The following is a 136,559-nucleotide window of genomic DNA, read 5'->3' as shown; positions in this document are numbered from 1 at the left end:
TTTATTCCATCTTCCTAGTTTTTCCTCATCATAAGTATTACAGACTTGTAAGAAACAGGAGTAGGGCTTATAGCTGTCAAGAATATAGGCCCTGCACGATATCAGCTCTCACTCTTTAAACTCCGGAGAACAAAGGCTTGTTATTTCTGGATTCCTGGGAGAAAAGAACAGTCTCATAAGGTAAGTACGGATATTCTTCCTGAGGTGATAAGATTAATGCTGTACATATGCCCACGAAGGGTCATATATAAAGTGACTGACATTATACCTATTTCATGCATGAATAGCAAGTAATATAACCTTATTCATATACAAGAGATCTGATATCCCTGGGTGTGCCAATTTTTATGTTTCTTCCTGCTTTAAAAAGAATCTTTTTTCATTCTTCTGGTAAAATAGATTTTAGTATTCCATCATGGATGGGGCTTTATCTACCACCACTTTTTATAGTCACACATTTTACTTTCCTGCCTAGATTTGTCAATAACAGACTGTTATGACACGTAGTTCCTTAATCTAACGATTGATTTGTTTTATAACCAGTTGTGCTCAAGTAATGGCATTGTAGTGGTTCACTTGTAGCAACTTAAATATGACCTGCTTATTCTTATTTTCTATCTCAAAGCAAAACCTCTGTCTTGTACTTTAATTGCCTGGTTTCTGAAATTTCACCTTCATTTTTTTTAACTAAAGTTGCATGGTGATAGCTTCTCAAAGGGAACATCTTTGAATGTGGGGAGTAATTTCAGATAATCCTTACACTGTTCAGTGAGTTGATGTATGCATGACTCACCAACATAAATCACTCTTTGGTTTCTGGCATGGGAGCACAAACATTTGTTAAATTTTCTGTAAATGATGCAGTCTGAAGTATTACACATTTTTCGTTTGAGAGATTACACTTGCACTGTCTGAGAGTTGTGTTGGACTCCTTTGCAAACTTAGTGGTCTGAAAATTGATGTCTATGAAAATTCTGACAAAAACGGTTTTGTACTGTAGAACAGCACACACAAAATGCTGGAGGAACTCTACAGGTGATGCAGCATCTAGGGAAATGAATAAACAGCATTTGCCCAGTTCCTATCATCTGTAAATGTTGAGCATAAAATGCATATTATCCATTTTTTATATATATATATAAAATATATAAAAAATCAGGGGAGCGATAGAGGATTTTAACTGCATTTAAATCATGTTCTGTTGGATAATGAACAGAGAGACAAGCATCCTAAAGGTTCAATGGTTAATTGTATTGTCAAACTATACATGTACAATACAACTCTAATATTAATCTACTCCAGATAGCCATTAAGTACAGGAAGACCATGGGTGTTGATAACAGAAAAGCCATCAACCCCCCCCCCCCTCACCCCAAAACCGGCATGAAAAAGAAAAGAGACAAAAACTTGCAGACCCCAAAATCCTCCTCTTGCCTTAAAGAAAAATCGGCGACAATAATGATCCCTGATCCCCCTCACCTGCAGAGAAAAACAGTGACAATAACAATGCCCAACCCCTTCGCTCCCAGATAAAAACAGCGACAATAACAATCCCAACCCCCTCATTTGCAGAAAAAAACAACAGTAACAATCCTCAACCCTCAGAAAAGTTGCAACAGTAGCAACAAATCCCCACCCCCCTCACACACAAAAAATTCTTCAACCCACCAGTCCACAAGAAAGAAAGAACTGAAAAACTGAAGGAAACCAATATAAAGTACAGTCTAATAATCCCATAAATCTTAGAATATCGAATATTTTTTCTTCTGCATATGAGGAAAGCAGCCACACGAGCTCAGCCCTTCCATAAAGAGTTATTGCTGACCAGGGTTCGATCTTGCTGATCTGGCTGCTGACCATCTCTGTTGGGAGCCATTGCTGATCCCTCGATGCTTCAATCTTTGCAGCTTCAAGATGGAATCTCACATGACTCCACACCACTAAGCCACCGAGGCTAGCGTCTTATTAAAATCAGTGATGACGTTGACTGTTTCTATTAAATGTTATCTTAACCTGCTCTGTTTTAAGGATAATAACTTCAGTTTCAAAGCTGTCTCTGGAGGCTGAAGTCTTTTGTCATGTTTGTTATATTTTGTACTTTTTATGGTAATTGCACCCTCACAGTAAATTTGACATCCTGAAACTTGGTACTCAGTTATTGAACCTTTAGCTCATGCTGAGGCCTAATCAATGCTTTATAAAAAGAGAAAATGATGAAGTACTCAGATCAGTCCCCCTCTGTGGGTAAGTATAGTATGAAGTGCTGAGTATTTATAGCATTTTTCTGCTGTTATTTTAGATTTCCAGCAACAGTAATTTTATAAATTTGTTTCAAGTAGAAATGATTATTCCATTTTTTACTTAAATAGAATTTCAATTTGTGAGCAAAGACAACCAGGTATTTCTGTTAATGCATCCCTCTTAAAATTGTTCAATTCATTTTATATTATCTTTAATTCTTACAATGAAATGCACCATTTTGTACTTTTGTCTATGAGTTGCATCACCTACTGTATGTATCTGCTCAATTCAAGTCTATTTTAACTAGTCTGTCATAACCTGACTTGTTACTGAGTTTCATGTCATTTGCACTATGAAACTGTGTCCTTTGTAACCAAGTCCAGATCATGGGTACTTAAAAGAGAAGTAATCTTAATAACCCTTTACTCATCTTGGCTTTAGTTTTTGTAGCTTGCAGTAGTACTTTGTCAATCAATAAGTCAATATACCTTGCATCAGCCACATAATTCTCATTAACACTTTTGGAGTATGTCATATTTGTCAGACAGAACTTGTTTTAGTCGATTCCTGCTAAAATTAATTTGTTGGCCAATTTATTTCTGAATCTCAATTCATTCTGTTAAAATTCCCTAAATGCTTATTCCACAGCAGTTACTGATTTCGCAGCCTTGTTGACGGGTTTATCCACCTCCCTTTTTAAAACCGATGTAACATTTGCTGTTCTCCATTAGCAAAGGAGAACTCTCAACAGTCTTAGCAGCAAATAAAAAGAAGGTGGCCTTCAGCAGAGCAGCTATTTGAGAAGAGCTGTTTTGAGATGGAAGTACTGCTGTTGAGGTCAAAGAAGAAGAATTAGCCCTTAACTCGGCAGTGGAGTTATCGGGGCACTGTCCTGACGGTGTTTCCATAGCAAGCTATTCTTGTTTTTACGAGGCCGAGTTGCTAGCTCGACGCTCAACCCGACTTTGATTCAAACTGGGGAACCTTCGCTCTGGAGGCCGGCGCTGATATTATTGCGTCACCAAGTGGGACTTTGAGGTCAAAGTGTCAACTTTAAACACCAGGCTTCACTGAGAAGGGTGAGCAACATTAAGGTAAGGCAAGAGTAAGATATTTCCTTTTTCTTAATTTAGCTAGTGTAGTGAAGGGACTGTAATGGGAGTCAGTGGAGCAGCGTGCTCCGACTGTGAGAGGTGGGCAATCGAGCAGTTGGGTGGTCTATGTCTCCATAAATGTATGCAGCTGTAGCTACTCCTAGACTACATGGATGAATTGGACTTCAAGGAGAATGCAGAGGGGACAGTGTTTCGAGGAGGTAGTCATACCAATGTTTGGCTAGATAAATGAGTGAGTGTTAGGCTCCTGTAGCTGCCCCATCTCAGGCAAGCATGCTATTTTTGGTATTGTTATGGGTGTGTCAAGTGTGGAGTAACATCCTGAGGGAAATGGCAGCAGCAGCCAGAGGCATGGTGCTATGACTGGTACAGCATGTTCTGGAAAAGTCTAGGTGAGCAATAATAATGGTGATTGCTAGTTAAAAGCCCAAACTGGCATTTCTATAGCCCTGACCAAGACTCCACAATGGTATTTTGCCTCCCTGATGAAGGACCAAGAATGTCTCTGAATGGACACACTACATCCTGTAAAGGGAGGCTGAGCAGCCAGGAGTTGTGGTCTATGTTGGAACTAACAACATAGGAAGAAGGAGAAGGTTAGAAAGGTAGTAAGCAATATCTCCAGGATTACAATCCTTGAATCTCTCCCTATGACACATGCCAGCAAGCCAAGTAGTGCAGTTTTGCATGTTCATGTTTAAGAAGCTGGTGCACGGGAAGTGTTTCCAGGTTCATAAATCACTGGACTCTCTTCCAGACAAGGTAGGAAAGATTGCACCTAAACAGGAGGGGCATCTGTATTCTTGCAGAGAGGTATGCTAGTGCCATTCAGGAAGGTTTAAACCAGCATGGCATGGGGTTAATGCACACCATGGACCTGAAGGGCTGAAGTGTGTTCATTTCAATGCAAGGAGTATATTGGGTAAGGCAAATGAACTTAGACTCTGGATTAGTACATGCATGTTGTAGCCGTTGCAGAGACTTGAAAGGGACAGGACTGGCAGCTCAACATCCCAGGATTCTGATATTTCAGACTATAAGGTTGTAAAAGAGGTTGGTGAATATATATTATTGATCAAGGAGAATGTTACAGCTGTGCTCAGGGAGGGCACACAGGATTGCTCAGGCATTGAGGCAATGTGAGTAGAACGCAGAAACGAGAAAAGTGCAGTTACTCTGATGGAGTTATACTATAGGTGGGAGATAGTGGAACAGATACGGTACACAGAAACATGAAAGAAGCAAGATTGTTGCTGTCAATGACTAATTTCCCTAAAATTGATTTGAGACCTACTTTGTGCAAGAAGCTGATATGGGGAAGGTTTTGTTATGGCATCCTGGAAGCTTTCTTGAAACAGTGCAGTATGTTGATTGTTCAGCCAGGGAAGGAGTGCTTACTTAAGTTTTAAGAAAGTTATGGATAAAAATTAATCTAGAGTTTGGGGGAATATGCTAAATTGGGTAACAGATGGGGAGAGTAGATTGGGGACAACTGTTTATGTGGTCAATCCATATCAGACATATTTAAAGACAAGCTAATCAGAATTCATGACCAGCAATGGATGAGGGCAACAAGCTTCAGGAAACTTGGAATGTAAAAGGTATTGGAACTTTAGAAAGCATATGTACTGACAGAGCCTTTGAGGAATATAAAGAATGCAGTAATAAACAAATTGGGAATCATGAAATCGAAAAAGGACATAATGTTCTAGGCAAGAGAGATTAAGGAAAATCACAAGTATTTGTGATTGGGAAAGTTGACTCTAAGTAATAGGATTTGCATTTGGAAAGGCATGAACTTTTCTGGGATAGCATAGCTTTGTGCAGTGAAGGTTGTCCACATGGACTTTAGTAAGGTATTTGACAAGGTTCCTCAATGTAGGATGGGATCCATGATGATTTGGTAAATTGGATTCAAAGTTGGCTTGGCCATAGAATGCAGAGTATAGTGGTAGAAGAATATTTCTCTGACTGGAGGTCTGAAGAGTGGTGGTTATTGGGCATTATTGCTGCAACCTCTGTTGCTTGTGATAAAGACCAAAATGTTGAATTGATTCTTTAGTTTGCAAATGGCACAAAACGGGTGAGTTATGAATAGACAGGAATGTTCTTAAAGGATTCAGAGAGATACTCTATATATTAGTTTAAGATGTGGGTGGAGAAATGTCAAATAGAATTTAATCTGGACAAGTGTGATGAGTTGCATATTCAAAGGGAAAAATACACAATAAATGGCTGAACCCTTAATAGCATTGATGTTCAGGGGATCTTGGTGTGCAAGTCCATACCTCCCTCAAAATAGAAACGGAAGTAAATAGGATAGTAAAGAAAGCATACACTATGCTTATCGTCTTTAGTTAAGACATTAAGTATAAAAGTCAGCTAGTCAAGCTGCAGCTGTATAAAACTTAGTTTAGGGCAAATTTGGAGGTTTATGTGCAGTCCTGGTCACCTAAATGAAGGAAGGATGTGGAGGCTTTGGAGGGGTGCAGAAGAAGCTCATAACGATGATACTAGCTTTAGAGAGTATTAACTATAAGGAAAGTTTGGACAGACTTGGATTGTTTTCTCTGGAACATCAGAGGCTGAAAGATAACAAATGAAGTTTGTAAAATTATAATAAGTATTGATTGAATCTAAATTGACAAAAAAAATCTGCAGACTTTGGAAATCCAAAGCAACATACATAAAATGCTGAAGGAACTCAGCAGGTCAATGAACAAACAGTTGATGCTTTGGGCCAAAACCCTTCTTCAGGAAAGCAAGGGGGAGAGGAAAAAGGATAGCTAGAAAAGAGGGTGAAGATAGATGGATGAGAAAGGTCAAGAGCCAGAGATGAAGGAATCTGATAGAAGAGGAGAGTGGACCATTGAAGAAAGGAGAGTGATAGGTTAGTGAGAAGATGTAAGGGGCCAGAGTGGGGCATAGAAGAAGAGGGGAGGCTGAGGGTTTTTTTTTAACTAGAAGGAGAAATTGACATTCTTGCCATCAGTTTGAAGCCTTATCTAGGAGGAATATAAGGTGTTGTTTCTCCACCCAGAAGGTAGCCTCATTGTGCTGCAAGAGGAGGCATGGACTAACATCAAAATGGGAATTGGAATTAAAATTTTGGGCCATTGGGAACTTTTGTATTTGGCAGTGGGGAAGAGGTGCTTGACGAAGTGGACCCTGCTGAAGGGTTTTGGCCTGAAACATTGACAGTACTCTTCCATGGAGGCTGCCTGGCCTACAGAGTTCCTCTAACATTTTGTGCATGTTCCCTAATTTATGACAGGTCTCACCAATATAAAGGAGGCTGCATTGGGAGCACCAGATATAGATACTAGTAGATTCACAAGTGAAGTGTTGCCTCACCTGGAAGGACTGTTTGGGGCCCTGAATGGAGTTGAATGGGCAGGTATAGCACTTTCAAGAGAAACTCTACAAATGCTGGAAATCCAAGCAACATGCAAAAAATGCTCAAGGAACTCAGCAGGCCAGGCAGCATCTATGAAAAAAAAAACAATCCATGTTTCGGGCCAAGACCCTTAACACTTGCAGGGATAAGTTCTAGGACGGAGATTAGTAGGGGGCAATAAGTGGACCAGGGAATCATAAGGGGAGAAATCCTTGCTGATAGTGTGGGGGGGGGGGATGGGAGGTAAAGATGTATTTGGTAATAGAATTAGTTTGGAGATGGTGGAAGTTGCAGAGGATGATGTGTTGGATATGGAGGCTCTTGTGGTGGTAGGTAAGGTCAAGAGGAATGCTATCACTGTTGAGGTGGTGGATGTCTGAAATGGAGAAGATGTGAGTGAGGGTAGCATCAATGGTGGAAAAAGGGAAACCTTGTTCCTTGAAGAAGGACATTTCTGGTGTCCTAGAAAGAAAAAGCCTCAGCCTGGTTATAGATGCAGCAGAGAGGAAGGAACTGAGAAAGGGAAATAACATTTTTATAGGAGACCTTGGGTGGGAGGTAGTATGAGTAGTGAGATGTAAGGGAAATCTAAGTTTGGCTCATTGGATGAGAGCTCTCCAGAGTTGAGGAGGTCAGTGATGGTGTCGGAGACAGTTTCTTGATGGCCTGCGGTGGTGTCCTCTTCAAGGGGTAAGTAAGAGGTGGTGTTTGGGAGATGCCACCTGGCCTCAACAAGGGAGAGTTAAGTCCACCTCACTACAACTGCACCCCCTTTGATTATGGATTTGATGGTAAAGTTAGGATTGGTGTGGAGAGAGTGGATGAAAGTGTGTTTAAAGGGGGCAAGGTTCAAGCCTATCCTGACAGCTTGATTCTCCAGTCCAACAGTCTCCCCCAATAACTCATGCCCTCCAATCACATAATTATGGATGCTGCCCATCTGCAGCAGTGACTGTCCTTAGCAGTATTAACCTTAAGTACCTCCACACACCATTTAGGAGAACCAAATTATGATCCTTTGCAATATGTTAGCTCTGTACCTATGTGCAAAATGAAACTAGATGAAAGTGAACATTTGCAGTGAGTGCACCTTTCCATGATCAGGCAAACTGTTCAAACTATGTTGTTTGAAGGGTGATTGTTCTGATACAGTGTGGAATTGGAATTAGTCTAGATCCTGGGTTGCTTTGTATCTAATGAATAACACGCACAAAATGCTGGAGGAACTTGGCAGATGAGGCAGCATTTATGGAAATGAATAGATAGTGGACATTTCAGGCCAAGACTCTTCGTCAAGACTGGAAAGGAAGGGAGAAGACACCAGAATAAGGAGATGGAGGGAGGGGAAGAGATACAAGCTAAAAGGTGATAGGTTAAGCCAGGTGGGTGGGACAGGGAGGAATGAAGTGTGAAGTTGATAGCTGATAAGTGGAAAAGGTAAGAGGCTGAAGAAGGAATCTGATGGGACTGGAGAGTGCACCCTGGGAGAAAAGGAAAGAGGAAGGGCTCCAGGTGGAGGTGATAGGCAGGTGAGTTGTAGAGAAGATATAAGAGGGAAGCCAGAGTGGGGAATGGATGAAGAAGGAAGTAGAAAGGGTGAAATGACTTGGTTTGAGAAATCAATATTCATTCCATCAGGTTGGAGGCTACTAGATGGAATACAAGATGTTGCTCTTTCAACCTGAGACTCGCCTTATCGTGGCAGAAGAGGCCGTGGACCAAATGTCAGAATGAGAGTGGGGATTGGAATTAAAATGCTTGGCCACCAGGAAAATCCTGCCTGTTGCAGATGGAGCAAAGGTGCTTGATGAAGTGGTTCCCCCAACCTCGGTCGGATCTCACCTTTGCAGATGAGACCGCATTGGGAGCACCAGATATAATAGGTGACCTCGACAGATTTACAGAGTAAGGACCACCAGTAAGGACTGTTAAGTGCCCTGAATGAAGGTGACTGGGCAGGTAAAGCACCTTCCACTTGGAAAGTGCCTGGAGGGAGATCACTGGGGAGGGACAAATAGACAAGGGAACCACAGAAAGGGCAACCCCTGCTGAAAGTGGAGAGTGGTGGGGTGTGGGGAGGAAAAGATGTGTTTGGTGGTAGGATGCCATTGAAGATGGCAGAAGTTGCCGAGAATGATGTACTGGATTGGAGGCTCATGGATTGGTAGATAAGGACAAGAGGAATTCTATCCCTATAAAGGTGGGGTGAGGGTGGATGTTTAGGAAAGGGAGGAGATGCAGATGATGGCCGTATTAATAGTGGAGGAAGGGAAACCCCGTTCTTTGAAGGAGGAGGACATCGCTGATGTTTTGGAAAGGAATGCCTCCTTCTGGAAACTGATGTGCTGGAGATGAAGGAAGTGAGAAAAGGGAATGGCATTTTTATGAGTGACAGGTTGGGAAGAAGTGTAGTAAAGATAGCTATGAGAGGCAGTAGGCTTAAAAAAGCTATCAGAAGACAGTTTGTCCCCAGGGATTGAGAGAGGTGAGAGTGGAAGTTAGAGAGGCAAAGTTAATGAAATTAATGAGGTCAGCATGGTGCATGGAACAGCACCAAGACAGTTGTCAATGTAGCACAGAAATAGTTGTGGAACATTACCACTGAAGAATTGGAACCTGGACTGTTCCACAGAGCCAATGATGAGGCAGGCATAACTGGGCCCATGCAAGCACCCATGGCTGCACCTTGGGTTTTGAGAAAGTGGGAGGAGCCGCAAGAGAAATTGTTGAGTGTGAGAACCAGTTCTGACAGACAGAGGAGGTGTTGCTGCCTCCTAGCACTGGTAATCTGCTTTCATTCCTGATTTTGGTGCTATGTGGAGGGTGCACATTGTCCCTGTGACCTCTAGAGTTTCTCAATTCTGATCCCATAGGTGCGCAAGTTGGTAGATTGACTGGCTACTACAAATTGCTTCCAATGTGTTGATGACTGCGAGAATCTGGGGTGAGTCGTGAATTGGAAAGCAAGTATTCATGCAAATGGGTGATCGATGGTTTGCACAACTCCTGTTTCTATGTTGTAAGTCTCTGTGACTGAAAATCTTGCGTTGTCAACACCTTCATGAATCCTTTGGCATGATTAGTGATCCAACAGTTTTCATGTGATACTTCAATGTTTATCTAAGGCTTATTGAAAATAGATACCCCATTTCTGTATTGTAACCTTAAACAAACATTTAGAAGTAGCGTGAGAGGAAGCAGAAAAGATTCATGAGAATACTGCCTGGATTGGAGAGTACATACTTTCAGATGAGATAGGATAGGCCTGGAGAGAAGGAGACATGATAGATGTATATAATATAGAGAGGCCTTTATAGGGTAGATGGTGAGTGTCTTTTTCCCACTGAATCATGTAGTTGAATGGGATTAGATTAAAAAGGCATGAAAGTAGGCTGAAAAGGCTGTTCTATCCTTGTGCTAAAACTAGAGAGAGGATTAGATTCAGCATGGCCTTTGCCGTCAGAATGCAGGTGCTCTGCAAAACAGTCGCCTGATCTATGTTTGGTCATGTTGATGTAGAGAATGCCACAATGAGCGCACCAAATGGAACATACAATGTTTGAGAATCTGTGCCTCATCTGCAAAGGCTGTTTAAGCCACTGGATGGTGGTGAGGGAGGAGTGTTGGGAAGAGTGTCAGGACACTGGGAGGGTGGTTGGATCAGGGAGAGACCAATCTCTCCAGAAAGGAGAAAGAGAGGGGGAAATGTGACTAGTGCTGGTATCCAGTTGAGTTGAAGAAAGTACTGAAGGTTGATGTGAAGGTGAGGACCAGGAAAGTCCTATCTCTGTTTTGCCTTGGAGGAGGAGTGGTAAGAATGGAGCTAACCCTCACAAACATTTCCTCCATTTCCCAAGTCCCCAACCAACCCTTTGCCCTCATAGAAATGGCTTTACCCATTGAATCTTTCCAGCAGTTTGTGTTTCGTTCCAAATTTTATCATCTGTCATCTCTTGTGTGTCCCACCTATTTCTAGAATTCTAACTACAGCTGTTTTCCCTTGTTGAAGTTTATGGATGACATCATTAATTTGACTATGAAAAAGAGGAATTTAGAAAGAGAAAAATTGGCAAGGTATAGAGGAATTTGATCCTATTGTGAGCAACTATGATTAGTGTAAATGGACAAAAGGGTCAGAGTGGGCAAGTGGACTGAAGAGCCACTTCTGTGCTCTACAGTAATAAATCAGTCCTGATGAAGGGTCTTAGTCCAAAACATTGACTGTTTATTCCTCTCCATAGATGCTGTCTGACCTGCTGAGTTGCTCCAGCATTTTGAGTCTTAATTATTAAAGTTAGCTCATATGCAATCAATAATTATAGTGGTGGATAACTATTTTGTAACTGGTACATGAGCAATTTGATTCTCATGTTTGAAGGGTCTGAGTCATCTCAATACAGTTCAGCCTCTTCTGATACCAACCTTTTGAGTGCTTGTATGTCATATTGGCCAATGAGAGCATCCATGATTATACTAAGTACATTCCTCTGGATTAGCTCCTACAAAATTAGTCCTGTTTGGATTAACTACAATTAGTGTAAATGAATTACATTAAACATTTTTATGGTAGTTTATTGTCAGACTGTGTATGTCTAAGACCTGTTCTGCAGTGTGAATTCACCAGGCATTTACAGGGCTCATCACCTCGCTAACAACCAGTCACTCTTGCATATTCTCCAGTGCATCCCAGTCTTATGCCCAATGCATTATCTAATGCAAGCCAGCCTTTAGATTTCCACAAGAATGTGAAGTGCCTAAGGATATATACTTCCATCCATGTTTTGGGCCGTAGTCAGTTTATCAAATGCTGTCTCTTAAAATGTTCATGGGCAAGGACACAAATTTTCCCATGAGAAAGTAGTTAATTATCTATTCTTAATCGCACCTTCCCTAACTTAAACTTCAGTCAAATTAATTAGTAAATTATACCAAACAAATTTTATCTTATTCAAAAATTTCCATTGGTGGCATTTGCCAGTGATTGGGAATGTATAATTGAAATTACGATTTACCTAATACTTTGTTTTCACAACATCTTTAAAATATATAGTTCCTATCTTGGCCTTCTTTGAATTCCAGAAAAGTTCTAGTGTATCACAATTCCTTATGGCTCTGTTTTCCTAATTAAAACATTATTATTTGGTATGTAGCAACACTCCAGAATCCACTTTAACTGTAATTTAAAAATCAAGATTTTTAAAACTTACAACCACAAAAGTGTTGAACCCAATCTACTGTTGTGCAATTTTATATCCAGATTGTTAGAATGCTGCTCTCTGATGCTTGCAGACATGCTTTTATATTCATGAGGAGAGAAAACATAGCAAACTGCTGGAGAAACTCAGCAGATAAGCCTGGTAGAGGGATAGTTAATATTTCAGGTTGAAAATTTGCATCAGGAATCCCGATTCCATTATTTGAAGACTCCTTTTAAAGATTGTTTTCACTGTAATTCTTGTACTTCAAAGACTATTGTCAGGCTATAAAAGAAAAGATAAGAATCTGTATAAGAGCTCTAGAGTTTGAATTTAAATTAAACAAACATTGAGAGGTAGGGGTGGTTGTGGAATGAGGTAGGAACTGTCAGTGGGTGTGGTTCATTTCTCTGTACCATTATCCACATGAGCAGTATTTCAATTTGAAGTACTTGTCCAAAATAAATATTTTCTGTTTCAATTTTTCAAAAAATTCAGTTGAAGGTTATCTTAATGATCCAAAATCAGACAGAATATTTAACACTAATATCATCATTAACTAAGAAAATAAACATCCTTATATATTAAAAAAAACTATTTGAAGTTACACCCCAATTATTCCCAAGCTATTTTGTAAAGTGCCAATTGAAAATTCACAAATGCCATTTCTTAATTTGTAGGAATCTCATATCTGGAATTAGACTATATACTGTAACTCACAGTCTTATCTGGAAATAATGGTCATTCAGGAATTCCAGCCATTTTAGCTTCCACATGCATTAACTCCCATGAAAATATTTTAACTGATAAGGCATGAAAAAAGGACAAATGCAACAAACTGTAAATCACAGCTTGTTCATTCTTGCTTCATTAGTTTTTGCATTTCTGTGGGACAGTCTCAAAAACAAAAGCTTCCCATGCTTTTTCTTCAAAATATAAAACATTACAAACTTAGCACATTTATGTATTCTCGAACAGTGTTGACTTTTTAAAAGAATGTTCTCAAATGTAAACGGCATATTTTAAAACACATTATAAAGGACCTTTTTTTTTCATCATCTTGTATCCATCGCATTAATTTGAAGTTTATCCTCCAATAGAGTCCATATTACTAGTTAATTGAGAAAATGTGTAGAATTAGAAAAGTTAAGTTAAAAAATAATTACCTCTCAGATTTACAATAATTGAATCAACCTGTATATTAATTAATATTTGAACTGATCCCAAACTATATTGATTTTAACTCAATTGATATATTGATCTTCTGATCAGAACAAAAGATGCATATTGACTTTAGCTCAATTAAAATATCCTCTATTGATTTAAATCCTGAATCTGTAACTTCACTGCTATGTCTTTCATTTTACAAGGCAATTTGAAATCTGTTAGGTAAAGGAAAACATCCCAATATCTTTTAGTTTTGTAATTCCTTCCAAAGCTGGGTGTAGGGACTTAAAGACATTAACAAGTATAGAACAAAAAGCATTATCTTTACTATGTTTCAAACATTAATCTATATTGTGGATTAGGAACTCAAATGTTTGCCAAATTTTAAGGATCATCTGAGGTTTTGAGTGCACTACATATGCATATAATTTAATCAGTTAAAAAGCAAAAACATTGTACAAGGATCTTAAAACAATCCTGCTACTAAGACAAGATCAAAAAAGATTAACAATTTTTAGCTCTCACCATAACTAAATTTTACTGAACACAATCTATAGTCACCTTTTAAAGAGGTATTTTGCCCAAAGAATTTTCAGACAAGTATTTGTATCACTAACGTCAAATGAAGCAAAATCCGGCTAGCAGTCCCGGGCTCGACAGGCAGTGCAATTTACACCGCAATTGTATTTCAAAGATAATTAAGTTTCAAGAATTTAAGACAAAGGAATGCTGGAAGATATTGGGCTTTCATTAGACTCCTCCTCCAAAAAACCCACTAAATTAGTTAAGGACAGCTGACTTAACATTTGATCAAAACGAAATCCTTTAAGTAGAATTTTAAGGATGAAAGAAGTAGAGAGGCAAGAAAGAATTTCCAAAATGCAAAGGGTTTAGTAACTAAACAAACAGCCACTAAGGAAGCAATTAAATGTGTGAATGTGCAAAAGGCCAAAATTGGAGGACAGTGCTTACTTTAAAAAGGTTATGTACTTGGAGGAAACTACAGAAAGTAAGTAATGGATGAGAATGTTAACAAGGATCAATAAAGGTCATCAAACCCAGAGGGACTTGGACAGCAGGGAATTCTGAAAGTTTTACAGAGAATTGAACAAACAAGGAAGGCTATCCATGTTGAATTTGAACTAGACAAATCTTGAAATATTAAAGGCAGATGTGAATTGAGGTACACACGGAGTAAGGCAATTGCTTGAATTTGAGAATCATGATAGCATGAAGTTGAGATCTGAACACATCCACCAGCAGAGCAAATAAAACCAAAAGAAAAGTATGCGTATTAATTCCCAATATGATTTTAGTGCTTATTTTCATTGAGAATAAAATGGTTAAATCTCATATTTTCCTTTAACAAGTCTGTGTAATGCATATCAGAATCAGGTTTAATATCACTGGCATATGTCGTGAAATTTATTAACACAGGCTGCAGTACAATGCAATACATGATAAATACAGGATAAAAATCACTCCATCAATTATAGTAAGTATAAATATGTATATTAAATAGTTAAATTAAAAATAGTGCAAAACCAGAAAAAAAGAAGTGGGGTATTGGTCAATGTCCATTTAGAAATTGGATGGCAGATGAGAATGTTTAGAAATCATATCCAATGACCTGCTCTGCTTTGAGTTTACCCTTGAAGGTGCCCTGTAAGTAAATCACTGACTAAAAAATGACCATATAATTTAGAAACAGATGGTACACTCTGTCACCACTTTATTAGGCACGTCCAGTACCTAATAAACTCGCCACAGAGCATGTGTTCATGCTCTTCTGCTGCTCTTGCCCATCCACATGATATTTCAATGTGTTGTGAGTTCAGTGATTCTCATCTACACACCAATGTTGTAACGTGGTGATTTGAGTTACATCGCCTTCCTGTTAGCTTGAGCCAGTTTAGCCATTCTCATTAACAAGGCATTTTCGTCCACAGAACTGCTGCTCACTGGTTGCTTTTTGTAGTTTTTGAGATACAGTCGGCCCTTCTTATCCACGAGGGATTGGTTCCAGGACCCCTTGTGGATACCAAAATTCGCAGATCCTCAAGTCCCTTATTCAACCTGTCTCAATGCGTAGATCTTAGGACCCAGCAGAACCCTAGACCTTATTTTAACCTCAGTGTGGTGGACATTAGGACCAAGCGGCAGAGATCTGAATCTGCAGTGTTTCTGTTCACGAAAATAATCACTATCGCGATTGAAAATAAAGTGGAAATAATAAAGTGATTGGAAAGAGGTGAAACACCATCGGTCATTGGAAAAGCATTAGGCTACATCGGTCAACGATTGGAACAATTTTAATGGATAAAGTGAGAAAGGAACCAGTGGATGTGGTGTATTTGGACTTCCAAAAGGCATTTGACAAGGTGCCACACCAAAGATAATTACTTAAAGTAAAAAATCATGGGATTGGGGATAATATTCTGGCATGGGTGGATGATTGTCTTTCTAACAGAAAACAGAGAGTTGGGATAAATGGTTTATTCTCAGACTGGCAGTTGGTGACTAGTGGTGTTCCGCAGGGGTCGGTGTTGGGACCCCAACTCTTTACAATCTATATTAATGATTTGGAGAAAGGGACTAAGTGCAACGTATTGAAGTTTGCTGATGACACAAAGATGGGAGGGAATGTAATGAGTGTGGAGGACATTGAAACCCTGCAGGGGGACATAGATAGGCTGAGTGATTGGGCAAACATTTGGCAGATGAAATATAATACTGACAAGTGTGAGGTCTTGCACTTTGGCAGGTAAAATAATAGAGCAAGTTATTATCTAAATGGAGAGAAACTGGAAAGTGCTTCTGTGCAAAGGGATCTGGGGGTCCTGGTGCAGGAAACACAAAAAGTTAGTATGCAAGTGCAGCAGGTGGTCAAGAAGGCCAATGGAATGCTGGCTTTTATTGCTAGGGGGATGGTAGTATAAGAACAGGGAGGTCTTACTGCAGTTGTACCAGGTATTGGTGAGATCACACCTGGAGTACTGCGTGCAGTTCTGGTGTCCATATTTAAGAAAGGACATACTGGGTCTCGAGGCAGTGCAGAGAAGGTTCACTAGGTTAATTCCAGGGATGGGTGGGTTGATGTATGATGAGAGGTTGAGTAGATTGGGACTCTACTCATTGGAGTTCCGAAGAATGAGAGGCGATCTTATTGAAACATATAAGATTGTGAAGGGGCTTGATCAGGTGGATGCGGGGAAAATGTCCCCAATGATGGGGGGAAACTAGGACTAGGGGGCATAATCTTAAAATAAGGGGATGCCGTTCCAGGACTGAGATGAGGAGAAATTTCTTCACTCAGAGGGTAGTGGGGCTGTGGAATTTACTGCCCCAGAGAGCTGTGGAAGCTACTACACTCAATAAATTCAAAACGGAGATAGACATTTTCCTGGATAAAAATGGCATTAGGGGATACGGTGAGTGAGCAGGTAAGTGGACATGAGGCTAGGTTTAGATCAGCCATGTGATCTCCTGGGCCAGTTTTCGATAGCCTGGATAGGTCGGAGAGGAATTTTCCAGATTTTTTCTCCTCAATTGGCAAATCGATTTTTTTTTCCCCCGGGTGATCACATGGGTTTGGGCGGGATGAATAATAAAATAAAATGGGTGGCATAGTGCCCTGTTGGTTGGCACTGTTGCCTTGTGGGATTCGGTGATAACTAGAGTTAAGATTGGATCAGCCATGATTTTGTTGAATGGCGGAGCAGGCTTGAGGGGCCGATTGGCCTACTCCTGCTCCTATCTCTTATGTTCTGAGAATGGACAATGAACCCATGAGCACTACCTCAGTATTTTCCCCTTCCTTTTTTCACTATTTACTTATTTTTTATATGTATTCATTATTGTAATTTATAGTTTTATTACTATGTATTGCTATGCACTGCTGCCGCAAAACAACAAATGTCGGTGATGTCAAACCAGATTCTGATTCAGTTTATGACATAGCCCAATATCTCTTCTACCGAAGGCAATTCTACAAAATCCTTTCTGCACCCTCTTTAGGGCCTTCATCCTTCTTAATGTCCAAGAGCTGGACACAATGTTCTGGTTGTAGTAGATAAATAAGGGTTCAAGTTAACTTTGCCTAATCTGTTAACGTGCATATTCAAAGATGAAAAATACTGATGGAGCATGACAGGCCACATACAGGAATGATGTTTCCCCTTCCTTGAGGGGTGTTAATGTACATGCAGTGGTCAGAGTCTGATGATTCATTTAGGACTGATATAAGGACAGATGTTTTCATTTGGAGGGAGGGGAAAGTGTGGAATTCTTTACCACAGAAGGCCATGAACATATTGAATATGGGTCTAAATAGATTTCTGGACAGAAAAAGAGACAAGAGATTGTGGGAATACAAGATAAGTACTATACCTCACACAAAATGCTGGTGGAACACAGCAGGCCAGGCAGCATCTATAAGGAGAAGCGCTGTCGACGTTTCGGGCTTCATCAGGTCTCGGCCTGAAACATCGACAGCGCTTCTCCCTATAGATGCTGTCTGGCCTGCTGTGTTCCACCAGCATTTTGTCTGTGTTGTTGTTTGAATTTCCAGCATCTGCAGATTTCCTTGTGTAAGTACTGTATCTGTGATGGTATTTGGTGCTTTCCCCCTGGGTCTACTCCAGTGCCCTCAGCTGTTTCTCAATAGTAAGACTTATAGTCAGTACAGAAACAGACTCTTTGACCATTTGATCTATATTGGCCTCCTTGTCCACCTATATTAAACCAATTGCCTGCATTAATTCCATTTCCCTCCATGTCCTTCTCATTCAAGTTCCTGTCTAGATGCCTCTTTTTTAAAAACTGTTCCTGCCTGCCCCGCCACCTCCTGCAGTTCATTGCAAATACTAACCATTCTTAGTGTGAAACAGTCACTCTCACTTCTCATTTATACCTCCACCATCACACATTAAACCTATGTCTGCTAGTTTTGGACATTCTTACCACAGGAAGAGACTCAGGCAATCTTTGCCTTACATCCTTCTGAATGTTATCATGGCACCTCTTAAACTGCCTTGCGACAGGGAAAACAGACTCAACTTATCTAATTTCTCCTGGTGTTCTATATCCTGAAATCCAGGGAGAATTATAGAATAGGGCAGCACAAGAAATCACTCTTCATATAATCCTAATGTTGAATTTGACAAATTTAGATAAGCTTATTTCTCCTGTCTGCAGAGGTCATTCATCTGTAATAGTGACTCGTCTTATTCATTTCTTTCCCCACTCTGGGGCTGGAGGGTCTGTTCAGCATGAATGGCCAGGCACATCTTCCTGCTCTGTATTTCACTACTCTTACATTCTTTTGTCTTTGGAGGCAAAGGGCTGGGTGATGTTTGGTGTTGAGATCTTACACCAGGACTGACCAGCCTAACTTTCTAGACTTTTGCAAAGAGGTCTGTGAAAGTTTGACTGGGCTGTGAGCAACTTATTCTCTGAAGCTGGTGCCCAGATGATTGCTGTTTGGTTTTATCCTTTTACTGTTGCAACAAAGTGGTGATTAAGCAATTGAACTGATCATTATTACTTCAGAGAACAATTAAGAGTCAACCACTTTTCTGTGGGTCTGTGGTCACATACTGATCTAAATAATTCTTTCTTTGAAAATTAGAGAACTAGATCGGCTTTTCCAATAGTCCAGCAATTTGTGATCACCCTTACCAAGATCAGTGTTTTTAATTTTAATTTTTGAATATTTCGGTTAATGGCAATCTATTTGAATTATGTTCATTTAAAGTGTGTAATATTCTGATATTGCTTCCGACCTTACTCAGAATGGTTTCTTCGTTCTTGAAATAGCCCTCCACAAGTCATACCTGGTTTTCTTGTATAGACCTCGGTCACTAGAAATGAATGCTACAGCTCCCACCCTCAGCAGACTATGAAACTTCCTGGTTCAGCCATTGCTTTTGATTTGGATATGTACAGTATGTTCATGTGGACTAGAACTGGTTCATTGTGCTCTTGGGGAGGGCTGTTAAATCAGTTGTCCAACCTGCCTTTTAAATTACCTTACTTCAATAATGTAGTGGGTTTCCTCCCACTCTACAGGGACGTGTGAGGTGGGGTTGGTGAGTTGTGGGCATGCTATGTTGGTGCCGGAGGCACGTCAACACTTGCCTGCATGAAAATGAATCTGAAGGTAGTATATGCTGACTTACATGTACTTTGATAGTAAGTTCACTCTGAAAGTTGGAAACTTTGCAATTTGGCATTTTCATACTTGTTATCTCAACCAATACCCACTGTTTCATCTATCAAGATGAGAAGATGTATGATCAGTTGCTTTTGACATGAGTATCTTGTACCTGCAGACCTTGTGGGCTCATTCCTAACACATTCTTTCATTGTGTTAAGCACTTGGTTCTCTTCCTCTCCAGTAACACATTCTCCACATGGGTATTTCCAACCTCGTGTGAACTGTTGGACAGACTAGATCTGATTTAGTTAATGCACAAAGATTCTCTTTGTCTGAAGATATACTTCATTACACAATATGCTTGTTGACTCTTCAGGCTATGTCTGACCATTTCATATAGTAGATCATGTGTTCCACGAAGTCAGTAAACAATCTTAGCTAATAACACCTTCCAGCTCTTGCTTTACACTTTTATATTTGTAAAATATTTATAATATTTATATTATAATCAAGAACATTTAAAACTCAATGAGGTTTCTGTCTCCACCATTCTTTCGCTATTTCAGTATCTTCCTCAATATCAACAATTAACCTAAATCTAAATGTTCCAACTCTCTGGGGTGGGAAATAGATCCTTCCTGTTTACCCAGTCTAGGCCTCTCATAATTTTATACAGCTTGATTAAATCTTCCCTCAGTTTCCTTTGTTCCAAAGTAAAACAACAATAGCCTGGCCAATCTTGCATTAAAACTAACATTCTCCAGCCCTGTATCCTCTTAAAAATGTCCTTTGTATGCTCTGCGTTGATGCCACATCCTTCCTGTAATGTGGTGACCAAATCTGCACACAGCGCTTTAGTGGTGGCTCAGTTTGTGGCTTATATGGTTTCAGTATGAACTCTACGCTTGTAATCTGTGCATTGCAGAGAGGCATCTGTATGACGTCTCATCCACTGTCTTCAAGAACTCGGGATCATTCATTTGGTTCCTCTATTCTGCTACACTGCTCAGTGTTCTACTGCTTCCTATATATTCTTTTACATTTCCTGCCTACACACTTCTACAGATTGGGTACCATTCACCGCTTTTTTTATTCCACCAATAAATTCATTTCAATCTTCTTAACTGCCAGCCACATTGCCTTTTAGTGCCATCTACCACAACCTTATTAAATGGCAGAGTGTTCTTGAGGGGAAGAGTGAATTGGAATGTGTTTAATATTGTCACATGTACCAAAATACAGTGAAAAACTTGTCCAGCATACCGCTCATACGAAACGATTCATTATGCAGTGCACTGAGGTAATGCAATTGGAGTCCAGGGAAAATGCAGAGCAGGAAGACTAAGGTGCAAGATCATAACGAGACAGATTCTCAGGTCAAGAGTCCATCCTATTGTGCTAGGGAACCATTCAATAGTCCTATTACAGCAGGATTAAAGCTGTTTTTGAGCCTAGTTGTATGTGCTTTCAGGCTTTTATGTCTTCTGCATGATAGCGGAGAGGAAATGAGAGAAGCTCAGTGTGGGTGAAGTCTTTGATTATGCTGGCTGTTTTACTGAGGTGGCAAGAAGCATATTCAGGGTCTATGCAGAGGAGGCTGGTTATCATAATGTGCTCAGCGGTGTCCACAACTCTCTTTGCTAAGCTGTTATGCATCTAGATAAGGTGCCTTCTATGGTGCATCAATAAAATTTAGTGCAATTAAATCATATAATTGTTTGCAGACTTTGTAACCCTGGCCCTTACTCTTAATCCAAGACTTTAATGCTACTAAGTGAATTAAAAATATGTATCATTTTACAAGTTAAACCCATCATTTGATAAAGTTCTAGTTTAAATGTTGGCTGGGAGAAAGGCTGGGAAATTTGGAAGAGGAGCATTTGGGAAAGTGAAATAGAGAAGCCTAAGTGAAAGAGTAAAGAAAAAGAGGAGAGTGACTGAGGTATGTCTCAAGCTGCTAGCCAGAAAGTTCATTTTCCCCTACTCCTGTGGATCTTTCACAGAACACCGCCCTTCCCACCTTTCTCTCAGCCTGCTTCCTATCATTTCTTTTTCTAGAACCATTATTACCAAGAGTTCTGGATGCCAGCGGGTCAAGCTAAGTAGGTTCTAACTTCACTGTTCCATCTTGAGGATTAAGTGGACCAGGAGGTAATGAGGATTAGTATCCCGTGGGGGAACTGAGTCTCCAAGCTTTGAGGTTCTATCATTGAGACTTAGCAGCGGACAAAGTTGGAGATAGCTTGCCAGACCAATTGTGAGCAACAAAAGTTCGTATGAGTCTGTTGAATGGCTAATTTATGTGGGCAGTTATTGTGCTTAAAACTTAACACCAGTTTCTGTTGTATTAATCTCATATGTTAACAATGAATAATTGACAGTTCTAACTAATATTTATCATAATAGATATCCACAAAAAAGCAAGGGGTTACTGTATGAAGTCACCTGGAGCTCCACTGCACATCACCTTCCAACAGGCATTAGCTTTCGATTCTCACACTGGCACGGTGTTAAAGCAACAGGCCTTCGGTTTTAATGAGAAATATTAATTTACCATATAGGACTTACAAACATTTTGCTAAAATTCATGCAGACGGTATTAAATATACCAGAACCATCAGCTGTCCTTTTAGCCTCCTCAAACCATTCAATCTAGTTAGTCAGGCACAACTTTCCTCAAGCAACCATCTTTGCTTAATCTGCACCACACTAAGTGGTGTTTCAATAGTTTAGCAGAGCTTCGCAATATTCCTTCCACCACCAATATTAAGCTCACTGCCCATAATTACCAAATTTTATTCAATTCTTCCATTTTAAACAACAGTATCAAATTAGAGGTCTTCCAGTCCTCCTGCACTGAACCTGTAACCAAAGTGGTTTAGAATTTATTAAGTTATTTTATTTAAAGATACATACAGTGCCCAACGAGCCACACCGCCCATCAACTCTCCTATTTAGCACTAGCCAAATCACAGGACAACTTACAATGACCAATTAACCTACTAACCCATATGGCTTTGAACTATGGGAGTAAAGCAGAGCACCTGGAGGAAACACACACATTTATAAGCTCCTTACAGATGGTGTTAGCTTTGAACTCCAAAAGCCCCGAACTGTAATAGCGTCACACCAACCAATACACTACTCTGGTGCCCAATCAGCTTCAAAGGTAGGTGGAAGGAAAGAGAGAAAAGCTTTCTCTTTATTCTGTTCAGAAATGTTCACATTTTAAAAAGAAGAATAGATGCAAATCCCAGTTTTGCTACGTTAATTAAGTTTTTTTTTAAGTTTCAGGTAACAATACATCTCTTCAATAGTGTGGTGCTCAGAATTAAAATAATCTGTTTGATGTCCAAAATAAAATAAAAGAAAATATTGGAAACATTCAACAGGTCAGGCAGCATCTGTAGAGATAGAAATAGAATTAATGTTTGATCAGAACTAGGAAGGGGTAAATTGAGTTGTTTTCAGTAACAGAAAAGATAAGGTGGGAGTGGTTTGGATGGACAAAGGAAATATCTCTAAAAGGTTGAGAAGGTGAATTAGTGTGGTTACTACATTCTCTTTCTGACAGTGTTTCTGGCCAGCTGATTGTTTTCTGACTTTACTTCAGATTTTCACCATCTGCAGTGTACTTTTTATTTCCATTTGTGTTTTAGAGTTACTAATAAAAGTTTAGCTTAACTTTCTCAATTTTGTACTCCAGGTTAGAGAAAAGTAACCAGGTTTGGGGTAGCTCAGTAGTCTTACAGTTTTTGTAACACTATTACAGTACCAGTAACACAGGTTTAATTCCAATTGTGGGTTTACTCTCGGTGCTCTGGTTTTCTTGCACATTCCAAAGACATATGGGTTAGTAGCTTAACTGGTTACATGAGTGTGATTGGGCAGCATGGGCTCATTGAGTTGGCAGGGCCTGTTACTGTACTGTATCCCTTAGAAATATAAATAAAATACACAATAAAATGCCAGTATTACTGAAGCTTTGGAATATCGCCAGACAAGCTGATTTTCTAGACTGTTGAATACAGCACCCAATGCAGTTTTAATTCATTTCTTCTGAGATGTAAGCAGTAAATTTTCCAGGGACTAAGTGAGAGAGCAAAGGCAATGTGGTAAAAAGCCACAATGAGTGTGAAGGCAACATAGGAATGGGGCCCCATGTGTTTATAAGGAGTATGGGAACAGGGCCACATTAACACAGATGCCAGATCATTTAGATTTCCAAATAATGGGATAGAGAACTATTGGAGTTTTACTCGTTCAAGTAATACTCCAATAATCAGCCGTCCAATCATTTGAAAATTCTGATAAGACATCCTCTGACTCACCATGTGCAAGTCCCCAAGTTCCCTACCTCTCACTGTGTCCCAGACACTCTCTTCGATTCACATGGTGCCCTGGTTCTCATGTTCTCTACCACTGAATTAGGTTCCACACCATGCTCTTCTTTCTATTCACCAAAGCTCAAATTCCTGCCCTCTCTTCACCTAACAGAGGCCCTACTTCCCACACTGCCTTACCCTCACTAGGTTTATAGTTCCCTCACTGCCTTTCACTCGCCAGGGCAATGTTGCAATCAAGAGAAAATCTGCAGATGCTGGAAATCAGAGCAACACACACAAAAAGCTGGAGGAACTCAGCAGGCCAGGCAGCATTTATGGAATCTCCCACCTTTCAAATCTACTCCTCAGTTTTTTTTCTCCAGTCCTGCCAAAGGGTTTTGGCCCAAAATGTCAGCTGTACTTTTTTCCATAGATGCTGCCTAGCCTGCTGAGTTCCTCCAGCATTTTGTATGTGTTGCTATGGTTGCAATGATCCTTTGATTCTTTCACCCAGTCTCTTCTGAAATGTACCCTGGCCTTGATTCCAATGTTCTATTTAAATTAACTGGAGAATTTATTATTCTTTTGTGTTACACCTAAAAGTAGGGAATTTGAACTGTTATGACAGTTAATAAAATCTGGCAATTTGGAAAATCTTCTCTGACACCAGCAAAGTTCCAAGCATACTAGATTAATAGAGTTTTGCGGTATCCCTTGTCATCTTTGATACACAAGAGACTTCAGGAGCAACAAACAATCTGCTGGAGGAATTCAGCAGGCCACGCAAAGCCTGTGGGCAGAAGGGAATTGTCGACATTTAGGGTGGAAACATTACTTATCATTTCATGGCTCCTCTAAATATTTGTGTACATATACTTTCAGTTCTCTTCAGTCCTACACCACTTTACAATCGTCGTTTATATTCCCTTTTCTTATTGTTCTTACCTAAATGAATCACCTCATACTTCTCTGCAATAGATATCATGTGCTAAATATTTGCCCGTTTAGAGTCCGTTACCATCTCCTTATGTCTGTTCTCATCATCGTCACTATTTGCCATAGATTTGAACTTTGCATCACATCCAAAATGTAACCTGGTAATATAAACAAAACCAGTTTAGAGATTTCAACACATTTCCCCCAAGGCCACGCCCCACACTTTCCTCCACTCTGGAAAACAAATGTTCAGCATTATTTTACATGTTCACATCTGCAGGCCTTTAAATTCAGTGGGCTTCAACTTAGCTGACAAGTCTATTATCGAATGCTACATGAAAGCAAGCCTTTGTACACCCTCTTTGTTACTCCACAAAAGAACACTGTGAAGTTAATTAAACATGATCTTATTTAACAAATCTAATTTATACTTCACAAGTTCCAAATGTAATTGATCAAATAGCATTCACCAGATAATAATTGCAACCCGACAGGACTCCTGTACTGCATTCATCATTCTGGGGCCAATCCAAGCACAATGTTGTGGGCACATACTCCTCTGGGAATGGAGATGCCTATGAGGCAGCTGGCAGTGAATTTACAACTACATCTCATTTTTCGCATCTCAGTAATAAACCCAAGGGTCTCACCCTTTGAGGAGAGAACAGAAATTGTCAGCAACATTAATTTTGCTTGAGATCCTTATTGCAGATAATCCTTGTCTTCTCTTAATTTATGCCTACATAGTTTAAAGTGAGAATAATTAGGAATTCAGAAGTTCAAAGTTCAAAGTAAATTTATTAGCAAAGTACATCTACGTTACTATGTACGTACAACCCTGAGATTTGTTTTCTTGCAAGCATACTCAGTAAATCCAAGAAACACAATAGAATCATTGAAAGATCACATCCAACAGGATGTACAAACAATGTGCAAAAGACAGCAAACTATGCAAATACAAAAAATAATACATAATTAAGCAATAAATATCGAGAATATGAAACGAAGAGTCCTTGACAGTGATTCCATAGGTTGTTCAAAGTTCAAAGTTAATTTTATTATCAAATTAGCTATATGTCACCATATACAACCCTGAGATTCATTTACTTATGGGCATAGTAGGAGCCATCTATCTGTTCTCCATTTGCTTTATATCCTTTGTTGCACATTTATTATGTTTATTATGGTAACTAGTCACATGAGTGGGTGTGTGGTAAAAGCAAAGGGAGTAAGTTACGAATTCATGCTTATTTCATGGCAGTTTGTGGCTTGAGAAAGGCAGGGATCATATCATTACTGATCATTTAATATCGCTTCAAAACTGTATGTTTGCTAATTGCTAATAAACAATCAGAATAAGGAATTCAACTCTTTGGAACAATCATTTCATTGGAGCTAGGGTGAGTCATGCAAGTATAACATCTCCACCTGTGGTCACAGGCTAGCAGCAATCATTTAGATTCTGGATTAGTTTTTGTCACTACAGGCACACTCAACAAATTTATAGAATAATAATGGTAACAGAATCAAAGATCGCCCAACTAGAGTGCAGAATACAACAAACTGTGCAATCAGTAAATCAATAATCAATAGTATCGAGAACATGAGATGAATAGGCCTTGAAAGTGAGTCCATAGGTTGTAGGATCATTTCAATGATGGAGCAAATGGAGCAAATGAAGCTGAGTGAAGTTTTCCCCTTTGTTCAAGAGCCCGATGACAGAGGGGTAGTAACTGTTCCTGAGCCTGGTGGTGCAAATCCTGAGGCTCTTGTACCTCCTTCAGGTAGTGGTCCTGTCCTGCAACAGCGTTTCAAGTAGATATGCTCAATGGTTGGGAAGGCTTTACCCTTGTTGGACTGTGCTGTATCCATTAGTTTTCATAGGATGTTCCTTTCAAGGACATTGGTGCTTCCATACCAGGCTGTGCTGATGGAGATCATGAAGGAGATGTTGTTGCCAATCCAAACTGACTGGGGTCTGCAAGAGAGCAAATCCAGGATCTAAATGAACAAAGAGGCATTGAGGCCAAGGTCTCGGAGCTTATTTTTGAAGTGATTAGTTTTGAAGTGAAGATGGTATTGAATGCTGAGCTGTAGTCAATGAAGAGCATCCTGATGGATGCATCCTTATGTGCAGATGATCCAACATTGAGAGGAGAGCCAATGAGATGGCATCTGCTGTGGACCTGGTGCTTGGGTAGGCAAATTGGAGTGGATCTAAGTTGCTTCTCAAGCAGGAGTTGATATGTTTCATCACCAACTTCTCAAAGCACTTCATCACTGTACATGTAAGTGCTACTGGGTGATAGTCACTGAGGTAGGTCACCACGCTCTTCTTGGGCACCAATATAATTGAAGCTAGCTTGAAGTAGGAGGTAAACACACACTGCCAAAGCGAGAAGTTAAAGATCTTGGTTAGCTGATCAGCTAGTTGATCAGCACAGGTCTTCAGTCTGTGGGCAGGTACCTTGATGGGGCCAGCTGCTGTTCGAGGGTTCATCCTCCTGAAGGCAGCTCACATGCCAACTTCAGAGACTAACCACTGGGGAATGTAGGAGTTTATGACGATTCCTCCATGTTTTGATGGTTGAAGCAAGCATAGAGGGCATTGAGCTCATCTAGAAGTGAATACTGCAGTCATTTTGTCACTTGATTTAACTTTATAAGAGGTGAGAATATTCAAGCATCTCTAGATATGCTTGAGATCATCTATAGATATGTGGTGGACAGTCTTGATGTCTTGTAACTTTCTTGAAAGCCTCTGATCTGGGTCTCAGTGGATTTTGGATGTCGTTGTTCATCTAGCACCTGATTAGGGGAGACTCTGAATGATTTTGTGGGGATACATTCATCTGCAGCTGTTTTAATAAAGTCCATTGCAACCATGGTGTATTCATTCAGATCCCTAGATGAGTCCTTGAACACAGTAGTGGGAACCGTTCAGTGAAGGGGCAAGTGAAGTTGAGTAAAGTTATCCCTTCTGGTTCAAGAGCCTGATGGTTGAAGGGTAATAACTGGAATCAGACCTGAAGTTCCTTTATCTTCTTCCTGATGGCAGCAGTGAGAAGAGAGCGTGGCCTGGATAGTGAGGGTTCTTGATGATGGATGCTGCTTTCCTGCTACAGTGCTCCGTATAGATGTACTCAATAATGGGAAGGGCTTTACCACGCGAAAATGGACTGTATCCACTACTTTTTATAGGATTTTCCATTCAAAGGCATTGGTGTTCCCATATCTGGCCATGATGCAACCAGTCAGTATTCTGTCCACCACATATCTATAGTTGGTTGACAATGTTCTAGATATCATGCCAAATCATTGCAAACATCTAAAGAAGTAGAAGTGCTTTCTTTGTAATGGCACTTATGTGCTGGGGCCAGGACATGTCCCCTGAAATGAGGAATTTAAAGTTACTGACTCTCTCTGCCTCTGATCCCCCAATGAGGACTGGCTCATGAACCTCTGGTTTCCTCCTCCTGAAGTCAAAAATTCACTCCTTAGTCTTGCTGACATTGAGTGAAGGTTGTTGTGGCACCACTCAGTCAGATGTTCAATCTTCCTCCTATATTCTGATTCAACACCACCTTTTATCGGCCATCAACAAATTGAAATATGGCAGTGCAGCTGGTGATTAGTCTCACAGTCTTAAGTATAAAGCGAGTAGAGCAGGGGGCTAAGCACACAGCACAGTAGTGCACCTATGCTGCTGGAGATTGTGGAGGAGATGCTGTGGCCAAACTAAACTGATTGGGGCCTGCATGTGAGGAACTCAAGGATCCAGTTACTGAAGGAGGTATTGATGCCAAGGTCTTGAAACTTATTGATCAGTTTAGAATGGATAAAAGTATTGAATGCTGAGCTGTAGTTGATAAAGAGCATCCTCACATATGCATCTTTGTTGTACCAGTTGTTCCAGGGATGAGTGACGAGCTAATGAAATGGCATCAACTGTGGACCCATTGTGTCTGATGGTAGGCAACTTGGAATGGATTAAAAAAAACCTCACAAATACTTCACCACTGTGGACTTTCTCAACATTTAGAATCCATGGCTTATCCTCTCAGTATTTATCTCCGGGAGGACAAGTCAAAAGCTGATTATGAGATTTCAAAATTCCATAGTTGAAATTTTCCCAAACATGTATTATGGAGACACAAATACCAGCTTGGCATTAGTTTGCCTCCCAGTCTTGAGTATGTGCATATAGAGTCATAATGTGGAGGGTAGTAGACCAAGAATTTGAAGCTGGGACTGAACTGCAGCTTCTTTTTTCAACTAGCTGATATTTAGGAATAAATGTAAAGGTCACATGGAGCTGGTGATTAAAATAATGGATGATTTATGAAAACTAATGTGCATCAGGAGACCAGTCAAGATTGATCTACCTGAGAATGAATTTGCAAAAATTTTTATCTTCTCAGCTGACAAGATTACATAGAAACTTGATTAATAGTAAAACCAGGTTTTGATAACAGAATAAAATGATTATCCACAAGTCTAATTTAGTTAACAGTTAACCCAATTTTCTATTACAACAATGGGTGCATACTCTAGCATAATTAATAAACATCCAGGAATTTGGGTATTGGCACTGCTGATTTCCATGTCTCTACTTTTAGACTTTGTCTGTGGTTCCCTATTACATTAGCACAATCCACGTCCCTTTTTATTTGTCATTAGCCCTCACTATTCTTTCTTCTGCAGCAGTCCCCCCCTATATCCCTTTGGCCCAGAATGGCCTATAGGGCCTAAATATTTGATCCCAAACAGTACCTTTGTTAAGCATTCTGAAAGACTGTCTCAATAACATCAACACTTTACCTGCCATCGCAGTACAAACACTAAAATAATAAAGGTCATTAAAACGATCAATTCTACAACAATGATAGTATGAGAAAGAAGTAGAATTCATAGATGGATTTGTATGCTGAAATCCCAATTTCCAGTACTGTCTCAAGGAGAGGTTCTCCTGAACCATTTTGGTCCGCTTCGCATGATCTGTTTTCCTTTTCAGCAGTACATCCCATCAGTTAGTTACTTCCTTCTCCTCCGAAATGATCTTTTCCCAGTCTGAAGTAAAGTGCAGTAAGTTCTGCAGCTTCATACTTGTGCAATCCGTTGCCTATGTCACTGCCGTAAGTGTATACTCCAGCTCCAGAATCACTTAGGCAAGCTCTGCCTGCAATCATTAATTCCGCTGAATGTTACTGTTTGCCACATTATAGCCAGCCAGATTCCATTGTCAATGCTCTGGTAATACGCTCTTGCTGTTAGTCCAACATTGTAAATGTTGTTCAGCTAAGTATATTTCAGGAAGGTGTTGTATTAACAGGCAAAATGGACAGGCAATATGTAACAAAACTGCATTGAGTCAGGCCTCTTGGTACATTGTCTTCTGGATATGCTCAGAAGAGGTGATATTGCATCAGGTTCATCCCCTTCCTGGACTTGAGTAACTCGACTGCAAATCTGATGGATTGATTAGAGATATTCACGTTCCCTCGTGGTACCTTCTGACATTATGCAGTTTTATCAGAGGGTACCTCTGATTCCCCATGTCGGGGAAGTTATGGACTGCTGCAATCACAGCATCCCAAGACATGATTAGTCAGAGTCTCGAATGTGATGACACGGGACATACCTCTCATGCATGCCTACTCCCATCAGGACATCCCCCATGCGCCATCCGGTTTTCAAATGTCCATTCTACAGTACCATACAATATCATATCGCCCCTGTGAAACTGCATACAATTGGTACATCCTACAGCTGGTTGTTGTTTGTTATTCCCTCGATTTTATTTTCTGTCAAGAGAGAGCTCAAAAGGATTACATATCCAGTTGTGGTAATTCTTCTAGTTTGTTGAGTTCAATGTTTACTATTTCTGTGGAAATATATTTGAAAGTTAAATCACTCCTGCTTAAGGTATTGTGTCAGCTGGGACCTCTGCGTCCACTTCAACATTTCCTTAGTTTCCACCAGGGCACAAATTTCTCCAGTTAAGATTACCATAAATAGTCCCGTCCATCTGGTTTGTAGCAGTTTTGCTGGTACAACCTTAACTATTACCTTACCTCCTGTTTCTGGCAGTGTCCTCTCTCTTCACGGGCATTCTCATATTCCCAGTCCCACACTCCCTATCAATGACTTCCCCTTTTATATCATAGCAAAGAATGGCCAACTCCTATTCACACAGACTAATCCAGTCCTGTGGATCCCTGTTACTATACCAGTACAATCCACTTTCCTATTTACTAGTTACTAGCCCTCACAATCCCTTCCCCTGGAGCACACACACATGACGGGTTGAATGTCTTGTGAGGTAATTCTTTGTGAATCAGTTGGAAGATCAGTAGGACTTGTACACATTAGAAGAGACAGTTAAAAAGACTCTTTAATAACTAGCAGATGAACAAATTCTTATTTGATCTTTCCACATGGGCTGCAGAGAATAGAGTGCTTGTATCTCAAATCAAACCTAGCAGATCTACACAACAATGTGTTTTTGCTGGGAATAATGATGGCATGAAATGTAGATACTAATCTAATCACAGTTGTATTTGAATCACCTGAATGGCATACTAACAGACTTCAATTTTGCTTGTCAATGATGACGGAAGTAAGGCTGAAAAGCACTCCCTAATTCACAATGAACTACATTCATTAATTGGATATTTAATGACAGTGAATTGCCTACAGTGAAGAAAACTTTATGGAACTGCTATACGTGAGGCTTGGAACCTCTCCCATGGATCAAATGTTGTCCCGATTAGTAATAGAGTCCAAAAGGTTCTTCTTCGCTGATCAAAATTCAGATTAATACCAGATGGAAAACTTCATTTCAAGGACTTTGCTAAGCTCTGATGAAGATATAATTTCCTTTGCACAAAATCTGTAGCAAATATATAAATCTGTTCCTTATAAATGAGCTCAAAGCATCATGCAGAGGAAATCTCGCATTACATCTTCACATTGTATGTAAAGTTCATTATAACCTGCATTTGCTCATAAACCTGACTACAGGAAAGTTCTGCAGCTACATATTATTGCAATTACTTTACAGCAATTCTCCTGCTATGCCATTTTGTACTTCTATTGCATCACTCACTAGCGCACAATTTGTAATTTGAAAAGAAGCATATTGTGGGTCACATATTTGAATTTCGAAAAACCACGTACAAGATGTGATGGTCCATCTTCAGTAGGGTTGTAAATTTAGAACTTCATAATATGGTAGCTGATCCTATCTAGTAGTCTTCTGTCTTCCTTTGGTTATATAATTTGGAAATGTTGTTTTGATGCAGCTTGGGAGCAGATGTCTGGTGCATAATTTCTCTTTTAGTGACATCATCTTTTATTGCCTGCAGTCCTATTTACCCAGGAAATTCTCCATAATGCTGACTGCAGTTTACATACCACCAGTGGCAGACTCTAATCAAATGTTTGAGATACTGCATGATGCTGTCTCAAAGGAAGAAACAGTCCATCCCAACACATTTCAAAACAAAGTCAGGACTTCATTCAGGCTTGTTTGATGAAAACCCTTCCAGCTTACCATCAGCATATAACCTGTAGCACTAGAGGTCCCAACACACTGTTATACTAAGATAAGGAAAACCTACTGTTCCACGCCCAGACCACATTTCAGTAAATCTGATCACTTTGCTGTCTTTCTCCGAGTGGCATAAAGGCAGAGGCTAAAGAACAAATTTTCAGAAGTGCGGCTACGGGATTGCTTCAAGTTAATGGACTGGGCCGTGTTCAAGGGCTCATCTGTAGATTTGAATAAACATGCTATCGTTGTCACAGATTATATTAAAACAGTTGTAGATGAGTATGTCCCCAGAAAATTATTCAGCATCTTCCCCAACATCAGATCCACAATCTGCTGAGTCAGATCAGAGGCGTTCAAGTCAGGAGGCCAAGAAAGTTACAAGAGGTCTAGGCATGATCTCCAGAAAGCCAGCTCATGGGTGACATGGAAATTCATGACTAAACATGAATCAGTGAAGGATGCTGAGCAGTTGTGTCAGGGCTTGAAAGCCACCACCTCTTACAAAGTTAAATCAAGCGACATAGGTGACAACAGGGCTTTGATTCCAGGTGAGCTCAATGCCTTCCGTGCTTGCTTTGACCATCAAAACATTGAGAAACCATCATGAACTCCCACAGCCTATCATGATCCTATGATTTCAGTCTCAGAGTCTGACATGCAAGCAACCTTCAGGAAGGTGAACCCACTAATGGTATCCAGCCCAGGTGGGATACCCGGCCAAGTACTAAAGATCTGTGTTGATCAATTGGCTGGAGGGTTCCTGAGATATTTAACCTCTTACTTCAGCAGTCTGAGGTGCCTACCTACTTCAAGCAAGCTTCAATTATACTGATGCCTAAGAAGAACATGGTAACCTGCCTCAATGACTATCATCAGTCGCACTTATATCCACAGAGATGAAGTATTTTGGGAGGTTTGTGATGAAACATATTAACTCCTGCCTGAGAAGTGCCTTGGGTCTGCTCCAATTTGCCTACCAGCACAACATGTCCACAGCAGGTGCCATCTCATTGGCTCTTCACTCAACCCTGGAACATCTGGACGGAAAGGATGCATACGTCAGGATGCTCTTTAGCAACTTCTGCTTGGCTTTTGGTACCATCTTCCACACAAAATGAATCAATAAGCTTCAAGATCTTGGCCTCATTACATCTTTGTGCAATTGAATCCTCAGTTTCCTCACTTGCAGTCAGCTTAGATTGGCACAGCATCTCCTCAACAATCTCCATCTACACAGGTGCACTATAATGCTCTGTGCTCAGCCGTCTGGCTAAGTGGAGCTCCAATACTATATTCAAGTTTGCCAATGACACCACTGTCATGGGCTAGATCAAAGGTGGTAATGAATCAGCACATAGGAGGGATGAGTGGTGCCATAACAACAACCTCTCACTCAATGTCAGCAAGACCAAGGAGCTGATTATTCACTTCAGGAGGAAGAAACGAGATCAATGCAACAGTCCTCATTGAGGGAATCAGAAGTGGAGAGGGTCAGCAACTTTAAATCTTTTGGTGTTATCATTTCAGAGGATCTATCCTGGGCCCAGCAAATAAGTGCAATTTCGAAGAAAGCATGGCAGTGCCTCTACTTCCTTAGGAGTTTGCGAAGATCTGGCACAACATCTAAAATTTTGGCAAACTTCTATAACTGTGTGGTGGACTGTATATTGATTGAACTGCATTATGGAGTACTATGCAAACACCTATGCTTGTGAATGGAAAAGCCGACAAAAAATAGAGGACACAGCACAATCCATCCCAAGTAAAGCCCTCCCACCATTAAGCGCATCTATACAGAGCACTGTCATAAGAAAGCAGCATTCTTCATCAAGGACCTCTATCATCCAAGCCATGCTCTCTTCTCACTCCTGCCACCAGGAAGAAGGTACATGAGCCTTAGGACCCACACCAGTAGGTTCAAGAACAGTTATTACCACTCAACCATCACACTCTTGAACCCGAGGGGATAACTTCACTCCCCCCTCCGTCACTGTACTGCTTCCATAGCCTATGAACTCACTTTCAAGGACTCCAACTCATGTTCTCAATATTTATTGCTTGCTTGCTTGCTTGCTTCTTTCTTTCTTTCTTTATTTATTTATTTATTTATTAATTATTATCATCTTTCTTCTGGACAGTTATTATGGATTGTCCTATCTGTAATAATGGATTGGGTGTAATATAATTTGCAGGACTGACCCTAAAACTGGATCAAGTTTGTATTTTTAGTAAGGCATGGTTTCTTTTATGAGTTTATACTTTAAAGCAAGATTTTGGTGAATGATAAACAACACACACAAAATGCTGGTGGAACACAGCAGGCCAGGCAGCATCTATAAGGAGAAGCACTATCGACGTTTCGGGCCGAGACCCTTCGTCAGGACATCATTTGGTGAATGATGTTTGCCACATAATTGTGTAAGTAGTCAAATAAACTTAAGCTGCTGCAGCATCCTGAAATGTGTTGGATTGCTTTTTGATTCTCTTGGCATTTTCTGCATTTGCCACCTTGAATTTGTTGGTCTTTTATTATGTATTCTTGATAACTTTTTTGTGTTAATGATCTGTGCTATATTGCCACAAGCAACCACTCTGTTCCTGGGAAGAGGCCTGCAACTTTGAGTCAGGCGTTCAATGCTTCTTTATTGACATCTAGTCTGCTCAGATAGTGAGGATATCTTCCAAGGAGGGTCATACTTTTCCATTGTTCAGCTTCTTTTGTAGCTGATAATGTCTTCATTTTTCTGGGTTGTGCTTTCATTTACTGTTAGTTTAGAGGTGTGTCATTCTTATCAGAATTGCACACGCTAGCGTGGAGTGCTGAAAATATATCCTCGGAAGTTTGATCTAACTGTTGTGAAAACATTTTTTTTATGTCTGTTATTCCTCTTCCTCCTTCTGTCCTAGGTAGTGTTCGAGTGCATGTAGCGTTTTCTTAAATTTGTCATTTTAGTTCTTTTTTTTGGTAAATTTTTGAGATTGGCTTCGGACCAAGATATTATGCTAAAAGAATATGTTAATATGAGTGTAGCGAATGTGTTTATTGCCTTTTGTTATATTTGTACTATTGAGCTCTGCTTGGCAGATTTTCTTAAGCCTTGAAGCAAATTTTGTCAAAAATTTTCTCTTTATTGCACTATGATCTGTTTTCTTTGCTTGTTGATATTCCAAAAACGTATATGTTTCATATTTATCCAGTTTGTATTGTATTCTTCTGTTCTGTTTTATATCTACTAGCTCTATAGCACCTTTCTTTATGTTTAATATTCTGCTCCCTTCTAGTCCAAAGTACATGTTTATATTTCTAGAAAATAATTCTAATATTAAAATTAATTGATTTAGCTTTACTGAGGAAGGAACATATAGTTCCAAAGTGACCACATATAGAAGGAGTGTCAAGGTATAATTCATTTGGTTGTTTCTGATTTGATACACTACCTTCATCTGATTCAGTAAATTAGAGAGCAGGTTTAAAGCTAGACAAAAACATAGTAGGCTTAGAGAGTCAGCCTGGAAAATACCTCAGTTTATGTTGATAACAGTGTTTCTTTTTGGTTGTTAGTAGATAGGGTGATTATAGTACACCAAAGCTTCATCAGATATGGTAGGAATTTCACAAGAATTGGGTGTAGTTTATATATAAAGAACTACTTTTAACCATGAGTGTGGAACAGAATAAAATGCTTTTTTGTAGTCAATATAAAAACATGGATCTATTAACCTATGCCTTAAATATACATTCAGACTGGGCCTCCACTGCTGCCTGTGGCAACGGATTCCATAGATTCACCACTCTCTGGCTAAAGAAATTTCTCCTCATCTCCTTTTTACGTCCTTCTATTCTGACTCTCTTCATAGGACAAGCTTTTGAATTCTGCAATCATTTTCGTGAACCTCCTTTGAACTCCCTTCAGTTTCAGCACATCTTTTCTAAGATGAGGGGCCCAAAACTGGTCACAATACTCTGAGTGAAGTCTCACCAGTGCTTTTTTTAAGTCTCAATATTATATCCTTGCTTTTATATTCTAGTCCTCTCGAAATGAATCTATCGTTGCATTTTGCCTTCCTTGCCACAGACTTGACCTGCAAATTAACCTTTAGGGAATCCTGCACAAGCACTCCCAAGTCCCCTTGCCTCAGTTTTTTGTATTTTCCCTTCACTTAGAAAATATTCAACCTTTTCATTTCTTCTACCAAAGTGCAGGACATACACTTCCCAACACTGTATTCCATCCGCCACTTCCTTGCCCATTCTCCTAATCTGTCTAAACCTTTCTGCAGCCTCTCTACTTCCTCAAAACTACCTGCACCTCCGCCTATCTTCATATCATCTGCAAACTGCAACAAAGCCATCAGATCCATCATCCAAATCATTGACGTATAATATAAAAAGTATTGGTTCCAATACAGATCCCTGTGGAATACCACTCGTCACCGGCAGCCAACTAGAAAAGGCTCCCTTTATTCCCACCTTTTGCCTCCTACCAATCATCCACTGCTTTATGCATGCTAGAATCTTTCCTATAATACTATGGGCTTGTAGTTTGTTAAAAAATCTCATGTGTAGCACCTGTCAAAGGCCTTTTGAAAATCCAAATATATCAACTGATTCTCCTTTGTCTATCCTGCTTGTTATTGAGGAAACCATAATGATTACAGCCTATTTTATCATGTGCCTCCAGGTACCCCAACACCACATCCTTAACAATTGACTCCAACATTTTCCCAACCACTGAGATCAGACAAACTGGCCTATAGTTTCCTTTCTTCTGCCTCACTCCCTTCTTGAAGAGTGGACTGACATTTGCAATTTACCAGTCTTTACCTGGGTGCTGGAGGTCTTTAATAATGGATGCTGCCTTTCTGAGATACCGCTGCCTAAAGATGTCCTGGAGTCCTGGATACCCAAGATGGAGCTGGCTAGATTTACAACCTTCTGCAGCTTCTTTTGGTCCTGTGCAGTAGCCTCCCCATACCAGACAGTGATGCAGCCTGTTAGAGTACTCTCCACGGTGCAACTATAAGTTTTTGAGTGTATTTGTTGACATGCCAAATCGTTTCAAACTCCTAATAAAGTATAGCCACTGTCTTGCCTTCTTTATGACTACATCAATATGCTGGTCAGATCCTCAGAGATCTTGACACCCAGGAACTTGAAGTTGCTCGCTCTCTCTACTTCTGATCCCTCTATGAGGACTGGTACGTGTTCCTTCGTCTTACCCTTCCTGAAGTCCACAATCAGCTCTTCTGTCATACTGACATTGAGTGTCAGGTTGTTGCTGTGGCACCATTCCACTAGTTGGCATTTCTCACTCCTGTATGCCCTCTCGTCACCACCTGAAATTCAACCAACAATGGTTGTATCGTCAGCAAATTTGTAGATGGTGTTTGAGCTATACCTAGCCACACAGAAATGTGTATACAGAGAGTAGAGCTGTGGGCTAAGCACACACCCCTGAGGTGCGCTGGTGTTGATCATCAGCGATGAGGATATGTTATCACCAATCCACACAGACTGGTCTTCCGGTTAGGAAGTTGAGGATTCAATTACAGGCGGAGGTACCGAGGCCCGGGTTCTGCAACTTCTCAATTAAGATTGTGAGAAGGATGATATTAAATGCTGAGCTATAGTCGATGAACAGCATCCTGACATAGGTGTTTGTGTTTTCTAGGTGGTTTAAAGCCGTGTGAAGAGCCATGGAGATTGCGTCTGTCATTGATCTATTGTGATGATAGGCAAATTGCAATGGGTCCAGGTCCTTGCTGAGGCAGGAATTCAGTCTAGTCATGACCAACATCACTGTCGATGTGAGTGCTACCGGGCGGTAGTCATTAAGGCAGCCCACATTTCATTCTCCCAAAAACCCTCTCCCTATTAATGGGATTACATTCAATTCTGCCCCTTGACAGTCTCAAATTTCCAGCAAACTGCTAATGTCCTCCACAGTGAAGACTGATGCAAAATACTTAGTCAGTTCATTTATTATTTCATTGTCCCCCATTAATGCCTCTCCAGCATAATTTTCTAGCTATCCACTCTTGCTTCTCATTTACATTTTATGTACCTAAAGAAGCTTTTGGTATCCTCTTTAATATTATTGGCTAGCTTACTTTCATATTCCATCTTTACCTTCTTAATGACTTAGTTAGCTGCCTTCTGTTAGTTTAAAAGCGTCCTAATCATCCAACTTCCCACTAATTTTTGCTCTATCATATGTCCTCTTTTATGTGTCCTTTTTACTTCTCCTTTTAGCCATAGATATGTCACTTTGCTTTTAGAATACTTCTTCCTTTGGGGATGTATATATCCTGCACCTTCTGAATTGCATCTAGAAATTACAGCCGTTGCTGCTCTGCCATCACCCCTGCCAGTGTTCTTTTCTAATCAGTTCTGGCCAACTCTTCTTTCATGCCTCTGTAATTCCCTTTAGTCTACTGTAATGCTGATACTTCTGACTTTAACAACTTCTCAAGATTCAGGGTGAATTCAATCATATTATGCTCAATAGCCCCTAAGGGCTCTTGTAGCTTACGCTCTCTAATCAATTCTGATTCATTGCAGAACACCCAATCCAGAATAGCTGATCCCCTAGTAGGTTCCACCCTGAGTTGTTATTAAAAGCCATCTCATAGGCATTTTAGAAATTACCCCTCTTGGAATCCAGCAACAACCTGACTTTTCCAATCTACATGCATATTGAAATCCCCCATGACTCTTGTAACATTGCCCTTTCAGCATGCATTTTCTATCTCCCATTGTAATTTGTAGACCACATCTTTACCATTGTTTATACAACTCCCACAGTGCCTTTTTACCCTTGCAGTACCTTAGCTCTATCCACAATGATTCAACACCTTCTGACCCCACGTCACCTCTTTCTAATAATTTAACTCCATTTTTTACCAACAGAGCAACACCACCCTGTCTGCTTTTCTGCCTGTCCTTTCGATACAATGTGTATCATTGGACACTATACTCTTCTTTCTGCCTTGATTCAGTGATGCCTACAACATCATACATGCCAATCAGAAACTGTTCTACAAATTCATCTACCTTATTCCAAGTATTGAAGCATTTAAATGTAACACCTTCAGTCCTGTATTCACTCTTTTCAATTTTTGCTACCCCTCACATTGCAACTCATTCTGTTTACTGCAACTTTGCCCTATCATCAGCCTCTCCTTGCTTGGAGTCTCACTTCACATTGCCTCTCTTTGTAAAGCAACTACCTCATCTTCAGCACTATCACTCCAGTTCCCATCCACCTACCAAATTATTTTAAACCCACCTGAACATTTCTAGCAAACCTGGCCGCAAGGATATTGGATTCAGGTGTAACCCACTCACTTTCTACAGGTCATACCTTCCCCAGAAGAGATCCCAATGATCCATAAATCTGAACCCCTGCCCCCTGTACCAGTTCCTCAGCCATGCATTCACCTGCCAAATCATTCTATTCTTACCCTCACTGCTACATGGCACAGGCGGCAATCCAGAGGTTACTACCCTGTTTCTGAGCTTTCTACCTGGCTCCCTAAAATCTCTCTTCAGGAAGTCTTCACCTTGTCTACCTTTGTCATTGGTGCCAATACTCACTGAGACTTTAGCTGCTCACCCTCATCCTTGAGAATGCCATGGACCCAATCTAAGACATCCCTGATCCTGAAACCAGAGAGGCAACATACCATCTGGATGTCTCTATCGTGCCCACAGAACCACGTTTCAGTTCCTCTAAGGAATCTCTGATCAACACTGCAGTTCTCTTCACCTCTCTGCTCTTCTGAGCCTCAGCACCAGAGACCCCATCACTGTGGCTCCCCCAGTAGATCACCACCCTCAAAAGCTGCATATTTATTATAGAGGGGAATGGCCATAGATATACTTTGCATGGGCTGTACACTTCCCCTTTTCCTCCAGCCAATTGCCTGTCTTCTGCAACCTAGGGGTGACCTTCCTGCAGTTCTTGTCTATCGCCTCCTCATTCACCTATATGGATTGAAGGTCATTTAACCACAGCTCCAGAATCACAGGAGGTGAATATTGGATAGAGTGTGAGCTGGTGAGCTCCTCCTACTGTTCTCGTAAACCCTCTTAAGCTGCACAGCACCATTCAGAACTATCCTTCCCAACCTTGATGAGTTATGAGCCAAAGATTCCTCAGAGTCAAGGTGAAAAGAATTTCAAAGTAAGTTTATTATTCAAGTACATACACACTATCCTCGTTATATGCGTCTTCAGACAATGCGGATTCACAGTTATATGAGGAACCTATTTCTACCAACTTCGCCTTATATGCATCCAAAACTCAGTTATGCGAGGAGCACTGCTTTCCCGCCAATACGTCACGTGCGTTCACCTCACAGTCTCACTCCCGCCAGTCTCGCTTTGGTTTTGGCAACGTGCGGATGTGCGATCTTGTGCTCTTAAACTTTTGTTGCTTTTACCTACGGTGCAGTGATTTTGTGCTTGAAATATTTAACTATGCCTCCTAAGCACCTGATATCAAGTCCTGGGCCATCAGCCAAGCGAAAGAGAACTGCTTTAACACTTGAAAAAAAGTTGGAAATTATTAACAGGGCTGCATCAGGTGCAGGTAACACAGCTCTGAGACACTATTTCAGCCTGGGTGAGTCCACAATCAGAAACGTAAAGGAAAATGCTGAGAAAATAAAAAGTGCAGTGATTGATTCATCACAAGTGTCTTCAAAGATTGTTACCAAAGTGCGTAATCCAATTATGACGAAAATGGAGAAGATGTTGAGTCTGTACATTGAGCATGAAACCAAGAAAAAAACAACACTCAGTTCTGATAATCTTCATGTGAAAGTTTTGGAAATTTATGGTCGCCTTTGTTCAGAGGCTAGTGAGGAAGTGTCAAGTGATATTGTTAGCTTTAATGCAAGTAGGGGATGGTTTTCTAAGTTTGTTAATCATCATAGGCTTCACAACTTAGCTGTGCGTGGTGAGCAAACTAGTGCTGACCACGAAGCTGCTGAACGCTACCCTGTGCAGTTGCAGGCTATGATAGCTGAGTTAGGCATCACACCAAAGCAGGTGTTTAATGCAGACGAGACTGGGCTTTTTTGGAAGTGTATGCAAAAACCCACTTACATAAGTAAGGATGAAAAAACTGTGTCAGGTTTCAAGGCAGCAAAGGATAGATTGACTTTGCTTATGTGTTCCAGTGCCAAAGGAGACTGTAAGATGAAGCCTCTCTTAGTTTACCATTCACTATACCCCCGTGCTCTTAGGGGTTTGAGTAAGAATATGCTTCCTGTCCACTGGGCAGCGAACAAGAAAGCATGGGTCACTGGTCGAATCTTTGAAGACTGGTTTGCTAATCATTTTGCTGTTGAGGCTGAACGCTACTGCCAGGAACAGAATCTTGCCTTTAAAGTTCTCTTGTTGCTTGACAATGTGCCAGCCCATCCTAAACATTTGGGCAGCATTCAGTACGTTTCCTGCCGCCTAACACAACATCGCTGATTTGACCACTTGACCAAGGTGTGATATCCATGTTCAAGGCGTAGATTTTACATCAAACTATCTCTCAGATGCTGCAAGCAACAGACAATTTTGAAAATCCCGGGAGATTACCGATGGTGAGGGAATGGTGGAAGTCCTTCAACATCAGACATACCATCAACAACATTGATGAATCCTGGAAAGAATTTTTTAAGGCTGCGGAACACTTGCCATAAATGGCGATAGACATGGACCCACGTTTAGAATGGAGTCAGCATTTCAGTGTTTCCCTGCAGTCAAGCCTTCTTCCCTAAAAGCAAATTTATGCTGAAAAACAAAATGCTGCCAAGCAAACAACTCTCACCACTTTCTTCAAACTGAGGTCATCTCCTGCTGCCAGCAGTACTGAGAGTTCTGTGAGTCTTCCTTCACCCCTTGCTGTCCTTGATGATCCTGACGACACACAACCATCCACCTCATCCATGCAAAGCTGCCCAACACCACAACAACCTCTCATCTCCCGGAGCAAATACACCTGCCTCCGTTGGTGAGTACTGTACACCCTAGTATGTTAACTTTCTACAATTTATTAATTTGAATATTACCTTAAATTGTTGAAATATAATATGAATGTTGTCTTGTGGTACTGCTTTTGTGTCGTATTGGTATGCAAATGTAAATAAATTATAGATAAAACATATTTAGGAAGGCTTCCAGAATGCATCCCTATTTTTTCCATTTAAATAATTATTCACATTATGCGTTTTCACGTTATGCATCAACTGTGAGGAACGTATCCCCCGCATATAATGAGGATAGGGTGCATATGCACCATATACTGTATAACCCTGAGATTTATTTTCTTGTGGGCAGTCACAGTAAATACAAGAAACACAATATAATTAATGAAAGACCGCATCCAACAGGACGGACAAACAACTAAAGTGCAAAAGGTATCTAAGTGTGCAAATAAAAGAAAATAATAATTATTTCTATAATAAATAAGCATAAATATCAAGAACCTGAGTTGAGGAGTCCTTGAAATGGAGTCTATAGGTTGTGGGAACAGTTCAGTAATAGGGTGAGTGAAGTTCAGTGAAGTTATCCCCTCTGGGTCATGATCCTTTTGGTTGAGGGGTAATAACTGTTTCTTATCCCGGTGGTGTGGGCCCTAACATTCCTCTACCTTCTTCCTGATAGCATACCTGGATGATGAGGGTCCTTGATGATGGATGCTGCTTTCCTGCTAGATCTGAGGTTTTGATCATTGCATATTCCTGAAAATAACAATAACAATGCTTAGATACAGACAGATACAGACTGTTGAAATGCAAAGGCTCCACACGGAAGTGATCTGGTCATGAATCCATAATCTCATTCTCAGGAAGATGAATTAATAACAGTGAAGGTTAATGATAATGTAATCATAATCATCTGAAAGGAAGGATACACGTCTGATTGGTAAATATAAAGTGGTATCCTTGGTAAGAATGCCATGAGCAATATCCAAATTTCTGCATTGTCTTCTCACGTGCATATCATTTATTTATGATAGTAATATATTTTCTTTGAATCAGGCATTTCAATTACAATCCCCTTTCTGTTTGTTAACATTTTAGATAAAATAATTTTTAAAGTCTGTAGTAAACTTAATCTGATTATAATTGTTTTTCAATTATTATTGCTAATAAATTTAAAAGGTCCTATCTTTTTACATTTTCTTAGATTCCTTGTCCAGCTTTAGAATGTTTTCATGTAGGGTACTGGGTTGTTAATAAATGGTAAATGGTTCTGTTCTTTTTATGGTGCAAGTCTGTTTATATAAAAGATATCTCTGCGTAAATAGTTCAGTGGTCATTAAGTTGTGGAATCACAAATTACTGGCCATACATTATTAACCACATAGGCATTTTCCAGCCAAACCACGGAGGGACACCAATTAAATAATATGCTTTTCATATATTTATGTTAGTTCAAACTTTACTTCATATGACAAAAGGGCAATGTTACAATAGTCATGGGGGATTTCAATACATAAGTGGATTGTTAAAATCAAGTTGGTGTTGGATCCCAGGAGGGAGAATTTGTAGAATGCTGACAAGATGGCTTTTCAGAACAACTCATGGTTGTGCCTACTTGGGGATCAGTTATTCTAAAATGGGTGTTGCACAATGAACCAGATTTGATTAGAGAGTTTTCGGCAAATAAACCCTCAGGGAGCAGTGATCATAAGTTGTTAGAATTCACCCTGTAATTTCAGAGGGAAAAACTGAAGTTAACTATAGCAGTATTATAGTGGAATAAAGGGAATTTCAGAGGCATGAGAGTAAAGCTGGCCAAAGTTGACTGCAAGGGGACACTAGCAGGGAAGATGGCAGAACAACAATGACTGGAGTTTCTGGGAGTAACTTGGAAGGCACAGGATAGATGCAAAGGCAGTATGATGCAACCATGGCTGACAAGGAAAGTCAAAGCCAACATAAAAACCAAAGAGTGAAAAATAATGGGAAGCTAGAGGATTGGGAAGCTAGAGGATTGGGAAGCTTTTAAAAACCAACAGAAGGCAACTAAAAATATCATAAAGTAGGAAAAGATGGAATGCAAAGGTAAACTGGACAATAATATTAAAGAGGATACCATAGGTTTCTTCAGATATATAAAAAAGTAAAAGAGAAGTGGAAGTAGATAGCGCAACAATTAAAAATGATATTGGAGAGGTAGTAATGGAGGACAAGGACTTGGCAGATGAACTGAAAAAGTATTTTGCATCAGTCTTCACTGTGGAAGGCGCTAGTAGAATGCCAAAGGTTGAAGAGTGTCAGGGTCAGAAGTGAGTGAAGTTGCCATTAAAAGGAAGAAGCTACTTAGAAAATTGAAAAATCTGAAGATAGATGAATCATCTGCACCAGATGGTCCACACCCCAGGGTTCTGAAGGAGGTGGCTGAATAGATTGGGGAAGCATTAGTATGATCATTCAAGAATCAATGTTTTCAGGTATGGTTCTGGAGGAATGAATAATTGCAAATATTAGTCCACTATTCAAGAAGGGAGACAGGCAGAGGAAAGGAAATTATAGGCCAGTTTGTCTGACCTCAATGGTTGGGAAGTTGTTGGAGTCAATTGTTAAGGATCTGGTTGTGAAGTACTTGGAAGCACATGATAAAATTGTCCCAAGTCAGCATGGTTTCCTTAAGGAAAAACCATGGCTGGAAAATCTGTTGGAATTCTTTGAATACCAAGCAAGATAGACAAAGGGAATGAGTGGATATTTCATACTTGGGTTTTCAGAAGGCATTTGAAAAGATGCCACACATAAGGCTGCTTATTAGGGGAATGGGAGGCATTTATATCAAATATAAGAGTTTACAGGTACTAGGGTAGGCAGTGGATACAGAAGAGAGGAAACTGTGTGGACTAGGTTATGGCTGGGGCAATGTGCACTAAACAAAACATTGAAAATGTTAGGGAAACACCAGACAAGTTTGTGTGAGGAACGTCAGGAAGAGGAGTCAGTAGAACATGTAATTGTGAGTTGCAGGAAGTATGGGATACAGAGAGAGATGATGAGAATTAATCTAAGGGAATTAGGGGTGCAGGAATTCACATTAAAAGTATTACTGGGCATGGGTGAAAGAGCACAGGTCAGGGTGCTTTTAGCTTCAGGAATAGGGTACTAGGATGGCCAAAGAAGGAAGGATGAAGTGTAGATTAGGATATGTGTGTGTGTATGAATGGGTGAAAGAATTTAGAATGTAAGTATTGTCTGATCCACAGTCTGGAGCAGAAGGTGGCTGTAAGGCACCATTAAGTTGGGTGCCAACCACCGTAAAACTAGTAGAAGGAAGGAAGAAGACTGCTTATTAAGTTAAGAGCCCATGGTATTACAGGAAAGATACCATCATGGATAGAGCAATGGCTGATTAGCAGGAAGCAAAGAGCTGTAATAAAGGGAGCCTTTTCTGGTTGGCCAAAAGGTTTTCTGGTTGGTTGAGACTAGAGTTGTTTTACAGGGGTCTGTGTTGGAACCACTTCATTTTATATTTTATGTCAATAATTTGGATGACAGATTTGATGGCTTTGTTGCAAAGTTATAAACAATATAAAGATTGCTGGAGGGACAGGTAATGTTGAAAAAGTAGAGAGGCTGCAAAAAGACTTGGACAGATTAGGAGAATGGGAAAAGAATTGGCAAATGGAATATGGTATCGGGAAGTGTATGGTCATGCAATTTTTAGAAGAAATAACAGTGCAGGCTTTTTCTAATTGGATAGAAAATTTAAAAATCTGAGGTGCAAAGGAACTTTGGAGTCTGCATGCAAGATTCCCTAAAGGTTATTTGGCAGGTTGTGTCATTCATGAGGAAGGCAAATGCAATACTAGCATTCATTTGGAGAACAATAGAATATAAAAACAAGGATATAATGTTGAAGTTTTATAGAGGGGCATCCATTTAGAATGGAGATGAGGGAGTGCTTCTTTATCCAGTGTTATGTCAGTAGCCCCCTCCTTTGTGAGAATCGCCAGATCACTGTTGGGTTGAGTCAAAAGGTTTAGAGGGTGGTAAAACGAAGAGTACTAAAGTAAAAGAGGGTAAGGAAGCGGAGGTAGATCTGCCCTTAGTGAGGAGAAAGGTCCTAGAGGCCAGAAATAAAGATGAGGAACTGCTAGAGCGGTTAAGAGGTCCAGAGTTGGACAAGGATGATGTGTCTGGTTTGGCAGAACTGTTAGAAGAAGTTGAAAATTCTAAAGGTGTTCCCGATAATGAAATGAGGGCAGCCCTAGATGAAAAGGGTGCCATTACCTCGAAGAAGTCTGCTGGGTTGGCAGATGAGGTTGTTTCAGCCCACAGGGTTGAGTTTACTTCGGAAGGGAGTTGCCCAGAGAGTACCTGGGAGGATCAGGGGAACTTAGAATTTGAAAAGGCTACTGGTATTGAAAGCCGGGAAGAGGCCAATGTCCCGTTTGAGTGTGTCCAAGATGGGGATGCACGTGGTACTGAACCTAGTAATGGAGCTCAGAAAAAGTCTGAGGTATTTGATTCAGTGGAACGGGACGGCCGTCCTTGTGGGTCAGATAGACTTGGTTCAGTGAAAAAAGGGTTAACCTTAGTAACAATGGGAAGTGAGAGTTCCCAGGTGTTTGTGCTCGAAGGTGTGTTCAAAGTTAATGCAGAGTTTAAAAATGGGGAGATAAGAATTATCATTGAAGGAAAAGGGAAATATGTAATTCCCAAATTGAATGAAGAAATTTTAAGCCCTGCAGATCGCTTACAGATTAAGCCGGAATATGACAGGGCCCCCCACGCTATTGTTATTCCAGCGTGTGGTGTAAAAGGGCAGAATTTGAAATGCTGCTTGAGCAAGGAAGTCAAACTGAAACCATATAGTCTGAAGGGGCCTGACGAGAGGGTTAGCCACCTGTGTAAAATTACAGAGGTGGGTGGAAATTCAGAAGATGGGCTAAGTTTGGGACACGGTGTTGACAAAATAATTCCTATGGAACAGGCGGGAGAGGGTTTATCTCGCCACCTTACTCAAATTCCCCAGAAAAGAGGCGACGGTTAAGGGGGACGCCATTTTTAAATAGCAAAGCCGGTTGTACGGGATTTCGACAAAGCCTGTGCATAATAAAGACAACCCCCTTGGAAACCTGCCTGTTCAGTTTGAAAACGACCGAAAGATTAGTATTCACATAAACTTTTGTAGATGCACAGAAGCTAAGATCACACCTCCTTATTTTTGTTGCTGAAGGAAAGAAATAATAAAATAGGTGGTTATTAAACTGAAGTCTGATGCTACAAGACATTAGTACGGTACAAGATGTTAAGATATTAAAGAAAGTGACACTGAAACTGTTAACTGTTTAGATACTGAATTGAATGTATAACTGTGTTACTCTTTAGAAAAAAAAAACTTCGGTGTTGTGTTGGATTCTAACCCCCTGTAAGACTCGGTATTATTTCGTTTTTTTCCCGATGGTAAAAAAACGCATTGAAGAAAGGGGGTGTTACGTCCATAGCCCCCTCCTTTGTGAGAATCGCCAGATCACTGTTGGGTTGAGTTAAAAGGGGGACCCAAGACATGAGGGGGAGACATGCAGGATGTCACGTTTCTCCCCCCCCCCCCCCATAGCGATGTAAAGCTACGGGACATGGCCATTGTCTCTTGGAGACAGAATTGTGGATTGAGATGCTCTGCTACGTGAATGCCCTCGGGCAAAGTGGGCTGGTTGAGGGAGAGATTGCATCACACCCAACCTGATTGACATCTACAACCCTGCGAGTCAGAATAAAAGAGGGGCTGTAGGAACAACCCCTCAGACGCATCAGAAGAAACGTTAAGCGACCACATAACAGCAGACGGTCATCAGAAACCAAGCCATGTGCGTTCAATTCCGTGGCTGGAATTGGTGGCTGAAACCACGGAAAATGGCTTCTTAGCTAACAACGGGGAAACCCGCTCCCCTGACTCAACGGATTGGCATCATAAAAGACTTGGGCAAGTTTAAACGCCTCCCTCTCTTAAAACCCAAAACGCTGCAGCCTGAATGAGCTAATGACTTTTATATTTCCATCGGACAATACATTATCCCCTAGACAACAAGAGAGTTACGTTTTATTGGTTATGATCATACCTGCGCTTTAGATTTAGTATTGATGACGTATATTATCTGATTGTTTGCATTAATCTTATTTTTGTGCCCCTTTATCAATAAATGCTTTTAAAAATAGTACCATCAGACTTCAACGGACCTCTCTATCTTTGCTGGTAAGTGATCCAGTTACGGGAATATGTAACACCAGAGGGTGGTGAATCTGTGGCAATCTTTGCCACAGGCAACTGTAGAGGCCAAGTAATTGGGTATATTTAAGGCAGATGTTGATTAGTCAGGACATGAAGTCAGGACATTAGTCAGGACATGAAGGGTTACAAGAAGATGGGAGGAGATGGAGGCTGAAAGTGAAATTGATCAGCCATGATGAAAGGGCAGAGCAAATTTAGTGGGCCAAATGGCCTAATTCTGCTCCTATGTCATTGTCAGATGTGTTCCAGCAGTTCTGTAAACTAGTTATTCTTGTGCAGTTGTCTATGAGCCTATGCATATAAATACACCTTTGTGAAAATATAAACTTTGTTCTTTAAGGTTTTGAAACTTAATTGCTTCTATTATTTTATCATAAAAGTGAACGTGCGTATAATACACTTTAATGTCTCATAAAACCTACCCTAAACACTGCTCAGTTTAAAAGGTTTGCAATTGAGTTTTATGGAAAATACTATACATACAGACTGAAATTAAACCATAGAGGCCAAATATCCTTTCTCAAGCTCGGAGTTGCCTTGCAAGAGAATGGATATATGCTGAAATATTTTAAGGCAGAATCAGAATCAGGTTGATTTTCACTATGGTGTTCTGTCATAGCAGTACAGTGCAAATTTAACAAATTGTTGTATTTGCAATCAAATACGCATGAAAGTCACTATGATTTCCATATGGATTAGCTTGAAGAAATGAGTCTCTTTCAAAAAAAGAGTATTCACTCCTCTATGTATAATGTCTGCATTTACAACAATGAGTGTTTTATATGACCCTCACTACTCCCTCAAAATCCTTACCCATTTCTTAATACCATCAATAAAGTCCTTACTGTGGTCTTATCTTTAATGCAATCTTTCAGCTTTGAACCTTTTCCTCCCTAAGTACACAGGTTACTCCTTCTCTGCTGCTTCCCCAACTTCTGCTTCTGAATCCCGCTCTGTGACTCACTGTGGAAAATGTTAGCATCTTGGTGTAAGATGATGATTAAAAGTAAATTTAGCCATAATGTATCCCAGGGTTCAGACACCATGGCAACACAAACTGTCTAGACTTAAACAAGACTGATCAGTTAAGTGTGTTAATAGAACCCCGTCCCAACAAGAGCTAGTGCTTTCAGGCATGGAAGTTGGAATGCAGAAGGGGAGGGGGGTGGTGTGGGGAAGGGAGGGGAAAGAAAGGTGGTGTTCTGGATTTAAGCCTAATGCTGAATCCAGACATGGTTCTTGCTGTTTCTCACATCAGGAAGTGGCACTGCCCTGCAATGAGGTGACCTGTTCTCCAGTTTCCTAGTTGCTATGGTCAAAATGTAACCAAGAACAAGGTTTTATAAAAACAAGCGTCAAGGCATGTCACATCTATTAATAGAACAGCACTTACGGTTAATAAACCCACACTCTATACTGTAAGACTAATTTAATATGACTTTGAAACTAAATAAATGCAATATTATATGTATGCCAAATGATTCTTATAAGACTCTAGATTACTATTCAGTACTGCAATAAGGTCCTAAATTCATGCTGGCTGTATGATTCTGAAGGACATTTCCAGGCAATTTGATATACAATTAAAAATATCTGCCTGCCATGTTGGGTGATGGTAACTTAGATATAAAGAAGCATTTGGATGCTTCTATTGACTTGTTTCCCTCCACACACAAGGAAGGTAAAAATCTGATTTCTGCTCTTATTCCCCCTGAACTCCAGCTCCACAAAGAGCACTGGTTGGGAAGATAAACTCTGCTCTCTGCCACGTTATCTCTGTTTCCCTTTCATTCATTTGTTTGGACTTAAAGTTCAATTGACAAGAAGAAAACATTTGCTCCTTTTGCTGTGAAAAATGGATTCAAGTGAAACTAATCTGAAACAAAATTCAGAAATAAAATCAAAAATGTTTTCAAAGTTCGAAGTTTAAAGTCAATTTATTATCAAAGTCCATACACACTATGTTATCATATACTACCGAGATTATTTTTGTGAGCACTCATAGTAGATGCAAAGAAAGACAATGGAATCAGTGAAAATTTACACACAACGTGCAACAGATGATAATCCGTGCAAACACAAAACAGATAATGATAATCAGTACATAACACTGAAACATGAGTTCAAAGTGAGTTCATAGGTTATGAAATCATGTCAGCATGAATTAAGTGTCAGCATTAATTAAGTTATTCACATTGGTTCAGGAGCCTGATGACTGAAGAGTAGTAAGTGTTCCCAAAACTGGTGGTGTGGGACTCGTCTCTTGTACCTCCTTCCTAATGGCGGCAGTGAAAAGAGAGCATGGCATGGATAGTGGGGATACAATGGTGGCAAAGGCTTTCCCTGTGATGGACTGGGCTGCATCCACTACTTTTTGTAGGCTTTTCTGTTCATAGATATTGGTGTTCCCATACCAGGCCATGATACAACCAGTCAGGGTACTCTCCACTATGCACTTCAATTTTTCTTTGCTCCCCTCACCACCCACTCCAAACTCGACCCTCCAGAAAAAGGGTGGAAATGGCTAACATGAAGGGGCATAGTTTTGAGGTGATTGGAGGAAAGTATCAGGTGGATGCCAGAGATAACTTATTTTTTCCACTGAAAGAGGTGAGTGCGTGGAATAAGTTGCCAGGGGTGATGTAGATACAGATAAGTTTGAGACATTTAAGAGACTCTTAGAAAGGCGCATGGATGATGGACAAATAGAAGGCTATGTGGGAGGGAAGGGTGAGATTGATCTTAGAATGTTAAAATGTTGGCACAACATTGTGGGCTGAAGGGCCTGTATTATGCTGTAATGTTCTATCTTCTACCTCATCACATCAGATTTCAATTCATTATCCTCTAGACCTGATGGTGCTCAAAACTGCACTGCCTGCTTCTATCTCTTACTCAAGGTACACAAATAGCATTGAATGGTGGACACAATTCTTTGCCCAGGGCTCTCCATTTCTTTTTGGTAAAAAAGATCTACACAGCTCTCCTCCACTAACACTCCCACTTGCCAGACAAAGCTTGTTCTCATCCACCACAGTTCTTTGGATTCCTCTCACTCTCTATAAATCAAAAGGTGTAACCATGATCATTCCCATTGCTCCCAGCTATGCTTATCTGCTTGTTTGCTATGTGGAACAGTCTTTGTTCAAAAATGTACTCAGGCACCATTTCCCAACTCTTTCTTTCCTACATCGATGATTGCATAGGTGGTGCTAGAAGGTTTGTGAACCCTTCAGAATTTTCTTTATTTCTGCAAAAGTATGACCTAAAGTGTGATCAGATCTTCATATTAGTTCTAAAATGAGAGATGAAAACCCAATTAAATAAATAACACAAAGAATTATACTTCTTCTTTTATTGAGAAAAATGATAAAATATAACATGTATTTGTTGGAAAATATAAAAAAAAGTTAACCTTTGCTTTCAGTAACTAGTGTGACCTTTCCCGCCTGCCCCCAAGAGCCTCAACCAAACATTTCCTGTAACTTTTGATCAGTCCTGCTTACCGGCTTGGAGGAATTTTAGGTCATTCCTCCTTACAAAACTACTTCAACTCTGGGATGTTGGTGGGCTTCCTTCCATGAACTGCAACAGCATTTCCAATGGATTAAAATCAGGACTTTGGTGTAGCCATTCCAAAATGTGAAATTTCTTCTGCATTAATCATTCTTTGGTAGACTGACTTGTGTGTTTAGGGTTGTTGCCTTGCTGCATAACCCACTTTCTCTTGATCTTCAGTTCATGACCGGATACCCTGACATTTCCCTGTGGAATTAGTTGGTACAATACAGAATTCATAGTTCCATCAATGATGGCAAGCTGTCCTGTTTCCAAGGCAGCAAACCAGGCCTAAATCATGACACTGCCACCACCACCTTTCAAGATGGAATGAGGTCCTTACGCTGGAATACAGTGTTTGCTTTTTGCCAAACATAATGCTTCTCACTTAAGCCACAAAATTCCATATTGGATGCATCAGTCCATACAACATTCTTCCAATCGCCTTCTGGCTTATTCACATGGTCTTTAGCAAACTTTAGATGGGCAGCAATGTTCTTCTTGGAGAGTGGTGGCCTTCTCCTTCCAATCCTGCCTTGCATGCCATTGTTGTTCAGTGGTTACCTGATGATAGACTCATGAACAACTGACATTAGCCAATGCAAGAGAGGCCTGTATCTCCTCAGGTGTTACCTTGGGGTTCTTTGCGACCTCCTGAAATATTACACGCCTTGCTCTTGGAGTGATTTTTGTGGTTGACCACTCCCAGGGAGAGTAGTAACAGTGTTGAATTTTCTCCACTTGTACACCATCTGTCTGACTGTGGACTGGTGGAGCCCAAAAAAATTTAGAAATGATTTTGTATCCTTTTCTAGCCTAGTGAGCATCAACAACTCTTTTTCTGAGGTCTTCAGAAATCTCCTTTGATTGAGCATGGCACACTTCTGAAAACCTGTGTGTTGAAGATCAGACTTCGATAGTGAAGACCCAGGTTTACATTCTTTAAATAGGGCAGGGCCTCCCACTCCCACACCCGATAGTCATCCCTGGGATTAAAACACCTGGCTTTAATTTCCCTTTTAAATGAACTGATAATCCTAGAGGTTCACATACTTGTTCCAAAAAACGATATTGGATCATTTTTCTCGATAAATAAATATAAAAGTATAATGTTTTTTGTGTTATATATTTCATTGGGTTCTCTTTATCTAGTTTTTTGGACTTGCATGTAGATCTGATCACATTCTAGGTGATATTTATGCAGAAATAGAAAAATTCTAAAGGGTTCTCAAACTTTCTAGTGCCACTGATAGGTGCTGCCTCTTGCCCTTGTGCAGAACTTTTCAGTTTTAACTACCATCCACTTTACAGTCAAATTCATTTGGCTCTTTCCTGACATCTCTTTCCCATTGTGGATCTCTCTGTCTCCAGTTCAGGAACCAAACAATCTGCTGACATTTACAATAAGCCAATTCATTCCAGATGCAACTTGGACTACACCTTCTCCTACACAGTCTCTTGAAAGGATGCCATCTCTTTTGTTTAATTTCTCTGCCATCCCTTTACAAGAAATGTGGTTTCTCCTCTACTGTGGTTGATGGAGCTTCCTCTCACATTCCATGCATTTCTCATTGCTTCTGCTCTCAAACCTCTCCAAAGACAAGAAAAGAGACAGAGTTGCCTTGGTCCTTAACTTTCACACTTCCAAATTATGCACATGACACCTCATCTTTCCCCATTTCTGCAGCCTCATGTGTCTCCGCCAATCACTTCACAGTCTGTCTATATCTCCACCCTCCACCCACTCCATATGGCTTCATCTGTCCCCCCCCCATTTTTCTCTCCTTATCTATTTCCACTATCATCCACCAGCCCTTGTCTCCTAACTCCACTCTTCCCTCTACCCTACACAGGTCCTTCTACTCATCATCCCCCACCCCCCCCCAATCGCTTGGTTCTACCTTTTGCTGCCAGGTCATCCCTCACCCTCTTCTCATTACTGCCATCGGGCAAGAGGTACAGGAACCTTAGGACCAGGTGGTTTCTAACCAACACTTAAACCTTCACATTTTGGATTGGTGCATGATTATAGGCATCTTTAGAGAACTCAGTTTTTCTCAAATCACCATTGTCATCATATCCTGAGCTTTACTCTTCCCATCATGCATTGACACTTCATGGTCCCCAGTGGCATTCTTCACTGGCCTTGCTCTCTTCACAGAATCACTTTTAAGCTGCTGCCTCACTCTTATTTTAATGAGGCTACTTTCTTCCTTTCAAGTATCAAAATCTTCAAACTGAAAAGTTTCTCCCTCAATAGATTCTTCCTGAATACTTTTCAGTGCTTTTAAAAACTGCAGGTTTACAGTACATTTATTGTTCTTGTACTTTGGAGATGAACTTTAGACCTCATTATTTATCTCATCATGGCCCTTGCAATTTATTTGTCTACCTGCACTGCACCTTCTCTGTAACTTAGCATAACACTGTATTCCACATGCTGTTATTGTTTTTCCATTATACTGCATCTTTATATACTTTATATCTTTATATACTGCACATTTATCTTTCTGCATTGATAGTTTTCAGAATAGTTTTCCACAGTTTCCCAGGACATGTGACAATAATAAACCAATAGGAAAGAAATATAAAGATTCAAAGTAAAGACTTCCAGTTAAGATGGCACTACTGAAGATGTGCAACAGTTTACTGGTGGATTATAAGGCAAGCGATTTGAGGAAAAACGTGACCTATAACATATTTTCTGAAGCAAATTGTGGTGAACTATTGCCACAGATAGTGAGGAGGCAGGCAGAGGAGGGACTGGTTCAGGGGATGAGCTGTGATGGGGCATGGTGAGCTACAATGTGTTCGAGCTGGGGTCGCGATGGAGTTAGTGGTCTCGTTGCTAGAGATAGAGTGAGTGATTTGGAGAGGAGTCGATGTGGAAGAGGTTTGATGCCCATCCACCTAAACTGAGTGCGAGGTTGGTTCGCTCCAAGTGCCAAGCCGATTTGGTGAGATTGAGAATGGCTTCAGGCTGGGCTGACCAAGCATATTGGGGAGTCAGGATCAGGGTCCTAGAATGTGACACTATCCGGTACTTGGACAATTTAAACAGTCAGCCTAGATAGAATGGAAAGCTTGGGTTTCGGGAACGGAGGTGAGGGTCGGGTTGATCTCTCTCATGAGTGTTCATTCCTTTCTCCATGGTGCTGAGGCTGTGAACTGATCTGGCTGCTGTGTGTTTTTGCCCTCTGGTGTGAAGAACTGGGGACCGAGCCTTCACTGCTCCGGAAGTGGATCCAGAACTCGGTCTGCTTCGGAATGTTGTTAGCTTGCTTCTGTCGCTTGCATGATGTGTGTGTGTGTGTTTTCCCCCTCTCTTCTCAGCACAGTGGTTGTTTGGTCTTTTTAAAAATTGTGTTATATGGGTTCCTTGCTTTGCAACTGTCTATAAGCAGATAAAATTCAAGGTGTACAGTTGATATATTCCTTGATAATAAAGATCCGTTGAATCTTTGATAAAGATTTACACAACACTTCTCACACTTGCTGGAGTGAGGGTTGTGACCTGTAGCTTGCCTTTTTGGATTAAATGCTCAAATACCTAAGCATTATTCTCTTAACCCGCCATTTCAGTGCCCATTGAGGTCTCTGTCCTGAAAGAGCAGGAGAACTTTTTCTCTTCCATGGAGGTGGATTTAGTATTTGCAATATTTGCTTCTGACTATACATAAGGATAAGGATATCTGACAATCCTCCCCTTATTGATATCTATGTCTCCTTGGCCTTCAGCTGCAGAGTTGCATGGGCATCTTCTTTCTGTTTTTTTTTATTATATTGGTACATTTCCCTCTGGATCTGATTGAATGTTTTCAAAATTACTCTTCCTTTCTAATTCCTTTTCTTTGTTCTACAGTATTTCCTTGGAAGTTTACAGAGGATTCTGATGAACATGAGCAAATAATTTTTAAATCTTGTCTTCTTTATTTTCCTCCCACGTATTTCTAATAATTTGCTTGGATTTTGACCATGTTTACAAAATTGCTTCTTTTACTCTTGACATTTTCTGGAAGTTTCCTCGAAGCCGGTTTCCAGTTATTTATATTAATAGTAGAACACGTAGCTTCTGATAGATAGGCCTTCCAGCATCTCCGGTTTTGGACAATGTAATTTTACAAAGGGATATAATTCCTGGAATATAGTTCAGTAGCTCTTCAGATTTGCTTTTAGCAGAGATGATCCATTTTGTTCATTGGTAATAAGGAAAATGGATCATACCTGCTCAAAGTAGATGTGAAGAGACAAGATTCACAGAAAAGTACAGCACAGAAACATGCCCCTGGGCCCATCCACTCTGTTCCAAATCATTTAAGCTGAGTCCAATCAAACGGCACTCAGACCATAGCCTTCCATACCCCTACCATCCATGTACCTAACCAAGCTTCTTGTAAATGTTGAAATCGACCTCGCATCCTCCACTTGTGCTGGCAGCTCATTCCACACTCTCACAGCCCTCTGAGTGAAGAAGTTTCCCTCATATTCCCCTTAAAAATTTCTACACCCCTCATAATTTTGTGTACCTCTATCAAATCTCCCCTCAATCTTTTATGCTCCAAGGTATAAAGTCCTAACCTATTCCAGCATTCCTTATAACTCAGATCCTTCAGTCCAGGCAATATCCTTGTAAATTTTCTCTATTCTCTTTCAAAAGACCGTGATCGCTCATGTCAAACGACACACCACATAATGATGATTCTACCTCACTCCTCAGGGCCCTACCATTCACTGTGTAAGACCTACCCTGGCTGATCCTACTGAAATGCAGCACCTCACACTTGCCTACATTAAATTCCATCTGCCATATCCCAGCCCATTTTTCCAGCTGGTCCAGATCTGCTACAAGCTCTGATAGTCTTCCTCGCTGTCCACTACACCCCAATCTCGGTGTCAACTGCAAATTTCTTGATTCAGTTTACCAGATTATCATCCAGATCATTGATATAAATGACAAACAACAACAGACCCTGCATTGATCCCTGTGGCCCACTCATCACAGGCCTCCAGTCAGAGACACAATCATCTACTATCACTCTCTGGCTTCGCCAACAAAGCCAATGTCTAATCCTATTTACTACATCATCTTGAATGCCAAGAGACTGAACCTCCCTGACCAACGACCCACGTGGGACCTTGTCAAATACCTTGCTAAAGTCCATGTAGACAACATCCACTGCTTTACTTAATCAAACTTCCTGGTAACTTCCTCAAAAAATTCTATGAGATTGGTTGAACTTGTCTATTCTAGTACACATATATTCAATCCCTTAGAATACCTTCCAACAACTTTCCCATTTCCGATGTCAGGCTATAAATTCCTGGTTTATTTTTAGAACTTTTATTAAACAATGGAACAACATTTTTCAGTACTTCACATGTCATCAAAGATGATTTCAAAATTTCTGCTTGTCAGGCCCTGGTGATTTATCCCAAGGCAGCAAATACGTGCTCCTCTGTCATCTGTATAGGGTCAATGACCTTAATGTTGCTTTGCCTCATTTCTATAGACTCTGTGTCCATCTCCAATGTAATTATGGATGCAAAAAATCTATCTAAGATTTCTATCTCTTTTGTCTCCACGCATATGCAACCCTGAGGCTTGGCCAGCATTCGTTTGTCTCGGGTAAGCCAGCCTCTGGCCCAGCCGGACTGAGCAATCTCATTTGTGTAGCTGCTGTGTGATGTGTTGCCCGGTTACAAATCTGAACTGCAAACTATCTGACAGTACTCCGTATGCTATTAAACAATTGAACTTTATAAATCTCAATCTGACTATAGGGTTAGTATAGAATTTAAAAAGAAAAAGGGTCCATTTTAATTAAACAGTCTAAAGTGCACATTGGAGCTTGCAGATTCATTCATTCGTTCCCCTTCGACTTCCCCCGAATGTCACTGACTGTTGGACCCTCGCTCCGAGTCCACTCTGTCCACAGGTCTACCAACTCTTTTCATTCGTGTCTTTTCTCTTCACCTCTCACCAACAAAAGACCATCAAATCCCTGCTCCCAGACCCATAAGAAAGAACAACATGCCTCTCATTGGCTAACGTGCATTCCAAAGACCCCGTTATCTCTAGTCATAACCCAAACATTGCTGCTACAGAGAAACCATTACCTTAGCAGTGAAACCTTACAGAGAGGCCATTACATTAGCAGTGAAACATTATAGCACATTACACATAGATTACCATTCTGAACTTCTAGAGGTGGACTGGGAGGGGTTTAAACTGGAGTTGCAGGGGGATGGGAAACAGAGTACCACAACGGATAGTGGAGAGGTTGCATAGATAGATGTTGTTAAGACCTCAGATAAAGTCAGCAATCAAGAGTTTGTGTATCCTGCGACTTATGTTCTGAGCTGCATTTATTTCAATGCAAGAAGTATTGTAGGAAAGGCAGATGAGCTCAGGAATGGATTAACACATGGAATTATGACCTTCTAGCCTTTAGTGAGACTTTGTTGAAGGAGAGGCAGGACTAACAGCTCAATACTCTGGGGTTCCATTGATTTAGATGCTGCAGTATGCGAGGGGTGGTATTACTAGTGAGGGAAATGTTATGGTAGTGCTCAATCAGGACAAATTGGACAACTCATCCATTGATGTCTTACGGATGGAAATGAGAAATTAGAAAGGTATGATCATTTTAATAGGGCTATATTATAGACCACCCAAAAATCTGTGAGATGTAGAAGAACAAATTTGTAGAGAGATCATAGACAGGTGCAAGAAACATAAGGTTCTGAAAGTGCATGATTTTAACTTTACACATATTGACTGGGATTCTCATACTGTAAAAGGACTAAATGGGCTAGAGGTTGTCAAAAATGTTCAGGAAAGTTTCCTTAACAAGTACATGGAAGTCCCAATGAGAGAGTGTGTGATATCTGATCTCCCTTTAGAAAATGAGACAGGGTAGGTGACAGTTTGTGTAGGAGAACACATTGAATCTAGTGATCATAATGTCATTAGTTTCAAAGTAAATATGGAAAAAAGATAGGTCTGATCCACAGACAAGAGAAAATCTGTAGATGCTGAAATGGTTTCTTTAGTCAGAGGGTGGTAAATCTGTGGAATTTGTTGCAACGAGCGGCTGTGGAGGCCAAGTCATTGGGTGTATTTAAAGCAGAGATAGATAGGTTCCTGATTAGCCAGGGCGCCAAAAGGTATGGGGAGAAGACAGTGGAGTGGGGATGACTTGGATCAGCCCATGATTGAATGGCAGAGAAGACTCAATGAGCCAAATGGATTACATCTGCTCCTATATCTTATGATCTTATAGTTATGGTTTCAGCCTGAAACATTGACTGTATTTTTTTCCATAGATGCTGCCTGGTCAGCTGAGTTCCTCCAGCATTTTGTGTGTGTTGGTCTAGTCCACAGTTTGAGATTCTAAATTGGAGAAAAGCAAATTTTGTTGGTATCAGAAAGGATCTGGCAAGTGTGGATTGGGACAGTTTTCTGGTAAAGGTGTACTTGGTGAGTGGGAGGCCTTCAAAAGTGAAATTTTGAGAGTATAACGCTTGTATGTACCTGTAAGAATAAAAGGCAAAGATAACGGGTTTTGGGAACCTTGACTTTCAAGAGATACTGAGGCCCTGGTTAAGAAAAAAAGGAGGTGCATAGCAGGTATGAGCAGATAGGAACATATGAGGTACTAATGGAGTATACGAATTGCAAGAGAACACTTAACAAAGACATCAGGAGGGCTGAAAGAAGCCATAAAGTTGTCCTAGCAGACTAGATGAAGGAGAATCCTAGGGCATTCTCCAGATATGTTGAGCAAAAGGATAGCAAGGACAAGAATTAACTAGTGATATCTAATTCCTTAGGTGCAGTAATGAGAAATTAGATAGGCAGGGCTTATTCTTACTGAAGTTAAAAATAAGGGTAGGAGATTAAATTGTGATCTTATAGAGATTTATCAGACTCTGAAGAGCATAGATAGCATAGATAGTCAAGATTTTAGTCCTTGTGCTGGGGAGCCTGGAGTTCATGTGCATTGGTTTAGAATAAGAGGATGGAAAATTAAAGAAGATCGAAGGGATAAGTTTCTCAGAACAAATGTGGTGAATATCTGGAATGAGGAGCTAGAGACAGATACAACTGCAGTTAAAAGAATTTTTGGACAGGTGCAGAGGAATATAGGCCTAATGCACTGCGACGTGCATAGATAGGCATCCCAATTGGCATGAACTAGAGGGGTTGGAAGGGTCCAATTTTGTGCTGTACTTTCCTATGATCCTATTAACTCTCATTGAAAATGTTCCAATACACAGTATGAATGTTGTGAAATGGAAATTGCTGCCAAATTCCACTTCACTTCCACAAAGAAACAGTACATATGGATAAAAGCTTATTGTGGACCTGGAATCTATAGTAATTCTCCTTAATGTAATTGGATTTCTCCTATCATTCCTTATCTAATAAAAAATCACTTTCTTTTCTGATCTGAATTTCTCTATCTGTATTTACATCTGTCTTTTCCTAAACCTATACCCACCTAAACCTTTCCAATCTTTGAAACATGATGCTTATCCCAGATTAATCCTTGACTTTCCAAACTCTCTCTCACAGAATCTCTTCCAGTAACCTTTCCATCACGGTATGAGGCTCGGTCTGTCTGTAGCTTCCTGACTTGTCCTTGTTGCCCTTCTTATATTAGGCATCTTCTGGACTTCCAGTACCTCACCAATGAGAAAGATACAAAAATCTCTGCCAGGCCACCACAATTTCTTCCCTTGTTTCCCAAAATATCTAAGGATAAACTTGGTCAGGCCTCAAGGATTTATCCATCTCTACACACATCATGACAACCAACACCTCCTCTCTTGTAATATCAATATGTTTCAGGACATCATATAGTCTCTTCCCAGAATTCCCTAGCTTCCATGAATTTCTCCAAAATAAATATTGACAAGGTGTTCATTTAAGGTTTTACCAATCTCCTGTTGCTCCAAACGCAGATGACTGCACTGATCTTTTGGGACTTATTCTTTCCCTAGTTACCCTATTGTTCTTAACAAACTTAGAGAATATCTTAGGCTTCTTTTTTATATTATCTTCCAAAGTTATCTCATGACCCATTTTTTTTGTCCTCCTGAGTGCTTTCTTTTGTGTACTCTGACACACCCTACGCTCAAGTGATCCAAGCTGCCTGTATCTGATTTATACCTCCTTTTGCTTGACCAGACACTCAATATCACTTGTCAGCCAGGGTTCCCTTATCCTGCCGGCCTTGCCCTTCAATCTAAAACATTTTAAAGAGTCATGGGGTCATGGTACATTACAGTGGAAGAGAGGCCTGGCAACCTACTTCCATATCTCTCCATGAAAACCCATGAGGTCACGGAGAGTCGGACTCGACTTAACTTAACTTAACTCTAGGGAGAAATTGTTCCTCAGTGCCAGAGGGACCATGAGCCAGCGTGTATTGAATGATGGTGATTAGTGATACAAGAAAACATTTTGCACAGGGAGTGTCTTGGATTCAAGTGTGAACCGGTGTCCTCCGGAGGCTGAACTCTTGGGGTTAGGTGTGAGGAAGGAATGGTGCTGTTGTTTTGTTGCTCAATGTGTTCTGTTTTGTTCTGCTAAGCATTGTGGGCATGCTATGTTGGCACCTGAGAGTGTGCTGATACTCGCAGGCTGCCCTCAGCACACTCTCAGGTCTGTTGGTTGTTTTTGCAAATGACGCGTCTCTGTATATATTGGGTTCTTAAAGCCTATTATAGCTGGAGGTGGTAATGGGGACAATCTCCGACTAACTTTTTAATGCTCCCACTGGCATGTGCCTCAAATAGCATCTGACAACCAAGTCCAGCTCCTGGCCTTCACAAGTGGCTTTGCTACTAAGCCAGGCAGAACTGTTTCTACCGACGGTCAAAGCAGGTTACTGGCATCTTAAAACCAGTCGGTTCAGCCAGATGGGCTCATCAACCATGGTTGAGTGCTCATCTAGGAGAAGGAAAACACTGATCTCAAACTTCCGCTGCCTTGAGGCTATACCCAGTCATGGGAAAGGCTTTGAGAATAAACCCCGAGAGAAAAGAATCCAGAGCTGGAGTCCCTAAGTCAGTCCTACATTGAGTTCAATGCTGACTGGCAACTGACACAAAGGTTGGAGGTGTTGTGGAGAGTGTGGAGGGCTGTCGGAGGTTACAGCGGGACATTGATGGGCTGCAAAACTGGACTAAGAAGTTGAAGATGGAGTTCAACCCAGATATGTGTGAGGTGGCTCATTTTGGTCGGTCAAATATGATGGCAGAATATAGTATTAATGGTAAGACTCTTGGTAGTGTGGAGGATCAGAGGGATCTTGGGGTCCAAGTCCATAGGACGCTCAAAGCAGCTGAGCAGGTTGACTCTGTGGGTAAGAAGGCATACCATGTATTGGCCTTCATCAATTGTTGAATTGAATTTAGGAGCTGAGAGGTAATGTTGCTGCTGTATAGGACCCTGGTCAGACCCCACTTGGAGTACCGTGCTCAGTTCTGGTCAACTCACTATAGAAAGGATGTGGAAGCCATAGAAAGGGTGCAGAGGAGATTTACAAGGATGTTGCCTGGATTGGGGAGCATGCCTTATGAGAATAGGTTGAGTGAACTCAGCCTTTTCTCCTTGGAACGATGGAGGATGAGAGTTGACCTGATAGAGGTGTAGAAGATGATGAGAGGCTTTTCCCCAGGGCTGAAATGGTTGCCACAAGGGGGCACAGGTTTAAGGTGCTGAGGAGTAGGTACACAGGAGATGTCAGGGGTAAGTTTTTTTATGCAGAGAGTGGTGAGTGCATGGAATGGGTTGCCGGCAACGGTGGTGGAGGTGGATACGATATGGTCTTTTAAGAGTCTTTTGGATAGGTACATGGAGCTTTAAAAAATAGAGGGCTATGGGTAAGCCTAGTAATTTCTAAGGTAGGGATACTTTCAGCACAACATTGTGGGCCGAAGGGCCTGTATTGTGCTGTAGGTTTTCTATGTTTCCTGCGGTGCTGAAAGTACCAAAGTGTTTTGATCTCTGCTCTTCTTTGGGTTCCTCAGATGCGTGGAGAGAGGGAGCTTGCTACATGGGCAACTGCTTACCTTCCATATCCTACTGCCCAGGCTTGTGTATCTAGACAGCTGAGATGCAATATCCATGGTCAACTCTGCCCAGCGGAGGCCTCACTCACTCAGATGAAATAAATAAACTTGAATCTTGAATCTAGGATGGAATGTGCTGGTAGGGGCGCATTCAATGTTGGCCTTAAGAAAGGACCGGACAAACAGATGCAATGAGGAAGACATTAAGGGATAGGAACTGGGTCTCTGCACACTCTAAAGCTCTCTTTCCAGGCTGTAAGCAATCTGTGATGAAACGATAACATTTTATATAGAAGAACATTTCTTCCCTTATTAGCGAGGAGAAGGAAAATCTTTTGCATGCTGGAAGTCCATTGACTGTTTCACTCCATGGACAGACAGCCTCTGCACTGAATAAGTAAGGGGAGGCGGTGTGTCTGAAAGGTCAGTGAAGTTTGCCTTTGGACACGCTGCACAGTACGGGGAAAACCCAATTTAATTTACTGGTCATAAGCTACAGCTTGATGAAGGAAGACCGTTTGAATCAGTAAAGTCATCCCTTATTTACCCATTCCCACCCAACCACGGTCTGCACTTACCCCTCTGAACGTTCCGCTGTGCACACCCGGTTAGCCACACCAACAGTGGTCTTGTCCTCTTGCCCATTCCTCGCAGTTCACCTCCCCAGGTTTAACCCATTCTGTTCCGCGTAGTAACACAAACTAGAAACATCCCGAATCACCTTCCTGCTCCCTTCGCAACAATGAACCACAGATCTGGTATTATTTTGGAAGAAAGTCTGTATTTTTACTGCATTCCGAAGTCGACTGGGACGTTTTAGAGATAAAGGCTTAAAGTTGGGACAGTTTGGGAATCAAATATTACGAGGTAGTGCAACTGCACTGTACCTACCTCGGGTCAATAAAAATGACTGAGATGGCTGTGGGCAAGTTAGTGAGGCTTGTCAAAATGATTGTATTCCTCACTTAAATGTCAAACCAAATTCATACTTGATTTTTCTTTTATAATTTTATTGTTTCCCATCTTATGAAAAATAAAGTTTGAGGAAAGTTTTATACCTGAGCTGAAAAGGTTAGCCAATAGAGTGCGCAGTCTCACCCTGTAAAGAATTTTCCTTCCGTAGTCTCTACACAGCATGGACAGAATTAATCCAAGATGTCATGTTTATTTTGGCTGCATCAGTACTCCCAGAGGTCTAGTTTGTGCCGGGACGTAATCCCATGGAACTTCAGTTCTGGAGTTTGATTGGAAAACACCATGCTGCAGGGTGGTGGGCGGGGGTCGGTCTTTCCCTTACTTGTTTCTGGGTGAACGCTGGGGGTTTCCAAGCAAACTTTAAAATCACGCGTTCACTTTCAGAGCTGGACGGAGTCGGCGGCTCAGTGAACTAGAAAGACCCTCTATCTGGAACCTGCATCTGTTTGCGGAATGGTTGTTACCAGGGTAACCTGCGTCTGGCTGCACACGTGATTTATGATTTAACCAACCTAAGTGTACTGCTTCAACCCGATGTCGGGCTTCACCGCTCCCTCCATCAGGCAGTGTTACGCAGGCAGGTAGTGAGTTGGAGGGTGGGTTAGAAGGGCAGTAGCTTATTGCAGGTCTGTGTCTAACTGTTGGACTCCATCGGCCAGTAGTTCCGAGACGCTAAGCCAGTTTAGGGCTGTCAGTTGTCCCACTGCAGACAGGAGCATTAATCTCTTTCACAGGCATTATTGCAGATGGAGGTAAGAAATCTACCCACCTCAGACCATACAGAGGCACCCTCCACTCTTCCTAACTTCCTTCTTTTCACAGTTGCTTTTTTCCAGGTATGGGCATGAGCCCAGGGCCCCAAGAGCGCATGTCTGTGTTCTTCCTTTCATAGATCCTCCCAGCTGGTGTGCGTTATTTTCAATCTGCAATTCAAATTTCCAACCTTTTTCCACAAGGGAAAACAAAATGTTCTGATGAGAGGCATTGATGGTGTGGATAGCCAGATGCCTTTTCCCAGGGCTAAGATGGATAACACGAGGGGGCATCGTTTTGAGGTGCTTGGAAGTAGGTACAAGGGGGATGTCAGAGTTAAGTTTTTCCACAGAGAGAGTGGTGGGTACGTGGAATACACTGCCAGCAATGGTGGTGGAGGCAAATACAATAGGGTATTTGAAGAGATTCTTAGATAGGTACATTGGAGCTTAGAAAAGTAAGGGCTCTGCGGTAGGGAAGACAGTTTCTAGAGTGGGTTACATGTTTGGCACAACATATTGGGCCAAAGGGCCTGTAATGTGCTGTAGATCTCTATGTTTCTATGTTTTATTAGCAAAAGATGGAGGGCTATGTAGAAGAGAAGGGTTTGATTGATCTTAGAGTAGGTTAAAAGGTTGGCACAACATTGTAGGTGGAAGGGCCTGTACTGAGTTATTGTGCTCTATGTTCTATTAGATGAGCTGGACCTCTGGGGGGGAAAAAGAATCCCCTGGCAGTTGCAGTTAAATTGTAAAGGGTGAAGCAGGCCTCAGGAGAACCTTATTGGGTTGTCAATGTATTTCTGGTTGCCTGATGACAGGAGTGTTCCAGCTGCAGCCCTGGCTGACCAATCAATTGCTGTAATGTGGTGGACTCAAAGGGAGGCATGCATGCCTGGAGCAAATTGCATGGCTGGAGGTGCCTCAGAGCAGTGTGTAGCCAACAGAGTGGTTTGAAATGAAGTCAGTGATATAATGGGAGAAATATGACAACCAATTTGTGCATATAAACAACAATGTGATAACAGAGATATATTTGTTAAAAGTTGGCTGATAGACCAATATGGGCCAGAAGGCTGGGGCAAAAAGCTCTTCTGTCTTTTAACATACTGCCACGAGCTGGTTCTTGTTCATCTGCGAATGCAATCAGGGCCTTGGTTTACCATCATTTTAAAAGTGCATATTGCAATGAACAGATATGGGTAGGGAGCCACCATCAGGGAAATGGGGCTACCTGGGGTCACTGAGCATATTAAATGCACGTTAAACTGGATAACTTTAACTGTTGCTGCATACCCTGATGTTACTGAAGAAAATTGAAGATTTATGCAGGAACATGGGGAAACATTTTACATCTGAAAGTGACTAAGGCAGAGACCACTGCTTTTAAGGAAATGTTACATAAACAAATGTTGTTACTATGGAAGAACTGCTGGCACAGACTTGCTGGTCTGATTAGCTTTGGGACTCTGAGTAAGTGCTTTAGTTACGTAGGAAGGTCCTGTCTATCTTGTCTTTTGGGACCTAATATGTATTTAGAGCTACACACTGCATTATAAGCACATTAAGAGTCTTGAGAATAATATAAACCTCCTGAATCCTTTCTGAAGCTGTAAGGGACTGGTGGTCGGACTGCTTCAATAACCTGAGCATTTATCAGAGCCACCTCTGTTACCAGGCTGGCTCTGGAAGCCACACTTTGGTCGGGTGCTTTGTCTGTTAGGGCTGGAACATTACCATTGCTTGTATTCTGTGGCCCATATGGACAACAGAGAACAATACGGCACAGTACAGGCCCTTCAGCCCACAGGGTTGTGCCAACTCTCAAACCCTGCCTCCTATATAACCCCCCATCTTAAATTCTTCCATATACCTGTCTAGTTGTCTCTTAAACTTCACTAGTTTATCTGCCTCCACCACTGACTCAGGCAGTGCATTCCACGCACCAACCACTCTCTGAGTGAAAAATCTTCCTCTAATATTCCCATTGAACTTCCCTCCCCTTACCTTAAAGCCATGTCCTCTTGTACTGAGAAGTGATGTCCTGGGGAAGAGGCACTGGCTGTCCACTCTGTCTATTCCTCTTAATATCTTGTACACCTCTATCATGTCTCCTCTCATCCTCCTTCTCTCCAAAGAGTAAAGCCCTAGCTCCCTTAATCTCTGATCATAATCCATACTCTCTAAACCAGGCAGCATCCTGGTAAATCTCATCTGTACCCTTTCCAATGTTTCCAAATCCTTCCAGTTCACATCCAGTGAAGGGACCAGAACTTGACACAGTACTCCAAGTGTGGCCTAACTAGAGTTCAAGGAACTTGAAATTTTACAATATACAGAAGGAACCTTTTGGGAAGAGTAATCCAGCTGATCTTCTCCTCCTCATAACTCTATCTTCCCTGTTAGATAATCTTCCTCTTTCCTTATAACTTTGAATGCATGTCCTTTTCAAATAGATAATATGTGCAATGGACACTTTGAATGTGGCCACTGAGTGTGTGTTCATGGTCTTCTGCTGCTGTAGCCCGTCTACTTCAAGGTTCAACATGTTGTGCATTCTGATATGCTCTTCTTCATACTATTGCTTTAACATGTGGTTATTTGAGTTACTGTTGCCTTTCTGTCAGCTTGAACCAGTCGGGCCATATTCCTCTAGCCTCTCATATGAACAAGGCACAAATCTGCTACTCACTGGATGTTTTTTTTTCAGTTTTCTGAACATTTTCTGTAAACTCTTGTGACTTTTGTGGATGTAAATCCCAGATCAGCACTTTGTGAGAGATTCAAACCACCCTGTCTAGCATCAACAATCATTCCATGGTCAGTCACTTAGATCACATTTCTTCTATATAACCATATAACAATTACAGCACAGAAACAGGCCATCTCGGCCCTTCTAGTCCGTGCCGAACGCTTACTCTCACCTAGTCCCACTGACCCCACTCAGCCCATAACCCTCCATTCCTTTCCTGTCCATATACCTATCCAATTTTACTTTAAATGATAATACCGAACCTGCCTCTACCACTTCTACTGGAAGCTCGTCCCACACGGCTGCCACTCTCTGAGTAAAGAAATTCCCCCTCGTGTTTTAAACTTCTGTCCCCTACGTCTCAACTCATGTCCTCTTCTTTGAATCTCCCCTACTCTCAATGGAAAAATCCTATCCACGTCAACTATCCCCCTCATAACTTTAAATACCTCTATCAAGTCCCCCCTCAACCTTCTACGCTCCGAAGAATAAGACCTAACTTGTTCAACCGTTCCCTGTAACTTAGGTGCTGAAATCCAGGTAACATTCTAGTAAATCTTCTCTGTTGTAAATCTTCCCTATTGTGGTGAACAACAACTGAACCTTTTGACCATGTCTGCATGCTTGTATGCATTGAGTTGCAGCCACATGATTTGTAATTATAAACTTGCATTAATGAGGAGGTGTACAAGTGTACTTAATAAAGTGGCCAGTCAGTGTAATTATTTGTCTTAAATAAAATCTCTATTTCTGGTTGTTGGAAAAAGTCAGCAAAGATTTGATGAAGCTTGGTTCTGATGTACAATCTTCAACCTGAAGGATTAATTAGATTCTCTTTCCACAGATACTGCTTCACTGGCTGAGTTCTCCCAGTACTTTTTGTTTTGTTTCCAATTCCAACATCTACAGTTTATTGTGGTTTTCAAATTGGCGTAGATCTTTGATGTCCCTAAACCTGTAGTCTATAAACTCACTCATGATGACAAAAGATTGCAGTGGAATTCAAAAGTTCAAAAGTTAATGTTCAAAAAAACTTTTATTATCAAAGTATCCGTGAGATTCATTTTCCTGTAGGAATACTCAGCAAATCTACAGAGTAGTAACTAACAGGATCAATAAAAAATAACTGAAAGATAAATGTAAGTAACTGTTCTTAAACATAGTGGTGTGAATCCTGAGGCTTTTGTACATACTACCTGATGGCAGCAGTGAGAATTGAGCATGACCTGGGTGCTGGAGATCTCTGATGATGGATGCTGTTTTCCTATGACAGCGTTTCATGTAGATGTGCTCAATAGTTGTGAGGGCTGTACCTATGATGTACTGAGCCAAATTCATTATCTTGTATAGGATTTTCCATTCAAAAGCCTTGGTATTTCCACACCAGACTATGAGGCAGCCAGTGAATATACTCTCCACTACACATCAATAGAAGTTTGTCAAAGTTTTAGATATCAAGCCAACTCCTAAGCTACCATGCTTTCTTTGCAATTCAACTTGTGTGTTGGGTCCAGGACAATTCCTCTGAAATAGTAACACCTAGGAATTTAAAGTGGCTAACCCTGTCCACCTCTGAACCTCCAATAAGGACTGCCTCATGGACCTTTAGTTTCCTCCTCCAAAATTCAATAATCAGCTCCGTGGTCTTGCTGATCAAATGGTTGTAAGAGGCGGTTGTTATGACAGCACTCAGCTCAATTGTCAGTCTACAAATGGGGAAACCCAGAATGCAATTGCACTAAGAGGTATTGATAGAAGCTCTAAGTTGTAAATTTGATAATTTTGTGCAGAGAATGGACAAATAATGTGGGACAGTATTTTAAGGCTGTTTATGAGACTAACTCAAATATTTCTAGTCTTGTGCATTTCTAGTGATTATGCATCTCCTTGTACCTTAGGCCACAAACTTATCAATCACCCCTCATATAGAAAACTGAGCATGGCAAAATGAATCAGTATTTCCAACAAAAAATGGCAGAGCAGAAGAGCCAAAAGCTTTTTATTATGAAATAGTCTCTGGATACTAAATAGATGACTGATGGGTCTAAGTTTTGTAAATGGTGTGGAGCAGAAAACACTGCTTGAGCCGGAGAGATACATGTAAAGGAAACAACGGAAATGGATGTTGTCATCAGGAATTGAAAGAAGCTATGTAATGAAGGAAAATGCATTCTTGCCATGATCTAAATGTTTTTAATGTAAGCTTATCTGAAAACAACATGCTGTTTTCTTTTACGTGTGGTTCTGAGATTTATCCTGTTTGTTTTATTCCTATGGTTTCCCTTGCCTTTCATTACTGCAGCAAGAGAATGCCATTGAAGCTGATCCTTTCCCTGCGGGGCTATACAATCTGAATTGCGCAGTTATTAAAACACAGAAGGTGGCCACTTGTCCCAGATTCTCCAGAGTATCTCACTAGTTCCAACTCTCTACAGCCCCTTCTCTGTAGCTTTGCAAACTTCTCACTATTTATCCAATTCCCTCTTGAAGACCATAGTGTGTGTCAAATTTCCATCACACACCTCATAAAGATTTTTCTCATGCCATGCTTAACTCTTGCTCCTTTTATTTACACATGTAGATCCGTGACACTGGCACCAAAACATCCGTTTGCCAGGATGTTGGTCTCCAGCCAGTTCAGGCACTATGCATTCCTCTTCTGCAGGTTATATCTGTTTAAGAAGTGATCCCAATCATCCAAAAAGTAAATCCACCCCTCTCCTGCACCAGCTGCTCAGTCATACATTCCTCTGCCCTGTCCTCCAAGTCAAGCCCACAATAATACGTTGCAACACTAGTTATCCAGAGATTACATCCCTCAAGGCCCTGCTTTTATCGCTCTGCACTACCTCATCCATTTTTTCAACCTGATCCACTGGTGCCAATGTGTACAATAGCCATGGACTAATTACCCTTCCCCATGAGAAGGTTTTTGTTCTGCATGGAGTCATCCTGAACTCTGGTACCTGGATGGTAATATACCATCCTGTTGTCCTGTTTGTAGCCACAAAATCTCTTGTCTGAGAGCAAATACTTTAACTATCAAGTGATGAGCATCATCTTGTAAGTCACTTGCAAAATGTCCCTGCTCTTTCAGGCAAAAATTGCACAATTAAATCTTAGTTTCCTCATGTATGTAAGGTTTTTGAATTGTTGAAAGTTGCAGCAGAGTAGGCTCAGAGTCTTTCCCATTCTTACACAACAAAAATAAAACCACAGTGACTATTTTCTGTTTCTATCAGTATGTTAACTTTACAGTTATAAAAGTTAAAGCATTTGTTAATGAAGCAAAAGCTCTGAAGGCAGCATGAGTTGGTTTTGGTAATGCAACTGTTCCAGAAGCCATCAGACAAATGCCAGGATGGAGTTCCCAATGGTGCCCAGTACAATAATATACTTGAAATTTCCTGGGATCAAAGGAATATTTAAATTGGGAGAACAGCTTAAGGCTGTATTTTATGGTGTTTTGTTTTCCCTTTTCAACATTTGGTTCATAATGGAGATCTTATGTGAATGGTAATTTCAATTTGCATGACAACTTTAGCTTAGTTTCCATTTAGAGTCTATTATTTTATTAGTTGTTAAAAAGGTTTGTCAATTGAGAGAATTTCTTTTAAGACTTTCCTGTAATGAGAAGACAACTAATACTGCTACATTCTGTTTGTCTCTATGGCATTTCCAAACTTTAATTTATGTTTAGTGTAGAGATCCTATGACAGTTTTATTAGGATTGAGTGGTCAATACTACTCAAGCATTTGGCTACATTAAGTCTTCAGTCTTTTACTGAAAGAACACTGCACATAAGCGCAAAATGCTTAAAAATACTTGAGAATTCAAGCACTTTTGTTAAGCCTGTTATCCATTCTCTTACCCAGCTAACTGCAGTCACCTGCCACTCGTTTCCAACTCATCACCTGCAGCCTATTTAAACCCAGCTCTTATTCACAATCCTTGTTCACGCATCAAACCAGCCAACCTCAGCCGTTTGTCTCTAAACTTCAGTTAGCCTGTTGCATTGTCATGTTAAGTATAGTTTCTCTTTTGTTTTGTGGCCCCCTTGTGTCTTGTTATTTTGGTATTTATTACTAAAGTCATTATTCACTGCTAATTCATCTCCACTGCTCTACATTTGCATCAAGCCTCAAATACATTTCCTGACAAATCCGATAACAAAACAAGCTACTGGAGCATAAAGCATAGAACACTGCAGTGCAGGCTCAGATCTCTTGGCTCACCATGTCTGCACCAGCCATGATGAAAAATCTAACAAATCCCATCTGCCTGCACATAGTATATACTCATGTATTTTCTGCCTGTTCATGTGTCTGTCTAAATATCTCTTGAACATTTATTGTATCTGCTTCTATCACCACCCCTGGTAGCATACTCCTGGGCATGACTATTTTCTGTGTAATAAAAATCTTGCCTTGTAGATCTGATGAATCATCAAGGCCCAAAAAATCGACTGTTTAATCACATGCATGGATTCTGCCTGATCTGTTAGGCACCTCCAGCATTTTGTTTGTGTTTCTCTGGATTTCTAGCATCTGCAAAATCTCTTGTGTTTATGATTTGCAAAACCCTTTTAAACTTATTCCTTCTTACTCTAAACCTATACCCTTTGGCATTTGCTATTTCTACCTTGGGTAAAAGATTCTGACTGTTTACCATACCTGCATCTCTCATAATTTTATATACTTCTGTCAGGTCGCCACTCAGCCTCTGAGTTTCCAGAGAAAATATTTCAAGTATGACCAACCTTTGCTAATACACCCTAATCCAGGAAATATTCTGGTGAACTTGCTCTGCGCTGCATCTAAACCTTCCACATCTTCCCTATAGAATGGCACACAACGTGACCGATCAGAGTTTTCTACAGTTGCAGCATGACTTGCTGACTCAGTGCCCTGACTAATGAAGGCACACCTTCTTTACCACTTATGTTTCCTCTTTCAGGGAATTATGGACTTGTACTTCAAGATCTCTCTGTACTTCAGTGTTGCTAAGGATCCTGCCCATTTACTGTATACTTTCCTCTTGCATTTGACCTCCTAAAGTACATCACCTCATTCTTAATTCTCTAGATTAAACTTCATCTGCATTTCATCCACTCAAATTTTCAACCCGTTTATTTCTGCTGTATTATTTGACAACTTTCCTCATGATCCACAACTCCACCATTTTTCATGTTGTCTTCAAACATGCCAATAAGAGTACTTCCATTTTTATCCAGATCATTTAAACATACATCACAGGTGTCCCAGAATTTATCTTTGTGGAACATAACTTGTCACAGACTTCTTGTCAGAGAAACATCTCTCCACCACTACCCTCTGTCTTCTCTGATCAAGCCAATTTTGATTTCAACTTAGTAACTCACTGTGAATGCCATATAACATAATCTTTTAGACCAGTCTACCACGAGGAGCCTCGTCAAACACCTTATTAAATTTCACATGGACAACATCCACCACCCTCCTCTCATCAAACATCTTTGTCAAATTCATCAAGTATGGCAGATGTAGTTGAAACTGGAAAAGTGTGAAGTGATTCTCTTTGGAAAGTCAGATCTGAAGGAAGAATACAGGGTTAGTAGGAGGATTCTTAACAGTGTGGAGGAACAGAGGGATCTTTAGGGCTATTGAATCCCTAAAGTTGCCAAGCAAATTGATAGGGCTGTTAAGAAGGTATAGGGTGAATTGGCTTTCATTAGACGGGGAAGTGGGTTGAGTTCAAATGCTATGACATAATGGTGCAGCCCTGCAAAACCCTAGTTGGACCTCACTTGGAATATTGTGTTCAGTTCTGGTGGCCCTAATATTGGGAGGATGTGGTAGCTTTAGAGACGGTACAGAGGAGATCGACCAGGATTCTGTATGGATTGTAGAGCATATCTTATGAGGATAGGCTGAGTGAGCTGGGGCTTTTCTCTTTGGAGTGTAGGAAGATAAGAGGTGACGGTTGAGGTGTACAAGATGATAAGAGGCATATATCAAGTGGACGGCCAGAGAGTTCTTTTCCCCATAGCAGAAATGGTGAATACAAAGGGGAATAATTTTAAGGTGATTGGAAGAAAATATAGGGTGGATGTTAAAGTTTTTACACGAAGATTGGTGGGTGTGTGAAACACGCTGCCAGGGATGGTGGTAGGGACAGATACATTAGGGACATTTAAGAAACTCTTAGGTAGGTACATGATAGAAAAATGGAGGACTGTGTGGGAGGGAAGGTTAGAGTGATCTTAGAGTAGATTAAAAAGTTGGCATAGTTTAGTGGACTGTAGGACCTGTACCGTGCTATAATGTGCTACATCTATGTAAGTTCCTCAAAAACCTCAATCAAGTTTGCAGGACCAGCCCACCCCTGCACAAAGCCACAGTGACTTTCCTTAACAGGTCCATGGTTTTTCAGAAGTGAGTAAATTTTGTCCCTAAGAAACTTCTTCAATAATTTCCCCACGATTTATCTAAAGCTCTCTGGCCTATAACATCATTGATTGTCCCTGATGCCCATCTTAATCAAAGGAATGCTATTGGTTGTACTCCTCACCTCACCTGTGGTTAAAAGGATACAAAGATCTTCGCCAAGCCACGGTAATCATTTCCCTTGGCTCATCCCATAGACCCCATCAGGTCCTGGGGGCTTACCCACCTTACTGCTTCTCAATATACCCCTCCTTCTCCTTACATCAACATGCCCTAGAATATCAACAAACCTCTTCCTAGTCTTACCTTCGTCTATATTCTGCTCCTTGGTACAAACTGATGCAAATTACTCATTTCGCACCTTTGGTAGATTTAGGCATTAATGTCCTCCTTTGTCCTTGATTGGACCCAGCCAATGCTCTTGCTCTAAATATAGCTATAAAATGCCTTAGGATTTTTCTTAATCCTATTGGTCAAGGATATTTCGTTGCCCTACTTTGCCCTCGAAATTTCTTGTTTAAGTTCTTCTATACATCCTTTATATTCTTCAAGGGCCTTGTCTAATTTCAGCTTCCTAAACCTTGTTCAAGACCAGGCGCAGGCTAGAATTTAAGTTTGAGAAGTTGGATACATAACAAGTGTAAGCAGGCTGGTAGTTCATGCAGTGCAATGCTCCTCCTGTGAGATGTGGCATTTCAGATTACCTAACAGTCTCCCTGATGACTACATCTGCAGAAAGTTCATCCGGCGTCAGCTCCTGATTGACAAGGAGGTAGAGCTGAATGCACTCAGGACTATCCGGAAGGCTGAAAACTTCTCAAGTGAGTTTTTTACTGAAATGGTCACTCATGTAATAGATGGGTGAACACCAGGAGAAGTAAGGGGAGTGAGCAGTTAATGTAGGGTTTCTCCTGTGGCCATTCCCCTCAGCAGCAACTACACCCACTTTGGATACTGCTGGGGTGGGAACAACAACAGCCTAGTCAGGCCAGTAGCACTGTGGCCAGCTGGGAGACTAAACAGGGAAGGGTAAAGTCAGGCAGAGCGGTAGTGGTAGGAGATTCAATAGTTAGGGGGGACGGACAGAGGATTCTGTGGCTATGAAGGAGAAGCCTGGATGTTGTGTTGCTTTACAGGTGCCAGATTCCAGGATATCTCAGAGCAATTGCAGAAGATTCTTAAGAAGGAGGGTGAGCAGCCAGAGGTCATAGTTCACATTGGCACCAATTATATAGGAAGAAGGTAGATGAAGTCCTGTGCAGTGAGTATAGGGAATTAGGGAAAAGGCTGAAGAACAGGACCTCTCTGAGTATTACTCCCAGTGCCACATGCTAGTCAAAGCAGAAATAGGATGATGGTGCAGATGAATGAGTGGCTAAGGAAGTTGTGTAGGGACATGATTTCCTATTTCTGGATCATTGAGATCTCTTGGTGGAAGGTGTGATCTGTGCATGAAGATGGGTTACACCTGACCTGAAGGGGAACTAATATCCTTGCAAGCAGGTTTGCTAGAGCTGTTGGGGAGGGTTTAAACTAATTTGGCAGGGTGATGGGAACCAGAATGATAGGGTTGATAATGGGCAGTTAATATACAAGCCTATGCAGTGTGTAGTGAGACTATGAGGATGGACAGACAGATGATAGAGCAAAAATTGTTAGTGGGATGAGGTAACGTTTAACATGTGGGAAAAAATTGAAAAGAGTGATGAATACATGACTGAAGGTCCTGTATTTTGATACACACAATATTTGAATACTTGCAGTATACTGACGGAATAAGGTAGATGATCCTTAATGCAGCTAGGGATTGGCAGATATGACGTTGTGGGCATCACTGACATGTAACTGAAAGAAGATCATTATTGGGAGATTAATATCCAAGGACAGGCAGGTAGGCAGAGGAGGTGGTGTGGCTCAGTTGGTAAAAAACAAAATCAAATCCTTAGAAGGAGGTGAGATAGGATCAGAAGATGTAGAATCCTTGTGGCTAGAGTTAATAAACTGCAAGAGTAAATGGTGATGGGAGTTATGTACAGGTCCCCAAACTGTAGCCAGGATGTGGGATATTAATTTCAATGAGAAATAGAAAAGTTGTGTAATAAGAACACTTTTTTTATGGTCATGGGGAATTTAGTATGCAAAAAGATTGGAAAAATTAGGTTGCTGCCTGATCTCAGGAGAGGGAAATTGTAGAATGCCTACTAGATGGTTTTTTAGACCATGTTTTGGTTGAGCCCACTAGAGGAAAGACAATTCTGGATTGGGTGTTGTGTAATGAACCAGATTTGATTAGGGAGCTTAAAGTAAAAGAACCCTTGGAAGGCAGTGATCTTAGTATGATAGAATTCACTCATCTACAATTTGAGAGTGGAGGATAGAGTCAGATGTATCAGTACTACAGTGGAGTAAGTAAAATTACAGAGGCATCAGAGAAGAGCTGGCCAGAGTTAAATGGAAAAGGACACCAGCAGGCACAATAGAGGAACAGCATTGGCTTTAGTTTCTGGGAGCAATTTGAAAGATGCAGGATAGATACATCCCAAAGACAAAGATGCATTCTAAAAGGAGTATGGCTAAAAAGAGAAGTCAAAGATAGCATAAAAGCACAAGAGAAGCCATAGAATATAGGGAAATTAACAGTAAATTAGAGGATTAGGAAGTTGTTAAAATCCAACTGTAGGCAACTGAGAAAACCGTAAGGAGAGAGAAGATGAAATATGAAGGTAAGCTAGCCATTAATATCAAAGAGGTTACCAAAGATTTTTCAGATATCTATAGAGTATAAGAGAGGCATGAGTGGATACTTGATTGCTGGAGAATCATGCTAGAGAGGTAGTCGGGGTGACAAGTAAATGGCAGATGAACTTCATATGTATTTTGCATCGGTCTTTACTGTGGAAGTCACTAGCAGTTTGCTAGAAATTGGGGAGTGTCAGGGCAGAAGTGAGTGTAATTGCATTAACTGAGGAGAAGCTGCTTGGGAAACTGAAAGGTCTGAACGACTGGACCAGATGATATATACCCCAGGATTCTGAACAAGGTAGCTGAAGAGATTGTGGAGACATTAATAATGATCTTTTAAGAATCACTAGATTCTGCAATGGTTTTGGAGAACTAGAAAATTGCAAATGTCACTCCACTTTTTAAGAAAGGAGGCAGGCAGAAGAAAGGAAATTATAGGCCAGTTAGCCAGACCTCAGTGGTCGGGAAGATGTTGGAATCCATTATTAAGGATGAGGTTTTGGGGGACATGAAGGCACATAATAAAGTAGGTCAAAGTCAGCATGGTTTCCTTGTGTGGAAATCTTGACTGACAAATCTGTTGGAATTTTTTGAGGAGGTAACAGGCAGGATAATCAAAGGAGAGTTGACGGATATTTCTTACTTGGATTTTCAGAAGGCCTTTGACAAGGTGTCACATATGAAGCAGCTTAACAAGATAAGAGCCTATGGTATTACAGGATAGTTACAATGCTGTTTAAAAGTTTGAAGTGCACATACACACACACACACATACATACATACGTACATAAGTATATATAGCTAGGATGCATAAGACTTTTGCACAGTATTGTACTAACATGGATATTAACTACCATGAACATTGGCTAATTGGCAGGAGGCAAAGAATCTGAGTAAAGCAGGCCTATTGTGATTGGCTTTGGATTACAAATGTGTTCTACAAAGGTTGGTATTATTGCTTCTTTTCATGTTGTATATCAATAATTTGGAAGACAGAATTGATGGCTTTGTGGCAAAGCTTTCAGACAATACAAACATAGGTGGAGGGGCTAGTGATTTTGAAGAAGCAGAGAGTCTGCAGAAGAACTTGGACAGATTGGGAAAATAGGCAAAGAAGTGGCAGATGGAGTATAGTGCAGGGCAATGTGTAGTTATGCTCTTTGATAAAAGGAATAAAGATGTAGACTATTTTCTAAATGGGGAAAATTCAAAACTCAGAGATGTAAAGGAACTTGGGAGCCCTTTGTAGAATTCCCTAAAGATTAACTTGTAGGTTGAGTCAGTGGTAAGGAAGGCAAATGCAATGTTAGCATTCATTTCAAGGGGACTAGAATATAAGTGCAAAGATGTAATACTGAGGCTTTATAAGGCATTGATCAGATTGTACTTGGAGTACTGTGAGCAGTTTTGGGCCCCTTATCTAAGATGTACTGGCGTTGGAGAGGGTCCAGAGGAGGTTCATGAGAAAGATTCTGGGAATGAAATAATTAATGTATGAGGAACATTTGATGGCTCTGGGCCTGTACTCTTTGGAGTTTAGAAGAAGGGGGTAGGGCTGTGGGATTTCTCTGAAACTTACCAAATATTTAAAGGAGTGGATGTGGAGAGGATTCTTAATGTGAGTCTAGGACCAGAGGACGGTGCCTCAGAATAGAGGTATGTTTATTTAGAACAGGGGTGAGAAGGGATTTCTTTAACCAGAGGGTGGTGAATTTGTGGAACTCATTGCCACGGACATCTGTGGGGACCAAATCATTAAGTATATTTAAATCTGAGGTTGATGGTTTCTTGGTTAGTCAGGGCATGAATGGTTATGGGGAAGAGAATGAGATTGAAAGGGAAATGGATCTAAAGTGGTGGAATGGCAGAGCGGACTCAATGGGTTGAGTGCCCTCATTCTGCTTCAATATCTCATGGTCATATGGTCTGAATGCTTCCTTCATAACTTTGACTGAAGTAGTTGTTCACTTGTTGTCCAAGATTCTCGAATCTCATTGTCCATATCTTTCATCCTGATGGAAACATGCTGGTTTAAATTATAATAAGATATTTAATCATTACAACTATTTTATAACTTTATTAGATTACTCTAGAGTAAGTTAAACACTGTTTGAAAAGCATTACAAACACTGCATGTGAAATTTGTTTACAACAATTATACCCAATTATTATTGTTTATCTTTTTCCCTTTGTAAACCTTCTTAGGCCAATTACTATCTACTGCTTGTTGTACAACAGCTTTCCTTTTTAAAAAGCTAACTATTTCATTCGAGCTGTGTAAGTTATTCCAGCAATGTTCAGAACATTCAATCACTGTAACTATTGAGGAAAAGCAGATTGTTAATCTTCAGATCTGACACAAAGTTCTGGCCATGCACAAACATCTCAAGGAAAGCCAAACTAATCACTGACCAGTGCAAATGTGAACTTCATTTACAGTAGTTATACGGTGCGATAACATATCCATATCTGGTTTTGAGGCAAATCGATCAAGGAATAAGTCAGCTTGGACATGTGATTTTTCAGCACGAAGTAAATACTAAATCTGGCACAAAGGATGATGATTCTAACTGTACAGTAATAACTATTAAAATTAAAATAGGAAATACTCCATTATACTTGTTATCAATAACTTTGTCCTTTGGGAACATCTGGATCACGAGAATAGATGTAAGAAAAAAAGACATAAGATAACTTTAAGAAACTTTAACAAATCTCTTCTTAAAATTTACTCAGCACAATTTCATTTCCTGGTATAAAAGCTGGCCATACAGAGCTTGGATTTTTGGATTTAGAATATCCCTTTTCTTCTTGTAACTTGGTTCTTTTGGAGAAATATTAGTTCTGCAGTACTTGGCTACAGACAGAAAAGACCTTGATCTTTGCACCTGCTGTTTCTTTCTCCATCCTTGCTATTTATATTCATATTTCTCAGCTTGAGCTGGCTTAATACGGCAGCTTACACTATGAGCTGGGGTTCTGCATGCTGAAGGCAGTAGGTGTGGTTTGTGATGCGGCTGCAAGTATGGGTTTAATAACTGGGGAGGAACTAAGCCACATCTGGACTTTCCCAAAAGCAACACCTCGATATATCTGAAGAATCTCTTATCCCGGTACTTCGTCATGATGCCATCTCAATGGTCTGTGCACAACATTAGAAACAAGTTATGTTCATAAATATAAAATTTCATATTGCTGCTACACAAGAGGCTATGGTCATTACAAATGGTAATAGATACATACACAGTGTTTCGAGTCACACTGTCCTGCAGTGGAAAGGGAGGGAAACAGTGACCAAAGCCTCTGCGAGTTTAAAGAGCTTCATGCAGTCTTTAGGTGGGATTTGTAAATTGACTGGGTTTGCACCCTCTCTGTGTTACACAGGGATTTCCTACAGGTGATCTCTGCTATAGGAGGGAGAGATTGCACTCCCAAAAACCATTCATGTTTTGATTTTCTATAATGTGAAGCTTTTTTTTAAAAACAAAATATATTTTACGCTGTGCCATCTGCACATGTGTGCACGTGGAACATGAGTTGAAAAGAAAGTTATATGCCTCTTTCTCTACTTTCCTTTTCCACATATAGGTAGTAAGGGCAATTTTTTAAAGCCAAATCCCAGATAGTTTTGTGGTGATTTGTAAATTCTCCTGATTCAGACTGCTGCAACACGAGAGCCACTTGCACTGAATCTTTAGACATGGAAAATGTGACTCTTCCTGTGTCCCCATGCAAATGATTCTATTGGAGAGGAGAGTCACGTGGCATTTCTGCTTTGCGATAATGTAGCATTATCACATTTTGTAATATTCACTTAGCACCAACAGTTACGTGCCGGTTGATTCTTGATTCTGTGAGTGTGGTACTCTGCAAATAATCCACACTCAATTCTACCTTTGGGAAAGACTATTGCCAAACTCCGGCGCAAAGTGCAATGAATCCTAAGCACAAAGAACATATGCAAAATGATTATGCCCTCCACAGATTTTGCTGCATAGTTTGGAATCTACACAGGAAATGAACATTTAAGTGAGCATCCCCTGGGTGCTTGGCTGTAATACCTCCTCTAGTTGCACTACTTCTGATGCATAAATTCAATGCCCTGCAGCAGGATACCAGTTTCACACCAAGGGAAGTAATTGACCTGCCAGCACTGAGGATCAATCTAGTTTCTCGCTGGAAACAATTTCACACTGATTTTCTACATTGAGATCAAATTTCTTGCAGGCATTCATAGTAATACAAAGAAACACACCAGAAACAATGAAAAAACTACCCTCTTGCAAGAGACACTGGCACTTCTGCCTGGCCAGACATTAGTCGTAACTTTTTGTTTTACTTAATTCAGTTTGCTGTAGGGAAGATGATCACATGGCCATGGGATTGACTTGCTGAAGCAGTGTTTTTTTTTATTCAGAAGTCAATGGGGAGGTGGTATTGAGGAAGAATAGCCAGAACCTAGCATATTTGAAAAGCTTTTCTTATTCAGTTAGATTCCTTTCTGGTGCATTACTTTAGTATTCCACACTTCATATTAAGTTCAAAAAAGTTAATATATGTCACCATACACAGCCATTCATTTTTGCGGCATTCGCTTTAGATACAAGGATGCACCATAGAGTCAATGATAATTGCACATGAGACAAACAACCCATGTGCAAAAGAGGGTATTCTGCAGACACAAAAAGAAAAAAAACAATAATTCTCAAGAACATGGGATGAAGAGTCCATGTAAATGATCCCATAGGTTGTGGGAGCAGTCAGTGTTAGAGTGAGCGAAGCTGTGAAGTTATCTCCACTGATAAATGAACTCTTCTTGGGCTTCCATCCTGGTACATGTATCGATTATAACTGACAGCTTGATGATAAACTCTGCCACCTTCATCAGGGACGTCTAGTCCGATGGTATTTATAACCCCACAGTCCGTCTCTCCGATTGGTTAGTCCTCATCCAATCAGGTTTCTGCTCTCCCACCTTGTTCACTTATCTCTACTATTTATGAGTCGCTGGTAAACTTGAAAGCATTTGTTCCTTTTGAATGTGGTTGATGGCAGCACCTACTTTAAGAAGACAAGCTTGGTAGCCAGCAACTCTGGTATGGAGTTGTTACATTTCTGTGGGCAACTGGGGCTTATCTGTGTAGCCTCTTTAGGAAACATCTTCTATTTACTAGTGTTTGAGGGTGGTTGGGGGGTGGGGTTCATTAGGTTCATTATTAACCCGAGTGACTGATCTAAATGACTAACTTGACAAAAAACAGTGCATCCAATGTTAAAAGGCAAACCATTCAGCAAGCACGTGCTAACCCTTTCCAGTATTTCTTATATGCTTGAAAGTGGTTGTTGAAAGTACCCGAATGCTTTAGTTTGTATAAGCTGATCCGTTCAGTCTCATGGATTAATTTTACTGGTGATCCAGATTCAGTGGCACACTTAGCCAAAGGTGGCATAACTCACTGCTAAGTATGTGTTGTTGGCTTCTGTTGAAAAGGATACTGTTTAATTATGGAAATTGTTGCTAAGACTTTCATCATTTACGAAGGGAAAGTGCTATGGAAAAAGCTAGAACTGTAGCAGTTATTGTGGCCTCGCTATAAACCAGTTTTCCCGTGGTCACTGGGTCTGGGAGTTTCCAACCCAACTTAACCCCACAGAAATGTTTTCATTTCAGTTATTCAGAGTGTGTCTCTCTTTTTCCATATGTCATCTTCTCTCATAAATTATTGGTTAGACAATGTTTCTCCTCCCAGTTAATGCTTCTTTTCCCACCTGGCACTGTATGTTGAGGTCTCTTGTTAAATTACTCCATACCAAAAATCATTTGCTACTGTAATGGAATACATTATATTCTCAAACATGAGAAAATCTGCAGATGTTGGAAATCCAAAGCAACACGCACAAAATGCTGCAGGAACTGAGCAGGTCAAGCAGTGCCTATGGAAAAGAGTAAACAATCGTCATTTTGGGCTGCGTTCCTTCATCAGGACTGGAAAGGAATGGAAGAAGTCAGAATAAGAAAGTGGGGGGAGGGGAGGAAGAAGTAAAAGGTGGCAGGTAAAAGGTGAATACTTTAACGGCTGAAAGTGAGGAAGATCTGAGGAAGCTCCTAATCACAGTGAAAGAAGAAAGTGCAAAAGCTGGTTTGTTGTTCAATATTAAGAAAACAAAGATTATATCGACTAGCCCTCTTAACTCCATGGTAATAAATAGTAAGGAAATGGAAGCAGTGATGGATTTTGACAGAACTGGGAAGAAATCAAAAGAAGACTGTACTATATAGCCTACTGTATAATATGGGACTATTTTATGTCGTAGTCACACGTTTTTGAGCATGCGCTATTGGGCATGTATTGATCTGTCTATATGTGTTCAGTTCGGTTTTAGATAGTAAAGAACCCTGTTAATGTAGCTCCAGTCTTCAGCATTTTTGTTAATGATATTGTTGTGTAAATGGCTACATACACAACAAAGACAAAATATATTTGTTAAAAGTCTCATTAATGTAAGTAATGTTTATTTTGTTTTATATTAAATCAATATATCATGTAAAAAGCTAAATATGACTATATTAACATATTTTTACAAGAATTGAATGGGGGTACAAGAGTTGTATGGCGCATCTGAATTCGTGCGTGAAAAAATTGACGCATGGAATGTAAAAGGTTGGCCACCCCAGCTATAGATGGTAACTGCAGCCACAAAATTAAACAGCGCTTACTTCGGGGGAGGGCAGCAATGGCAAATTTAGATAAAATACTGAAGAACCGAGACATAACTTTGTCCACAAAGGACCGTGTAGTCAAGTCTATGATATTTCCAGTTGTGATGTATAGCTGAGAGAGCTGGACTATTAGTAAGGCTGAATACAAAGGAACTTGGATGCTGGAGGAAAATGTTAAGAGTTTGTTGGGCAGCAAGAAGATCCATCAACTCAATACTTGAAGAAATACAGCCAGACTACTCGCCAGGAGGCTTGATTACGAGACAAAAGCTCAAATATTTTGGCCACATCATGAGAAGACAGGACTCCTTGGAGAAGACTTTCATGTTAGGTAAACAAGAAGGTAAAAGAAGGAGATGACGACAGAGGCTACGTTAGATAGACAATATTACTCAGACTTTGCGAGATCTTAGAGAGGCAGTTTCTAACAAGAAGGCTTGGTGTGCAGGAGTCCATGGGGTCGCAAAGAGTCAGACTCGACTTAATGACTGAACAACAACAAATAGGTGAAACTGGGAGAGGGGTGAAGTACAGAGCAGGAAAGTTGATTGCAGAAAGAGATAAAGGGCTGGAAAAAGGGGAATCTAATATGAGAGGTCAGAAGACCATTGGAGAAAGGGAATGGGGAGGAGCAGCAGGTAAGAAGATAAGGTGAGAGAAGGAAACAGGAATGGGGACTGGTGAAGAGGAGGGGCAATTACCAAAATTTCGAGAAGTCAATGTTCATTCCATCAGATCGGAGGCTACGCAGACAGAATACAGTTGTCCCTCGGTACCTGCGGGGAATTGGTTCCAGGACTCCCCGTGGATACCAAAATCCGCGGACACTCAAGTCCCTTATATAAAATGGTGTAGTATTTGCATATAACCTATGCAGATCCTTTCATCTACTTTAAATCATCTCTTGATTGCTTATTATACCTAATACATTATAAATGCTATGTAAATGGTTGTTATACTGTATTGTTTAGGGAATGACAAGAAAAAGCAGTCTGTACACGTCAAGTACAGACACAACCATCATAGCTCTTCTGGGAACGCTGATGCTGCCTCAGCATCAGCCAATACCAATTCTCCCGTGATCTTTAAGTTCTTGAGGCTGTAGTGCTTTACAAAGCTAGCCAGCCATCCCTTACTAGCCTTAAACTCCTTCTTGTCGCTCACAACACAAGTAGTGAATGAACGAGATGAGAGGCGAACAATGCTCAAACATCGAGTGCTGGAGAGAGACTGAGGATCTGTGAAATGAAGAGAGGCTACAGCAGGGTATGCCTACATATCACTTTATTTGTGTGGATTCAGTGTAGTGCTCGGCATGCGACAAATTCAAGTTTTGCTTTTTGGAACTTTCTGGAATTTTTTTCTGAAAATTTTCGACCTGTGGGTGGTTGAATCCGTGGATGCAGAACCCGCAGATACGGAGGGCCAACTGTATAAGGTGTTGCTTCTCCAACCTGAGTGTGGCCTCAACCTGACAGTAGAGGAGGCCATGGACTGACATTCTGGAATGGGAATGGGAGGTAGAATTGAAATTGGTGGCCACTGGGAAAACCTGGTTTTTGTGGCGGATGGAGCAAAGGTGCTTGACGAAGCGGTCTCCGAATCTCTGTCAGGTCTCACTGGATACAGTAAAGACCCAACAGACGTGCAGGTGGAGTGCTGCCTCACCTGGAAGGACTGTTTGGGACCCTAACTGGTAATGAGGGAGGAGGTGTAGGAGCAGGTGTGGCACTTGTTCCATTTGCAAGGATAAGTTCCAGGAGGGAGATCAGTGGGGAGGGATGAGTGGAGAAGGGAGTTGCGTAGGGAGCGATCCCTGCAGAAAGTAAAAAGTGGGGGGAGGGTAAGATGTACTTAGTTGTGGGATCTTTTTGGAAAAGGCAGAAATTATCAAGAATTATGTGCTGGATGCAGAGGCTTGTGGGATGGTATGTAAGGGCAAAAGGAACCCTATTCCTGGTGAGGGCAGATGTGTGCAAAATGCAAGAGTTGTGGATGAGGGCAGCATTGATAGTGGAGGAATGGAAGCCCCTTTCTTAGAAGAAAGGGGACATCTTAGTTGTTCTGGAATGAAAAATCTCATCTTGAGATGAGATATGGTGGAGGCAGAGGATCTGAGAAAACAAAATGGCATTTTTACAAGTGACGGGGTGGGAAGAGGCATATTCCAGATAGCTGTGAGAGTCAGTAGGTTTATAAAAGATATCAGTAGATAGAGTGTGTCCAGAAATGGAAACAGAGAGATCAAGAAAGGGGAGAGAGGTGTCAGAAATTGATCAAGTAAATTTGAGGCTATTGAGAAATATACCTGACATAATCATTATATATACTTGAAATATAATCACTATGTATTAGCTATTTACTATACTATGTAATCACTTCTAGGTACTGAATATTACTATGTATTATTTTACTAGACACATTTTGCTATGTATTGTTTTAACTAGATACTTTGTACTCTCTTAGCTTCATACTGTGGCAATTACAGAACACCTGTTTAACTAGCAGCACTATTAGCTGAGATGTACCCCATGTATTACACTCAGCCTTTGTTTAGTACGAGGTAACGGTGGCGGACAGGATGGTGCGAGCAGGAATGTAATGTGAGGGAGGTTGTCTGGAAAAAATAATCTTGGCCACGAATAAGGCCCCAATGCGAACGGGTGAAAAATAATGGTGACGCACTGAGAGCTAGGCAAGAGCGATTGATTAGTTAATATATAGATGATAAGCAATTAAAAATTGATTGGGTATGCTGATGAAACTGAAATGTAACTGAGATAAGAAATTACTATAAAGAATGCTGTACACTGGAGCTCGGCGGGCTTTCAGTGACTAGTTCATTGATTGCCTCAGCCTTTGTTTGCAAATAAAGGTTTAAATTTCTTGAAGAATTGTCTGTGTCTCCAGGTCATTTCAAGTAACCATGACAAGGGCAGGGTGGAAGTTAGAGGCAAAGCTGATAAAATTGTCGAGCTCAGCGTGGGTACAGGAAGCTGCACCAATGAAGTCATCAATGTAGTGAAGGAAGAGTTGGGGAGTAATGCTCTTGTAGGCTTGGAACAAGAACTGTTCCCCCAGCAGACATAAAGGCAGGTGTAACTGGGACCCTTGAGCGTGCCCTTGGCTAACCCTTGGGTTTGAAGGAAGTGGAAGGAGCCGAAGGAGAAATTGTTGAGGGTGAGGACTAGTTCTGCCAGACAGAGGAGAGTGGTGGTGGAGGGGAACTGGTTGAATCTTTTGTCCAGAAAGAAGTGGAGAGCTTTAAGACCCTCTTTATGGGGGAGAAAGTGTATAGGGAATGGACATCCATAGTGAAAATGAGCCAGGGATCTTAAAGTCATTGAGAAGATCAAGAGTGTGTGAAGTATCACAGATATAGATAGGAAGGTATTGAACCAAGTAGGAGAAAATAGAGTCAAGGTATAGAGACACAAGGAGCGGGCAGAAACAATGGATCTTGGGTAGGAGGAAGAAATGGGAGGTGCAGGGTAAGGGAACTATGAGGTTGGTGGCACTGGATAGGAGATCTCCAGAATCAATAAGATCAGTGGTGGTGTGGGAGAAAATGGCCTGGTGCTCTTAATTGGGGCCCTGTTGAAGAGATAAGTAAGATGAGGCATCGAAGAGTTGCCATCTGGCCTCAGCAGGTTAGAGGTAATTCCGCCAGACTACTACAGCAACTAACCCCACAACATCGCCTTACCTGTGGGTGTGATGGTGAGGTTGTGTTTAGTGGATAGAGTGGAGAGAAGCATTCAGTGGAAGTGAGGTTAGAATTTGAGAGAGGAGTGTTAAAGTCAAGAAGTTTGATGTTTCATCATTAGTGATAAAAAGATCTAGAATTATATTTTCTTTATATTTTTTAATCAATATTTTAAGTGTTAAATTTTTTTTGGTGTACAAAATATTTAAATTAGACTTTGAATGACTTTTGAATCTGAATTTTGTCTCTCCCGAACTTAAAGAAATTGATTCACACAGTACAGAAGTAGGTCCTTTAGCCCAACTGCTTCATGCTGGCCAACTTGAAACTTTGGGCTAGAAGAGAGCTGTCAGTGAATTGTTTGGCTTGATGCTGATAGACTTCCCTGAAATTGCTGAAGACTTCCAAGGGCCACTCCCTCATGCCATTGAATGTCACTGTGTGACAGCCCCGACAAGCATGTCCTGTAAGTGAGACAGGACGCACTAACATACAGCACTACGAGGGTGGAGTCTGGCATGTTGTTCCCTATAAGAAGGTCTGTGTCTGGCTGCTGCTTGACAAGTCTGTAGGACGACTCTCCCAATTTGTGCACCAGTGTGCAGATGTTTATGAGACAGACTTTACAAAGGTTTCTGCTCCGTGTCTCTGGGTTTCTATCATCACCGACTATTGCCAATTGATTTTGTGTTGCATTATTTTCACAGTCACTTAGTTATCACATCACACCACCTCAGTATCTGCTTTATCCTGCTCTTTGGAAAGTGTCCTGCCAGGGTAATGAGGTGGCAGAGCACTAAAAACATGACAGATCTAAACACCGATGGCTGATGGCCTTTTTATTTAAGAGGTTAGTGCAAGGTCTCTTGCAGAAGCTGTGTACCATAGGACTGGCAATCTTACATTGCCAGTTGGGGTGAGATGTGGCCTTTGACTTGGTGGTACTCCTCCTAATACTGTGCCACAGAAGACTAGCAACCCGTAAGGTGATCTCCCACCATAAAATCTCTACTTATGCAATGAAATAGAAAACTACACACTGAATTCTTTCTTGCAGATGTCTCTTCATGCCTTGGCTTCTAGTTCTCTTTGTCCTTGGCATTCTGTATTATTCATTCCACTATGGATAAGATTAACTGTAGTTGATGCGTCTCTTTCAACACATACTCAGTGACTGTGTTGTTGAAGGGTTTCAGCCCAAAATGTTAATTCTTTCTTTCTTTCTTTCTTTCCTTCTTTCCTTCTTTCCTTCTTTCCTTCTTTCCTTCTTTCCTTCTTTCCTTCTTTCCTTCTTTCCTTCTTTCCTTCTTTCTTCTTCTTTCTTTCTTTCTTTCTTTCTTTCTTTCTTTCTTTCTTTCTTTCTTTCTTTCTTTCTTTCTTTCTTTCTTTCTTTCTTTCTTTCTTTCTCAGGCCTGCTGAGTTCCTCCAGCATTTTGAGTGTGTTACTCTTGAGTAATCGTGTCCTAGTTCTGATGCTCCCCTTTCAGTTGAATGTTCTTTACACATTCCCATTCTGAAGGACAAAGCACTCAATCTTAATTATTAAAAGCTGCAAGTACCAATCCAACTAAAATCACCCTGTTATAAACCGTAATCCAAGGAAACAATGGAGGATGTTTGTAGCTGTCTTTTCTTTAGCTGGTCCTACTCTGAACATTATTTTATTTGTAATGTACAAAGGTCCAATGATTCACCAAGTTGAACATGTGTCTAATGCAAGTTGTTTATGTTTGTTAAGAGCAGCTTCAAGCCAATTTAGAAAATGCATGTAAGTATTTATTGGTTGGCTGAGTCTCTGTAGACATTATTTGCCTAAATAACTTGACTTGGCTAAGGAACAATGAAAGAAAGGAACATTAATTTCCATTTCCAGTACTGTGTTTTTCCATCATTACATTTAACCCATTCATGCTCCCAAATTTATTCTCTGGTGACTGCAGTAATGGGGATGCAGTGTTGTTGACAAAATTAGCAACAGAAAGGGGTAGCAAAATGCTATTATTTTGCTTCTGAATTATATGGATCCATTCCTGTCCATTTATGTAAAGAAATTGAAGTCGAGGAAATGGCTACCATCAGGGCCTTTTTAAGCTAGTGCGGGCCTGTAGCATATGTTATAAAGGGGCCCTAAATTTTAAAAATGCACGTAAGTATTAAAACATAAGTTATTTACTTGCATAGTAAAGTAATTCTTTTTTTTTCATTTGCTATACAGCCATATAATATGACAAATATCTGACACTTCAGTAATAGTATTACTTACATGTAGGTATCAATTTCAAATGCCAAAAGTAACAAAACTACTAGTTAAAAGTTACATTTTCTAGATTTAGCATGAGCAACTTTGTTGATGATACTGGAAATAACTCTTTCATACAGAAGTTCATGTTCAATGCTCGTTAAAGTGAGATTGTTCCATCTGACAACATCTGACAGCATTCAGCAGCACATTTTCCAACCAAATTTAGTGAATGTGCAAAACATGGAATGTAATCAGCAAACTCATTCAGCTCTTTAATTCGTGCTTGTAAGCCACGATACTTGCCAGTCATGTTGCTGGCATTGTCATAACTTTGACCACGGCAGTCTTTTATACCAATGTCATTTCCCTTTAAAAATTCAAGTAAACTTTGAGTGAGCTGTTCAGCACTATGACCTTCCATATCCAAAAACTTCACAAATCTTTCAACTGGTGCAGACAGCAAAACACAGCACACCGTCAAAGTCCAGCTGGTCCACATTAGATATATCTGGAGTAGAATCCAATGAAACAGAATAACCAACTAGGAATAGTGTTCTGAAAATTATCTGCTTAGTTGCTTATTGAAACTCATTTCAATTGGGAAACACAGGTTGAAACTCACAGTCTAATCCGATCTTGTATGTTCCTGAGCTGGTTCGGACTACCTAAAATCATGAAAAAAATGAGGAATCGTGAACTGTGTCACATAAAACTGTTGAGTCGCACATCCCTTGTCGCAGGCTCACCGTGGTGGCGCACCCTCCAGCGGCGTAACAGCGCACGCTGCAGCAGCTTGGGAGCGTGGGAGATAGCACAAAGGTCACCACGACACAGCTAGAAGCCAATGCATTCCTACACACACATAGCATGCAGCTCCCCCGACATGAAAACAACCGCGTTGCCAGATCAACGTGAGAATACGGTGAGATGCTGATTTCACCAGACTGCAGCTTGCAAGCATTTAGTGCGGGGCCCGTAGCATATGCTACTTTTGCTACTAAGGTTAATCCGGCACTGGCTACCATTTAGTGCAGTGACCTTATTTATATGCCACTTGCCTGGATGATAGAGACCCCCAGTGTCACTGGCAGTAAAGAGTTTAACAACACAATGTGTACTTTACATTGACAACTCCCTGCTTTACATGAGATGGAAGTCAGTTTAGAAAAGAAAGAGATGGAGGTAGAGCATAATAATGATGGATAATCAAGGCCAGATTTTTCTACAGCTAATTTTCAGACATAATCTGGAGGTAAATGAATCAGCCAGTGAAACTTTGTCTTGCGTGTGTGTGTGCTTGTGTAGGGGTTGAAACATGAGGAATGTAGAGCATGAAGCAGATTATTAATCTCCCTTCACGCCCACTGTTGTTTATTTCACAGCCTTATTAGGAACTCTTCTGTGTATCTTTGCTTATTTTCCTATGCTCTCCAAGCTTCTGTTCAGAAGCTCTGTCAACATCCACATTCCAATTGTTCCCTGACTGAAGAAATCTCTCCTAATTTCCAAAATTACCCTCACTGTGTCCTAGGTGAGAGATGTATTAGGGATGGATGGTAATTGCTGACATTGCTAGCTGTGTTTACATCCTGTGAATAAATAATTTTACAAAATGGTCATTGTTCTGTATGCATGGTCTCAGGTTTTGGTTTCCCTCACAAGTCTAGGACCTGCAATTTCAGGCTACATGTTGTTAGAATAATGTGGGGCTTACCAGAGAAGAGTTTCTGGAAATGAATAGCGATGTACTGGAATACATCCACATTAAAAGAAGGCAGTCCCTGTGGTGTTACAGCATATTAATGTGAATAAATCACCAACACCCAACTGAATGTACCCCTGGACATTGTGGGAAGCTAGGGAAGGAATCCCAGGGGGTTTACAGAGATTCTGCATCATCCTTAGCCATTGGTAATGCATAAAAGACCAGAGGATGGCAAATTTTGTACCCTTATTTAAAAAGGACTGTAAGGACATGGAAAAGAACTACAGGCCAGTAAAACTTGTATCAGAACTGGGATTATTACTGGAGATGATCAGAGGGACCGGGTCTGCCTGCATTTCGAAAGGTAGAAAGACTGATATGCAGCAGAAAAACAGAAACATTTGTATCCAATTGGCATCATCTTTAGCCAACATTACATTATGATGGGAAATCATGTCTTGATTCAATGTTTTTGAAGAAGTGACCTAGAGAATGTATGAGGGCAGAGCAGTGGACATTGTTTACATGGACTTTAACAAGGCCTTTGATAAGGTCCTGCGTGGTAGGCTAGCCAAAAGAAAAACTGATCACATTGGATTGAAATTGAGCTGGCCAATTGGATACAAAATTGGTTTGGAGAAAGGAATCAATGGATGTAAGTAGAAAATTGATTGGAGGCTTGTGACAAGAGGTGTGGTATCTTTATTAACAACTTGGATAAAAATGTATTTGACAAGGTTAGCAAACTTGTGGATGACACCAAAATTGGTGGCAATGTGGATCAGTTGGGGATGTGGCAAAAGAAAAAAACTGGCAGATGGAGTTTAAATCTGGCAAGTGCAAGTGCTCAGGGCTAACAACCCTGACCAGTCAAATACAATTTGTTATGGAAACAGCAATGAAGAATCTTATATCTCTGTGTGCCAGTATTCCTGAGTCTCCAACTGGGATTTGCATGACTAACAGTAGGGAAAACTGAGAGGAAGCTACTGGCACAATGAAAGAAGCCCTGAACGCCAAGAGCAGGACTACAATTCGTTTTTGGAATGTACGAACCACGTACCACACTGACAAGCTAGCAGAAATAACTGCAAAAATGCTTAGTTACAACCTTCATATACAGGACATCAGTGAAAGCAGATAGGCAGGGTCTGGCAGAGTATATAACCATATAACAATTACAGCACGGAAACAGGCCATCTCGGCCCTTCTAGACCATGCCGAATGCTTACTCTCACCTAGTCCCACCCACCTGCACTCAGCCCATAACCTTCCATTCTTTTCCTGTCCACATACCTATCCAACTAAAGGCAGCAACTAGTGACCCAAAATCCACAAACCTGCGTGTCCAGGTAGACCCATTGTCTCAGCTTGCTCCTGTCCCACCAAACTCATTTCTGCATACCTTGACTCTGTTCTATCCCCCCCCCCCATTCAATCCCTTCCCACCTATGTTCGTGACACTTCTCACGCTTTGAATTTTTTCAATGATTTTAAGTTCCCTGGCCCCCTCCGCCTTATTTTCACCATGGACGTCCAGTCCCTATATACCTCCATCCCCCACCAGGAAGGTCTCAATGCTCTCCGCTTCTTTTTGGATTCCAGATCTAACCAATTCCCCTCTACCACCACTCTCCTCTGTCTAGCGGAATCAGTTCTTACTCTCAATAGTTTCTCCTTTGGCTCCTCCCACTTCCTCCAAACCAAAGGTGTAGCCATGGGCACCTGCGTGGGTCCCAGTTATGCCTGCCTTTTTGTTGGCTTTGTGGAACAGGCAATGTCCCAAGCCTATACGGGTATCTGTCCCCCTTTTCCTTCACTACATCGACGACTGCATTGGTGCTGCCTCCTGCATGCATGCTGAGCTTATTGATTTTATTAACTTTGCTTCCAACTTTCACCCTGCCCTCAAATTTACCTGGTCTATTTCCGACACCTCCCTCCCCTTTCTTGATTTTTCTGTCTCCATCTCTGGAGACGGCCTATCCACTGATATCTACTATAAACCTACAGACTCTCACAGCTACCTGGACTATTCCTCTTCCCACCCTGTCTCTTGCAAAAATGCTATTCCTTTCTCACAATTCCTCCATCTCCGCAGCATCTGCTCTCAGGATGAGGTTTTTCATTCCAGGATGAAGGAGATGTACTCCTTTTTTAAACAAAGGGGCTTCCCTTCTTCCACCATCAACTCTGCTCTCAAACACATCTCTCCCATTTTCTGCACATCTGCCCTCACCCCATCTGCCCACCACCCCACTCGGGATAGGGTTCCCCTTGTCCTCACCTACCACCCCACCAGCCTCTGGATCCAACGTATAATTGTCCGTAACTTCCGCCACCTCCAACAGGATCCCACTACCAAGCACATCTTTCCCTCCCCCCTCTTTCTGCTTTCTGCAGGGATCACTCCCTATATGACTCCCTTGTCCATTTATCCCCCCCATCCCTTCCCACCGATCTCCCTCCTGACACTTATCCTTTTAAGTGGAACAAGTGCCACATCTGCCCTTACACTTCCTCTCTCACCACCATTCAGGGCCCCAAACAATCCTTCCAGGTGAGACGACACTTCACCTGTCGGCTGGTGTGGTATACTGTGTCCGGTGCTCCCGGTGTGGCCTTTTATATATTGGTGAGACCCAACGCAGACTGGGAGACCGTTTTGCTGAACACCTACGCTCTGTCCGCCAGAGAAAGCAGGATCTCCCAGAAGCCACACATTTTAATTCCACGTCCCATTTCCATTCTGATATGTCTATCCATGGCCTCCTCTACTGTCAATATGAAGCCACACTCAGGTTGAAGGAACAACACCTTATATACCGGCTGGGTAGCCTCCAACCTGATGGCATGAACATTGACTTCCCTAACTTCCGTTAATGCCCCTCTTACCCCATCCCTGATATATTTAGTTCTTTTCCCCCTCCCCTTTTTTTTTCTCTCTGCCCATCACTCTGCCTGTTCTCCATCTCCCTCTGGTACTCCCCTCCCCCTTTCTCCCTAGGCCTCCTATGATCCTTTCCTTTCTCTAGCTCTGTATTCCCTTTACCAATCACCTTTCTGGCTCTTGGCTTCACCCCACCCCCTCCAGTCTTCTCCTATCATTTCACATTTCCCCTCTCCCTCCTACTTTCAAATCTCTAACTATCTTTCCTTTCGGTTAGTCCTGGCGAAGGGTCTCGGCCTGAAACATCGACAGCACTTCTCCCTGTAGATGCTGCCTGGCCTGCTGTGTTCCACCAGCATTTTGTGTGTGTAACTAGTGAAACAGATTTGTAGGAAGGGAAGATAATCAGCATCATAATGGTGTAGCTGTTGTTTTGGAGAAAGGCATTGAGAACTGGTTGCTGAAGTGGAATGATCAACGTTACAGTATTTGGAGACGATCCTTGCAGGATGTAAAGGTGAAAAGCCAAACAGCTAGAGATCATCACCTTGTTGTAGCTGTGATGAAAGTCAAGCGGAGAAGCTCTGGGTCCAGAATACTTACAAATTCATATGGATGTTGAAAAGCTCAGCTTAAGAACAGATTTCAGGCTTTGCAAGACCTAGACGATAATGTGTCAGTAGACAGGATTAAGACAATGTGGAAACACATTGCCTCAGTCTTTAAGGAGAGCAACGAGGCTTGTCTAGGATATAAAGCTGGAAAGAAGAACAAAGAATGGATACAACTGAAACATGGATAGCCTTAGAAGAAATACAGAAAATTGAGAAGAAAGTCTTAGATGCAAAGTCAACATGAATTAAAGATAAACTTCAACTAGCATATACTAAAGCTAGCAGGAAAGTGAAGAAATCTATAAGAAAGGGTAAGAGAGTCTACATAGTAGACATTGCAGAGGAGGCTGAAGCAACAGCCAATTGAGCTGATCAGGGAAGTATATACAAGATTTCAAAATTGGTATGTGGAAAAGTCCCACGCCAGATCCAGTGGTCTTGAGAGAGAAAAGAATGGTCTGCTTTTGACAACTGAGAAAGAGCAAGAAGCATGATGGATGGAGAATTTCAGAGAGTTACTGAGTAGACGACCACCATCTGAAGAACCTGACATACAAAAAGCAGCAGAGGACCTCAACATTAACACAGATCCACCCAAGAAAGAAGAGATTGTTGCTGTGATTAACTTATTAAAGAACAGCAAAGATCCAGGACATGACAATTCGAACACTGAACTGTTCAAAGCTGAACCAAAAGTTGCAGCAGCCATTCTGTAACCATTGTTTACTATAAACTGGGAATGTGGACAAGCACTCAAGAACTGGACAAAAGGAGTCATTGTTATGATCCTCAAAGATGGAGTGCTAAGCTATTGCAACAATTGGTGTGGCTTCACACTTTTCTCAGTGCCCAGGAAGATCCTTGCCAAAGTCATTGTCCAATGGATTACAAATACTGTTGATGTGTGCTTGAGGAAAGAGCAAACTAGCTTCAGGAGGAACAGATGTTGTGTTGACTAGACTTCCACATCATGTAACATCACAAAAAACGTAAACAGAGTGGCAGAGATAACTGTGTATTTTGTGGACTTTGAAAAGACTTTTGTTAGCATCCATAGGAAGAGCCTCTGGCGAATTCTAAGATCATGCAGAATCCATTCCAAAATTGTCCGGTTTATCCAGAGTTTCAATACCATCTTCACCTGCATGGCTGGGGACTGCAATTTGATCTTTGAAGTCAAGAAAGGAGTCAGGCATGACTGTGTAATGTCAGCCATACTATTTAACCTGGTGATTGACTGGGTTATGAGCCAAACAATAAAAGATAAGCAGAGAGGTATAGCGTGGACTCTATTTTCTACTTTGGAAGACCTTGACATTGTGGACAACCTCACATTGCTATCACATATGGTAAACACCAGCACATTCAAGAGAATGCTTGTGTACCTTTGGTGGAGAGGTTGGACTCAGTCAGCCAAAGAAGACTGAGGCCATGACCCTCAATGCGGAATCTCCTCCTTCCGTTAATGCAAATGGCATCGATTTAACTAGCACTGGCAGATTCACCTACCTGGGCAGCATTATTCAACAAGATGGTGGGACCAAGGACGACATTCAGTACAGGCCCAACAAAGCTAGAATCATCTTCATATCAATGAGTTATCTATGGAGATCAACCAAGTACAGCATTCAAACCAAGATAAAGTTGTGCTAGAGCTGTGTTCTGTCCACACTCTTGTCAAGTTCAAAATGCTGACACCTGACAGAGAATGATCTTGCCAAGTTGTTGTCATTCCACACCGTGAGCCTTCAGAAGGTCCTCCATATTTTTTGGCCAAGAAAGATCTCAATCAAGCCCTACTCCTTCAGTGTTACCAAGGGGACACGACCACAGCCATTATGAGGAAACATTGGAGGTGGGATGGGCACGTGACGAGAAGAGAGGCCAACTCTTATCATCAAGATAGCTCTTCATTGGACCCCTGAAGGGTGAAGGGAATGTAGAAGACCAAGGACAAATGAGGACCCTGAAACACAACTGGGGCACAATGGAGAAGTTGCCCAAGGACAGACAGAGATGGAGAATCTTCATTGCTGGCCTATATGTCAGCCGCACAACAGACATTTGGTGATAGTGATGATGATGAAGTGCAAGGCACTACACTTTGGTAAGTTAAACCAAGTTAGCACTTACACACAAGAGATTCTTCAGTTATTGGAAATCCAGAGCAATACTCAATATGCTGGAGGAATTCAGCAGATAAGGCAGTAAATATAGAGAGTAACAGACATTTGACTTTTCAGGCTGAGACCCTTCATCAGGACTGGACAGAAAGGAGGATTAAGCCAGAATAAGGAGGTGTTGGTAAGGGAAGGAATAAAGCTGGCTGGTGATAGGTGAAACCAGGTAAGAGGGAAAGTAGCTGAGTGGGAGAGTGGTTGAAGTAATAAACTGAGGGCTGATAAGTGCAAGAGGTAAAAAGCTGAAGAAGAAGGAATCTGAAAGGTCAGGACTTCCACTGTAAATGGCAGAAGACTGGAGAGTATTGGAGTACAGAGAGACCTAGAACTCAATCTATACATATAGTCCCATGAAGGAGGAGACACAATTAGACAGAGTTTCGAATAAGGCATTTGAGTGCAGGCAATTGGGGCAGGGACATTGAAACATGATGGAGCGTGGCATGTAATTCCAGTTGCTCAGCTATAGGAAGGATGTTATTCAGCTGGAAAGGGCACAAAGAAAGATTGATGAGGACTTAATGGGACTTCCGGGCTTGTCTTTGAGGAGAGGCTAGATACTTTGAGACTTTTGTCTCTGGAACCTGTAGTGCTGAGGGATGACTTTGTAAAGTATATAAACCGATGAGAGGCAAAGGTGGGTGGTCAGTCTTTTTACCAGGGTGGGGGAGAGTCGCTTTCTTGGTAAAATTTTCGAATGCTAGAGGACATAACTTTGAGGTAAGATGAGAACAGTTTAAAGGAGATGTGTGGGCTAAGTATTTTTTACACGGAGAGTGATAGGTGCCTGGAATAACAGCCAGAGATAATGGTGGACACAGATATGATCGCAGTGCTTTAAAGACTTGGAAACAGACACATGAAGATGCGGGTGGAGGCAGATAGATTTAGTTTAGCTCAGCATTATGCTCAAGGTCAACGTTTAATTTGAAGTTCACATTTATTATCATGCAACCATATACCTGTATCCCGCCAAATGAAACAATGTATTTCCGGACCAAGTACATTTAATTCACGGGCAACACCTAAAGTAACATAATCAGAAATAAATTAACAAATAATAAACTATATTTCAGAAGATTGACATTTGGGATAAAACATTTACAACATAAGTTAAAAAGTAAACAGTATAACACTACTGGTCCTTTATATGAGATGAGACCAGAATGATGGTAGTATCACGGCTTGGGTGAAGGAATGGTTTCCAATCCCAAAGGTTCTAGTCCTAACAAGACTGTACCTCCTGCCTGGTGGTAGTAGGACAAAGAGAAATTGGGACAGAGGAGAGGGTTTCTTGACAGTGCTAAGGTCCCTGTGTATGTAGCACTCCTGATAGATGTCTGGGATGAGTGGAACAGAGACCCTGATGATCCTCTCAGCAGTCCTCTCAATACTTTCTTGGGTCTTGTGGTCAGATGCCTTGCAATTTCCATACTAGACGGTGATGCAACTGGTCAGGACACTCTCAATGGTACTCCTGTAAAAGCTGGTTAGAAAGGGGTGGGGAGCCTCACTCACCTGAATCTCATCAGGAAGTGGAAACACTGCTGTGCTTTCTTGACTAAAGCAGTGGTATTGGGGGACCCGGTGAGATCATCTGTTATGTGCATTCCCATAAGCTTGGTGTTCCTAACTCTGTCCATAGAGAGCCATTTATTTGCAATGAGGAGTGGTCAACCTGCACCTTCCTCAAGTCCACAATCATCTCTTTAGTTTTGTCCACATTGAGAATCAAGTTGTTGTGCTCAGTGATCAAGTTGAGGACTATCATCATGGGCCAAAGGGCCCTTTCCTGTACTGTACCATTGTGTGTTCTAGAGAGTGGGGATTAAGGTGAGAGATGAAAAATTCAAAAAGGACCTGAGGGCTAAGTTTTTCACACACAGGCTGCTGGATTTGAGAAGTGGGTACAATCACAGTGTCTGAAATACATTTAGATAGGTACACAGATCAGAAAGGTTTAGAGGGATAAGGGTCAGGCACAGGCAAATGTGATTAGCTTGTTTATACAGCTTGGTCAGATTAGACATGTTGAGCTGAAGGCCCTACTTCTTTGCTCTGTAACTCTACTCCAATACTCTAGAATCTTATTTGAAGAGGGCCCTGCAGGTCCTCACACATAATACATAGAACATAGAAATCTACACCACATTTTACAGGCTCTTTGTGCCAACCATATAACCTCCCCTAGAAACTGCCTAGAATTCCCCCATGCATAGTCCTTTATTTTTCTAAGCTCCATGTACCTATCTAAGAGTCTCTTAAAAGACCCTATCGTATCCACCCCTACCACCTTCACTGGCAGTGCATTCCATACACCCACCACTCTTCATGTGAAGAACTTACCCCTGACAGCCACCTGTACCTACTTCCAAGCTCTTTAAAATTATGCCCCCATGTGTTAGCCATTTCAGCCTTGGGATAAATACGATTGATGCCTCTCATCTCCTTATACACCTCTATCAGGTCACCTCTCATCCTCTAACACTTCAAGGAGAAAAGGACGAGTTCACTCAACCTTTTTTCATAAGGCACACTCTCCAATCCAGGCAACATCCTTGTGACTCTCCTTTGCACTCTCTTTATAGTATCCACATCCTTCCTGTAGTTAGGTGACCAGAGCTGAACACAGTACTCCGTGGGGTGTAACTAAGGTCTTATATAGCTGTAACATTATCTCATGACTCTTGAACTCAACCCCATAGTTAATGAATGCCAACACACAACATGCCTTCTCAAAACCACTGTCAACTTGTGCAGCAGCTTTGAGTGTCCTATGGACCCATACTCCAAGATCGCTCTGATCCTTCACACTTATCATTAATATTATATTCTGTCTTCAAATTTGACCTACCAAAATGAACCATCTCACACTTACGTGGGTTAAACTCCATCTGCCACTTCTCAGCCCAGTAATGCATCCTATCAATGTCCTGCTGTAACCTCTGACAACCCTCCCGACTATCCTCAGTACCTCCTACTTTTGTGTCATCAGCAAACTTACTAACCCAACTTTCTACTTCCTCATCCAGGTCATTTATAAAAATCACAAAGAGGAGTGATTCCAGAACTGATCCCTGTAGAACACTAGTGGTCAGTGACCTCCATGCAGAATACCAACCATCTACAACCACTCTTTGCCTTCTGTGCGTTAGCCAATTCTGGATCCACAAAGCAAGGTCTCCTTGGGTCCCATGCTTCCTTACTTTTTAAAGGAGCCTTGCATGGGAAACCTTACCAAATGCCTTATTGAGATCCACATACACTACATCCACTGCTCTACTTTTATCAATGTGTTTTGATACATCCTCAAAGAATTCAATCAGGCTCATAAGGCATGACCTGCCCTTAACAAAGCCATGTGGACTATCCCTAATAAGATTATGTCTTTCCAAAGGCTCATAAATCCTGCCTCTCAGGATCTTCTCCAATAACTTTCCCACCACTGAAGTAAGATTCACTGGTCCATAATTTCCTGGGTTATCTCTACTCCCTTTCTTGAACAAGGGAACAACATTTGCAACCCTTCAATCTGCTGGTATTTCTCCTTTCCCTATTAATCATCATCAGGTGCTCAGCAATCTCCTATCTCACTTCCCACAGTAGCCTGGAGTATATCTTTCCCGGACCTGGCAACTTATATAACTGAATGCTTTTGGAAAGCTCTAGTACATCCTCTTTCTTAACGTCCATATGCTCAAGCATTTCAGTCTGCTGTATGTCATCCCCACAATTGTCAAAGTCGTATTCCCTGGTGAATACTGAAGCAAGCTATTCATGAAGTACCAATTTATGTTCCAAGTTTCTGTCTAACTGCATCATATTTCCCCCTACCCCAATTAAGTGTTCTCCCAAATTGGTAAAGGAGATAGAGTTGTGATCAGTACCTCCAAAATGCTCTCCCACTGAGAGATCTGACACCTGACCAGGTTCATTTCCCAATACCAGATCAAGTACAGCCTCCCCTCTAGTTAGCTTATCTACATATTGTATCAGGGAACTTTCCTGAGCACACCTAACAAACTCCACCCCATCCAAACCCCTTGCTATGAGGAGATGTCAGTCAATAATAGGAAAGTTAAAATCACCCATCACAACAACCCTATTATTATTGTAACATTCCATAATCTGCCTTCTTATCCGCTCCTTGATGTCTCTGTTACTATTGGGGTGTCTATAGAAAACACCAGTAGAGTTATTGCCCGCTTCCTGTTTCTGATTTCCACCTACACTGACTCATAGACAATCCCTTCATGACTTCCTCCTTTTCTGCAGCTGTGATACTAAACCTGATTAGCAACGGCCACCCCCCATCTGTCCCTGTCCTTTTTAAAACATCTAAAGCCCAGCATACTCAGCAGCCATTCCTGGCCCTGAGACATCCAAGTCTCTATAACGGCGCCAATGTCATAATTCTATGTGTTGATCCATGCTGTAAGTTCATCTGCCTTGCTTATGATACTCCTTGCATTAAAATAGACATGTCTCAAATCGTCTAGCTGAATGCATCTATGCTCGGTCTTCTGCCTATCCTTCCTCACAAACTCCCTATGTTTGTGTGCCAACTGCCCCATCCTCTGCCTCTTCACTTCAGTTCCCACTCCTTGAAAATCTAGTTTTAACCCTCCCCAACAGAATTAGCAAACCTCCCTCCCAGGATACTGGTTCCCCTCCAGTTCAGGTGCAACCTATCCCACTTGGACAAGTCATCCCCTCCCCAGAAAAGGTTCCAATGATCCAAGAACTTGAAAACCCTACCCCCTGAACCTTCTCCTCAGCCACTCGTTCATCTGCACTATCTTCCTGTTCTTCCCTTCCCTAGCTCATCGATCCAGAGAATACCACCTTGGTGGTCCTGGTCTTCAGCCTCCTTCCTAACTCCCTAAATTTACTGAGCAGGACCTCTACCCCTCTCCTGCCTATGTCATTGGTAACAATATATACCATGACCTCTGGCTGCTCACCCTTCCCTTCAAGAATATTCTGGAACTGCTCAGATGCATCCTAGATCCTACCACTATCCTGGCATCTCTTTTGCTGCTGCTGAGTCTCCTAACTATCAAGTCCCTTATGACTATTGCTCCACCTGACTTCACCCTACCCTTCTGAGGCTCAGGCTGGCCACAGCGCTATTGGTCTGGCTGCTGCTGCCTTGCCCAGGTAGGTCACCCCCTCAGCAGTATCCAAAGGGGTATACCTGTTGCTGAGGAGAATGGCCACAGGGGGGACCCTGCACTGACTTCTTTCTCCTTTTATGTCTCTCAGTGTTCACCCATGTGAATTCTGCACTCTGGGTGTAGCTGGAGTCTTTCCCATCAATTGCTCTTCCTCCCAGATGATCCTTAGTGCATCCAGCTCCTTAATGCGTTCTTTCAGGAGCAGGAGCTGGCTGCATTCTCGCAGGTAGAGTTATCAGGGAGACTGTCAGGTTCGATGAATTCCCACATTCTACACAAGGAGCATTCCACTGCCATCCTGCCTGCACTGTACAATGGGCAACCAAAAACCAAATCAGCAACAACAAAAGGAAAAACCTACTCTTCTTACCTACTTCTTTGGCCTCAGCCTCTTCTTTGTCAAAGCATCTAAATTCCCACTCTAGCCGCATCTCCAACAATGGCTGCTATGCTGGACCCTATCTTTCTTTTATGGTTTAAACATCAAGAAAAGCCCCCACACAAGGAGAAAGAACTCACCATGTTTATTGGTGCTCTGCCTGCCTTGCACTGCCGCCGATGCCTCTGATGCTTCCCACATCTGTGAACTGGCCACTGTCTTTAGGAAAAATTCCCACGCAAGGAAACAGAATTCACCACATTTTGGGGTGCTCCCCCTGCCTTCTGCTGCTGCTGATGCCTCTGTAGAATCTGTACAAATTTGTGAGTGACTTTGGTGACATACCAGATCTCTTCAGACTTCCAATGAAATATAGCCTCTGTTGTGTCTTCTTTGTAGCTGCATCAATATGTTGGTCCAGGATAGATCCTTAGAGATATTGACCCCTGAGGAACTTGAAATTGCTTATTAATTCCACTTTTGATCCCTCAATGAGGGCTGGTGTGTGTCCCCTAGTCTTATCCTTTCTGAAGTCCACAATCGGTTGTTTGCTCTTACTAATGTTGAAAACAGGGTTCTTGCCATGACACCATTCAATTAGCTGATACATCTCACTCCTGTATACTGTCTCTTCACCGTCGGAAATTCTGCCAACAATAGTTGTGTTGTCAGAAAATTTATGGACGGCATTTGAGCTGTGCCTTGCCACCGAGTCAGGTATGTAAAGAGAGGAAAGCAGTGAGCTTAGCACACGTCCCTGTGGTGCGCCGGTGTTGATTGTCAGCGAGGTGGAGGTGTTATTTCCGATCGGCACAGATCGAGCTTTTCCGGTTAGAAAGTTGAGGATCCAATTGCAGAGGGAGGTACAGAGGAGCATGTTGGGAGAATGGGAAGAAATGTCAGTGAAACGTAAGATTCTGAGGGGAACTCTAACTCTTCCCTGAGGGAATCCCTACTTTGCTTTCTATGTCCATTCAGGTTCCTATTCAAATGATAGTTTGTCACCTGACTCTACACAGCCTAAACAATGTCATGGTCCTATTGTGTTGTGTCTTCCTTTTGAAAATTTGCCTTTATCTTAGCATTCTCACTCAGAATGTAAACAGAGCAAGAGCCTTCCCACCTCTGGGGCAGCGGAGAGCAGGCTAGCTTATAGAAGGACAAGGTGCAAAAGCTGAATTTAAAAATATATCCTGTGAAGAAGAAAGTTGTCTTTAATTATAGGTTTTAAATCCATACAATACAAACTGCTGGTTGTACATGTTCCTGGGCATATGGATCCATTAAAGTCACTGGAACTAACGTACCAAATGCAACCGGGGCTAATATACTCCACCAGCAAGAAAGAAGTACAAATGATTCCCCCATCTCTCCCCTCAGCCACACACCACACATAAATGTGTTTCATTTTACTAGTTGAGAAGCTTATGAGATCATTTCACATTTAACTTGTTCCTCCCTGATGTATCTTTTTTTTTAATTTGGAGAGTTAAAAGCATGGTAACAGGCTCCTGTGACAAAACCAGCTGGCAGCATCCAATTACATCCATGTGACCAATTAATCTACTAACCTGTATGTCTTTGGTGTTTAGGAGGAACTTGGAGCACCAGGAGGAAACCCACGTGGTCACAGGGAGTATGTCCTTACAGGCCATGGCAGATTTGAACCCAGTTGCTGGTGCTGCAATACTGTTGCACTATTTAATATACTACTCTGCCACTGCAAAAATTCCTCAAATCTAAATCCACAAGGGTTGTTCAGTACGCCAACTTGAATGCATTATGTTTTGCATTGCCAGCGTATCTTTGGTTAGATGAGGAGCCCAAAACTGTTCACAGTACTCAAGGTGAGGTCTCACCAGTGCCTTATAAAGCCTCAGCATCACATCCCTGTATTCTGGACCTCTTGAAATGAATGTTAACATTGCATCTGTCTTCCTCACTACAGGCTCTACCTGTGAGTTAACTTTTAGAGTGTTCTTCACAAGGACTCCCAAGTCCCTTTGCATCTCAGATTTTAGAATTTTCTCTCTATTTAGAAAATAGTCTGCACATTTATTTCTATGCTGGCCTTGCATTTCCCAACATTGTAATCATTTGCTAATTACTTGCCCATTCTCCTAATCTGTCTAAGTTCTTCTGCAGCCTACCTGTTTCCTCAACACCTCCTGCTCCTTCTCCAATCTTCATATCGTCTGAAAATTTGGCAATAAAGCCATCTATTCCATCATCTAAATCATTGACATACAGCACAAAAAGAAGCAGTCCTAACACCAGCCCCTGCAGAACACCACTAGTCACTGGCAGCCAACCAGAAAAGGATCCTTTTATTCCCACTTGCTGCCTCCTACCAATCCGCCAATGCTCTAACCATGCCAGTAACTTTCCTGTAATACAATGGGCTCTTAATTTGGTAAGCAGCCTCATGTGTGGCACCTTGTCAAAGGTCTTCTGAAAGTCCAAATATACAACATCCACTGCATCCCCTTTATCTTTCCTACTTGTAATCTCCTCAAAGAATTCTAACAGGTTTGTCAGGCAAGATTTTCCTCAAGGAAACCATGCAGACTTTGTCCTATCTTGTCTTGTGTCACCAAAAACTCCATAACCTCATCCTTAGCAATTTACTGCAACACCTCCTCAACCACTGAGGTCAGGCTGACTGGTCTATAATTTCCTTTTTGCTGCGTTCCTCCTTTCTTAAAGAGTGGAGTGACATTTGCAATTTTCCAGTCCTCTGGCACCATGTCAGAGTCCAATGATTTTTGAAAGATCATTTCTGATGCTTCCACATTCTCTACTGCTACTTCTTTCAGAACACTAGGGTACAGTTCATTTGGTCAGGGTGACTTATGTACCCTTAGATCGTTCAGCTTTTTGAGCACCTTCTCCCTTGTAATAGTAACTGCACTCATTTCTCTTCCCTGACACCCTTTAACTTACAGCACACGGCTAATGTCTTCCCCAGTGCAGACTGATGCAAAATACTTAGGCAGTTCATCTGAAATCTCCTTGTTCTCCATGTTATTTCTCCTGCCTCATATTTTATCTTTTATTTGATTTGATTCTCTCCTGCAGGTAACATCCGGTAGTGATAGGTATATGCAGAACTTAAGGTGGGGGGATATATGGGAGGCAGGGTTTAAGGGTTGGCACAACATTGTGGGCTGAAGGGCCTGTACTGTGCTGTACTACCCTATGTTCTATGAAACCCTGTTGGTCAGCTGCTGTTGGACCCAGCCTCTTTATTGCTGAGCTCTCTAAAGCACTTTCTGTTGGTTAAACTTCATATATAACCTATGCTCTTCCAGTCTTGTTCAGTCAGGTACAATTCTTTTCCATTATCTTGTCTCATCAACTACTATTCCTAAGTAAAGCTCAAACCTTCAATTTGGTTTCCATCTATATTGTAGCTGGTAACTTATTAAAAAAAAATCTTCATTTTACTTTGTAAATTTAATCCAAATTTTCAGGAAATTTATGCTTCAGTATTTCATTGAATTAGTCATGGAATTTGTTAGTTTAATGGGATTAAATCACCCTTTTCAAATCTAACCATTTATTAAGCTGATTCTGCTTAAAGAATGAAGAATGGAGATTGTCTCTAATATGTTTTTATTGGAACATTAAGATTAGTGAATGGTGGAGTCTTATTTCATCATTCTAAACCTAGAATTTATTCAGTGCAAAGAGTGTACGTTTAACATTTAATCATTTTGTGCCCCATTTCAAACATGTTCTTTAATGAGCTCAACGAGTTTGCTATGAAGGAACTAACAAAAAGCTATATTTTTAGAAGAAATGTATTGCTGGATTGATCACTGGCAATGCATCTAAGCCAAAACTTCACAAACATATGGTTTCCTTCAAATAAATCTAAGTATAGATGACTGAGTGGCTAACAATTGCAAACATATGGATCAAATTGATATAAAAAGTCAAGCCATGCATGTTAGTAACTGCTATAAATTAATAACAGATGCAGCAATAATTCCATTCACCCTCAAACTAAGTCTTCCCTCTCTCAGTCCTGATCTTTTCATTAACTTTCATTTCTGGTTTCCTTTCTCATTCTCAGTTGACCTTCTGCTCCGTTCCTTGATTTTCTTCTCTCTCTTCCCCTTTCCATGCAATATCTCATTCCTCTCTTTAGCATTCTTCTCACATTCTGTCCTTTCCATTCATTTCTCTCTCTCTCCGTGTCTCTCTCTCCCTCTGATTCTCTCTCTCTGTCTGCCTGTCTGTTTCTCTCTCACCCCTTCACCCTGCTAGCTTTATTCCAATATCTTAATCTCACCCTCATTTCCTTACCTTTTCACCACATTCATCTTTACATTTTTATACATAAATTCTATATATCTCCAGCACTACATCATATGCTGTACACTAAATAGATTGTTTTTGAGTCCAGTACTCAAACAGCAATATTATTCCAAATACTTCTGGCTGCAGGCAAAGAAGGCCTTTTGATGTGAATATGATCTCATGTTCACCAATCAAATAAATAACCTTGGTTCCATTCCAACTGATTGACTTATGATAATATTACCCTTCATCATTAAAACTTTCTATGTACTTTCCATGATAACTCCTTCTTCTTTTCCAAAGTGAAGGACTCGGGTTTCTTTAACCTTTTCTCCTCCGTCCGAGCCTAATCATAACCCCCAGCACTAGAATAATCATCCTACTGAGTATTCATGGTGCCTTCTGATGAATGTAGCCTTTAAGGTTTAAACATTTCACACCTGGGTATCATTACTACCTTGGCATATAAGTGGTGTGATTTGCAGATTTGATAGGTAGTATCATTTGCAGATGGCATAAAAATGAGTGGAGTTGTGGATAGTAAGGATAGACTCAGGCTACAGAAAAGTAGATCAGTTGGTACATTGGACAGAGCAAAGACAGATAGAAGTTAACCCTGAAAAGTGTAAAGTGAAAGTCATGTGATGGGTAGCACATGCACAGGGCCTAAAAATTATTGAGACATAGGCGAACGTTGTCCAAAGATTCCTTGACATTGCAGCACAGGTAGAAAGAAACGTAAGAGCTGTTTGCTTCCATTAACCAGAGTCTAAAATATAAAACAAAGAATTTATCTTATAGCTTTATAAACATTCATAAAGCTACATTTTAAATATTATGAGCACCGTATTTGCTCCCGGAGAGGATACAATTTACTAGTATGTTGCCCGTGATGGAGTGAGGAGAGTTTGAATGTGCTGGGCTTTTTTTTCCTTGGAGCAGAAAGAGCTGCTAGATGTAGTCCACCTTCCTCATAACAAAGGGGATCTGAGTAAGAACTTTTTCACTCAGAGCATAATGGGAAGCTGGGTTGCATGGCCTGAGAAGGTGGTGGAGTAAAGATTTAGAACATTTGGTAAGTATCTGGGTGTGCACTTGAATTACAAAGTATAGAGGGCTATGTACACAGTGCTAGTAAATGAGATAAGTATAGATGGGTATTCAAAGGGCAGCAATGGTAGACTAGGCCAAAGGGCCTGTTTCTGTACCCCAAGACCCTGTCCCTTATTTATCCTCGCTATACAGTTTAGTTTTACATTGTTGTATTGTGTTGATTATCGCCAAATCACTTTTATTCATTGCTTTATCTACTTCAGCACTATTTATGCTTTCAGGGTTAAGGTTTATTTTTTGCTTATGTGTAGGACTTTATTTGAACTACTTCAGGGAGCACTGGATACAGGTAAGACAATGGGGCCAGATTAGTGCTGAAGATCTGCACTCTCAAGCTGACTTTGCAGTGCTGGAGAATTTATATGAGCATTTGCCCTGTCAACCATCTATTTTTTAGATTGTGAATTTCCTGTAAGGCTTTGGCCTTCAGATGCTTGTAGAAGTATTTATTGTTTTTCCTTTGAGTCAAAACCAAGACCATCTTAGATTTATGATTAATTAGCTGTGGAACTCTTGGTTATTCTCATCAAACAAATCCTGATGTCTTCCAGTAGAGAAATCAAAAATCTCTTCATAGTTTCCAGTTAGGGTGAACTTCAGGCTAGTCTAGATATTGTGAACACTTTATGACCCATCCTACTTGGCATAAAAACATGGAAACATAGAAAACCTACAGCACAATGCAGGCCTTTCAGCCCAGAAAGCTGTGCTGAACATGTCCTTACCTTAGAACTACATAGGCCTACCCATAGCCCTCTAATTTTCTAAGCTCCATGTACTTATCCAAAAGTCCCTTAAAATACCCTATTGTATCTGCCTCCACTACCGCTGTTGGCACCCATTCCAATTATTCACTACTCTCTGCATAAAAAGACTTACCCCTGACACCTCCCCTGTACCTACTTCCAAGCACCTTAAAACTATGCCCTCTTGTGCTAGCCATTTCATCCCTGGGAAAAAGTCTCTGCCTAGCCACATGATCAATGCCTCTCATTATCTTGTGCACTTCTATCAGGTCACCTTACATCCTCTGTTGCTCAAAAGAGAAATGGCTGTGTTCACTCAACCTATTCTCATAAGGCATGCTCCCCAATCCAGGCAACATCATTGTAAATCTCTTCTGCACCCTTTCTATGGGTTCCAAGTCCTTCCTGTACTAAGGCAACCAGAACTGAGCACAGTACTCCAAATGGGATCTGACCATGGTCCTATATAGCTGCAACATTACCACTCGGCTCTTAAACTCAATCCTACGATTGATGAAGGCCAATGCACCATATGCCTTCTTGACCACACAGTCAACCTGCGTAACAGCTTTGAATGTCCTATGGACTCAGACTCCAAGATTCCTCTGATCCTCCACACTGTCAAGAGTCTTACCATTAATGCTATATTCTGCAATCATATTTGACCTACCAAAATGAACCACCTCACACTTAGCTAGGTTGAACTGTTTCTGCCACTTCTCAGCCCAGTTTTGCATCTTTTATCAATGTCCCACTATCCACTACACCCAAAACCTTTGTGTCATCAGCAAACTTACCATTCCATCCCTCCACTTCCTCATCCACGTCACTTATAAACATCACGAGCAGTAGGAGAGTAGGGGTCTCAGAACAGATCCCTGAGGCACACGACTGGTCACCGACCACTATGCAAAATATGACCCATCTACAACCATTCTTTGCCTTCTATGGGCAAGCCAGTTCCCCTTGCAATGTCCCCTTGGACAAGCAAAGCCATGTCCCCTGGGATCCCATGCCTCATTAATTTCTTAATAAGCCTTGCATGGGGTACCTTATCAAATACCTTGGTGAAATCCATATACACTATATCTATGGCTCTACCTTCATCAATGTGTTTAGTGTCAGGTTTTCTGTGAGTGGCAATCATAAAAGAGCTTTCTTTGTGGGGTCCTCAACCTTGGGTTACTTGAGGTGTTATTTCTGTTGCTGCCATTGTTTTAAGGATAGATTGATGGAGTGGATTACGCTGTGGCCAGTCTTGCAACTTGAGTCATGATGCCATATAGCATTATGGCCCTATGGTCCACCAATTAGTTGGTATCTATCCATATCATTCCCATCTTCCAGCACATGGCCTCTAAACTACTGTGCCTGGACAGTTCAAGTACTCACCTAGACACCTCAAGGCATGCTGATTCTCTCTGGCAGTGCATTCCACATTTCAGATCATCACCTCTGTATCTCCGCAGTCATCAGTGCCAGTCTCAATGCAGGCAACACCTCTCCCTTGGATGATAAAATCGTGATGACATGGATGATAGTAAGTCAGGTCAGACCCCACTTGGAGTACTGTACTCAGTTCTGGTCGCCTCACTACAGGAATGATGTGGAAGCCATAGAAAGGGTGCAGAGGAGATTTACAAGGATGCTGCCTGGATTGGGAAGCATGTCTTATGAGAATAGGTTGAGTGAACTCGGCCTTTTCTCCTTGGAGCAAAGGAGGATGAGAGGTGACCTGATAGAGGTGTACAAGATGATGAGAGACGTTGATTGTGTGGAGAGTCAGAGGCTTTTTCCCAGGGCTGAAATGGTTGCCACAAGAGGACACAGGTTTAAGGTGCTGGGAAGTAGGTACAGAGGAGATGTCAAGGGTAAGTTTTTCACTCAGAGGGTGGTGAGTGGAGTGGGTTGCTGGCAACGGTGGTAGAGACGGATACGATAGAGTCTTTTAAGAGGCTTTTAGATAGGTACATGGAGCTTAGTAAAATAGAGGGCTATAGGTAAGCCTAGTAATTTCTAAGGTAGGGATGTGCTCGGCACAACTTTGTGGGCCAAAGGGCCTGTATTGAGCTGTAGGTTTTCTATGTTTCTATAACCTAATGGGGCTAGTGCCTGGGAAGAAGTTATTGCTTTACATTTGTCTGCTATCTTCCTGACAGAACAGGACATTAACTATGAAAAGGAATGTAACATGAAACAGAAGGAAGGTGCCTTTGTAGTAAGTCATTATATTCACTCCTTGGCAATCACACATTCCTACCGATTTGGGTCCCATCAGGATCTCTTTGTTGTCACCCTCTGGGATATGGGCCAGGGGATTTTTAAGAATGAATTCCTTCTTGGCTACATCTATACTTTTAGGTTTGAGCATGTGAACGTAAATCTACAGTGAGCTGTTCTGGGTTAGTGAGCCTTCAGGTTAACCTTTCCTGTAGGAAAGTCAGTGTAGTGCCAGCCAAGTTCATCCATGACCATGATTTCCACCCCTTTGGGCCTCACCCAGTTATGCCCGTTATGCCCCATGAGAAGCATGTGCACCAGTTCCCTTGTCTTTGAGGTGGCCATCTCCTGTGTGTTGTTTCTCATTCAATTCCATGATATTCTTAATTTTCTAGGTCCTGAACCCCACTTTGATGTTTGGAAGCTGCCTGTGTGTTGCACATCTGGTGCCAAGGGGGTACAAGATGACCTGGGACAGATTCTTCTGCATGGATGCTAATCCATGTAGGGAGGTGCTTATCATCTCAGAACTATATGTACTCATAGGCCCAGGGACGCATACAGACACAAATCGTGAGTATGCTTGTAGAGAGATCATGACTATGCACAAGCACCTTCACACGCGTGTGTACGTGTTTATGCACAGATGCCTTTGTCCACTGTTACCTCTTCACATCTCTTTGATCTCTAGATCCTCCCTGTCCCCAAATCCCTTCAGTGTCACCCTTCCTCCCACCCTCCCTCAAGATCTCTCTCTCTAAAATTTGGCTCTCACTGCTTTCCAGTGCCCCTGCACAGACCCTCTACCCTCCACTCTATGTACTCATTCCTTCCATCACCACTTTACCCCCCCCCCCCCCCCCGTTCCTCCTGTGCATGACGTGTACTGTCACTGAGTAGTTAATTGCATTTTGCACTAATACCTTACTAATAACAGAGACTTTGTACATTGCTTGGGATTTCTTCAGCCAGGATATGTTACTTGGGTCATCCTTTGGGAATACAGAACTAATCATTCTGAACAATTACTATTTATGGTTATCTTTAGTTTCAAGCCTGTTTTCCATCTTGCTGTGGCTTTTACCTCTTCCCAGATCGCTTTTGGATAGTGATACTAGGAATATATTTTCTGTACTAATATCATTTTCTGTGTTTTGTTCCATGTTGCCAGCCTTGCTTTAGTATGAAGTGATTTATAATTCCAAGAATAAGTTAATCTTTATTATTCCGTCATTGACAATACCCAAGGCACTAAGACACCTATTTTCTGTCCCATTGTAAAAATAATGCATTTCTTAGGATATCCTTGATATAAAGGGCCAGGATGCAATCACATTCTGCATTAACAAATTCTAAAGCACTTGAGGTTTTCCTTTTTCCTTAAAGAGATCCTATGAAAAGACTGAAGTGGAATTTAAGTATCATTTTTCACAATCTCAGGATCTACAACATTGAATTTTGGATGTCTGCAATGTAGGAAGGCTACCTTGTATGATGGATATTCACTTCCTTGGCTGTTTGCCAAGCTCACTTTCTAAACACAGCAACTGTAAGATTAAATACTTGTATGTAAACTTCCAACAAACGGTTATTTAGCTTCAGGTTGTAAACAGAAGCTAGTTGTCAGTTCTTAAAGCATAAATGGCGTCCTGAAATCAGTTTGAAGAAAAAAATACATCTTTACAAATAAACTCTGTTTAGAGCCACAGACTTGCTGGCTCACAACTGTCTAGCTGCTGAAGGAGTCCAGTATAAGAAAATTGATTATTTAATTTGGCTTGTTTCAACACGGAAACACTGGCTAAGTTACTTATTTCAAGGAACTTTGCAGACCAGATGGATAATATCATTTACCATATCATTGACTGATCTATTCATGTTGGAAGTTTTATGTACTCAAGGAAGTTAGCTACACAGCATTGATGGTGAGCAGCTGAGAACTATATCTCCTAAAAGCTCTTAGACCTTTTGTGTAAAAAGGGTACTTGAGGAAATATCATATGCATATGAATTCAACCAAATAACAGAGAAACTATATAAATGTAGAGAGCAACTCAGGCTTATTGGGAATGGGGTACAGGACATCAAAGAGCATGAAAGTAACATAGGGTGAATTAGAATCCATTCCTCTAGATTTGATTTTTGTGACAGACAATTCATTCATCTGCATCATTGGTATGTATTTTTAGTTTAAAGGAATTGTGTCTGTGTTTTTAGCAATCCTTTCTGTTTTAGAAATGTTTTACTACTTTGGAAATGTTTTATTAGAGAAGAATCCTTTGTGAGTTTTAAATGTGTTTTAAGAATGTTGTTTGGATTTAGACATGTATCACTGAAGCTGTGTTTTAAACTACTTTGTTAACTGGGAATATCCAATCTTGGTGAGAGGGGGGCAGGGGGATCGACCGCTGAAATTGTGTGTATTGTCAGCTAACTCACCATGGAATATAAACAGGGAAGTAAGCTAGTCTTTGAAGAATGGGCAGTTGCAATAGAATCTCCCTTTAATGAGTGTACTTGTGGCTATTTATATCCAACAGAGCTTAAAATTTTTGTTTGAGTGTAGAACTTTGCGGTCAATGAACCCATGTGCAAAGTTGGGTTTTTGCAACAGCAAGCAAGTGATAGTGTCTGTACCCCCACCCCCTTTAAACTTTGATTTACTTTATTTTTTCAGCCTCTTATGCCACAGAAGGAGGCAATTTAACCCCATAAAGCAAATGTCTGCTCAAAGCATGACATGATGATCTAATTGCATGAAGTTTGGTTACTGTGCTTCGTGTTTAGCTTTTTAAGTACAATAAATGTGTTGTTAGGGTTTTCCATAAACATAAAATGGCCCATGTCATTTTATTTGCAAAAACCTGCATTGGTGACCCTGATGCTTTAGGACAATTCCAGAGTTATTGAACATGTCAAATAATGCAGTCGCTTTGAAGCTGCTAGAGTTTATATATTTATAAAGTGCTATTATTGCCCATGTTAGTTTTAGTTTAGTATTTTTTTTCATTATATATTTTTTCTCATATATAATTTCAATTTTTTTTTCTTTTTTCGACGATTATTTTTGTTTTTCATATATATTTATATAGACTTGATTGATTTATGTACCTTTTGTTGATGGATGTTTTAATAGGATATTATTATCCTATTACTAATGTAATCTCAAGTTTATTGAATCTGTAATCTATTCATTATTTTGTGTTGTTTTTTTTATATATGAAATTTAATAAAAAGATTGAAAAAGAAAGAAAGAAGCTGCTAGAGCTTTGGGAGCAAAATGACATTGCTTGAATTGTACAAGCCGAGGTCAATTTGTGCTGTGTGAAATCTATGTTGACAACACCAAATATTTCCATGCGGCACTGTTGCACAGAGTGGTGAGTCTACTACAACATCTGCCTTAATAAATACTGATTATAGAATGGGAACAGCTTCTTTCCAACTGTGATAAGACTGCTGAACAGATCCTGACTCGGATCTGGGTCGTACCTTCCAAATATCTGGACCTGACTTACACTACCGTACATTGCTTTTTCTATTTTCTAATGACAATTTATAATTTAAATTTTTATTACATTTACTTTGATTTGTACTTCAGGGAGCGTGAAGCGCAGAAACAAATATCACTGTGATGATTGTACGCTCTAGTATCAATTGTTTGGTGACAATAAAGTATTTCTATTTCTATTTTTACAGACTTTTAGACTATTGGATTCTGAACGCACCCAACAATTGCTCTCCTTGCCCAAACTTGGCAATGCTAAGCTGTCAAAGCTAATGGACTACATGCTGTCTCTCCTGGGAAGTCACCATCCTTGTTTTATTTTTAAAGAACTCTTCATGCACAAATGCCCGATCAAGTTCAGAAAGCCCTTGCTAACAGACCTGTGAAGGATTAAGGGGAGCTTGCTATATTGGCTGATAGTCTACACTCAGCCAGGCAGAGGTGCATCATTCCTCCTCCTTTCCCTGCCTCAATAGGCCTGGTCAGCAAGATCTCCAAACAGACAACCTTTGGTCTGTGTTTTTACCACGCTTGCTTTGATACAAATGCAGGATATGCCAACTGCCTTGCAGTTTCGACAGTGCCAACACATCAGGACATTAGAGGTCTGTGAACACCATAGGTTCCAGCTCCCAGGGATATCTACTGTTCATTACAGACACACTTTCAGGGCAACGCCTCCTGTGTGACAGGGGTGCTCAAGTGAGTGTGCTGACAGCATCGCCTATTGATGAGAAGGCAAAGAGTGTCAAAACCTCACTGGAGGCTGCCAACGGCAGCGGGATACAAACAGATGGGTGATGCTCTGCTTCAGTAGGTGACATTACACATAGGACTTTATTCTGGCTAAAATGGCTGGACCTCTGCTCTGTGCAGATTTCCTGCATGCCCAAGGACTGTTAGTTGATCTTAGGAACTGCCAGCTTGTGGATGTCACGAACATTGTTTCATTACCCTGCTCCTCCAGTAAATTCCCCACAATGATTCTGTTAAGTACATATGCCTCTGCATATGAGTTTACACGACAGTTGGGTAAATTCAAAGTTCAAAGTTAAATTTATTATCAGAGTCACTACATACAACCCCGAGATGCTTTTTCTGCAGGCATACTTAGCAAATCTGTAGAACAACTGTAAGTGGGATCTGTAAATTGTAAAGATCAGGAACTGGAAACTAAACATACTGTGCAAATGCAGATAATAAGTAAATAGCAGTAAATAATAAGCATGAAATAACAAGATAAAAGAGTTCTTAAATGAGTGTAGTTATCCATTTTCGTTCAAGAGCCTGATGGTTGAGAGGTAGTAATTGTTCTTGAACCTGGTGGTGTGAGTCCTGAGCCACCTCTACCTTCTACCTGATAGCTGCAGTGAGAAAAGAATGTGGCCTAGGTGGTGAGGATCTTTGATGATCGATACTGCTTTTCTATAGTAACGTTTCATATCAATGTACTCAGTGGTTAGGAGGGCTTTACCCATGATGTACTGAGCTGAATCCACTACCTTTTGTAAGGTTTTCCACTCAAAGGCATTAGTGTTCCCATACCAGTCAGCACACTTTCCACCACATATCTATAGAAGTTTGCAGAAGTTCTTAATAACATGCCGAATCTCTGCAGACTCCTGGGGAAGTAGAGGCATTGTCGTGCCTTATTTGCAATTATATTTACATGATGGGTCCAGGACAGGCCCTCTGAAAATTAAAGTTACTGACCCTCTCCACCTCTCTTCCTCCATGATTCCTTGATCTTATTGACATTGAGTGAAAGGTTGTTGTTAGAACACCAGTCAGCAAGATTCTCCATCTCCCTCTTGTAAGCTGATTCATAAGCACCTTTGTTGGAGCTGTACAATTGTAGGCGTAAAGTGAGTAGAGCAGGGGGCTAAGTAAACATCCCTGTGGTGCTCCTGTGCTGATGGAAGCTATGGAAGAGATGTGTTTGCCAATCCAAACTGACTGGGGTCTGCAGTGAGGAAAACAAGGATCCAATTGTAGAAGGGGGCCCAGGTCTCGAAATTTACTGGTTAGCTTAGAGGGGATGATGGTGTTAAATGCCGAGCTGTAATCAATAGAGCATCCTGATGAATGCATCTGTACTGTCCAGATGTTGCAGGGTTGTGTGAAGAGCCAATGAGATAGCATCTGCTGTAGACTTGTTGCTTTGGTAGGTGAATTGGAGTGGATCCAAACCACCATTCAGACAAGAATTGATATGCTTCAACACCAGCCTCTCAAAAAACATCATCACTGTGGATAGTCATTTAGACAGGTTACCACGATATTCTTGGGGACCAGTATGATTGAAGCCTGCTTGAAGCAGGTAGGTACTACACACTGCTGTAGCCAGAGGATGAAGATATCCGTGGATAAACCAGCCATTTGGTTGGCACAGGTCTTCAGTACTTGGCCAAATACTCTGTCCCGACCAAATGCTTTCCTTGGATTCACTCCCTTCAAGTAGGCCTGCATGTTGTCTTCAGATAGTGAGACCAAACGATTATCAGGAGACGAGGGGTTGTGCAATATTTCCTCCTTATTCTGGTAATCGATAGCAGAGATTGAGCTCATCTACAGGCATTCCTCTCATGGATGGCATTAAGGACACTGTAATACCATCAAGGACTGTTCACTGCTTCTCTAACAACAAACCATGGGTCACTACTGACTTGAAGGCTCTTCTCAATAACAAAAAAAGCTTTTCAATCAGGAGACAGGGAGGGAGTTGTAACATGTGCAGAGAGAGCTTAAGGAGAAGATCAAGGTGGCTAAAGAGGAATACAGGGGAGATCTGGAAACCAAGCTTGGGCAGAGTAGCACATGGGAGGTGTGGAGAGGCATGAAAAACATCACTAGCTTCAATCAGCTTAGCTGTCGCGCCTCTAACTGCAGCCGTGAATGGGCTAGCCGGTTCTTCAATAGGTTTGACAATTTTCCTCCTGTTCACATCCAATGTTCCCTCAGCACCAATGCCCCCCTCCTCCCTTCTCCCCCCACTCCAGTTCAATGTGTGGATGAACAACAGAGGCTACCAGTGTCTACACCCCCTCCTTCACCTACACCTACCATTCACACTGCTACATGCCAGCCAGTATCGTCCTGATCTTCAATCCCCCAGCCCCCACCTTCCACTAACTTCCCAGTCATCATGGACTCATCTTCACTACTGAGCAGGTGAGAAGGGCTCTGGGGAAACTCAGACACGGCAAAGCATTGGGACCAGATAGTATGAACCCCAAGATCCTTAAGAAGTGTGCTGAAAAGTTGTGTGGAGTTGTCAGCACATTTACAATTTGAGTCTCAGTCTGGAAAGAGTCCTGACTTTGTGGAAAACATCATGTGTGGTCCCAGTACCCAAGAAGGGCCGACCAAAAGTCTTGGATGACTACCATCCAATGGCCCTAACCTCACACATCATAAACTCCTTAGAGAGGATGGTCCTAGCTCACCTCCGACCCCTGATCAGATCAGCCCTCGATATCCTGCAGTTTGCCTACCAGGAGCACATTGCAAATGACAATGCTGTTATCTACCTGCTAACCTGAGCCTAGTCCTGTTTGCCCAAGCAGGGCAGCACTGTGAGGATCATGTTTGTTTTTGTTTCTCAAGTTCCTTCATACAACCCCCATTGCTGGTGGAAAAGCTCCGTTCAATGCAGGTTGGTGCTTCCATTCCATCGTGGATAATGGATTACCTGACTGGCAGACTGCAGCCTCAGAGCTGTGTGTCAGATATGGCTATAAGCAGCACTGGGGCTCCACGGGGGCTGTATTATCTCCCTTCCTGTTTCCCCTGTATACCTCAGTCTTTAGATACAATACGGAGTTATGTCATCTGCAGAAATCCTCTGATGACTCAGCAATAGTTGGACGTATTAAGGGAGGACTGGAGGACGAATGCAGGGTCATGGTGGAGGACTTTGTCAAATGGTGCAAGATGAATCATCTGCAGCTCAGTATCAGTAAGATGAAAGGGATGGTGATGGACTTCAGGAAGGCAAACTTGCACTGCTCCCTGTTACTATTGATGGTGAGGATGTGGATGTGGTGAGGACCTACAAGCGCCTGGGAGTACACTGGAAACAGATGTGAGTGGAGCACCAACACAGAGGCTGTGTACAAGAAGGGTCAGAGTGACATCTACCTCTTGAGAAGACTGAGGTCCAGTGGAGTATGCAGGCCTCTCCTTCACATAGTCTCCCAGTCTGTAGAGTTCACAACTGATGTACAACATATCAAGGGGAAAAATAATGCCTTAGCCGATTGCCTCTTGTGGCCAGCCACTGAGGTCATAAATATAGGGGTTGACTATGCCGTCATGCCAGCTGACTAAGCTACTGACCCAGAGATTCAGGCTTACTGAACAGTAGCTAGCAGTTGGCTTGCATTAAATTTGGGGCAGCTGGGGTTTCTCTTCTGAGCAATGTCTCATCCATTGGCTCTCATCCCATGGTACCTGTAAACTGGAGATGGACTGTTTTCAACTCCATACATGGCCTTTCGCATCTGTGCTGAAAGGCCTCACAGACAATGGTTGCACTAAAGTTTGTGTGGCACAGCCTTAGAAAGGATGCGTATGATTAGACTGCAACTTATGCAAATTGCCAGTGGGCAAAAATTAACTCTCATGTTCAAGCGCCATTGGCATCTTTTGAGGTCTCTCAGTGAATGTGGACCTTGTTGGTCCTCTTCCTCCCTCTCATGGTTTCATGCATCTTACCATGGTGGACTATACCACCAGGTGGCCAGAGGTCACCATTCTAACATCAACAATAGCCATAGAGGTGGCTTGAGTGTTCATCAGCCCCAAATCCAAAGAATTTTCTATAGGGGCACAATTGAGAGCATCCTGACTGGCTGCATCACTGCCTGGTATGAGAACTGTACTTCCCTCAATCACAGAGTTATGGAGAAAGTGATGTGGACAGCCCAGCGCATCTATAGATGTGAACTTCCCACTATTTGAGTCATTTACAAAGACAGGTGTGTAAAAATTGCCCGAAGGATCATTGTGGACCCAAGTCACCCCAATCACAAACTGTTCCAGCTGCTACCATCTGGGAAACGGTACCGCAGCATAAAGGCCAGAACCAACAAGCTCCGGGACAGCTTCTTTCACCAGGCCATCAGACTGATTAATTCATGTTGATGCTGTATTTCTATGTTATATTGACTATCCTGTTGTACATACTATTTATTGTAAATTACTATAAGTTGCACATTGCTCATTTAGACAGATGTAATATAAAGATTTTTACTCCTCATGTATATGAAGGATGTAAGTAATAAAGTCATTTCAAGTCAATTCAGTTCAGTTCCTCTGATTGTGGTCCCTAATTCGTATCAGACATCTGGGCTGCGATGGCCCCAAACCTTGGTGCTAGGCAACATCACATCACAGTCCAGTGGCCCATGCTGGCGGTTTCACTGCTCCTTAAAGTCTGCTTTGAGTGCTTCCCTGACAAATGATTGTTGGACTGATCGTCTCCCCTGGGTGCTGCTGGGGTTTAGAAAAGAGGAGCTGCAGACATCCATGGCTGAGTTGGTAGACAGGCAGCCGCTATGACAACCAGGTGATTTTATTGCTGACGTCATGACAGCCTGGTCGGCTTCCTAATAGCGTTCCACCTTCCTCATTGAATTCAATTCCTTTGCCTCTATTCCTACTTCCCCTCATGGCATACAGCACTCTTGGGCTCCTGGAGACCTACTTTCTACCTTGTTTGCTTTCATCCACTATGATGTGCACCAGTGTCCCCTTAGGCCCCTTAAAATGGTCCGTTCCATGTTGTGGAATGGAGAGAGAAAAGTTTTATCATAGGTAATGAGAGTAAACCTAAATGAGTTTCAGTTGATCGCCTTAACACGGCCCAACAAGATTTGGAGGATTCCACTACCATGCCACTGCCATCACAACATGACCATAAATGTATCAACACATCTCTGGATGAGCCAAAGGCACCTGCTATTCCTCCTCCCATGGAACGTAGGACCCGAACCGTCCAGGCTTACAATGCTGGTTTTAGTGAATTCTGGGGTGGGGGTGGGGTTCTGTGTAGGGTAACGTACTTGGTGGAAAGATACATAATTCACAACCATTGTTCACTTTAAGATGCTGGTCCGACTTGATGATGTAATTGCATGAAGTTCGGTTGCCACGCTTTGTGTTTTGGTTTTGAAGTGCAATAAATACTGTAAGTTGTTAAGGTTTTTCTTAACCATAAAACACCTCATGTCGTTTTACTTGTTTTACTCCTACAGTTCTGATGGCTGTGCTGCATGTGATTATTTAATTTTATTTGCCCTAGGTGTTTCCATTAATTCTCCATTTCTCACAGGTGTTTCCATTAAATAAATTGCACATCACAGCTGCCTGTCAGATTGGTGGGTCGCATCAAACTTAATTGTGTCTGCAATTCAAGATTCGAGATTGTTTAATGTCATTTCCTATTAATAAGTGAAAGGAGAATGAATTAATCATTACTGCAGATCCAAAGCAGTACAAAAAACAGAGAAAAGATAAACAGCATAATAATGATTAAAAATCACCCAATTAATATAAATATGTATTATAGCTTATATACATGCTTGATTATATACTATAAATTCACTCTACGCTGTACATAAGGTGACTGATAGGAAATAATAAAATAATGGCTGAGTTAATGGGTGGAGGTGTTGATGAGCCTTACTGCCTGGGTTAAGTAACTTTTTGACTCAGGGGATGCAACGTAGCCTCCTTCCTGATGGGAGTAGGACAGTCTATGAGCAGGGTGTCTGGGATTCTTCATAATGTTACTGGAGTATTTGGCACCTTTCTGTATATATGCTCATGATGGTGGGTAGGATGGTGCCAGTGATGTGTTGGGCAGATTTGATACTAGCTGTGGAACCTTCCTCTTCACCACAGTGCAGTTGCTGTACCAAGCAGTGAGGCAGCTTGTTGAGATACTCCCTACTAAGCATCTGTAAAATGACATGAGAATGGATGGGCAAAGTCCTGCTCACTTAAGCCTCCTCAGAAATTAGTAGCATTGGGGAGCTTTCTCGACTGTGTAGGATGTGTTCTGGGACAATGAGAGTTGTGTGAGGTGTGCACTCCCAGGATCTGAAACTGCCTGCAGGTTTCCACTGCTGTGTCACCGATATGAAGTGGGGTGTGAGTGGTACAGGGTCTCCTGAAGTTGATGATCATCTCCTTTGTCTTGTTGATGGTTCTTTGCCTGGCACCAGGTCTCAAGCTTTTCCACCTCCTCTCTGTAGGCCTTTTCATCGTTGTTGGTGATGAGCCCCGTCACTGTCATGTCATCAGTGAACTTTACGATGTCATTGCCAGGGTGTCTGGTGGCTCAGTCATGTGTGAGTAAAGTGTACAATGATAGATTCTGCACACAGCCCTGGGAGCCTTGATGTTGAAGATGACAGGGAGCAGAGGAGCAGTTGTGCATCCTGACTCTCTGAGGTATGTTGGTCAAGAACTCCAAGATCTAGTTGCACAGTGGCAAATTTAGACTCAGGAGTAGATACTCGTACACCAAGGTTTGTGGGACAATGGCGTTGAATGCTGAACTGAAATCCAGAAGCAGCAGTGTCCATGTTTTCTAGGTGTCAGAGCCAGGCGAATGACAGATTCTGTGGCATCTGGCATTAGAAGGGTTTTGTTGGTAAGCATATCAGTGAGTGTCCAATGTAGCGGTAAGGGAGTTTTTGAAATGTGCCATTATCAGCCATTCAAAGCACTGCATGAGGACTGACATCAGTGCTGCCAGGCGGTTGCCATTTCCTTCTGAGTGTGTAGAGTTCTTTGGTACAGGGATGATGGTGGCTGATTTGAAACATGTGGGGACAGCAACCTGGATGAGTGAAGTGTTGAAGATATCCAGGAGGACGTCTATGATCTGGTGTGCATATTCCCTGAGTACTCAGCCTGGGAAGTTATCTGGGCTGGCCACCTTATGGGACTTGACTCTCTGCAGAGTCTTTCTCACACCTTCTGCTCATCTTCTGTTACAGACAGTGGCTGCTCACCTGAAAGTGGGGTAGCCAGATGCCCCTTTTCAAAAATGAATTTAACATTAGCTTTAACTTTTGTCCATTTATTTTTTGTTTACAGTATTTGGGAGACTTTTTGAGAATGAAATTTTTATCTATGTGCTGGGTTTACCTGACTTGACTGGGATATGTCCAGGCACCATTTCTCCCTAGCTGTGTTCATATCTGAGATATAAGACTGTCCTTCTCACAATAGATTTGTACTGATATTTATGTTCCTTGGTGGCTGTATACCAATCATTCATGGAAATGTTTTGTTAAAAATTTCATGAGCTCTACAGATCTGCTGCCTTGTGGGTTGGAATACCTAAAGTAAATAAGTTTGCTGCAATGTTTATGAGTACTATGAAGAAAGTCCCTGAGCACACACAATGAAGGAATTAATAGCTCAATAAAAAAGTCCTCATTAAAACGAACATTGAAATTAATATTACGTCCATTGCAATGGTTTCACAAGAACTTATTGAGCTTGGTGATTGTGACCCGAATCTGAGATACTTGCAGCATAAAGATGCCAAATTATGCAAATATATATTTTTGAGCAATGAATTTTGCAAAACAAAATGTCCGTAGATGTTGATTTGTGACCCTCTCCTTCACATTAATGGCTGTTAGATTTATTTTTTATGCACTGAGTTCTCCAACTAAACCTGCCATTTTGTGACTCTGTTGGAATATTGCCAGATGGAGAAGAGTTACTTTTCAAGCCAGAGATATTATTCTTTTGGAAAAATCTTCTGATGAAAACCAGATGTTCACTGCACTTTTATGGGTTTAAAAAAACTATTTCTGATGCTAAATATACAGAATGCAGCAACACAGATATATTTCTTGACCTGACTGTTAATGTTTTGTAAATTCAAAAATTAACTAACAGAAAAACATGGAGCCAGAAGATGTGTGTCAAGACCACAAGACCATCAGACAGTGGAGCAGATTTAGGCCATTCAGCCTATCGAGACTGTACTGTCATTTGATCATGGCTGATTCATTTCCCTTTCAACCCCATTTTCCTGCCTTCTCCTTGTAACACTTCACACCCACAAATCTCTCTGGAAAGAGCAGTTCCTCTTCATCTACAGCTGAAGTCTATTCCCCTGACCCCAAGTTCTAGTCTCATCTACCAGTGGAAACATCTTTTCTGCCTCTATCTTAGTTGTCCCTTTCATAATTTTATATGTTTCTATATGATCTCCTCTTATTCCTCTGAATTCCAGCGAGTATAGTCCCAGGTGACTCAATCTCTTCTCATAGTCTAACCCCCTCATCTCTGGAATCAATCTGGTGAGCATCCTGTACACCATCTCCAAAGCCAGTATATCCTTCCTCAAACAAGGAGACCAGAACTGTACACAGTACTCCAGGTGCAGCCTCACCAGTACCCTGTACAGTTGCAGCATAACCTCCCTGCTCTTAAATTCACTCCCTCTAGCAATGAAGGCCAACATTCCAATTGCCTTCTTGATAGCCTGCTGCACCTGCAAACCAACCTTTTGTTATACATGCACAAGGACTCCCAAGTCCCTCTGCACAGCATTTTTTAACCAATTAAGTAATTATCTGCTCTATTTTTCCTTCCAAAGTGGATGACCTCACATTTACCAACACTGTATGCCATCTGCTGGACCCTTGCCCACTCAACCTATCGATATATTTCTGCAGACTCACTGTATCTTCTGCAGAGTTTGCGTTTCCATTCAGTTTAGTGTAATTAGCAAACTTAAATATACTGCTTTTGACCCCCTCTTCTAGATCATTAATATGTATTGTGAACAGTTGCAGGCCCAGCACCGACCCCTGCGGCTCACCACTCACCACTGATTGCCAACCAGAGTAACCCCCATGTATCCCAACTCTGCTTTCTATTGGTTAACCAATCCTCTATCCATGCTAATACATCACCCCCCAACTCCATGCATCCTTATCTTATGGATAATCTTATCTTAGGTGACACCTTATTGAACGCCTTGTGGAAATCCAAGTAAGTAACATCCATCTGTTCTCCTCTATCCACTGCACTTGTTATATCCTCAATGAACTCCAGTAAGTTCGTCAAACAGGACTTGCCTTTGCCGAATCCATGCTGCGTCTGTCTGCTGGATCCATTTCTTTTCAGATACCTCACTGTTTCTTTTTTAATGATAGCTTCAATCATTTTCCCAACTACAAGTATTAAACTAATTGGCCTACAGTTACCTGCCTTTTGCCTACACCTTTTTTGAACAGTTGCATGGCATTCACCATCTTGCAATCTGCTGGGACCTGCCCAGTTTCCAGAGAATTTTGATAAATTATCACCAAAGGCCTTACTATAACTTATGTAATTTCTTTCCATATTCTGGGATACATTCCATCAGGACCAAGGGACTTGTCTATCTTCAGGCCCACAAGTTCGCTTAGCACTTCTCTTTAAGTGACAGCTATTGCATCAAGGTCCTCACTTACCATTGCATCCAGAGCATCTCTCTTTGGCATGTTAGATATGTCCCCCACTGTGAAGAGCAACACAAAATAGTTATTTGAAGCTTCTGCCATTTCCTAATTACCCAACACCAATTCTCCCTTCTCGTCCTCCAAGGCATCTACATTTACTTTAGCCACCCTTTTCCACTTTATATAATTATAAAACTTTTATTACTCATTTTTATATATTGTGCCAGTTTATTTCATAAAATATCTTCCCTTTCTTTTTTGCTTTTTAACGGTTTCCTAATATTCCGGTTTCCCACTACACTTGATGATTTTGTAGGCACGAGCTTTTAGTTTGATGCCTTCTTTTATTTCAGGATGTATATTGTATACATTTCTCTGACATTAAATTGGACCTTTAAACCTTTGAACCTCACACAATGGCCACTCTGCTTTGGCCCTGCTTTACTTTTATTTACTCCTGCTAATGAATTGAGAATCAATTAGTCAGCTGCTAATGCCCCCCACCTGCAGCAAAAGAAATTCCTCCTCCTTTCCATTCTAAGTGAGGAGTGCCCTCTGGTCCTAGACTCCCCCACTAGAAGAAACATCTTCTTCACATCTGCTCCATCTAGGCGTTTCAACATTCGATAGGATTCAATGAGATCACCCCTCATTCTTCGAAATTCTAGTGAGTACAGGCCTAGAGCTATCAAACACTCCTTAACTGATAAACCTTTCAATTTTGTATCATTTTTGTGAACCTTTTTTGAACCTTCTCCACCACCTATGTTGTTTTTACTTCAGTGAGGTGCGCACTTATGATATGGTGGCGTAATGAAACTTTTACATACAACCCATCATGAATTATGGAAACAATGAATGCTTAATCAAACAATGTAGCTGCAATATTACTGAAATTCACAACACTCCTCCCTGCTTAGCTATAAACTTCAAACACAATATAGAATGCTTCCCAACTACACACATACCATACTATATAATACAACTACCATATAGACATCCATAGCATAAATTCAGGCCTAAAGATTTAATCGTGGTGGAGGATTTCTTACCTTTGTGGGATAACACCTTTCCTGACAAGGGGGCATCAATGCTTGGCAGGTGAGTCTTATGGCTGTGAAATAATTTCAGTTTCTGGGGCATCCTCCATGGTGGTTGTAGGAGTTGACTCTGAGACTTCAAGGAGTAGTTCTGACAGCTATGGACACCTTTCTTCTGAACATGTTGCCATCCTGAACAGTGTGTGCCAAGCTGCTCCCTTGGGGGAATAGGCTCTTTTGATTTTACTCAGGCCACCAGACAGAACATTGGGCCAATGCTTCCATTTTGAACACACTTAGCATTAGCTCCTCCCACACTTTAGTCTCAGTTTGGGGAGTGCAACTCTCAATCCCCACCTAAGGCAAACCCCGTTAACAGCAAGTTCATCTTGGCGCTGGGAAAAAATGGTGGAACTGGAATTTCTTCTGCATGTTCCATCCTTTTCATCAGGCCATGTAGACCTATGAGAGTATGGAGACTTTATTGGTTTTCCTTTGGATCATCTCTGATGTAATAGTGCGACTTTTGATTCGCATTAGAGAGAATATGTCAAGAGGAGTGTCCTCTTCCATAAATTTTTCTGGTACTTCCTTTTCCAAGGGTAAAAGAGGCAATTCATCAGCACTTTCTTGAATAGTTGTTCTCTTGAATTTGATCTTGTAATTGCATCCTCCAAGCAACAGAGTGTTCATGCTTCTGCATTAGTGGAACCTCCTCCTGTGCATTGAAAATGGATACTAAGTGGCTGATGATCAGTCATGAGGGTTAACTCTCTCCCATACAAGTACTGGTTGAAATGACACCCCAAACCAGATTCAAGGCCTCTCTGTCAATTTTTCTCTGCACCAGTAAGGAAATGTGATGCAATGGCAATCATGCATTCATTTCTATCACTCATGCTAGGTGACATGACTACACCTACACCACAAGGTGAGGTATCAAAGGCAAGCTTCCAGAGATTATGTGGATCACTATGTGTGAGTAGTGTGTCTGTCATCACCATTTTGTTTACATTTTGAAAGCCACTTCACACTGCTTTCTCATTGCCATTTCTTCCTGAACTTCAGTAATAAGTTTAAGGGGTCGAGCACAGTAACCAGGTTTGGCAGGAACATATTATAGTAATTGACAGATCCAACACAGGGACCTCAACTATGGCATGTCCTTTGGCCTTGGGAAGAAATGGTGTGACCACAGTAAATGGTTCTTGGTTTAAAAAAAATCACTCTTGTTGCATCCTGCTCTGGTGTAAGTTATATTGCTTGCCTCCTGTTAAATCTCGAGGCTACCCCATCTTGTGTCACTGTCATCATTATCAGATTTTTCATCAACAGCTTGCAGATTATTGATCTTTTTGAAACGATGACTTTTATCTTGCATCTATTCCCTATGCAGTCCATTTATTTTTATCGGCCTGACATGCTCTTTGTATGTGCCCTGCTTTGTTGCACTTTTTGCAAGTTTCACCTCTAAACCTGCATTTGTCTCCTGCCACAATAGATATACAATTGGTTTGGCCAGGCAGGTTTCTGTTTAAACATTGCAGTTTTGTTCACGGCTCAATTTGATTCCTGACTACAACTTAATTGCATGTCTAGCTGTTGTTTCCATTGATACAGCTACATTATTTCAACTGCTCTTTTAAATGTGAGTTGTGCACAACGTCAGGAGCCAATTTTAAATGCTTTCTTGTAAGATTCCACAAACTAAACAATCTCTCAGTGCATCATTAAGCCCATTACTGAACAGACAATGCTACGACAATTTCATTAATTCAACCACATAAACTGAAATGGACTCCTCTTTCTTTTGATTCTACTTATGAACCTGAAGGCATTCTGCAATTAACAACAATTTTGGTTCTAAATGTTCCTTCATTGCGTTCACAATATCAGCATAGCTCATTTCAGCTGGTTTGTTTGGAGTACTTAAACTTCTAAGCAAACAATATGCTCTTCCACCAATTACACCCAGCAAAATTAGCACTCATTTCTCAATGGCTTTTCCATTTGCCGTAAAATATTGCTTAGTTCACTCAGTATACATCACCCAGATATCTTTTATGCAATTGAACACATCTGTCTTTCTGATGTAGCAGCTATTTCTGCTTGCTTTTTTAAAATTTATAATTGTTGTCACCCAGAACTCAATGGTTATGAAACTATGAATGTTATTTGTTTCTTGCCTCCTTTTTAACTCAACCGCCTTTTCTCTTGCTTCTGCAGAGAAAATGTGCCGCACTTTATTTTAACTTCCTGCTGCATTTCGATAGGTTGGTGGTTGTCTCAAAACTTACTTGTTTCCATTGTTACACTTTGTAACTTCAAAAGCTAATAAAAGACGGAGCTGGTAGAGGCATGTCTACTCATTTTGACTTTAGTGAGGTGCACACTTATGGCATGGTTACGTAATGACATATGCCATTCATGTACTTTTACATGTAACCCATACTGAAATATTCAAACAATAAAGAATAACGTTACTGAAATATTAAATATACTACACTGACCTTACCCATTTCATTTTTTTACCTACTTTTCAGCAAGTCTCTGCATTCACCTTCTTTCTTTGACAATTTATTGACTCCTAAATGTTGACGAGACAGCACAAAGTTTGAACTTTTCAATTATAATAGGCATCTGATAAGTCCTTGGCCAAATCCAATGAATTTCTCTCCTTCCGAATTAGGTAATAGCAAACAGATGGCAGTTAATAGTGGCAAATACATTTTAAAATTCTTTAGTTGGAAAGAAGCACAATAGGAAAATGTGAAGTATAAAAAAATTGAACTAATCTGTAGGTTATAATTCAAGCCCAGGCTACTTTAGTAATAGCATCCTTTGTACAGATTTCATAAACACTTATTCTTGTCAAAAGCTACTAGTAGTGGACTAAAGCACACAATTCTTTCTCATTTGGAATCCAGTACTGATATCATTTTCTTAAAATAGAGGAAATTTCCTAAATTTCTTAATTGTCTAATGGGAAGCTGAAGTCAGAATACTGCAATACTCTGAAATGTTGTAAAAACATAAAATGCTGCAAATGTTCAATGGACCAGATTTTATATGTGAAGAGGGAAGCAGAATTAACAAGTCAAATTGATGACATTAGGACACAAAATGAGAAACTCCCAGGCTCCACATACATCATATCTGATAAGTTATCTGACTTTAGCGTGTCTGAATCTGATCCAGATCCCAGATCCTGATTGGGAAATTTGACTTCACTACAAAGAGTTTAGAATGGATTTTACAGTGCATTTAATTGTTAGAATGACAGAGGCCCTTAACAATGCCACTTAATAACAGAAGGCAGAATTAGGACTTACTGATTCTTCATTGAAGTACTTTCTGATGTCACCACTGAGATTGTTAATCAAATTTTAAAGCTATAGCTGGGTAAATCTGCCGCCAAGACTTAATCTGTCCTCTTAGGTTCTGAATGAGTGAATTCATCTGCAAGATTTTAGTCATTTTGACCATTCATTCAGGAAACTGTATGAATTTGCAATTTTTACTTATTGAAAATTGATATATACTTTTAGATTAATATTTTCAGTCATGTCTTTTGTTTCTACAAATGAAACATACCAATATACACACCTCTATAAGCCAGCGGAGTAAAGAGAGAACACCTGAATTACATACATGAATCTTTTAGACATTCTCCTCTTCACTTAGGTAGAAGCATTAAACAAAACCACCTTTAAATCAAGCAGTTTGACCTTTTGGCAAACCAAGTATCAGGAAAAAGAAGTGATGGAGCTGAACACACAATGACTTGGCAAGAACACTGCACAGTTTCACCATGACTAGTTCATTTGTGCAATTCTGCTTTCAGATGGTATCTAACCTGGGCTGTCCAGTATTAAGTTGACACAATACATGTCAAGCCTAGAAACATTCCCAAGTTTAATTCATAAATTCCTTGCTCATATGTGAAGCATCATCCTCTTTAATAGTACAGAATTATATATTTAGCACATTAAAATTCACCTTGCCCCCAGTTATGTCACAACCACGGATTCCACTGTAAGGTCTATGTGTCGAGTTCAGCAACTGAACTTGTGAATATGCATATTCTAGTTAATTACAGTCTCATTATGGCGGTATTTAACTAGCCTCTTTTCATTCTAGTCTTGTCAAGACTTGACCAAAAGCATGGCAACAGCTAGGCTCCTTGCTTACTCTCATCCTTGTCTGGGAGAGAAGACTGCCACTGTCAAGGAGCAGTATTCGCTTAGTATTATTGTTTCCAGCCACAGTGATGGTGGTAACTTTCAGTCTGAGAGCTTTAGTTAGTGGTCCTGTTGGCCCAGTGTTTGTTGTTTTTCTTTTTATTTTAATTCTGCAACAGTCCTTATTGAAGTCAGTGAACTGTCGACCCATGTCAGTGTCTCTTCCTCCAAAATCCAAAATTTTTGACAGGAAATTTAAACCACAAAATGGACCCACTCAGAGAGAACAGCTGACCCTCAGCCAGAAGTTCATTGGCCGTGTAGGAGAGATGTTATAAGTGATTGAATCTCTATTGGGAGAAGTTACCAAAGCAATAGAAACATAGAAAATAGGTGCAGGAGTAGGCCATTCGGCCCTTCGAGCCTGCACCACCATTCAGTATCATCATGGCTGATCATCCAACTCAGAAACCCTGTACCTGCTTTCTCTCCACACCCCTGATCCCTTTAGCTACAAGGGCCATATCTAACTTCCTCTTAAATATAGCCAATGAACTGGCCTCAACTGTTCCCTGTGGCAGAGAATTCCACAGATTCACCACTCTCTGTGTGAAGAAGTTTCTCCTCATCTTGGTCCTAAAAGGCTTCCCCTTTATCCTTAAACTGTGACCCCTCGGAAACAATTCCCAACATCGGAAAAAATCTTCCTGCATCTAGCCTGTCCAATCTCTTTAGAATCTTATACGTTTCAATAAGATTCCCCTCAATCTTCTAAATTCCAGTGAGTATAAGCCTAGTTAATCCAGTCTTTCTTCATATGAAAGTCCTGCCATCCCAGGAATCAATCTGGTGAACCTTCTTTGTACTCCCTCTATGGCAAGAATGTCTTTCCTCAGATTAGGGGACCAAAACTGCACACAATACTCTAGGTGCGGTCTCACCAAGGCCTTGTACAACTGCAGTAGAACCTCCCTGCTCCTGTACTCGAATCCTTTTGCTATGAATGCCAACATACCATTTGCCTTCTTCACTGCCTGCTGTACCTGCATGCCCACCTTCAATGACTGGTGTACAATGACACCCAGGTCTCATTGCACCTCCCCTTTTCCTAATCAGCCACCATTCAGATTAGGATGCGACAGATGATCTCAGTTTGACAAGCCCAGTCTCAACTGGAGCAACAGATGTCATCCCCTGCAACAACTGTTCAGCAGATCAGCGCAGGCAATTGGAGTCAGGTGTCTGTAATCTCCAATCTCACAGCTGCAGTTCTGAAAGTGGAGAGCTGCAAGTTGGCCCCATGCTATATATGGTGGAGAAAACTAAAAGCAAGGTCTTGCTACATTGCAGCTACCATCATCAAGGAAGATCCACCCACTGTTCTATGTTCTGCAGCTCAAGCAGATTGCTACCTTCCCCCAGGCTCCGGTCACGCTACCTCCCCTTATTCCCCATTTAGTGGATGGTTCTCTGGTCTATACTGTGCAGTGCCTCCTGGCATCTCGCTGGGTACAGGGCAAGAACCGATACATTGTGGACTGGGAAGGGTATGGTTCTGAGAAACGTTTTTGGATCCCGGTGGAAGACATTCTGGACAAATCCCTCATCCAGACTTAGAGCCTGCACAAGTCTGTGACACCTCAGGAACTGGACCTATGGATGGGGGCTCGGTCACAACCATGGAGTCTGCTGTGGGGTCTATGTGCGTCAGCAGGTGAACTATGTGTCAGGTTCAGCAATGGCATTCGTAAGTATGCACATTCCAGCTAATTGCTGTCTCATTATGGTGGTAGTTAACTCCCCTCTTCATTTTAGTCTCATTGATACTTGACCCTCATCCTTGTCCGGGGAAGACTACTATTTCAACTGACTCTATCAAGGAGCGGTATTAATTTAGTATTAGTAATTGTTTCCAGCCACAGTGTTGGTGTTGACTTTCAGTTTGACAATTGTAGTTAATGGACGTGTTGGCCTAGCACTTACTGCTTTTCTTATCCTGGAAATCTTGCAACAGTTCTTGTTAAAGTCAGTGAACTGTTGACCCACTTCAGTGTGCCTCTCTCTCTCTGCACTTGGCCATTTCAAGATGTTTTGGCAAGTTAAGCACAGTGACACTTTTTGTGTGTCATTCCACTGGTGATAAATTTACCCTGCTGTAACCTTAAAATTAGATTAGCATACTCAGAAGTGAAGGCGGAAAACTCTGCACTGGAGGAATATTTGAAACCCACTGGATGTACTTCCCCTACCCCCAAAAGGGATTGAGCCTGAAGTAAGTCTGAAAGCAAGGAGATTATTGGTTATAAACAAATGTTGCTCAGATGGTAATCAACCATGATTTGACTTTATATAGGAACTTGCTCAGGAGTCTAATGGCCTATTCTTAATTCAGTCATTGAATTATTCTAGAAGAGAAATAGCCCTTCAAAATGTTGATCTGTAATGATACCTGGTTGAGCAATTCTCTTAGTATCATTCACGCACTCTTTCACTAGATCAAATTGCAAAGATGAAAAGAGTGATATCTTAAATGGTAGTAAATGAAATCTCAGAAGGATGTAATGGTGAAGGGACATGAAACCTTTTCAATACAAACATGGGAAAAATATGCTTGAGAACAGTTTGCGATGTCGAATTTGTCTGAGACATTGGTGCAGCAGAACTCATTCTAGAAAGAAGTTTTTGGCAGGAGAGAATCTATGATGATATCTTACAAGATTGTTTTTAGGAGTAAAGGACGGTATAAAAATTCAGAACACATAAATTTCCCATACCATCTGGAATCGAGAAACTGAAAACAAGACATGTAGAGAATTTTTTTTAATTCATAGAAGATTTTGAACTTTAAGCTTTGAAAAATGAATTCCTCCTAGTGAAAACTCTGATGGAAATAATGCTCAAGCTGACTATTAGAACAGAAAAAAGAATAAAAGCAATATTTTCTTGAGGATGATCAGAGCAATGAAATACAAGTTTACACTGTGGCAAGCTGAGCAGGAGAGAACAAGCTATATCTTCACTTCCCTCTCCTATTCCACCTCTTCTTCTTACCCCTGATGTTTAGCCTGCTGTATGGTAAGTGCAAGGCTAGATTATACAATCTGCATCATTAAGCAGTGTGGTTAAAGCAGGACAAGGGAACTGTACGAATATTAAAGTGAAAAAACTGCATTGACGGAAATGAAACTATAACAGCCAGCTCCAGTTGGAGAGTCAGTATTATATTGCCTCAAAGTGTGACATATATACACTTTCCAGGGCCCAAGAGGTTTATTACCAACCTCAGCTTTCTAACACAGCTGCATGAACTTTCCAAAGGGTCAGCATTGTTTGTAATAAAGTTAATCTTCATCCAATATCCCTTGCTCAGCCTCTTGTCATAAACCAGTGAACTATGTGGTGCTTGTCGGCCCATGATTTAATCAGGAAAAACAATATAACTCCCTTAGGACTAAATAAGCATTGCATTTACTTGTTCCGATGAACGGAACTTAAATCATCACATGCAGCTGATGTCAATTATAGACAAACCAGTATAAATGTTAGAAAGCAGGCAGGATTGTCAGAGATGATAAGGAGAATGAAGATCTAGAACTCAATCCTCAGTTTTGGGTGTTTGTTATAGCTATCTGCAATTTACTAGTATGTCCTTTTATCACTCAAAGAGTTGAACTGCATGTTCATGTAACTAGAGCATCTTGGACCTCCAAATGGTCCACAGCAGGAGTAATTGATAAGTTCATGGCCTAAGGTAGAAGGAGATAAGTTATACAGCTCTCATTGCATGAACATGTAATTCAACTCTTTCAGTGATTATGCAGATTGTTTGAAGTTAGTAATTCATCTCCTTCTACCTTGGACCACGAACTTATCAATCACCCCTGCTGTGGATCACTTCTACAAAGAAGGGATCGGTATGCTCCACAACCACTGACCTAAGTGTGTACATGTAGGAGGGGACTATATTGAAAAATAAATGTGCTAGGTTTTCTAAAATTGACTCCTTCTACCTTAGGTCACAAATTTATTAATCACCCCATGCTGTAGACCACTCCTGGATGTCCAAGATGCCAACTTCTACAAAGAAGAGATCTACATAACTTCTACAAAGAAGCGATCTATATAACAAAAATGGCAAGTATTTCTGGGAATAATGCAGAAGGTGCAGGATCGGTCCATTCCAAAGAGGAAGAAGGATCCTAAGGGGAGTAAGGGGTGGCCATGGCTGATGAGGGAAGTAAAGGGCAGTATAAAATAAAAGAGAAGAAGTATAACATAGCAAAGATGAGCAGGAAACTGGAGGACTAGGAAGTTTTTAAAGAGCAACAGAAGATGACAAAAAAGGCAATACGCCAAGAAAAAATGAGGTACAAAGGTAAACTAGCCAAGAATATAAAGGAGGATAGTAAAAGCTTCTTTAGGTATGTGAATAGCTAAAAAATAGTTAAGACCAAAATTGGGCCGTTGAAGACAGAAATGAGTGAATTTATTATGGGGAACAGGGAAATGGCAGACAAATTGAACAGGTACTTTGGATCTGTCTTCACTAGGGAAGACACAAACAATCTCCCAGATGTAATAGTGGCCAAAGGAACTAGGGTAAAGGATGAACTGAAGGAAATTTATATTAGGCAAGAAATGGTGTTGGATAGACTATTGAGTCAGAAGGCTGATAAGTCCCTGGGACCTGATGGTCTGCATCCCAGGGTACTTAAAGAGGTGGCTCTAGAAATCGTGGATGCATTGGTAATTATTTTCCAATGTTCTACAGATTCAGGAACAGTTCCTGCTGATTAGTGGGTGGCTAATGTTGTCCCACTTTTCAAGAAAGGAAGAAGAGAGAAAACAGGGAATTATAGACCGGTTAGCCTGAAGTCAGTGGTTGGAAGGATTCTTCTATAAGAATTATAAAAGAGGAAATTACAACAAATTTGGATAGCAGTAGAAGGATCAGTCTGAGTCAGCATGGATTTATGAAGGGAAGATCATGCTTGATCAATCTTCTGGAGTTTTTTGAGGATGTAACTATGAAAATGGACAAGGGAGAGCCAATGGATGTAGTGTACCTGGACTTCCAGAAAGCTTTTGATAAAGTCCCACATAGGAGATTAGTGGGCAAAATTAGGGCACATGGTATTGGGGGCAGAGTACTGACATGGATTGAAAATTTGCTGGCTGACAGGAAACAAAGAGTAGTGATTAACGGGTCCCTTTCGGAATGGCAGGCTGTGACCAGTGGGGTACCACAAGGTTCGGTGCTGGGACCACAGCTGTTTGCAGTATACATTAATGATTTAGATGAAGAGATTAAAAGTAACATTAACAAATTTGCCGATGACACAAAGCTGGGTGGCAGTGTGAAATGTCAGGAGGATGTTATGAGAATGCAGGGTGACTTGGACAGGTTGGGTGAGTGGGCAAATGTATGGCAGATGCAGTTTAATGTGGATAAATGTGAGGTTATCCACTTTGGTGGCAAGAACAGGAAGGCAGATTACTCTCTAAATGGAGTCAAGTTAGGAAAAGGGGAAGTACAACAAGATATAGGTGCTCTTGTACATCAGTCAATGAAAGCAAGCATGCAGGTTACAGTAGGCAGTGAAGAAAGCTAATGGCATGCTGGCTTTTATAACAAGTGGAATTGAGTATAGGAGTAAAGAGGTCCTTCTGCAGCTGTACAGGGCCCTGGTGAGACCCCCACCTGGAGTATTGTGTGCAGTTTTAGTCTCCAAATTTGAGGAAGGACATTCTTGCTATTGAGGGAGTGCAGCGTAGGTTCACAAGGTTAATTCCCAGAATGGCGGGACTGTCATATATTGAAAGATTGGAGTGACTGGGCTTGTATACACTGGAATTTAGAAGGATGAGAGGAGATCTGATTGAAACATATAAGATTATTAAGGGATTGGACACACTGGAGGCAGGAAGCATGTTCCTGCTGATGGATGAGTCCAGAACTAGAGGCCACAGTTTAAGAATAAGGGGTAGACCATTTAGAACAGAGATGCGGAAAAACTTTTTCACTCAGAGAGTGGTGGATATGTGGAGTGCTCTGCCCCAGAAGGCAGTGGAGGCCAAGTCTCTGGATGCATTCAAGAGAGAGTTAGATAGAGCTCTTATAGATAGTGGGGTCAAGGGATATGGGGAGAGGGCAGGAACGGGGTACTGATTGTGTATGATCAGCCATGATCACAGTAAATGGCGGTGCTGGCTAGAAGGGCCAAATGGCCCACTCCTACACCTAGTGTCTATTGTCTATATGCTCCATGACCACTGGACTAAGTGTGTAAATGTAGGAAAAATAAATGTGCTGTTTTCTAAAATTGACTACTTCTACCTTAGGCCACAAACTTATCAATCACCCCTTGTATGTTTGGGAATGTTTTGTTGCTTATAAATCTTTTATATGTTAGAAATCTTTTATAAGTTAGAAATCCATTGTGTATTCCAAGTGTATGTCAAGAATTATTTGATTAAATGTATATCATTGAAATGGAATATGCTGTTTCAACTACATCATCAGCTGGAAGTGAGGGTCACACCACTCAAGTAGTGAGTATTGGCAGTTAGACCTTGTAGAGAGTAGATAATGAAGTAAACAAATCAATGAAATGTAGGTTGATAAATGATAACCTCCTAAAGTGAGGGTATTTGTTTATACCTATGTTGGAGAGGGCTTAACGTCTCCTTTTGAGTTTACCACTTT

General features: G+C 41.1%; 1 protein-coding gene across 4 annotated transcripts; it reads left to right on the top strand.

The window, feature by feature from the left end:
- The first annotated feature begins 38,361 nt into the window (after positions 1 to 38,361).
- LOC132392753 (tigger transposable element-derived protein 1-like) lies at positions 38,362 to 119,653 on the top strand. 4 transcript variants are annotated; one of them, XM_059967064.1, is made up of 3 exons: positions 38,362 to 42,101; positions 111,039 to 111,216; positions 114,343 to 119,653. In XM_059967064.1, exon 1 carries the CDS (start codon positions 40,571 to 40,573, stop codon positions 41,573 to 41,575), a length of 1,005 nt encoding a protein of 334 aa, XP_059823047.1. In that variant the 5' UTR covers positions 38,362 to 40,570; the 3' UTR covers positions 41,576 to 42,101; positions 111,039 to 111,216; positions 114,343 to 119,653. The 4 variants fall into 4 exon arrangements, 2 of the variants coding, with proteins under 2 accessions (XP_059823047.1, XP_059823049.1); XR_009511638.1 differs by lacking the exon at positions 38,362 to 42,101 and adding an exon at positions 64,546 to 64,725; XR_009511639.1 differs by lacking the exon at positions 38,362 to 42,101 and adding an exon at positions 107,521 to 107,966.
- Positions 119,654 to 136,559: the final 16,906 nt, after the last annotated feature.

Source organism: Hypanus sabinus, chromosome 4 (assembly GCF_030144855.1).
Source record: "Hypanus sabinus isolate sHypSab1 chromosome 4, sHypSab1.hap1, whole genome shotgun sequence".
Taxonomy (NCBI): Eukaryota; Metazoa; Chordata; class Chondrichthyes; order Myliobatiformes; family Dasyatidae; genus Hypanus; species Hypanus sabinus.
Note: the sequence above shows the minus strand (reverse complement) of the source record. Positions and strands in the feature narration are given on the sequence as shown.

Coding starts and splice junctions, on each gene's coding strand:
- LOC132392753 (XM_059967064.1), top strand. CDS start 40,571: ATGCCTCCTAAGCACCTGATATCAAGTCCTGGGCCATCAGCCAAGCGA.